The 133,252-nt window shown below is 50.0% G+C and overlaps 1 protein-coding gene and 1 long non-coding RNA gene across 2 annotated transcripts; both read right to left on the bottom strand.

Annotated features, from left to right (window-relative positions):
• Positions 1-6,458: 6,458 nt before the first annotated feature.
• On the bottom strand, positions 6,459-111,726 carry LOC122392916 (tripartite motif-containing protein 2-like). Its single transcript, XM_043388278.1, has 15 exons — positions 111,631-111,726; positions 98,287-98,739; positions 90,212-90,328; positions 81,504-81,608; positions 79,247-79,382; positions 77,561-77,718; positions 76,779-76,965; positions 72,378-72,570; positions 69,700-70,321; positions 69,198-69,446; positions 36,592-36,689; positions 35,750-35,913; positions 16,170-16,381; positions 9,114-9,254; positions 6,459-8,071 (listed from the first exon to the last, which is right to left on the bottom strand). The coding sequence occupies exons 2-15, from the start codon at positions 98,737-98,739 to the stop codon at positions 7,910-7,912; spliced, it is 2,997 nt and encodes a 998-aa protein (XP_043244213.1). The 5' UTR covers positions 111,631-111,726; the 3' UTR covers positions 6,459-7,909.
• On the bottom strand, positions 92,109-92,658 carry LOC122392917. The gene is made up of 2 exons (XR_006258604.1): positions 92,597-92,658; positions 92,109-92,338 (listed from the first exon to the last, which is right to left on the bottom strand). It is a non-coding gene; the product is annotated as an uncharacterized LOC122392917 (long non-coding RNA).
• Positions 111,727-133,252: the final 21,526 nt, after the last annotated feature.

Here is a 133,252-nt window from a genome sequence, read left to right on the forward strand (position 1 = left end):
ACTTTAGAGCGAAAAAGCATTGGTTATGGGTAGATTGTTCGAAAAATAATGATGCAGTGATTTGCAGCATGATCCTTTATCGGCCAGGTCTTAAACTTGATCCATGGTCAGATTTTTAGTTCAACACTAAATAATAGGGCAATGTGACGCGTCTCGACAAGGGCGACGAGAAGAACCTGGTAGAGTTATTCAAATCATAAAACAGCGTTTGTTCTAAGTTTTTGCACCCTGTATGCCAAATGGGTGCGCTGAGGTCAAATCTGAAGACACATGGGAAAATTGCCAGGAGCTATCAGTAAATAGGGGTACTTACGCGATGTTTTGGCTAATTAGTTCAAATGTTTGCGAACAATCGAAAGACAAATAATGGCTGATTAGTGATTATGTCACCCTCATTTGTCAAAGTGAATGCATTGCAAATTATTTTTGCTTGCCCTGACAGCCTGCTTCATGTTAATTGCTCCAGGAGCATGTTTGTTTAGGGAGGGACGTCTATCAACAATTGTGCTTTGCGACCGTTGGGAGCTTCAACAATGTTCCTCATTTCACTGCGTGTCCACAAATAGTTCCATCGAACATCCATTCCCATGTATGCATGAGCGCATGGCAAGTGCACCTGTATTGTCGCTAGCATAAGTCATGTTGATTATATAATCGTCTATGAATAGCTCTGTAGCCTTGAGGAACTACTGGATCATCAATCACCAATCACCACCCACACAGCCGTGTCGAGCCATACATTACACCAACAATGCTATCGATGCGCGCCAAAAGGACGTCATGTCTCAATGAACGATAACGAGGGTCTGCATTTGGCCAGACGGGGCAGACAGCGTGCCCTCTTATGTCGTCTTCTGCTCGACGTGCGGCTATTTATATCCCTGTCGGCGGGTCAGGTGGTCAGTTCCCACCGAGTGCGGGTAACAATACCACTGGCGACACCCGCTCGCCGCCGCCCCGCTGACACCCGGCAAATGTCAGTGCGTGAATGAGTCCTCACACCAAGAAAGAGACCCCGCGGAAAATACATGGACGCACGGGGTATAGGTAGGGGAAGGTGGGGTAAGACGGACCAGCTAAGGTTTGAGGCCGCATATCTTGCTACACTGCTCTCGTAATTCATATTATTTATAGTCTTCGGAATGCTCAATCCTTCCTCTGTTGATATGTGTAAAGACTAAATTTCAAATTAAAGACATCTAGGTGGTGGATGCTCTTAAAGAGGGACATGTCAAAAACTCAGACAAGAAAAAACGTGGGGTAAGACGGACCACCCAGCAGTGCCTGCTATCCGTTCATGTGTGTTACACTTCTGCTCTGTACTCTTGTAAGAAAAAGTAACCAGAATGGTAAAATAACAAAATGAGCCTTTATTCTTTACTCATGTGTGATGGAAGTGCAGCTAAAAGCTGGGAACATGTGTGTTGATTGTCGTTTGGCATGAATCCATGCTAACTGAGCACTTGCATGCATGGCTCACATGCAACAAAGACTCCTTCCTGAAAAATTAGCTTACTTAAACTTGTGTCAATTTTTTGGAAAAGAACTTTCCATATGCAGGGTACAATGGACCACCACAGGGTAAGATGGACCACAGTGGTCCGTCTTGCCCCAAATCTAAATTCTGTCATTATCATGACGTATATGTCAAATAGCCCAACATTGCAAAACCTTGCCTCTCCTAAAGTGTGACTATAACTAAGTTTATAACTTTGTTCTTCACAGTTAAGTGCAAAATAGAAACTAATCATGCAAGAAAGGCGCCGTAATTGAATCACCCGTAGACCTCTTATATTAGATCGGTTTGACGAAAAACAACATTTTTCTCAATAACTCAAAAGCTATGCATCCTAGCAGCATGAGCTCAAGGTGGCCATTGTTACGAAGGAAAACAAACATAGTGAGTGCATAAAGCAGTAGATACCAGCAGCGGTTCAGCCGGGAGGGCTGGTGGTCCGTCTTGCCCCGCTGGGCCGTCTTACCCCACCTTCCCCTATGTATGTAAGCGTGCCTGTAAATGGGAGGCGATGTAGAGCTATCGGAAAATTTCATTTCGCTGCCGAAATATGTCATCATAGCATTTTGCTCATAAATTACATGTTTGCCGTGTTGCAAGTCGTTTTCAAGCATGTCTTTATTGCTCATACCGCTTTAAAATTAACCAGGTTAACTAAAAAAAAATGATGGGACACAAATCTTTCATTAACCGGCCGGGCCCGGGAGTAATTCCCAACCACCTCTGGCGCTGTCCGAAGGACCCCCCCCCCCCCCTGCCGCGGCTTACTCCGAAAAGGGGAAACAAAAGCGGTGCCGAACGAAAGGTATCAGCGAGAAGATTCTAAAGCACCTAAAATTTTGTCCTCAAGTCACTTTTCAATGACAGAGGTCAAGATCAAAGGAAAAACGGCACAAGTGTAGTGATTTTAACCTAAGCGTTCCAAAGGATGGCAAGAAGCATGAAACCGGCTGAACCGGGTAGGAAACGAAAGTAGAGAAACTGAGGAATCCGACGATATGCTCAAAGGTGAAGGTCAAGGTCATACTCAAAATTGACCTCAAACTTTGCACTATTTCGTATATTCCGTATACCTACTTGTAGATTCCAAAATGTTTTGAAACAGCTTGAAGCTTATCAGGCATCTGTTTATGGTTCAGGTTACGATACAAGGCTGCCGCAAGGTCAAGCTCACGCAAGATTATCCTTGTTTGAGGCCTTTCCACTGATTCAAGTCAGCCATGATAATCAAGTCATTTTTGCTATCCTGAGACTCTAAACGAATGCTTAGAACAAAATGGATGCCAACTTCGTCATCATCGGCTCTGAATATCTACTTCATATAAGGCCAAGCATGTGCTAAGGTCAACTAGAGGTCATTCAAGGTCACATGAGGTCAACATAAGCCTTAACCTTTTCCAAATAAAATATATATCATTCGACGCGTCTTGACAAGAAGAATGTGTTGATACCACTGCCTTAGCTCTTGGGCCATTTTTGTTGAGAAAAAAAAACTTACAACCCAGCTCGGGGTCGTTGACCTAACCTCTGACCTCAGGCTAGCAAAATTATTCGTGTATTTTTCCCTAGGTCACATGCTACACAACTATGCTCGTAATTTGTCTTTAACTCTAAAACTATTTTTGGCAGCTATTTGAAGTTCAGGTCTGTGAAGTCGAAATTTACCTTGCACGGGTCTAAAAAAATCGACCCTGTGCCGTCATAAAAAGTTATATGTCCAAGTTTGTGTTTTACTCCAGACCAGGGCTGCGGAGTCGGAGTCGGAGTCGGAGTCGGAGTCGATTTTAGAAACCCGAGCCGGAGTCGGAGTCGGAGTCACCGAAAATCTGTCGACTCCGCAGCCCTGCTAGGTCTGCGGAGTCGGAGTCGGGAGTTGGAGTCGGTCGGAGTCGACAATTCTGCCCGGAGTCGGAGTCGGAGTCGGAGCTGGTTTTTTAAAGCCGGAGTCGGAGTCGGAGTCGGAGTCGCCGAAAATCCATCGACTCCGCAGCCCTGCTCCAGACGATGTCAAATTGATGGGAATACCTAATTAAGTTTCGCCTTCCTATCCCTAAGCGCGAGCTATCACTAATATTCGTCGGGGGGGGGGGGGCGCGAAAACGCCCCGGGCCCGCGAGGGTAATTGAAGTGGGAAAGTTCACTTTCGTTCTGCTCACAGTGTAGGTCAAGTGGCTTGTTAGATGAATGCCTTAAAAATATATGTGTTCGAACGAAACTATCGGCATTGTTAGTGAGGACTTGCGCTTGAGGCTTGCTTAGCTTGTTTGTTTGCGTCGATGCTAAAAGGAAAGCTGAATCATTCTATCATACGGTGCCCAAACTTGCACTTTATCTTTTTAGTTAGTCCATTTTAGTTTGAGTGACCTTCTTAAAATGGAAATGGGTCTTCAATGCCGAAGTAAGATGCCAAGCATACAATTAACAATTAAATTAATTGTAACCTTAACTATTGGAAGCCGTCTGCTAGTTTGAAACTTTTAATTCAGTAAAACGCAGAAGCTTCTTCGCTCATGTGTAGTAACTTTAACACCAGTCACCACCAATACAGTATGATACATATGCATCATGCAGTTTTACTATCAAGCAGACGGTTAAAGACCAGATTTTCCAAAACATCTGGACTGCCTCCCGGCAGATGCAGCAGCGGCCCCCTCCCTCGGGTCAATGAGTCCACAGAAGGACGCTTCAGGTCTGAGAGCCACCACCTGGCCAGACTTCCACGAGTGACGGCCCGTGAGCTATGCGAGTGACGCCCAGTGAGCTATGTGAGTGAACGCCCAGTGAGCTATGTCTGTGGTGGAGACAGACCGGGCCGCAGTAATTCTGTCCCTCCCACGGAACTGGCGGGGCGCCGTCTCCAAACTCCGTGAAGGATCGTGCAGGACGGGACGGGGTGGGCCAGAGAGACGTGGGTTGAATGAGTTGGAAATTGGGAGGTTTGTAGGCTCGGTGAAGGGATGACTATGGAATGAGGGACGAACAAGTCGATGAACCGTGGGCTGAAGGGATATCATGAGTTGTAGGGACGGGAAGATTGCGGACAGAAAGGATTGGGGATCGTGGGTTTACGAGGCGGGAAGATCATGAGTTGAGGGGTCGGGAGAGTTGCGGTTTGGAGTGGTTGGAGGATCATGGGTTAAAGGAATGAACCAACAGAAGAGACGAGAGATCCATGGGCAGAAACGATGAGCGTGTCGTGGACTGGCGGAGCGCGAAGATTGTGGTCTTGGGCTGTTTACGTGCATAAGATACGATAAAGAGCCATCTAACGACCTTGGCTACAAGAAAAGTATTGCTTTTCTTTTTCTAGCTTCCGCTTCTCTCATCTCTGCTTCATCAAATAACCTCCCGGAATTGTCGAAAAAGTCGCACATTTCCGGGATATTAGCTGCAGCATTATGTCGTAGTTACAGTATCAATAGACCTCAGTAGAGACGATCGTTCCAATTTCCAGGTGGTGCAGGTATCCATTTCAGCATTACGACAATGATCTGGCCGGCCGGGAGCCCCAGGTGCGGTTTTTCTCCGGCAATGATTTACGTCTTCAGCGAGATAACAAATGCTGAACATGCGACTTTTCTAGAAAAAAACTTGCTGCCGCTGTATCTAGGAGAGCAGCTACAAAGCTAATAGCAATTGCAGCTACGCGTTTGGTCTCAGTCCGGATGTGGGTACCTACTACCTATGCTATTTACTTATAATGAAATCAACCAAATAGCAACCGAGAAGCGCATTGATCTGGCCAATTAAAGGTGCTTATTATCTTCCGCGAGTTCTTCGGACGGAAATTAGGGGAGCTTATGTACCTACAAAATGGCCTAATGACCATGTTCTTTTTGCATACCACAAAAGACCTCAGTTATTGTTAGGCATATTTTAACCGCATGTTGTATCAGTAAATTACCTTATATCAATTAGCATTATGTCGTAGTTACAGTATCAATAGACCTGCAGAGACGATCGTAATGTGGCAACAATAAATAGCGAACGTACCTACTTGTAGTATTAATTGGCTAAAAATATTTATTTTCACCATTGCATTAAAAACCATGGAATTTACGAATCGTCATTTATTCTGATCCTTTGAGTTACGCTCACATTCAAGAAAACTCCGCATCAGTTATATGTTTGCATCATTTCATGCATCCATAACGCCTGTCCATTGTCGCTGGTTGGGTGGAGCTCACGCCACCCTATCGGTGGCTGCCAACGTGTGATATTGATCGTGTTATCGTGACTGACACGATCCAGAAGTAGCAGGCCACGGCGGCCGGGCGTGACGGAGGCCCGACGCTACACGTGGGCTCTGTTTGTCTCAGACCAGACCCCGTGGATGTGATCCAGTCCTAAACAACTGCATAATTCTCACACACCTTACATCACAGCTGCAGGGCGAGTATAACGTAATTAATGCAAGTAAAAATGATCGAGCCTTTGGAATGGAAATCATTGCAGGTGACCAATAATGCCTCGGGGATGGACGCATTTCAAAGTACGTATTATAATCATAACAGAATTGCATCAGCTGACATGTACGTACTTACATGTGTGAGACCAATGACTGGTTTGGTTACATGAGATGTATTTTGACGACAGCTCCGTGCGACGTTCATAAGATCAACAAATGTGCTTTCAATCTCATGTCGTATCTAGTCACACCAGGCGCGCACACCGCACGTGGCAGGCGTTCGGTATATCGCAAGTTACTACCGCAGTTATTACATGACGTAAGGCCAGCCAAATTTTGTGACGTTGTTCATAAACCGAAATTTGAATATCATATGCAAAAAAAATCAAAGTGTCCACGTAGAATATGAATATGATATACCTATCAGATTTAGATTTGAATAGCTTTTGGGAACAGACGCATACAACCGACGCATACAACACACAAGTCAAAAATTATCCGCAACTATCAAGCTCGAACAAGCAACAGACCCACGCAGTGACACAGCGTATATTGTATCCAAAAACGGTTCGGGCCCGACAGCGGTCCATGGCGAGTCGTCGCGTGCCGGAGACGCGGCGCCCTAAGCTAGGCGTGCTGCACATATACGGTACTTGGAGTGCGAGTGACCCGGCACCCAGAACTTGTGACTCATTCGGCGCAGCTGGGGAGACCCGCGGACGTCCACACACTCACAGATAGGCAGACATCACCCGGTTCAACCCAGCGCCCCCCCCCCCCATCCCAGTCAGACTGGCTCCATACCCCGCGCCACACAGCTCAGTGAAACCAACAACTGGCCAAAGAAGCAGCACTTCGGCCGGTCGCTAGCGGCTATTGCAATAATGCCACTACCACAAAAGTGAAGTAATACTAGCAAACGCAGCAGGCCATAAGTAGCAACTATAGCACCGCCCATCGTGACATGTGGTTGTCGAATATTCACATAAAAGATCAACACTACAGCGCACGAAAATCTAAAAAACATACAGAAGCCCTTGTTTTAATATTTAAATATTTTAACAAAAGCACAAGTAAATTACGTTCAATAAATACCATCCCATAATTCGTAACGTCTTCGAGCACCAGCGCCGCACGATGTAACATTTTTACATCATTTTACCAGTCCATCAGCACGAGAGGACCCGTCACCTCGCCTCTCCCCGTCCTACCCAGAAGGCACAGAAGGGTCGCCGTCCCGGTGGGCCGCCATGTCCCTCGCCCCTGACACGTGCTAGAAGTACCACCTGTTATCGTTTATGACACCGCACAGGGGCACCGTTCATCAGTGCAGTAATATAGGACGGTTACATCAGCAGGAGCGGGCTGTTTTCCACGCTCAGCGGTGCGTCGAAAGGCGCACGGGCTCGGCTGGATATAAACGGACCGCGGTCCAAGCAGCCACCAGGACCACTGCAATAATAATCAGTTCCTAAGTACGGCTGACAGCGTAGCTCGGACAGGCTCCAGACCTAACCCCGTATTATACATCGACAGCAAGCATTCACGGGGAAATTTTCCCTGTCTGATAAATAGCACGGCGCACTCTGCGCTGACTGCCAATGTACGTACGTTCTCTCCCTCTGCACTTCCGTTCGTAATAAAGCACCAGGCGCCCACAGCGACTGTCTTATGCAGGCGGAGATATTAGTGGTCCGCCGCAGGATTGCAGTGGTTGCCACACAAACACGGTCGCCGTAAACAGCCTCGGGGTACGCCGTCGGGTGGACGGGGGACGGACCGGCGCACCCCGCCAGCCGCCTTCCCCGGGTACAGGTATCGGGGGGGTTCGACCTTTGGGGACGGACCAGGCGCGCCGGGCAACATTCAGCCACCAGCCGTCAAGGGCAGGAACGGCGTGGTATGGTAGGCTCAGAACGGCACGGCACATGAGGCACAGCGCAGCACGGAACAGGACGGCACGGCAGTGGAGACCATCACGGGTGTTACGCTGCCAGAGGGTGGTAGGTGTAGAACTTGATGGCGTGGTTGCCCGTGTCGGCGACGATGACGTGTCCCTGCGGCGACATGGCCAGACCCTGCGGTCCGTAGAGCGGAGTAGCGCCGGTGTTGACGATTGACAGGTACCGACCCGTGTTGTCGAACACCTGTAATAGAGTCAGCGGTGTCAGGACAGAATGGTGAACGGAGAGAGACACCAAACGGGACGAGGCGTTGAAAGAAACGGAACGCAGCTCTGCACTGGGCGGCAACGCTGGGACGGAGAACACTAGGACGGAGATCAGCTTCCAATACAAACCAATCATCAATTCTCCACACAAACCATTGTAAATGGGACGCAAGGCGATGGATTCTCACAAGAGCGACACCGCTAAAATCCTAATGATTTCGTTCGGATGCTCTTTGCCCAGATATCACGTCGTGGAGCTAAGTACCATCAGCCACACATGATTTAAACCGAAATATCAAACAAAATAACAGGAAGAACGGGCGGCTCGTTTAACAGTGACCCGACTACCACGGTTCGCTGGCGCCTGGCATGACGACGCACATATATCTGTATACACGGCCGGGCCAGTGCGGGGCGCGTCTGCCCGCCAGAGTGGCGCCTGCGGTCCCGACATCGGTGGCGTATTGTGGCCACCTCCTCAGACGCACCGCCGCAGACCCCAACACCCTGGGCCCCACCGCCTCGCACAGCGCGGCGTCAAAACAGCCGCGGCGCAGGACTGGAGGTGCGGCGTCGGAGCGACACGGTTCTCATCTCGGGCCGCGGCTGGACAAGCCCATCAAAATGCTGATAAAACAGAGCGCCTGGCGCCGTCTGACAGCCCATTAGCGCCCGCCAGGTCGTTAGGGGAGGGTAGCTGGGTCAGCCCTCCGGAAGTCTGGTACAGAGGTGGTTCTTCGCTCAATGAAGGCGCATACGCGAATGCCATCCTTTAAATGGCCTGTGTACACAACTGCTATCGAAGTTTTAATCGCCCATCACTGCGTTCGACTGTTGCCCTTGTCCCACTATGCCTGATTCTCCAGTTATATGTTCTAACACACCTGTTTACGGCTGTTTCCCTAGTTATAACGCACCTGTTTACGGCTGTTTCCCCAGTTCTAACACATCTGAATGCGCCTGTTTCCCCAGTTACATATAGCGCACCTGTATGCGGCTGTTTCCCAGTTATAACGCACCTGTATGCGGCTGTTTCCCCAGTCGGCCACCAGAATGTTGTCGTAGCGGTCTGTGGTGACTCCGGTTGGCGCGTTAAACTGACCAGGAGCCTCGCCGTTCCCGCCAAAACTGAACAGGTGTTTACCGTCCGCATTGAACACCTGGCGAATAGAACGCGCAATTTAAAAAAAAGAGTTAGAAAACGGGTAGGTTACAGCCAACAAAATAGACGGTTGGGTAGACAACAGGACCAGGAGGAACAAGGCAGACTGAACGGGCTGAATGGACTGGCATTCAGCTCATGGAAGGAAGCACTGTTTTTTTTTTTTTTTTTTTGCAAAAGCTGCCAGTCAACATCTAACACAGCGTCGAATAAATCAAACTGGCTGGTTCATTATAACATTTAGAAGTTGAACCTGAGAGTGACAATATTTAACATCCTGTTTCTTGGCGTACATTCACATTTTGAAGAATTATGACTTTTTTTCATTGTCATTGGTCAGTGGTCACTGATCCAAACCGTTTAGCTCCAACTCCAAGCAATCCTCTTCTTGTTTAAACAGATATAATTTATCAGTGACGCAATTGGTCATTGGTAGTGCAGTTATTCCCAAGTGGGCAGTGGCTGACTGATTGGATAAATGACTTTATTTGTTAGAAAATAAAATATTGAGACGTGAAGTCGTCCGAGCCCATAATCGTAATTATCTCATTTGAAGTTCGAGCTTGATGCGTCAAGCATTCATAGCACACAATATCTAACAATGTTTTATGGAAGTGAACCATTTCCGTTAACCCGCGCGGGGCTGGGGTCTCCAGCCGAACGCGCGGGGCTGGGGGGGGGGGTAAATTTTACCCCCCCCCCCCCTGTTATCTCCCGAACTAATGGTCCGATTTGGAAAATTCAAACGCCAATCGAAAGATCTCATCACGAACAACTAAAAACATGTACTTAATTTTAAGTTTGAGGTCAAGGTCAAGGTCAGGTCAAGGGTACAAATTGCAAGTTCCTACAGTATCGGCCTTGCACCGTAGTTGCCGAAGAATGGAGTCATGGACTGAGACTGATCGCCCAAAACGTGTTCTTAGGCTACCAAGACAATATTCGTTGCATACAATATCATTCAGAGGTCAAGGTCAAGGTCAGGTCAGGTCAGGTCAGGTCACCAAAAACAAAATATAGAAAAGGGCATGTGCGACACATGTTTTATGGGTCATTTTACTCATAGAATTCAATAGGCACACTCAATAAGTGATATAGACCACCTCTGGATGAATTTCAGGTCGAGGTCAGGTCAAGGTCAGGTCAAGTGAGGTCAAATTTTGAAGTTGGTTGCTAAGGCCTAAAAAGGTGTCTATCTGATGCAGTTTTTCACGGCGAGTCGAATGGTGCTATTTTTGTTTCCGTACGAGGTCTAGAACTTCCAAAAAAGTCATTTTTCAAAATTTTTGTGTGTCGTGACGTCATACAATTTTGAATAACTCCCACATTTTTGAACCGATTCTTCTAAAACTTGGTATGTAGGTACACATAGACCACTTCTCTGACATATATTCCGGTTTTTTTCGATACACTCAAAATTTTGGATTTTATAGCTATTTTCCCAAAAAAGTCAGTTTTTTGGAAAAATTTGGGCCAAAATCCAAAATTTTCAAGAAACCGAGATGGCCATTTGATAGACATAGTAGAATTACGTATATCCTTTTTTGCTACGTCTTGATTCTTTTAAAAATGAAGATGTTAGCGGTGTTTGAACTTTTGCCGTTTTTAAGGCGAAAATGGCGAACATGACGTCACTAAAACGTCAATTTCTCAAAAATTTTCCGACGGATTTCGCTCAAATTTTCAGGGAACGTGTCACATTGATGTAAGAAAAGGTACTGAATGTTTGGCGGCGCTGCGCGCCGCCGTTTTTGAGATATTGCAAAAATTCGCGAGGGGGGGGGGGTAAAATTTACCCCCCCCCCCCAGCCCCGCGCGGGTTAATAAACGCCAATGTTGCAACACAAAATGCTGCTTTCACGTCAAATGTATTGCATCCGGGATGGTAGGTATTAGTGGTGTCATTTTCCAAAAAATGTCTGACCGATACCGACCGAAATCAAAATTTGGGAAAAATTTCCGACCGAATACCGACCGATAACATCCCAAGCCAAAATTTGACCGAAATTTGACCGAAATTCTATTTGCTATTACTATACCCCAAAATTAAAATAATTGGTAAATTCTGATGGAAAATAATGGGAAATGGCATTTCAGTCCAAATTCAGTCAATTCCTAGCCACTGCAAAATACATTTTGTGGTAGAAGTTACATTGCTAAGGGTAGACTAGGAACACATGGACCTCAGCATTTCACAGATTTGGTTAATTAGAATTGTCAAGAATCTGCTGTGGTCTACAATGTAAGGAAGAATACTCATTATGTTGCAAAAGCACGATCAATTAGTAAGTCCAATGGTTGGTAATAGGTATGTTCATGACAACATCCCCTAGGAGAAAAGGCAGAATCAAAACACCACAAAACACATCAACACTGCTTGGAAACTGGCCTTGAGTCTTGAGATGTGGTCTGAGATACTCTACGAAGAATTTGACACTGAAAATCCAGCTGAAAAGGCAGGTATTAGGTAGCTCTGAGCCTGAATTTCGTCCCAAAAATGAAATGAAAATTCATTAAACTGGCACTTTGTCTTATCTTTACAAGAAAACACAATATGCAGACAAAATTAAGTGGCGCAAAATAATAGTAGAACCCAGTAGAACCCAAGTAGAACCAAGGATTGACTTTTAAGATCCTCTCTTCCCTAACTAAAGGATGTAAGACGATGACGTAATATTTATTTATATGCCCTTTTGGTTGAATTATTGAAGTGAAACTAATTTTCTTGTAGTGAATTACACTTACAATGTTGATTTCATTAGACTTCAAATCAAAATCGTGTTGGACCATTAACATCAATAAAATCATTCACGAGGCAGCATGTAACAATCCAAAACCTTTTTTGCAGCAACTTAATCAGCTGGTTTAAAGTCGCTGTTATGGCGCATCTGTTTCAAAATCCCTTGTGTTTGGAGATGATGCAGAAAGCGGACATGGCCCTCTAGTTTTTATCAAGATTCCTATGTTTTTATGTTGTGGTCATCTAGATTTCAAACATTTGGTTGGTACCTGCAATATTTAAGGAGAATGTGGAATAGTAGAACACCTGTGAAATGTAAATTGAAATGTGATCACTGCTAAGTGCTTAGTGCTAACTGTCCAGTCTTCAGAAACACATTTCAGTAATTCAAGTTCTTTTTGTCCTTGCATTTTTGATCACTGTATAATGATTTTTGTAGGCAATACTTCTTTGATTACAGGTGATATCTTAACAGTTAGACTGGAATTGAGTTTCGAAATTGTGTGTATTTGTGGGGCCAACTGAGTCAAAATCAGCCTGCTTGTAGTTGTGGTTGCACAATGGGTGGCTGCTGCCTGCTGGGTGGGATCAGGATCGGTACTGAAGTTGCCAAAATGTGGCATCTCTTGTAGCTTTTGGGGGAAATTTTGCAACTCTTTATCATTAACATCCCAATAAATTTCATTTTAACTAGGCAAAAATGGAATACTTTCTCTTTTTGAAAATGGTTTCACTGGCAGGGTGACCGAAAGTGTCCGATTTTTGGGGGGCCTGACCGACCGATTACCGAATCGGTCAGCATATCTTTTCGGTAACCGAAATTTTCGGTAACCGATTGACATCACTAGTAGGTATGGCCTCTGAAAATCCTCAATTGCCCAGAAGTTGTCGTTCATCTCAATAAGAACTGACATTCCTCTAGTATTACATTTATGCACAACATACCGGCTGTAAGAGATACCAGTTGTTAAGAACAGTTGATAGCTGAGCTTATGAATGTTTGCATCACCATGGCGATTTGTGTAAAGCACCGACTGATACGAGAATCTGACACAGCCATGTCTGACCCACGCTGCCTAGATTTAGTATTGATCATGGACGCCGTGGAAGGCATCCGTTGGCATTTTCCATAGCTACTCTGTCTGGTGCCTGGTGCCGACTGGATGTCTGTTTGCTCATTTCCATGTTTGCCACTTGCACAGCAACAGCATCTGAACTGCCGTCTGGACTGTAACGGACTTTATGAACCCATTAGTCTAGAATTTCTGCCGGTATGCCACAATATGGGTTCACTTCACTCATCATGTTGACTCCGTGTTATCATGGCAGGGTAAACCGTAAACATGACGTCACCCTCACCAAACACATTCATTCTCTGAACAGCAGACGGCTGACGGACGGTCTGTAGTCTCGAGGCGCCGCGCCGACGAGCGGCCGCCGGAGCGGTGAGCAGGTAGGCTGTGCCGCCGTGCACCGGAGTGATGCGGTACAGCCTACCTCTGCTCCGACGGCAGCCGCACGGGGTGATGCCACCGAGCCGCAAGACGAGTTTGCAGCTGTGCGGCTTGAGCCGAGCTAAATTGTGGAATTTGCAATGTGCATCTTACAGCAAACTGAATTGTGATCGTTTTACATACGCCAAAGATGCTTCAAAAACTGTCTTAGATATTCCATGACTGGTTGATGTCATAGGCGGCGGAACGGGGAGGGCACCGGGGCACCGTGCCCTCCTTTGATTTTGGCATTTTAACATTAGTCCTATGGACGTTCCATGGTAAGAATGGGATCAAATGTCGGCAGTGCCCCCCTTTAACTGAATGCGTTCCTCCGCTACTGGTTGATGTGTTCCACATTATGTTGAGAAGCAGCAACCAGTAGAACCAATTCGATGTTTTCCTCATATCACACCCAATTTACCAGTTCTAGCCGTTTTTGTTCTGTTTTCTAAATCAAGAAAGTGCGTATATTGGCCACCCATTGGAAATTTAGATCGTTTGCAAAATCCAAGGCTTGTTACGATGACGTTTGCTGAGCACATGTGCGCCATAATTCCAATCAGCCCGTCCACGTGCCGTGTTGTGACCCGCAAAACTCGCGGCGAGTGATGCCCGGGCCCTGGCAGTCGGACACGGTCCGTCTCCCGCCGCCCACCCGACGTCTGGCCGGCGACATTTAACGCGAGCGGCGTTTCCGGCTCACCGCCGCGGCTGGTCTGCCACAGAGTCCAGGCCCGTTCCAGGTTAATATATGTGATGGGTTATATAACAGAAGGGAGCTGCAAAAAGGGAACGTTTATGTACTTAACCTGATTATCATTAGCTGCAGTTGGCAGCCTTCCTTTGGTCATTTGGTGAGATGGTGTCGGTCAAATGTCAGTTCGTCCAGCCTTTCCCTGCATATGGAGCAACTCAGCGCTCAGTGCTCGGAGGAGAACAATTAGACTGCACTACAGCGCATCCTGCATGGTCTACTGGGCAGATGCTTCACAATAAGTGGTGCGGGATTTACTCGACAGCCCTTACGTGGATGTGCTTGCATAACGAGCATAGAGTGTTGGTGTTCTGATTTAGGGGTATACCGGGTGGCCCAGAAAAAACGTTCCCAACTTTAAATCAATATTTCTCAGAAAGTGATAAAGATACAACATTACAACTTCCAATAGTCAATGCGGCATATATTTTCAGCAAATGGTATGATTTTTATGTCATTCGGTCAATTACTTTTTAAACGGTTCGTGTTTTTAGCATGCCATGTAAAAATTACTTTTTTGCTCAGATGTTTGCTAAAAAAATGTGAGTGAACGGGCCACTTCCATCACGGCACCACGGCCTGCAGCCATGACTGCTACTGGCAACTAGTCTCATTGATGGTTCAGGCCTCAGGGTGACACATTCCCTCTAGCTTTTTTCCTTATTCGGTCGATTTACTGTTTGATCTTCTTGAAGGGAGGGCTATCAGCAGTAACCCATGCACCGTGCCACTCGCCACTCCTTCTGCTCGAAAAGGGGTTGTTGAAACGAATGGCATCCATTACCACTATTTTGGCTCAGTATTTGAATATTTGGCACCTACCTAAGTGGGACAAAAATATTTAAAATAACAACACACGTGCTGGTTTCATTCACGTGTTCTTTTTTCCATTTCTTTCTAACATAGTATGTCTAAGCCAATCATCAATACCGTTCAACATCGGCAAAAAATGCAAAAATGCCTTACTTAATTCAACATAAGATTGCTGGCTTGAAAATGATGGTGCAGTGTTATAATTTGGCATACCAATGCGCAAAGAAGTGACGCAACCTTGATGACAATTTTGGCTCGTTATTTGCACTCGAATTTGAGATATAGGACTCCAAAGTTCGGAACGTTTTTTTTTTTGGGCCACCCGGTAAGTTGGAGCATTGTCACCAGTTGAATGAAATTATAGTACCATGATCTAAAGAGAAAGTTCATGAATCATGCATAACTCATTTCAAAATGAATAGCCATAGTCTGATAACAAACGCAATGGATTCAACTTGTAAAAGACCGTCTCCAAAAGTTTGGCGCAGTCACGCTGGTTTTAAACAATCATAGTTTAGCGCCAGTCTGAGTTTATTTTCATACCTTAACCAGCAAAAATATGACGCCGATGGTGAACTTCACCACCCAACTGAAACGTGACACGGTCATTCGCAGAAACGCCGCTGTGGATTTAGGTGGTGTCCATTCTGTACGAGTCATGAACCGGATCCATCTGTCTGACGGGCGTCCTCCGGTCTCAGAAGCACAGATAATCCTGGGTTTTTATTATCAAGCTAATGGGTATTGCCTACTTACGTAGAATTAAGACCATGGTTGACATAATTATGAGTTGGTACTTCATGTGAAACCCAGCCTCCCCCCCCCCCCCCTAATCCCATCCTGATTGCCTTCATTACTCAACATTGTTCCGTGAAAATATCTTCCTCCCCGTGACCAGCCTTTCTGATCTCATGACAGCTTTCTTGGACCCCGTGACCCCTACACCCGAAACAATTCTCTTCGAGACTTGACTCTGTGGTCAACCTACTGATCAAATGAACGTCCCCCATCCTACAAACGTGAAAACTCAAATACCCATTGACCCGTGACCAATGACCATACCCCTGGCCCCGTGACCAATGTAACCGGCCGCACCGACCCGTGACCCACCTTGACGGAGTGGTTGTGGAAGTCGGTGACCACCACGCGGTCCTGGCTGTCGACGGCCACGTAGTGCGGTCCCGCGAACTGGTGCTGCGCCGTGCCGCGACTGCCGAACCGGGCCAACAGACGTCCCCCGGTGGAGAAAGTGACCACCGCAGAGCCCCGGTTATCCACCACCAGAAGATTACCGCGACGGTCGGTGGTCACGCCCTTCGGACCTGAGGAGCAGAAACGAGGGGGGTCAGGCAGATGGTCGAAGACATAGGAGCAAACAGGACAGAGACGCTCAGAATTGCGATAGAAATGTTGATGACGTATGTTATGTATGCTGTAAGTGTATCGTGATGATGCACTCATTGCAATTGGAAGGATGAAACAGTTTTTAAAATCAGACAGGGAATCCAGGAATCGCTATAAATAAGCGGATAAAGAATAAAAAAAGAACGAATCAAAGTAAGACACCGGCTTAACGATGCAGTAGCTCAAAGAGGTCAGCGGTCACCAAGGGGGTATGGGCTACCAATCGAGCGTCAGCTGATTGTCTGTCAGCGTCAGCGGCCAAAGTTCAACAGCCGGCATATTGGTGGACGTTTTGGGCAACATCCGGCGCCGGCCGATGAGCGCCAGTCAACAGTTACCAAATCGCCAGTCAACAGTTACCGAATCGCCGGTCGATGGACGATGGCGGGCGATAGCGATGAGGGGCGGCGAGTTCACGGACCGCGGCAACCGCTCCCGAGGCGGGCAAAAAATTACAGCGGCGAGGTCACGGACTGCGGCCAGGTCACGGACCGCGGTCAGGTCACGGACCGCGGTCAGGTCACGGACCGCGGCCAGGTCACGGACGACGGCCAGGTCACGGACGACGGCCAGGTCACAGACCGCGGCCTGCACCGCTCCCGAGGCAGGCAAAAAAGCAACGCAGCAGCCAGGTCACAGAATGCATCCGGGTCACGAACCACGGCCACCGATCCCAAGCCGGGAAAAAGCACAGTGCTACCCGGGCATCAGGGTGGCAGTAAGACGGGGACTTAGCTATCGCATCCAAATATTTATTGAATGGGAACCAAACGATGCCAAATATGGTTATACCACACCACGCACAGCCCTACAGAATTGTTTGATAAAACAGCATTATTTACGTCCACTAGAACTCATGGTTAGTGGTAACGTCAGCCGTGTCTGTTTTGCCAATGCCTATATTCAGAGCAGCCGTTCTGGCGGCGGCTCCTTTCCATTTCTGGAGGATATGAGGGGGTAATTGCAGTCCGGCGGCCGTGTGGGCGTGCCGTTAGGATGGGCTCAGCCGGTGAGCGGCAGACACGTCTCGCTAGGATCAGTGTAGCCGGACACAGGTCCGACCCGACGGCCCGTCTCGGCACGGTCCTCCACGACCGTCAGAGTAGCCAGTAAATACATACGTCTGCCGTATAACGCCGAGGGGGTCAGCATCACTAGAGGTTTACCCCCATCACTCAGCATTACTGAGGGCCATCGGTGGGGATAGAACTCGGGGAGCTACGTAAGAGGCGTTCCAAGTCCACTGTGCGTAACCCATTGAGTGGCTGTGTGGCTTCGGTGATTATTATAACAAAAACGTCCAGGATATGCTCAAAATAGCTCAGTAACATTTCAGATATGTTGCAGTGCACTTCTTTGGTAGCGTGCGTCAGGTCGCCTACAAAAAAGGCAAAAAAAACGTTTATCTCGCTTTATTCATCCCAAATGCTGGAAAAGAAGACCTATTATAACGAATGTATGCTATGGCAACAGGAACATGTCAATCTGATGGAGGCTAGTCTTACAAATTGAGTTATATTTATGCGAAGAGATCACTGACCCAGACCAAAACCGTTTAGGTCCTGATCGACGTGTCTACAAAGTTAGGCCGATAAACGGGCTATAAGCAGCCACAGACAGCGTCTGGTTCTGGGCGGCACCCCTCCCGGCATCTCCGTCTCTGGGCAGCCCCTCCCCCTCACCCCCAGCAGACCTCTGACCTCAGCGTGCCGTCCGTGCTGCAGCCAGCCGTGACGGTACTGCTGACCGTAACGGCGTCGTTACGTGCGTCGCGGGGCGACGTGACGTTGAGGGGTGCGCGCCGGATGTGGGCAGAGAACCAGGGTGCCGCCGGGACCTCAGACACGCCCTCTCTGGGAACTCCGAGCCGCTGCCCGGCGTCAACAGTGGTCCGCAGGAGGCGGCCGTTCCAGGGAACCCAATACGGTAATTGTCACCGGCTGAGACTGGCGTTCCCTGAATGTGGATCACCAGTGAGTCTAAGTCGAGAAGATCTCTGAGCTGAGTGCAACCTTAGAAGCTGAGGAACTTCGTCCGATTGACGTCAGTTCCGTTAGAAGCGAAGGAGACAGTTTTTCGAGCATGCATTCACTGGAATATCCATCGTCCATTCCATAACCCTCTTCCCTTTCCCTCACTCGGCGTCCAGCCACCACGGCTCTCGCCGTCCGTACTCTGGCGCAGGGGTGCCTGGCAACAACCGGCTTGTCCTAGATCGGCCGCCAGGATGGGCGATCCAGTGACCCAGTCTGTCCATCGACAGGGGCGGGGAGACGCCGCCGCCGACGCCCCCGCCCCCGCTCGCCCAGTGTGCCGACGATAGCAGGCGTCCGTCGGCCCACAGTAGGTAAATACTTATACGCTGCATTCAGGGTGCATTCATCTGTCTGCATATACCGTACAGAGTGAATGTCATGCGGTCCTGTTACTGAGGCCGTGTATGCAAACTGCAAAGGTTGCCTCCATCACCAGACTATTACCTGTGAGTGCGGTGTCATAAAGACAAGTATGGGGAAAAACACATTGGCGTACAGAATCGCGGATCATAAAGTCCGTCTGTATAATCCACCTTTATCATTCATGAATTACTGTGAACGAGCTATTCGCTGTGTCCCATGTAAGTGCATCAGTTGGCGATAAGACTTCTTTTCACATCTAAATGAGGTCGCAGTTGTGCAGAGGTTACGTCCAGAAAAAGGCGATTGCCTTGCGGTACACAAAACCCATTAGATTCGGATTACATTAGCCAGCATTGGGAAATGAACACTGAGCACGACTGTTCATCAAACGGTTAAAATCGAATTGTGTGGAACACTTATATTCAAAACGTGTTCCCTTCAAGCTTTGGTCGCAACTCATAATAGTATAAGCTTCCCGTCTCCAGCGCTGGACCATTGGACATCGGACACTTTCCGTTTCCAGAGGACATAGCGCTGCTTCAGATGTCCTCCCGCTTCTATAGAACAGTCCCTCCTTCTGTAACGGACGGATTCCTTTTTCGGGAAACCTTACCTTCTCCTAAGGGCCGATCTTTTTTCCACAGACCTCTTATCTTATCCTCAAGAATCCAGCTCCAGAGAGACCCGGCCGCGGACCTAACGAATGGGTGTAGTAGAGCGGCGCCCACCGACCTGACTGGGTCTGGGTGCGGCGCCTGCCGACCTGACTGGGTCTAGGGTGCGGCGCCCACCGACCTGACTGGGTCTGGCTGCGGCGCTCGCCGACCTGACGGCTCTGAAGAGCGGAGAGCAAGCGCTCCGGTCCGCGATGCGCGATGTTTGGACGGATCTGCGGCTTTTTGCGGGCCCGCCGGTGTTTTGCCTCGCAACTGGCGCCGGGACACTTGACAAACGGTCGCGTGGACGCGGCCGAGTGGTGTCGGACCGACGCAGCGTCGTCACGCGCCGGTTACAGCACCGACATATGTCAGGGCGGCGCCGCCAGTGGCGACAGGACGATCTGGCGGGGACTGGCAGCGCGAGCGACACCGGCCGCCGGGCGCGCACGGCCCACGGCGTCCCTCTCGAACGGCTCCACCCCGGCCGCCGCCGCCTTACGACCGGCGTGATCTCTCTGTCCGCGGCAGTATCACCCACGACTGGCCGGGTTTAGTGGCGATCCAGCGGCCCTTACCTGGCCTATTCTCTGCCGTGTCACGCTGTAGGCGCCCACGGCTACCAGCTCTCCGTCCGGCGGCGGCGGTAACCGGGCGCCGATTGGCTCTCTCGACTCAAGTGAGCGGCCAGCTCTCAGCTCGGCCCGGAGCCATCACCGCAATCCAGTTGTCTCTGATGGAGACACAACAGAGACGGCCGTCCTGACCTTGATCGGCAATTGTGCCAATCTGCGGGACGACAGGCGCTCTCACTTCCCGATTACTGGGCCATCTCGTTACCTTGTGCATACATCCACCTAAAATGGTCACTTGTTAGCGCAGTCACCGATCGCTGTCGATTCGCCAATATCTAACGGAAACCTGTGTCTTCTCATTCACTGTTGAGCCGCACCCCTCAGGCATGACACCTTGGTTTTTGCCTCACCCTTCCCATGTTGGTAGAAACACCTCTATCTGCATCTCTTTTCAACCGCTGCCGTCGCTTGTCGTGCCTTAGCCTTTCCACTGGTAGAAAACTCGTGAGAAAAACCCACCCGCCTGAGAGAAAACTTTGCTGAATGCGTCGACACTTATGCCAAGAGCCGGGACCGCTATTTCTGTCCGGTCTGTGTTACGATATTAATGAAATTGCCGTCCGCGCTGAGCGGCAGCCGCTACGAGTTCGTACATGCGTCAGCCGCGACGGTTCCGGAAAGAGTACATCCGCCAGGCATTGTGTGGTGTGCAGTGCGCTCCATAACCGGGCATTGTGTGTGTCTGCGTTTGTGTGTGCCTGGGCGCATACATCACAGTGAACAGCATTGTCTTATATGGCTTCATGCAAAGGGACGGCCACAATCGGGTCTTTATGTGTGTACTGTTTATCACACAAGTGTTCACGCGGTTGCGCGAAGTTGACCTAGTGAAGACATTCATATGGCATGAATTGCTCGTTAAACTGATGTTGATATATTTAGTTTATATGTATAAATTAATCTGCAATTTATTAAATAAAATGGTGGCATACTTCAAGTATGCCAACTTCAAGGAGGTCGGCTCACAATACTTTGATACTCATTCTGGGCAATCGTGCGCACGACAAATTAGTGCGAGCACAATTAATGCTTACGTTCACTGAACGAGGAGAAGAAAGTTAGGCGGTGAACACCGCCTAACTTTCTTTTCCTGAAAAGCTGAAAAAGGCAAAAACAAAAACAAAGAAAACTGAAAAGCCAAGATGTTTGTGGATGTTGTATGTATAAATACAACAAGATTCTCCAAAGGAATGGGTATCACACTGTCGAGGGTGGCGGGAGATACGTGATATGTCCCCACCCCTGCCTTTACTCGCTCAATATTACAACTCAGTCAGATCATATGAAAGTGTCACAATGAGTTTTCAACTTGCAACTTCCTGGTTTGCTATCTGTTTCAACTGTAAAGACGACCATTAAAATGCTCGCCAGCGAACCACGCGACATTTCTCCTCCGGGGTAATGATCAGAGGCTCATCTTCGACTGGGTGTGGGCAAAGCGAGGCAGTTTTCTGGCTAGGGTAAGGCCTTGTAGCACCATGTATACATGCTTGTAAACTTAGGGGTGACGGTCGTCCCAGTTTACATCATCCGATCGCGGTGATCGGGAAACGTGTTCCTTTCCGAGCACTCGTCAGCCACCAGGGCTCTTCATGTCGCCCTCGCTTCGTCTTCTGTCTTCCTCCAAAGCTTTGCGCCGATGAGTAGGAGAGTGTATTTACAAAATTACATATTTCACTATTGTACATAAAATACGGACGATAGACAGTATACCAATATGCCCGCAGGCGCGGCGAGAAACAAGCTCAACGTATGCGTCACCGTCCGGCTGCCGGGAGAGCCCCTACCGCGACCTTTGTTCACAGTCATGACGTCACGACAATGGGCTCCTAAACGGACGGGCAGCGGCCGCCTCAGGGGTGCCGCCGTGACCTTTGGACGGCGGTTCTATAGCGTATGGCACAGCGGTTACTAGGAAGGTTGAGGCCAGCGGCAGGCCGGTTTACAAATAACAAACAAATTTGACGCGCGATTGACAACAGGGAACAGATTGATTAATAAAGCGGTGACAATATAAATAAAAATGACAACATGAAATGACAAATCGCATAGATGACAAATCGCATAGATGATCCCTACAGTACTCCCTCGCCAGACATGTCGCGGACAAAAGTGACATGGCGATATCTTACCGGAGGTCGTATGACGCGGCCGGAGCGGGTCGTCCGTAGTATCGGCTGAGGCTGCAATGGTGCAGCGTCAGCCCGAGCGACGGCTGCAGGGCGAGTTGGTGCGTCACCGTAGATCAGAAGCTCCGGGCCGCTGGGCTCATTGCTGAGCGGTGGCGCGGCCGGCGGGCCGCTGGACTGAGTACCCTGCGGCTGCACAGTCGCAGAGGCGGAGGACTGCTGCGTAGGCTGGTGTGGCGTCTCTTCCGGAGACGCAGGCTTGCAGCGGTCGATGTTGCTGGTGGGCGTCAGTCTGGGAGCTGGCGAGGAGGTCCGGTAGCGGACGAAGTCGGCTGAGTAGAGAGCAGGCCTGTGCTTCCGGTTGGTTGGTTCGCTGGCGGCTACCGGCTGTTTGTTGGGTGGAGCTGGCGTCGGTTGGGCAAACCCACTCGGTGGATTGCGGCGAGGTGTGCTGAGCGGGGCGTCAGCGTCGATCTGGTGCTGCTTGGCAGTCTTCGTGTTCCGCACGAAGAGAAGTGTTGTGGCAGATGCTTTCGCCCGGCTGCACGGAGGTTCGCAGCGGCGGGCCTTGGTGCCGAAACGCTGGTGGTACCAGCAGACAGAGCTGTCTGGGTACGTCGGCGTCGGAGGGCGTGACGGGAGAGGCGTCTGACGGTCGCGTTGATGAGTCCGGTCGCGGCGGAAGAAGCTGCACGGCACTTTGCAACGGCGTGCCCTGGTGCCGAATCGCTGGTGGTACCAGCAGACGGCATCATCTTTGTGCGTCGGCGTCGGAGAGCACGCTGGTGTCGGCAGCCGTGATGAGCGAGGCGCTGGGCGTCGGCGGGAATGGCTCCAGCCACGATCCCGTCGCAGAGCGTCTTGCAGGCGTCGGTTGCTGGCCTCGAGGTTTTGGATTCTCACGATGAGAGCCGCGATGGTAGCAAGCTGGGCTGTGGACCGGTCCGCTGCATCCAGTTGATGTGTAGGCGAGCCGAAGTTGGTTGCGGGAGGAGCGGTGTGCTGCCGGGTGGCGTCGCTCGACTCCATGGCGTGGTGCTCGAGTAGCTCGTATCACGTCGGGGTCACCAGTGTAAACTTAGGGGTGACGGTCGTCCCAGTTTACATCATCCGATCGCGGTGATCGGGAAACGTGTTCCTTTCCGAGCACTCGTCAGCCACCAGGGCTCTTCATGTCGCCCTCGCTTCGTCTTCTGTCTTCCTCCAAAGCTTTGCGCCGATGAGTAGGAGAGTGTATTTACAAAATTACATATTTCACTATTGTACATAAAATACGGACGATAGACAGTATACCAATATGCCCGCAGGCGCGGCGAGAAACAAGCTCAACGTATGCGTCACCGTCCGGCTGCCGGGAGAGCCCCTACCGCGACCTTTGTTCACAGTCATGACGTCACGACAATGGGCTCCTAAACGGACGGGCAGCGGCCGCCTCAGGGGTGCCGCCGTGACCTTTGGACGGCGGTTCTATAGCGTATGGCACAGCGGTTACTAGGAAGGTTGAGGCCAGCGGCAGGCCGGTTTACAAATAACAAACAAATTTGACGCGCGATTGACAACAGGGAACAGATTGATTAATAAAGCGGTGACAATATAAATAAAAATGACAACATGAAATGACAAATCGCATAGATGACAAATCGCATAGATGATCCCTACATGCTATAAAAAGCACAATATGTATGCTTGGAAACGTGATATTCGCTGTTAATTGCAATACCAGGTTGCTAGGTTAAAAAACTTGGCAATACTGGAAACCTTCGTTTACTAATAAAAATGAGATTTTCATGATGACGGCTACGCATAAAATCGTTCTCTATTTTTATTACTTGAGGCAACGTATTTTTTTTTTTTACATCATCAGCATATTCATTCAATAACACTGAGTGTCGAAAGCGCCTTCCAATGAAAGCAATGTTTCTTATAGCCAATTTTAATTAGAACAAAGAATAAAAATAAGCAAGAATTCAATGAAAAGCTGCGCAAGTGTCACACATTTAGCACATCGTGTTCTCGCGGGGGTGAGCTTGCCTCAAATATAGCTTGCAAAGCCATCCAACTGTCTGCTCAACGATTGAAGTTCTTAGGCCAAGTTTCCGACCGACTTGTTCACAGTTAGCCAACAACATATCCACCACCGTCTGCTTACAACTTTACCTACGACAAGGCGACAACGAAACAAGCCTATAGACTCCGGTTCTAGCTTATTTGAATGCCTTATTGATCAATCATTAACGTTTCGGTGAACTTTCGGCATTGTGTCATCCAATGATGGCATCTGTTGATTGTGCCCAAGCGGCGAGTTTTAATGCAAACAATAATATATATATATATATATATATATATATATATATATATATATATATATATATATATATATATATATATATATATATATATATATATATATATATATATATATATATATATATGTATATATATATATTTATATTTATATATATATATATATTTCTTCTTCTTCTTTCTTTGAGGCAGATGTCATTAAACAGTAAGGCAGCTTTCGCTTTTGATAGTTTTTTGTTGAGTTTTTGAGCTTGGTTGAATGTTTTCTTGATTGTTTCAGGTAGCGAGTTTAATGTTTCAGTTATATTCATTAAAGTTTTTCATTTTGTTGACGCGTTTCGATTGTATTCTCAAACAATCATTTTCAAGACTGAGTACAAAATTAACAGGGTCTGTCGGGATTGGTCGGGATATGCTACTTCTCATTCGTCGTTTGGGAAAATAGCTATGCAACAAAAACATGTGACGGCATAATTATAACACTTTCACTAACCTGGCGCAAATACGACAGTCAACTATTTACATTGATCGACGATCGTACACACATACTACAAACGTGCATGTTTCATGAAGCACTCACGCACCATTTCAATCACTTTCCATAGCATCTACATGACATTCCACACAGTTTCCTACATACCATTCAGGCGTAACACATATCATCTCTACACTCCCCAGAGTGCCAGAGAGATGTTTGTGTACTTTTGTATGTTGAGTGGTGGTTTGTGTCTGGTGATGTATATCGCCTCGTGTATGAACAGTCGATGATGGTCGTTGACAGTGGCGATGATCTCAGTGTTCTCCTTCAGGTGTTTGTGAGTGGGTTTGTGTTTGTGTTGTTCAAGCCAGTGTTCTACTGGGCCGGTGTCTTCTTGGATGTACATCGTGAGTCGCCTACTCAGCGCCGTCGTGGTCGCACCTACGTAGTTGTTATGACGAGGCCTACAATCCTCGTGGGGGCAAGTGTATTTGTAAACTACGTTTGTGCGATTCGACTCCTTGGGTGTGGCGGGGCTGTTCTGCATGACAAGCTGACGTGTCTTTCTGCTCTGGTAGTAAATGTTGATTTGTAGCTGTTCGTCATCTCTGTTGCATGCAGTGTTTTTCTTCACAATGCTCTTTAATATTTGTTCGTCGGTTTTGTATTGTGAGCTCATGTAGTTTTTTGTAGTAGATGTGATGAACTTTGTTCGCACTCTTCTATGTTGTTTGTTGTCTCTGATGATGATCGAGCTGTTTGTGTATCTCTTCGTCTATCTCTGTGTTTGTGTAGCCATTGTTGACGAGAAGTTGTTTTGTTCGGTTGAACTCTGAGTGCATCAGCTCGTAGGTGGAACTCGTTTTGACCGCCCGCGTGACGAAGGCGCGTAGGACGCTGCTTTTGTATTTGGATGGGCACTCACTTTTGGCATTCAACGTTTTACCGATGTTGGTAGGCTTCACATAAACGCTAGTCACATATTTGTCTAGAGTGGCTTGTACGGTTACCAGACATGTGCTTGGATCCGAGAGCTGGATCTATGATCTCAGTGGATCTCTCGACAAAATAGAGGGGTTGGATCTATGATCCGAGTGGATCTCTCGACAAAATTCAGGGGTTGGATCTATGATCTGAATGGATCTCTCGACAAAATTTAGGGGTCGGATCTATGATCTCTGTGGATCCAGCGGGCTAAAATTTGTGGAGGACCTATGATCTGTATGGATCTCACGACAACATGTAGCCAATGAAACCCTTATCCTACATAATTGTACACCTTACAGTGCAATACAATTGAGAATTATCACTTGTGGACATGGTTATTGGTTAAGACCACTTGTGATCATTAGGTATCATCATTAAATTTGAATTTAAATAAACAACATTTGTACTACATTTAAAATAAACCAAGAACATGCATATTGCTACTTTTTGTGACCAATTGTAACTTTTTCATGACAGCACTGATGACAATCTTATCAACAAGCTACAGCCACTTTAATTCAAAGAACAAACAGTACAGACAGATGCAGTGGCAGCAGGGCACTGCAGATTTTCATTTTGGTCCCATTCTTTCTGCAACGCCAGTAGGGCTAATGCTAAAATGCCAAACTCTATGGGGGGCACTGTACCCTGGTGCCCCCCCCCCCCCTGTTCTGCCGCCTACGGACAGATGTTAGGAAATCAAACCTGGAAGCCAAATAGGTCAGTTTTGTTAAAAATAATCCAGCAATCCACTTCTGCCAAGTATGAAATCCCAATCCAGAATGTTCATATGAGCTATTAGTATGTGCAACACAATTTCGATTTAGTAAGAATAGCAACCAACCTCTAATACTTTCCTAATAAAATTACAAGTTCAAAAATGGCATCAACTTCTTCAGATTACCTACTTTTGGCAACTTTTGGCATCCTGCCAGCTGCCACGTATGGTGCCATGCTGTGCTTTTGTTATGAGAGAGTCTCCCAAAAAAAGACAAACGAAATTCACAGCTCACGTTTTGGTAATATGGTTTTATTACGTCATTATCGTTTGACCAATGAAAAATCTTAATTTGACCAAGACCGTAATGATTCCAAAAGATTCCATGTAATAGGCCCTCTAAACTAATGACGTAAGATATTGTTATTCTTTTGAAAAGTGAATAAAATTAAGATGCAAGGCGCACACCGCTCAGGGCCATATAATACAGTTTCAGCTTACGTTTACGTCATTAAATTCAACGCTACAAAGATGATATTCACAAACAATCGTATCGTAAAATCATGTGAGGCAGAAAAAATGAACATTCTTTAAAAAAAGCTCCAGACTTTTGAATTTCCAGTTTGATTTTTTATTTATTTTCATTATACTCGAAGGTAGAACGCCTAGCTCATTTGTTATTTGAAATGACGTCACGAGTTCAATTTAGATACTGAATAATCATTTTACGGTAAATATTGGTCCAAGGCCATTACAATTGATATTTCGCTTCCCATCGCTTCCGCAGGCTGTTGAATATTTTCATACTTTTGTTTATATCTCAGTTTATTTTATCAAATATTTATTTCAATAGATTGAAATACCTTTACCTAACCAAGCCACATGTGTCAGTATCATCTTTTATTGTTTATCAATCAATTGTGGTAGCTGGAAACTGGAAAGCCTCATGGTTGTCTAATGCAAGATCAATGAGATTGTCTTATCAATATCATTATGTAGATTCTAACATGAATTGTGATGTGGTAGGTACCTAGTTATGTATTGTTCATTAGTCATTACTTTGACTTACCTCTATGTTAATTGTTAATGCAAACTTCTCTGTTGGTATGTGAACTGTGAACAATCTTCATGTCACTCAATTCTCTCAAGTTGTGACCGTCATGAGCCTCCTTTATTTTGTATTCTGTATAATGTAACTGGATGCCTTTACTAATATGGTCTTTGTATAAGATTGTTTGTTTCTAACCATACTTTGGTATTCATAACTTCTTATGAAAGAAAGTTGTTAACATTTTGAGCACCTATGTATGAGCTATGATCCCAACGGATCTCACGACAAAATTGGGGAGCCAGATCTATGATCCGAGTGGATCTAGCGACAAAATTGAAGGGTCAGATCTATGATCCCAGTAGATCTCTCGACAAAATTGAGGGGTTGGATCTATGATCTGAATGGATCTCGGATCGGGATCCATGGGATCGGATCTCAGATCCATTTTTCCGGATCCAAGCACATGTCTGACGGTTACGTCTAAAAATGATAGGCAGTTGTCCTGTTGCCTTTCATATGTGAAAGAAAGAACCGAATTTGTCTCGAACTCGCCTGTCAAAAAAAATCAATCGCCTGTCAATCGCCTGTCAAAGAAAATATCTTGCCCCAAATACACCAATATATATATATATATATATATATATATATATATATATATATATATATATATATATATATACATACCGGGTGGCCCAAAAAAAACGTTCCGAACTTTGCAGGCCTATATCTCAAATAGGAGTGCAAAAACGAGCCAAAATTTTCATCAAGTTTGCGTCACTTCTTTGCGCATTGGTATGCCAAATTATAACACTGTACCATCATTTTCAAGCCAGCAATCTTATGTTGAATCAAGTAAAACGTTTTTGCTTTTTTTGCCATTGTTGAACGGAAGTAATGATTGGCTTAGACGTACCATGTTAGAAAAAAATACAAAAAAAAATAGAACGGCTTGAATGATACTAGCACGTGTGTTGCTATTTTATTTTTTTGTCACACTTATGTGCCAAATATTCAAATACTAAGCCAAAGTTGTGTTAATGGATGCCATTCGTTTCAACACAATCCTGTTTCAAGGCAAAGGAGTGGCACGGTGCATGGGTTACTGCTGATCGCCCTCCCTTCAAGAAGATCAAATAGTAAATCGACCGAATAAGGAAAAAAGCTAGAGGGAATGTGTCACCCTGAGGCCTAAACCACCAATGAGACTACTGCAAGTTGCCAGTAGCAGTCATGGCTGTAGGCCGTGGTGCCGAGATGGAAGTGGCCCGTTCACTCACATTTTTGTAAACATCAGAGCAAAAAAGTGATTTTTACATGGCATGCTAGAAACACGAACCGTTTAAAAAGTAATTGACCGAATAACATAAAAATCATACCATTCACTGAAAATATATGTCGCATTGACTATTGGAAGTTTCAATGTTGTATCGTTATCACTTTCTGAGAAATATTGATTTAAAATTGGGAACGTTTTTTCTGGGCCACCCGGTATATACGTAAATAAATACCCCGAAAGCAACTGATGGCACAAGATGAAATAAACATCAACTTCAACTGAAGCACTTTAGGTAAACTTAATAATCATGAAACTTCTCATGTATCAAGACATGAAAGCAACTGAAGGACGGAAAATCGTCGAAGGAGTATGGGGCCTAGCCCCTATAGATTATTTTTTAATGAATAACTTCTAGAATAGTCAACTCAATCTGAACCAAATGTTAGCTTTCTGAGTACACCGCGATCGGGTGGGATGGGAAGGGGGAAGGGGGAAGGGGGGGGGCTCAAGTCCAAACATTATTGCCGTCTGGCCTGCAGAGCGGGACGGCCACTGCCCGCTCTGACCGACAGACCATGTTGCCATGCGGAGTGGTGGCCGCGTACAGTGACCTTTGACCTTTCTGACCGCCCCCTGGCCGACCGGCCGGGGGGGGGGGAGGGGCGCACACAGGACGGTGACGTCACAGTTCGGGACTATTCCCGTCTGAGAATGGTATAGGCTGATCAGGAGGAGACGGAGTCGGGAACGAGGGCAAGGACAGGTGACCGGTACAGGCGCGAGAAACACCGGACAAACACACACAGACACACATACATACAGGAGAGAGCGAGACGGCGAGAGGGAGGGAGGGAGGGAGAGAGAGAGGAAGAGAAAGGAAGAGGGAGAGGGAGAGAGTCGAGATACCACAGAAGCACAGCTAGGAAATGAGATGCGCCGTGAGCTTGTTAATGAACAATGGGTCGGGAATAATAACACATCGGAAAGTAAAAACGGCGTGCAGAAAAGCCAGATTTCCATAGAACGCAGGCAACTATTTCCTGAGAAGCCGTTGCACCCGTTGCTCCCACCGGAAACCGGAAGAGGCCTCCGGAAAGAAATGCAAAGTCAGAGGTACATATACTTGTTGTTTGAACAAAGTACGCCACACCCACAGACATATGAGGGCAGAGAAATACGAAAACTTTATGGGCACAAACAGTAGTCCATACAAAACACTGGAAAAAGGCAAGAACGAAGTAAATTCCACATCAATAATGATATTTGAAGTGAGGTCATTAAAAAGAAATGTTTATGATATTTTAAGGGCTCCAATTGCACATAAAAGTAGACTCCTAATAACCTGCCATCAAAGCCTCGTGCTGGGTAAGCTAAGCACAGCTAGTATATTGACTATTTGTTTTCTCAATCTCATGTAAAAGTTTAAATGTGATAAGTCACCTATCAGTCGAATGCTGGCTCCGGCCTAGAGAAGTGTCCAAGGCGCTGAACAATTTCTAGCCACGAAGCCTTGAAACTTGTCGATATTTGATGACTAGTTATTTCAAATGTAGCTTTTATTAACGGCCCAAATTTACATGCTTAGTTATCTGGCTAACGAAAAACAACGGAAGAAACGAGTCGTTTTTTGGGCTCGGTTGGGCGAAGTTCTGTAAAAAGGTACTATTTTAAAGTTGCATTTATCTGCAATTGACATTTTCGACATAATTAACTAATCCCGATGCCAATAACCGTCTCAGGAGGCTACAAATATCATCATTTTTTACCCATCCTCTCACATTGCCTCGAAGACCCAGCCCAGCGCCTTCTCAAAGGCCCACTGTCTCGACGACCCGTCGTCTTGTGGCTCGACGGCCTGTCAACGGTCTGCCATCGTCTCCAGGGAACCCGAGTCTCTATCTCAGTCTCAGACTGAACAGTCTGGGTCGGCGGCGGCCACTTGTTACCACCGGGCCGAGTCTAACCACCCCCAAAGGGCGCTGGCCGGCGCGGGGACTCTGTAAACAGAGTCCCCGCGCCGACAGGCGCGGGGACTCTGTTGACAGGCGCCTGGTGACACGGACGGGTACTCGGAGACGACCCACGCACCCAGTCGCGGACTTCCCGCCGCCAGACGACACATCGGCGTCAGAAACGCCGCCAGTAATAGCATATTCAGATCTTACGTATGCCGGACCTTTTACTATTTTCGTATTATTTAATTATTTTTTGTTACTACAAGCTGTTCATTGCCTAATGGCTATGCCGCTACGGCCACTACATCCATTGAATAAAAACGAATCAGTCAGATGACCACGCAAATATTGACCTACTTCAATCATACAACATTTGATGTACGCTTATTATGCGTGAAAACTGAGCATGATTTGAGAATCGGTCACTTTATGGCGTAACCCTAATTGTCAATGTCGGCCTCAACCCTATTGCTGAGATGGACTGACGAATGAGATCGATTCACCAGCTGTCTGTTGCACTTAATAAAAAGCACATTGCTCGTTTTTCATATTTTACACGCGGTGCAGCTCCGAGGCTAAGGCTTCGTGAAGACGCGTCGAGCATGCTGACGGGCACGAGACGGCCGGTGCCGGACGTGCCTGTATAGACACAGTGAAAGCTGTAGGGGTTCAGGATACGCCTGTGCACAGGTGGATCAAGGTACTTCCCTGCTGACGTAATTCCACCGACGGCAGGCCTCCGGACGCCGCTGAGCCCGGCGACGCCGCGCTAAAAGTACCCCATCAATAAGTGTGAGCAGCTGTAGTAGGCAACTATATACCTCCCCGAAAAGAGATTTACCCGTTAAGGATGGCAATCAATTTAATGAACTACTATCGTGTTGATAGCAATACCCCCAAATGCATTTATCATGTCCTGTGCAATGTGCATAATACATACTTATGCGTAACATAAATGTGGCATATACCTAAAGGTTCTTTCAATGTTATCGTTTCTTTTCCATACCGTTGAAACACTATTTGTCTCAAATGTTATCATTTATTTGGATGAGCAAATAACAGCAGATGTCAAATCATACTGAAGTGTCCCGCTCCTACGCCTATTACACGAAGCATTGCTATCGCGTAGTTCTCAGCAAGATGTAAACACTAAACAGCGCGCATCATCGAGCCCGATTTAGAACAGCGGATGTTCTGCCAGCGTAATGATATTGGCTGCCAGAGCTGCAATGAATTGGGTCGAGTTCATCATTCAGGCAACAGGCCGAGTGATCTTTAGGCTCGGCTCATCGTCAAACTACTGCGCGTAACACCCGATTATTCATAGACACCGAAAACGAGGAAATGAGGATTCGTCCATAGATTACAACTTGTTACATAAGTTAAATCAATTGATACAAGATCGACAAGTAATACAGTTGTGTAAATAAATATTACTGCAGCATTAAGGACACACCATAAAGGGTTGACTTCAAATCAGTTGTTTGCACCGTCCACACCGATAAACGTAGACACTACATAGGTACATATAATAGTTGTTGGTTTGGGTGTGCTGCCCGGTCAGCTCGTGAGTCGGCTTCTATTGAGCCACAGCACTCGTTCGCATCCACAATAAGATCACGTTCTTAGTTCAGACACCAATAACTAGATAACTTAGTCAGCTGAAAGAGTTGATTAGGTGATAATCACCTACTAAAAACGAGAGGTAGTGTGAATAATGGATATGGTTCAGGTGTTCGTCAGCATGCAGGTCCGGATGGGGGTGTTGACCGCCGCGGCCCGCGCCGGCTGTGCCGCCGTGCCGTGCCGCACCGCCGCGCTGCTGTGTCGCTGTGCCGCCGTGAAACTGTGCCGTGCCGTGCCGTGCCGTGCCGCTGAGAAGGTTAGCTGGTGTAGCTGTGTAGCTGTGCTGCTGTGCGGCCGTGCCGCTGTGAAGGTCAGCTGCTGGGGCTGTTTATTTGGCGAGCTGACCGGCTGTTTGTCGACCAGCCCTCGTACGAGTGGCGTCACCGGTACGTCCGTGAGACTACGCCTCTACGCCGGCCACGGTCGGCGACCTCGACGGCCCGCGCGGTCTCGGATGGATCGGCGGACAAAGATCTGTGAGGATCGGATCGATCTTGTCGGTTTTTGGAACTGATGATACCGTTGGGCGGTACTGTAGGTTGTGTCAAGTTATGACGTCAACACTACCAGTAAAACGCCTTTTGGGCGAAGAACGAGCGAGCGAGATAGTGAGCCCTGCACGTGCGGAAGGGCGAGAGGGTACTTCCAACGGGCTTGTGCAAAGCACCCTTCTAACCGGTCGCTAGCGGTGTGCCAAATTTGAACACAATCGGCCCAGCCGTTCCTGAGATCTGGAAGCGGCATTTTGCACGTGCGCACGTGCAAACAGGGTCCAAAATGACTTTTGCACGGCACCCTACTAACCGGTCCCCAGCCATGTACCAAATTTGAGCGCAATCGGCCCAGCCGTTCTCGAGATCTGGAAACGCCCCTTGCACGTGCGCACGTGCAGTAGCACCCTAACCCCAACACATGGGAATGCATTGCCTGGTGGGTGCCTACCTGTATGCCAAGTTTCAGCGAAATCGACCCAGTAATTACCGAGTTACTGAAATGGGAACAAATTTGGCACCTCTTCTTTTTGTATTTTGCACGTGCAGTGGGGGTCACTCACATAGATCAAGAGTATCCGACCTTTGGTAGAAGGGATGCCGCTACCCTATAAAAATTACCGCAAGACAATCGCTCAAGCCGCTGCTGAGATATGGGCCTCTCAAAATCATTACTTTTGCAAAACAGCTTGAACACCCTCGACTTTTCACGTGGCACGTGCCACGACGGTCACTGGGATGTATCAAAAGTAGTCAATTACGGGGTAGAAGGGATGGGGCTACCCAGCAAAAAAGACTGCAGGCCAATCGGTCCAGCGGTTGCTGAGATATAAGCCTCTCAAAAGCGTTACAGGCCGGGCCGGGCCGGGCCGGGCCGGGCCGGGCCGCTCATACTGAGATTTTTCCGTTATATTGAAAAGACTTCGCTTCGCTCGCTGCGCTCGCTCGCTCGTAATCAGTTACGCACACTCGGTTCTGTCAGCTGCAGTTATGCACAGTGAGGGACGCCAGCACCGGCAGATGTGTACCGAGTCGCGGACATCGCCCGACCGCCGCCGCCGCGCTGGCCTTGTGTTCACCGACCAGTCATGTCGCTGACACGAGCCAAACGTCGCGCAGGACAAACACTCAAACCTGGCCGTCATTCGAGCATCATCATCAGATTAGCGCCCTCGGCCGTGGTCCCCGTGCCCAGCCAGCAGCGGGCGGACTTTGTGCTTAGCTCGGCCGGCTCCATGCCAACGAGCTGCAGCCAGCGCGCTGCCTCCGAATAGCAGAGATAATATCACTTCTAAGTATAAAGGCCCCATCAAAAATGTTGAGCTCAATGACGCTAAACAGATGCTTCATAGCATTGGGACAGCAGCAAACAAGTGAGCATGGTGTAACAAACATGGGTTTTGATTTAGTTCAAACATGGAGAACGGAAAACCTAACGACTTCCTCTCCATCATGATCCAGTGCAATTTTCACTCACGGTACGATTAGTGTTTCTGGAAACGTGATCATCATAGTGATCGTGAGAGGCAGCCATCAACCCAAGAAATGTGTCGCATTATTTCGTCAAAATAGTATCATTTGAGGCACGCAGGAATGCCATCTTGCATTTGCTTAAATTTGCCAGTGCAATCACAAATAGGAACGCCGATGACCAAGGCCTACGGACGTCGAACCTCCATATCGCTGAAAAGACGATCTATGTAGGTATACCAAATAACCCGGATATACAATGAGCATACGGTGAATTCCTCTCCGTCTGATATGATCCTCGATGCCCCTGTTATAAGAGGAGCATCGATACAATAATCAATTATCGGTACAATAATCACCCAAATAGGCACAACTCGAGACCAATAAACTTACAAGTGATACGTTTACAGTATTCTAAAAAATACAATTTTGCTCTGCAGTGGAGTACCTACATCATGAAGTAGTACCTGTCATCATGTAATCATCATGAAGATAATATGCTTATGAGAATAATATGCGATATTTCAAGCACAACAAGCTCTCAAGCAGAATCTCCAGGATTGAGATTTCTTGGTATTATTTCGAATTATACTAATGTTTTACGATTACTGTCACATATGTAAGTACATCAGCCAATTGACTAAGTTTGTACCATCTGTTGCCATCGGGACAAATGTCGGAATGGACTATGGCTGAGCCGGCTCCCATGGAATTTGACCCCGGGTCGTTGGCAGGCGGTGTCCCAAACGGTGGCCACAGCGCAGCTATTTTAGGAATGTTCCTGTGAGTACTTAGTCAGCAACCATGCGAGACCGTCCTGTAGGGACACATCGCGACTAAGCGGGGCAGGTCGCGCCCTGTCAGCCCTGAGACAGACCAGCCCTCGGGCAGAGCTGAGTTTTCAGCTCCAAACTCGGGGCAGGACGACCCCGCCGCAGGCCAGACCTCGCAGGTTGCTCCGAGTGGTTTATCAGGTCCGACCCCAACATGATCAGCAGTCTGTCCAACCGCCAAGTCGGATCCAAGGGACCTCACTCGCTGGTCCGTCAGGCCGGACTCCATGGGTTGCACAGCAGCCCGTCCCGTCTCATCCTGTGGCTCGTGTACTCACCCTGCAGTTTTCCGTGTCCGATGCGCCGCACCAGCTTCCCGAGTGGGTCGAACACGCACAGACAGCGGTTCTCATAGTCTGAGACGACGTAGTTGCCGTCGGGGGTGGACGCCACGCCGCAGGGTCTCTGCATCTGGCCCGCCGCCCGACCCCGCACTCCGAACCTGCAGCGGACGCCGGTGTGCGATATGAGTCACTGTCCTCGACTGATAGTGGCACGGGCGCCAATACTGGCACTGACATAGACACCTTTTAATCAGAGGACTGAAATGCTTTCGGGTTTAACCAATTGAACACAAGTATGGAAAAAGTCCTGCAAGGTAAAAGATCAACAGTCCAAAGTGTACGACAGCGAACGTAAGATTTGGTAAAATTGGTATACACACTGCGAGCAGGGAAAAGAAGTAGACTACTTCACGAGTATTTGCATACAGCACACATTCTTATCAAACGTCATTATCCATTAACGGATTACACTTAATGTCAGCAATAGGATTTTCAGATGAAGCTCAGAGTACAATTTATTAGCGCAGTATGCATCCATAGCGCGACATTATATAAATGAGCAACTGTGTTTGTTTGAAGAGCTGAGTACCTACCTCTAGGAGCAGAGGATTTCGCCTTTTCGGAAACGCTGGCGCACGAACGTTGTACGAAATGCGTCTTTCATAATGTTCAGGACATGGATCTAGAACACTTTTGTTTTAATTTAGTCCTACAGACAAAGTAACGAAGCTATGGCACCAATCGTATCCAAAAAATATCTCACGTGTACATCAGTGCATCTAAGTGCTGGCTACATTCCAACATCCCATGCAGGGATATGTATGGTGGTAAATTACCTGAGTTTGCATTCTCCCTCAGCCGAGAACACCTGCACACACTGGTTGTTAGAGTCAGCTACCAGAAGGCGGTCCGCTGCAGCCACGTAACACACGCCCTGTGGAAGGCGAGAGGGGTCGGTCAGAGGCTACAGACAGGTCATAACCTAAACCAATGAACTGCGAGAGCTGAATAGGGGTCACTCAGAGGCTACTGACAGTCACAGGAATCAGAACCAATGAACTGCGAGAGGCGAGCATGGCCAGAGGCCAACAATCTGAATGCATTTCCCCCGTCCGGTTTAAGGTTCGTGCCTATCACCCGCCTCCTTCCCATTATGTACGGCCATGTGAACTCGTATTATTTGGTTGGAGCGGGGTCTACATACAATATTGTCCAGTAGGACCAAAGCGAGGTCGTATGGGATCATTCAGTAGAGTCATGGTGAAACCGTAAGACCACCCAGTAGGGTCGGAGCGAGTCCTAGGATCACCTAGTAGGGTCAGGGCGGGGCCGAAGGATCACCCAGAAGGGGGGTCAGGGTGGGGCCGTAAGGCCACATAACAGGGCCAGAGCACTCGGTCCCCACCGCCCACGTCAGATCCGGCCCTTAATCACAGCTGTCTGTTGCCATGGGTCATCTCCCCGCCCGGCCGGCCACCAAACCGAAGTCCACGCCGCGCCTCGAGAGGGGTCATCGGGTACAAATGCAGACCAACGAAATATGACGGCTGGCCCACGAGACTGAAAAACAAGCTGACCAGGGAACCAGAGGGAAGCAAACAGGGCACCGTTATTTTGTAACTGACACACAGTATCGTTCTTTGGAAGAAAACCCAAACATTTCCTTGCTTGCAGCGTGGCTGTACGATCTTCAGCATCTGACTGGGATACTGCATTCATGCCAATGATGCTTGATTAGGTGGTAGATGTGCGACGTTACGTGAAGTTGGACAATAAATCATAAATGGAGCAGAGCAGTTATTGGTGGTAAGGTAAATAGACCGTCACTACACATAATTAAACTATCCTACTGAAATGGATATCCAATGAAGACGTCTTACAAGCCATGAAAGGACAAGGCTTATATAATATAAACGTGGATAGAATACCTAGCACAAAGGGCAGCAAAATTAATATGAAATGCAATAAAACGGACAGAGCAGGTGTTTATTGCTTTATGACCTACTGCTTCATACGCCGAGAATTATGACCTTTCACAAGCTCTTTCAGTGTCCTGCAGTGCTTCAAAAGATCTAATTAAATTCTGTGGAATTGACATTTCAAGTACGGTACCGGCGTTCATGATAGGAAACAAATTTCAAACGAAGAAGTGGGCAGCTGCTAATATCAGTTCGAGGAGACTAGAGCATGGCAGTCGTTTTGTATAGGCCTGGTGGGACCCGAGCTCTGATTTTTGCCTTTGAACATAAGCCCTATGTTGTGGTGTGGCAAGGATGCCTTTTGTAGCCTGAAATTAACCCGCACCCCACTGGGCTGTTCAGTCGAACGCACCCTGGGCGGCGGGGGGGGGGCAGATTCTGCCTCTGTCTAACTTCCGGACGGATGGCTGTAGAAAGACGGAGAAAACGACACCCGAAAGCTCTTAACAAGACGGGTCTTTGGAGCACAACGTTTTTGCTAATTAGGTCACAGGTCAGGTCAAGGACATGTCAAGGGTAAAACTGCATGTTTCCACATTTTTAGTAGTGTCCTTTTCCGCGTAGGTTGAAAAGAGTTAAAGCAAATCACTTTTTATTGATATTTTAAGCACAGCTCTTCATCAGAATAGCAAATTTGAAAAATGTGATTTTTTAACTTGCTATCCTAATGAAGAGCTGTGCTCGAAACATCAATAAAAAGTGATTTGCTTTTACTTTTTTAACCTACGAGGATAAGGCCACTAAACTAAAATGGTTTAATATAATCCTCGTACTAGCACTGAGAAACTTAAATAGCATGTTCCCACATTACTGACTTTGGTGCGCAATTGGCGAAAATGGACTGAGACTGCAGATCACCCAGAACGCGATGCTAGGTTACCAAGATAAGATGCATGGCAAAGAAGGTCATAACAAGGTCAAGGTCAGATAAGGTCTACAAAGATGAGCTACTGAATAGGTGATATGCAACACACGTTTTATGGGTAATTTTATTCCTAGAACTCGATGAACATACTCAATTAGTTATATGGACTATATCTGGATGAGGTGCAGGTCAAGGTCAGGACAGGGTCACGTCAAGCGATGTCAAATTTTTAAAGTTAGTAAAAAAAAACAGAAAAGCTGTTGACCTGATGCAGTTTTTCTCGACGAATCAAAAGGTGCTGTTTTTATTCAGAAAAGAATACTAGAAAAGGTGTTGATCTGATGCAGTTTTTCACGACGAATCAAAAAGTGCTGTTTTATTCCTGTACAATATCTATACATAAAACTTATTAAATAAAAACATTTTTGAAACTTGTGTGTGTCGTGACGTCACTAATCTCGAAAGCATTTTAAAGATAACTATGGAAAGTATTTTGCGGCATGTCAGTTGCCACCGTATATACAAAATAGATAAAATACCTAGGATACCAATATTAGATATTGTGGTTGTCACGGACAATGGAAACTAACTTTTTATCAGTTGCAAGTTACGCGAAGATTGAAATCGAAATGGAATCTGAATTACTTTTTGAGAATCCAAGGGCAACATTCCATGTTCCTGGAGCAGTTTGAAAGAAGAACTAAACTAACAGTGCCTTGGCATGTCAGTTGGCAGCTAAAGACGAAAGAGCCGTCGCACGTTCAGTATCGCATTGTTACCTGTATGCGCTGCATGCGGCAACGTTACACCTCCGCCCCCAGGTGGCAGCAGCGGTAGGCGCCTGGAAGGATACTGCACCGCAATACGCACAGACTCGCGGATAGGTACTGCACCGCAATACCCATTGATTGGCGAATCCTGGGCATCAGCACACATGGACTTGTGGAGGATACTGTGCCGCAATGGGCATGGACTCGCGAAGGATATTGCGCTGCAGAACCGGTGGTCAAGGACTGACACTGCGTCGCCCCGTCGGCATCCTGAGAAACAAAGCAAGCTTATGTTGTATTTCAACCACATCGGCTGGGAAACTCGTCTTCCGGAACGATGAGCGCACTAAGCTGAGCGTTACTGAGCAACACTACATGGATAAAATCAATCGAATACATTCACAAGCGTACGATGCCAATCAACCGCAGTGCGTGTAGCCAAACCGTAATAAAAAGTGAGAAACAAACATCTCCCCAGTGATTAGCCGTCATCGCGTTTGATATAAACCACTCTCCCTGTGCGCATTCGTGTCGAGCCAAAATTGTTGAGTCATGTATTTTCATGCCCAGGATATCACATACACAAATGATAAATTTTGGGTCACCAAACAGCTGAGCGCGTCGCGCCAATATCGGGCAGTGACTCTGGATTGGCGCCGGCACCGCAGGGGACACGTGCCGCGCCACGGGGATTGGTCACGTGGACTTGCACGTGTGTGTACGTCAGTAGCTTCCTTAAACGATCGCGTGCTTCATATGAGGAGAGCAACAAAGACAGGGATAGACAGTCATGAGAGAGCTGGTGGGACGGAAGGACAGACTGATAGGCATAGAAAAGAAACCGGCGATGTAATATTGAAAAAGGTGAAAGGAGAGAGAAAGAGTGTGAAAGAGAAAGGGGAAGAGAGGGAGAGGGAGCTATGAAAGAGAGAAAAGAAATCGGCAGAGGGAGGGGGAATCGTGCAAGTGAGGATGAAGCGGCAGTTGGTGCAGGATCTGCGCTCAGCTCGCGCCCCGTTCAGCACACGCTGCACAGCTGAGTCGCACCGCGCTCCCGCGGTACACCGGCCTGCCGTGCTGCTCCATGAGCCACCAGGGAGATGGGGGCTCCCGGAATCCGGTGATCGATGCGATACCAATCGGGCGTGGTCTGGGGGCACGCGGCTAAAACGGGTACGGCTGACGGCTCAGCCAGACATACCGATCACCGACAACACCGGGACACCGACAGCCGGCCCAAAGGTAACACCTGTAGGCGCCATATGGATTGATGAATATTTCTGGAGGCTAAATGAAGACAAAAAATAAATTACTTAAACAAGGCCACAAAATCTGTTGCAGTTAAAATGTCAACATTGATTGAGCTCGATCTCTTGCATATGACGTAAATAAAACATCTAGAAAAACATTCTTGCTCTAGAATTAAACACAGAAGTGAGCATTATAAGAGCTAACCAAAAACGTACAATGGGGATATATAGTTCAGATTGGCCGTTTTCACGACGGAATAGCAGGCATCTATTTAATCCCCATTTGATCCTTTGGTTCCTCAGGAATTTTAGTAGTTCTTTTTAGTAGGTTCCCCAGCTTTCGAATGAATGGTGCGTTAGTTTGCTATTTTTCTATTAAATATCACATCGATTTACTTTATCTAAGGATTTATCACTAATATCAACATAAAGCGTAAGCACAATTATAAAATTATGAAATTATTAAATACTAGTACAATAGTTAAAAAAAGATACTGAGTTGCCAGGCTACAAAGAATATATTCATTTATGGCGCACGACAGACATTTAGAAAGCAGCGCCCTGTTTTATTGCACGCTGCTAGCCGCTTCCATTGGGTTTTGCAGGCCGACGTCATTGGTCGTTACACGTATGATGTCACGCGACTTGTGGCCTGTCACGGCTCTTTAATGATCTCCACTAAATGAATGCAACAATGGCCTTTTAAGTTGATCTCTGTGGCCATCTGTCTATGGAGCGACCAATATGAAAGTTGGGTGAATTTACCGGGGTTACATGACTATGAGCAAGCAAATGTGTATCAGGAATGGATTTAGGTGGAGAATTGCGCTGGACCATGAGTGCTCGAACGCTCCCAATTCCACGCCGGTTTGGCTTTGGAGCCGAGACAGACGATGCGGGTCAAGGTCACCGTTGGGGTAACGGTGGATTGGCTGCGCCCGAGCACCCGTAACGCGGCACAATTCTCCATCTATGGATTTTCCTATTCGCTCAGCATTGTGATAGGCGTTCGTAATAGCATTTACTCTGCTCATGCACCTATCCCCGGTTATTTAAAAGAAGTTTTTGTGGGGGAATATCACGGCTTTAGGTACTCGGTGGCCCTATTCACGACTTTCAAAGAATGCTCCGATAACTAAACACCGCACAGACCTACTGCATTACTGTTAACGCCAGACGCCTTGAGACCCTAATTTTTCGCGATTATTTTTAAATGCATGGAAGAATTTCAACCAAGCTCAGGACATGGCCGTTTCAAGACCTGCCGAAACTTTTACAATTAAGATATTTTATCGCCATTTCAATATTTCAGGCACTTCTCATTGAATCGTAATGTTAAATTTCAAGCAAGATTTTCACCCGGTGTGTAGAGGCTATCACCAGCCAGCCTCAGCCTGTGATACGTTATGACGTCACAGCTAAGCCCCGCCTCTGTGGTCTTGGCCTGCGGCGGTTTCGGGCCGGCGCGCGGTCACTCTCGCTGTGGCGGGGAGCAGGGACGGTCGAGCGGTGCCGAAAACCGGCGGAGTTGTGCGTAACGTCTTGGCTGACAGTGCCCAAAGAGCGACATGATGACTGATGAGCCATAAATGCTCAATGCGCATTGCCTGTACAATGCTGATATGTTCGCTGATACTTGTTTCATTTTTTATAAGCTGCAAATGACGGGCAGATGGCATATAACTGACATAAGGTTAGGAAATATTCACCTGTATTTAAAGCCTATGGCGTTGCAGATAATGCGATAATGGGATGTCGGATGTTACCAAGTAGCTGCCGATTTGTACATCGCTATGCAACCATCGAACAACGCAATAATATGCCTTCGCTTCACATCATAAGACTCGCTCGTATTTCAAACAGATATCCTACATCGAAAATCGTATTTGTTAGGAATCGTTCACGTTTGTTCGAAGCACGTGTGAGTAGTAGGTTGAGGAGTGATGGTCCTCTTGGTCCTATATACAAGAGTCAACAAGAACCTAACATTTACTTGACCGTCTGCTGCAATTGATTCATAGCACGTGAAGCGTCAGCGAAATTCATAGTCCTTTACAGATGGCAGGGGTGTCGTTTGTACAGAGGTCGCTGATGGGCACAGGTCAATGCCGCAGTCGTGGGCGGAGCCTAATGTCATATGACGTATGAAAGCCTCTATCCAGGATGGAAAAACAGTTAACATTACGAGTCAATGACAAATGCCACAAATATTTAAGTGACAACAAAATGTATTTGAAGAAAAAGTTTCGGCAGGTCTTGAAACAGCTACTTCCTAAATATGGTTGAAATTATTCCACGCATTTAAAAATAATCGCGAAAAATTAGGGTCTCAAGGGGTCTGGCGTTAACAGTAGTGAATCTGACAGAAGGTCTGTGGAATTACATCCCCCCTCACCACACCCCTAAAAACTCATCCAGTGTCCAAAACCACTTTTATCGACTCGCCAAAAAAAAAACAACAAAAAAACACACACACATACACACACAAAGCATGGGGCATGTCAGCTCTCAGTTCATTTATCATTGTCTTTACCATGGTTCAATTGCATTGCGCGATTTAAAGCACGTGAGTGCCTATATAGTATATATGTAGAAAATAATATCTACAGCAAAACATCCAAAATTACAAAGGCTACAATGCTTAAAAAGTAGGTTCATCAAGGAAGCCCATTTTTACTTGCGTTGTGTTGCCAACCATGCGATTCCAACGCGGGCTATTCGCAACGTCTGTTAAGGCACGTTAACAACTGACAAGCCGCCACCGCTGCCACTTATTCATAGATGGTTGATATCGCAGCTTGGGCGTCAGCAGCGCGGCCCACAACGCGTCGGCGCCAGCGCACGCAGCTGTTGGCACTCGGCAGCCGGTGTTGCGACTTAACGGCCGGCCGGCTCCATGAAGGAGAAGCTCTTGGTGAAGCTTTGTGATCGCCTCATAGCCGCCTTGGATGTCATCTTTCTTGGCAGATCCATCCGTTCAGATGGTACGGTGCAGTCTGGATAAAGGACGAAGTCCAACGCCGCTAACCCCGCGACCGCCACCCCACAACGTGGCCGCAGACCGAACGGGCGTGAGGGCCGTAAGGGCCACCCGCCATCCGGTAGGTGGCTGAGCAGCCGGGCGCAGCGGCGCCTGGGCGGCGGCCGCGCTGAGATGAAGTCCCAAACCGCCATGTCGCCATCACCGCCATCACCATTGCTGCAGCTGTTCCCAACCGCCTCAATCGCCGCCGTTTTGCCAGCAGTCGCGCCGCGGAATGGCAGAAGCTCCAGAGTAGCCTCCAGCGCCCCTCTCCGCACGTGTGCAGGTGCTCTGCGGCCGCCGGGTCCGACGTCCAGGCAGAACATGATATTTCCATGCTGCTCCGACGGTGGGCTGGTCTTGTTTGGGCGTTCCTCCACTGTGACGTCGGTCACGCCTGCCCCGGCCAGGGCGCAGAGGCCGACGTGTCACCATCCGGTTGCGGTCCTCAGTCGGGTCGCAACGTGTACCTCTTCCGCAGCGTGGAGCGCGCTCCCGCTGGGCAGCGATACAGCCAAAAGTAGCATGCGGGCGGCCAGCGCTGCGCCGGACAGCGGACCCATGCCGGGGGTATGCCGGTCTCGGCCATTAGCGGGGTCGTCGGGGCCGAGGCTGTACATACAGCTGGTGACCGCGTGAGCCGCCAATCGAAGCTCACGGCTTATAAGCTCGACGCGGGCATCACACGCCGTCCCGATGGGAGCTCCACGACGCCGCCGCGAACTCCAGCGCGGCTCGCAGCGCGAAGACCAGTACGGACGGCCGGGGCAAACGGCGTGCGGGAGTCGCAGGCGACGTTCTGCGGACAGAAAGGGTTGGGCATAAGCTGGTCGGCAGGACACTCTTGAGCCGAGCCTTCGATGTAATTACAGATGATCCAGAAGCATGCACAAAAATTCATGACACACTATTCTCATTTATGTATTTGCTACATATGATATGATATACCAGCTCATGATCAGTGACGCATTCTGGGCAATATGTTCTAAAGTGAAGTAACTGAAGTTACAGCTTAAAAGCTTAAAAAACAGCTTAAAAAAACACACACACACATTCGATAGCTGATGAGAATAACATGCCTTGTGTGCTTAATGCAGGAAAATATTTTTTTCACTTTTTTAGAAACAGCAAAAGAGTTGTCAACAAGCCATGTCAACTATCTAAACAATTTTTATGGAAACTGCTCTAGCTAGCTTAAAGTTCCACAACGTTTCCGGAGCACCGTACCCAAACTCAGTTCATGTTACAAGAAAAAACAGTAATAATGCCTCATAATTTTGAATGAAATATAGGTATGAGTAATTTGATTTGGAAAGCAACAAATTTCCGCACATCATTTTAGCAAAATTACTATTTTCTTCAGCCATCAGGTTACACAAAACTATAGTAAACTTTATGATCTAGTTTACACAAAACCAAAGCCCCGATTTTAACAAATGTAGATTAAATTTAAACAATTTTAAAAAATGTATCGTGGAGAAAATGAAAAGTGTAGATTTGTAAAGCCGGGATATTTCACGGATTAGGCACTCAAAGAAATATCTTCACCTTTCTTTGAGCCACCAGCCTTCACCCAAGTTTTACACGAATGTAGTGAAGCAGACAATGTGGCAACTCAAAATTGTGATGGTTTGAGATAATTATGACGGTAAAAGAAAAAGCAACACAAGGTTCCTTACCCTCGTTTTTTCACATGGGTTCAGATGAGGCTTCAACTGTTGCCGACCTGAGGAGCTATAGGGACTTGAGCTTTCCAAAACTCAATTTCTAAGGGCACTGAGCAGTGTTTGGCTTTCACACGAATGCGATAGTAAGTTATATGAAGTTGACAAAGCAAGCAAAGCAAAGCATGATGCCCCGCGCGTCCGCCCGCGACCACGCCCCGCGTCCGACTCCCGACCGCCGCGTGACCCGAGGCGCCCGGCGGTCACGTGACCTACCGGCCGGGACTGCAAACGGCCTTCACCACCATTCTTGTATGACGTCATATCCTACTGAGGTGCTGATTGGTCGGAATTAGATACCTGAAGGTAATTATCTGCCGTAGTTATTTTTGTTTCATTGTTTTGCGTGTTTTCTTATATGAAATGTAATTAAAAAAATTGCCATATTTTAATCACCATTAAAACATAACTGAATAGGTATGAAAGAGAACTCGATATATACTTTCCTTGTTTTTAAGAATTCCGGAATTAGATACCCGAGGGAGCAAAGAGGGAGCAAGTTGCCACGCTGATTTGATACCTCATAGTCGAAAGGTGGGCTACTAGAACCGAAAATTGCTGTGTTTGTAAATAAATAAGTGATTTGAGGGCAAAGAATGCCCGGATTTAAACTTCTAAAATTATTTTGAACATAAAATATTTCAGTTTGAGGGATGTTAAGGCCTCAAAGAGTAGGTACTTTTTAGGTATCAAATAAGTTCCTCTGCGAAAGTTCCGTCGTGAAAACGGCTATTGTGCGTAATTCTTAGATTGTGCGTGTTCTAAGACCTCTCTGAAAAGGTACAGCCCTCGTCACACTGCGTGGTACGTATTCTTTTTTTCGACAAATCCGAGAATAACTGGAGGGCTAATGGTATCAGTCGACGGGGGCTCCATTATTTCGATTAGGCCTATTATTAGACAAATCATAAGCCCAGTGTGGCAGCAAAAAGCAAAAGTTTGTTTTTGGGCCAAATAAGTATAGCATCGTGCATTGCCGCCAAACTGGGTGGAACATGAATTTGTGATGTGTTGTTATGGTTGTTGTGACTTGTTTCGATTTAGTTGCGGCGATCGGACGAGTACCTCACAAAAATAGGCGTTTGCGGCGAACCCCGATGCGGTGATTGTATCAGCGACATTTTGCCACGAGGGAGTTGCCGAGGATGAGCCGGCACTGATCTATTTGCGTAAAATGAAAGGTGAAAGGTCAGAATTTGTGATTATTGTGCCACTGACAATGATGAGCAGTTGGCAGTGCACATTAAAGGTAGTGTGCCACCTTTGAAAGATTTCCCATTTTATTTTTCCTAGGATAAGAAGCTTCTGTTTTTACCTAATATCGCAAAGAAAATCAAAAATGGGCCTGGAATAGTGCCTTTTTCGCCTAAAAGTTTATCGGTTTTTCGATATGTATAACAACTGTAGTGGGCTGACCTGCAAACAGGCGTCGGCAACAATCGCGAATGCGGCGCACATGTGACAATAAGCAAAGGTCATTATAGAGTTACGACGTACGGGAATGAGTTATCAGCTGTCTAATCGTAGACAACACAATGTCGAGCCTTAAACTGTAAGCCTGTATTGGTATTGTTTCTTTTATTTGGCTGTCGAACATTATTTATGGTTTGAAATATGATTTTATGTAAAATAATTGATATGAAAAAGCCGTCTCTTAAGTTATGACCCCATTTCACCACACGCAAGTGGCAGAAATGACAATGATCAGCTGACGCATTTTTCTTGGCCGAAGTCAGAGCGCGCGCGGCCCGACGCACCACCACCGCACGACAAAGTATGAGCAGAAGCCACGCCCAAAGCCAGGGCCCCGGTAACGTGAGGTAGCCGAGTCGGGGCAGCGTGCGCTGACCCAAGCCGGGGCCGCAGCTTTGGGCGCGGTCTACCGCATCCCCGCGGGCAGCCCCGGGCTATCACATGACACCGGGAGGACGCGCGGCCCCGGCTTGGGTCAGCGCACGCTGCCCCGACTCGGCTACCTCACGTTACCGGGGCCCTGGCTTTGGGCGCGGTCTACCGCACCACCTAACAGGCGTGTTCGAAACCGCAGGAGATGATGATGAACGGGTTTATCGAAACTTGATTGGATGAGCATATCGGTAATAGCGATTTCAGTGTGTGCATTTATTGTTCATAGTGGTGTGAAATGTGGTTGGGGTACGACCGACAACCCGTCGGGGCGAATTTCGCACTGGGGTACTCAAAATTTGAAGAATTTAAGACGTTTTCATGAGTTTTGAAGGTATGGATAAGTTCTAAAAATCCGGTTCTCCTTATCTGGGCCATTAACTCCATACGGTCCAGGAAAGCTGGCACACTACCTTTAAACTGATTACTGTGGCTAGAAAACTGATATAGTTATTGTAGACATTTTGGTCGCTGCGGCAATTATGGCACGAGTTCCACGTGTGGCTTCAGGCTGATGTTGCTAATTTAGATTATTTACTTTGTATTTGAGCCATCAGATCTAGCACATAGTAATAAAATAGATTAGTTATACTAGTATATTTCCTTGTGCATTTGGGCTGTGGCAGGTGTAATGGGTCGTACTGTTGTGTGTCACCAGCTGAGCGTGATCCAGCTGATACACCAGACTGGAGCCAGTCGAGTGTGAGCCGACTGGCCACTTGTCCCACCGCTGCGCCAAAAATACATCTGGTCGGTAATTACTATCTTTATTTGTAACAGAACAAATGTTAGTTGTAATTTGTCATGTCTGCTGAATTAATTTATCTGCATCTGGCAAATGTGCATTTGTGTCCGCATTTCATACAGTGTGTGAACTGTCCGCATCATTGTCCGCATTTGACCCTTGGTTATGTCTGCATGTGTGATTATTGGTTCTTATTTTGCAGAAAACCACACACTCTTTGGCTTGCAATCATGTTCCGCAATATCCAGTAGCGGCGGAACACCTTCAATTAAGGGGGGGGGCGAGGACTGCCATGCATGCACTGCCGACTTTTGGTCCCATTCTTTCCATTCTGCCCATAGGGCTAATGTTAAAATGTCAAAATCAAAGGGGGGCACGATGCCGCGGTGCCCCCCCCCCCCCCCCCCACCGTTCCGCTGCCATATGGCAATATCATGTATTTCCTATACGTACCTTTTTTGTTTCTTTTTTTATTGATTTGTTCAGGCAAGAGTGCGTTGACAGGGCTTTGGCACGGCAGTGGTGGGCACAATGATGATTGATGAGCCTAATCTGTGTAAAAGAAGAGCCTCGCGCGTCTCGGTGTTGTAATATCCGAGTGACCGATACCATAGTCTTCGAGTTATTCAGGATACCTACCATGCATTGGTTTTTTTTTTAGCACAGTGAGGACTGTAGGTCCTGGAGCGACACATACGGGCATCGACGGCATTTGGTTGCTTATTTCGCTGTGCATTTCACCATGCTGATTTATCCAAAAGCATGCGTTTTCACAACAATAAATAGCATTATATTACACTTCACTGAAGACAGCTCCATTCATTACATTAGATTGATTAGCTCGTTATTGCAACATAAGAATAGTCCAATTCATCGGAACCATTCAATTGTCAAAGGTCAGCGGTTTGCCCAGATTGCCGCCCGTTCCGTCACGAGCCGGACTAATTAGACGTCGCTCCGCGGCGGTCGCCGCTCGCCACGCACCATCACGAACACGCTGGGTCCACGGACTCATCGCTCCACCACTGACCCCAACGGATCGATCCAGAACAATTCGGCGGACCCACTCACCGGGACGCCTACCAAAATGTCGCCGCAGAACGAATTCGTCTAGTCGGAGAGGGTGTATTGACCTGGATCACTAGAAGCGTATCAATGGATTGTGTGATCGTAATATAAACCATGCGCATTGAGACGACCAAAGACGATTTCGCTGGTACTTATCAGTGGTGACATTTGACGAACTTGGTACATATCTAAAAATGACTTCCATTCAAAGTCATTTTATGGAGATGATAGAATGCATGAGAAATCTGACCTCAGCTATTTGGAGCGGTGTTTTGGCATGGCAACCGAAATCGCGTCTGAATGAGCAGTGCGCGCCGATCAACTTCGATCGTGCCTTGTCACTGAGTTCAAGGTAATTTAATTTCCCTCAGCCTGACCTCGTACACTGAAATGAGCGCATAAACTACCTGAGGACGCATTACCAAGACGTCGACTGGAACAAACGTACTAAATTTATTGTATGTGGATCCAGTCGTGACATCACAACTTCTACAATAATGGTGAGCGATAGCTAAAAACGAAAGTTACAATCTTGGCAGGTCTGCTTCGTTGTCGAATTGTCATGACGACCTGTTCCATCGAATCTTGATTGATAGGTAATTGAGCCCATTTTTAAACAAACATGTCACCACACGCCAGCTCGTTCAGTTTTGCAGTTCCCTATACCGTATCTAGACTCTTACCTCAAAAATAAACATTTTTATTATGAGTCCCGTGTCCTCTTCATTACTGCCATTACTGTGACCCCATATATGCAGTACGGCAGGCAGAACCAAATTTTGGTTTTGGAGGTCGCAGGACGGTTTTATCCGTGCCAGTCCAGCCTAACCCGGTTTGACCCCACCAAACACCCAAACAAAACGTGTGGATAACGAAACGACACAGCAATCAGCATCGGGGTAAGCGAGCTGAAGTTTTGGTCTAATGCAAATGGATCTGGGCATAGTTAGTGTGTGGACGAAGAGACTTCATCCAATTCAACTGATCCGACAAATGATTGTTAAAGGTAACGTTCGCTAACGCACTATCAGCTGACGGCACGACGACGCGCATGCGTTGTGCGCGGCGCTACCCGCCAGTCGTCGCTCGCGCCCCGAGAGCGACGGACGTGACAGCTAGCGCCATTGGCTACCCCAACCATCCTGACAGCGTCGAATCGAGTCGTGTGAAACACCTTACCCGGTTACCATGGACAGCGCCGCCATCACCGCCGCACTCACAGGTATCGTGCACCGGGGAAATCCACGGCTCGGGACACTCGCCGCAGTCACAGCCAGTGACACTTATATCTGTCCGCAGTCGCCTCAGCGGCACGCCATTGTGACTTCGGTCTATGCTACTGTGTATGTTTCTGGCGCCTAATGTGACAACTAGGCTATGACCGCAGCCCCATAATGACCGACGCAGTGTCGGCCATCCCGCGCCGGACACCCTCGCTGCAGGGTTGCATGCTTACAACCTCGCACTGCCCGTCACAAGGTCAGTCTTTCGGACGGACTGGACACCTTCGATGCAGCCTCGCAATCAGTACTTTTCACGCTGCCCGGCGCAGGGTCGGCTCGTCCTGGGCCGGACACCCTCGCTGCAGTGTTGCACGATTGCAAGTTCGCACTGCCCGTCGCAAGGTCAGTCATTCAAACGGACTGGACACCTTCGATGCAGTCTCGCAATCAGTATATTTCAAACTGCCCGGCGCAGGGTCGGCCAGCCCGGGCCGGACACCCTCGCTGCAGTGTTGCATGCTTACAACCTCGCACTGCCCGTCGCAAGGTCGGTCATTCGAATGGACTGGACACCTTCGATGCAGTCTCGCAATCAGTATATTTCAAACTGCCCGGCGCAGGGTCGGCTCGTCCTGGGCCGGACACCCTCGCTGCAGTGTTGCACGATTGCAAATCCGCACTGCCCGTCGCAAGGTCAGTCATTCAAACGGACTGGACACCTTCGATGCAGTCTCGCAATCAGTATATTTTAAAACTGCCCGGCGCAGGGTCGGCCAGCCCGGGCCGGACACCCTCGCTGCAATGTTGCATGCTTGCAATCTCGCACTGCCCGTCGCAAGGTCGGTCATTCGAATGGACTGGACACCTTCGATGCAGTCTCGCAATCAGTATATTTCAAACTGCCCGGCGCAGGGTCGGCCAGCCCGGGCCGGACACCCTCGCTGCAATGTTGCATGTTTGCAATCTCGCACTGCCCGTCGCAAGGTCGGTCATTCGAACGGACTGGACACCTTCGATGCAGTCTCGCAATCAGTAAATTTCACACTGCCCGGCGCAGGGTCGGCCAGCCCGGGCCGGACACCCTCGCTGCAGTGTTGCATGCTTACAACCTCGCACTGCCCGTTGCAAGGTCAGTCTTTCGGACGGACTGGACACCTTCGATGCAGCCTCGCAATCAGTACTTTTCACGCTGCCCGGCGCAGGGTCGGCTCGTCCTGGGCCGGACACCCTCGCTGCAGTGTTGCACGATTGCAAATTCGCACTGCCCGTCGCAAGGTCAGTCATTCAAACGGACTGGACACCTTCGATGCAGTCTCGCAATCAATATATTTCAAACTGCCCGGCGCATGTTCGGCCAGCCGGGGCCGGACACCCTCGCTGCAATGTTGCATGCTTGCAATCTCGCACTGCCCGTCGCAAGGTCGGTCATTCGAATGGACTGGACACCTTCGATGCAGTCTCGCAATCAGTAAATTTTACACTGCCCGGCGCAGGGTCGGCCAGCCCGGGCCGGACACCCTCGCTGCAATGTTGCATGCTTACAACCTCGCACTGCCGTCGCAAGGTCAGTCTTTCGGACGGACTGGACACCTTCGATGCAGTCTCGCAATCAGTACTTTTCACGCTGCCCGGCGCAGGGTCGGCTCGTCCTGGGCCGGACACCCTCGCTGCAGTGTTGCACGATTGCAAATTCGCACTGCCCGTCGCAAGGTCAGTCATTCAAACGGACTGGACACCTCCGATGCAGTCTCGCAATCAGTATTCAGTATATTTCAAACTGCCCGGCGCATGGTCGGCCAGCCCGGGCCGGACACCCTCGCTGCAATATTGCATGCTTGCAATCTCGCACTGCCCGTTGCAAGGTCGGTCATTCGAATGGACTGGACACCTTCGATGCAGTCTCGCAATCAGTAAATTTTACACTGCCCGGCGCAGGGTCGGCCAGCCCGGGCCGGACACCCTCGCTGCAGTGTTGCATGCTTACCACCTCGCACTGCCCGTCGCAAGGTCAGTCACTTGGCCGAACTGGACACCTTCGATGCAGTCTCACAATCAGTACATTTCCCGCTGCCCGGCGCAGGGTCGGCCAGCCCGGGCCGGACACCCTCGCTGCAATGTTGCATGCTTACAACCTCGCACTGCCCGTCGCAAGGTCAGTCATTCGGACGGACTGGACACCTTCGATGCAGCCTCACGATCAGTACTTTTCACTGCCCGGCGCAGGGTCGGCTCGTCCTGGGCCGGACACCCTCGCTGCAGTGTTGCACGATTGCAAGTTCGCACTGCCCGTCGCAAGGTCAGTCATTCAAACGGACTGGACACCTTCGATGCAGTCTCGCAATCAGTATATTTCAAACTGCCCGGCGCCGGGTCGGCCAGCCCGGGCCGGACACCCTCGCTGCAATGTTGCATGCTTGCAATCTCGCACTGCCCGTCGCAAGGTCAGTCATCGAACGGACGGGACACCTTCGATGCAGTCTCCAATCAGTAAATTTCACACTGCCCGGCGCATGGTCGGCCAGCCCGGGCCGAACACCCTCGCTGCAGTGTTGCATGCTTACAACCTCGCACTGCCCGTCGCAAGGTCAGTCATTCGGACGGACTGGACACTTTCGATGCAGTCTCACAATCAGTACATTTCCCGCTGCCCGGCGCAGGGTCGGCTCGTCCTGGGCCGGACATCCTCGCTGCAGTGTTGCACGATTGCAAATTCGCACTGCCCGTCGCAAGGTCAGTCATTCAAACAGACTGGACACCTTCAATGCAGTCTCGCAATCAATCGTGTGTCTGGCAGGGTCGGCCAGACCGGGCCGGACACCCTCGCTACATTGTCCACCCAAGAGCGACGGACGTGGCGGCAGAACGAGACATCCACACGACACAGGCGACCTCACACAACTGGCCAACACTCCCCGCGATGGAAAGTCCTGCCATCACTGCGGCACCCACTGCTGCGTGTTCGTCGCTGGCCACGCACCGTCTGGTTAGGGCGCCCTTTTTTCTCGGAACGCCCTCCCTGTTGTTCGTGGATTGTGCGTAGTATGCTGTTGCAGCGTCACAGTCGCAATCGCAATCACGGTGTGGCTAGGTGCGCTCCTTCGGAACGCACACCCGCACATACAGCGCGAGTGTGGTATGTTGTTGTGTCACGCCCTCTGACCGCGGAGTTGGTCCTCCGGGACGCACCCCGCCGCACCCTGTTGCATACTGTTGCAATACCGCGCCGTCTGTCAAAGGGTCGCTCCTCCGAAACGCACACCCCGACAACGGCTCGTGTGTATCATGCCTGATGCCGTTGCAACGTCACGGGTCATGCTGTTGCAACGTCACGGGTCGCTCCTCCGGAGCGTACACCCTCAACAGCTCGCATGTTGCATACCATTGCAATGCCTCGCCGTTTGTCAAAAAGTCACTCCTCCGGAACCCTCAACCTTGCCAATGGTCCGTATGTAGTATGTTGTTACAACGTCACGGGTCGCTCCTCTGGAACGCACACCCTCGTCAACAGCTCGCATGTTGCATACCGTTGCAATGCCTCGCCGTCTGTCAAATTAAGGGTCGCTCCTCTGGAACGCACAACCCGATAACGGTTCGTGCGTACCACGCTGTTGCAACGTCACGGGTCGCTCCTCGGGAACGTACCCCCTCGTCAACAGCTCGCATGTTGCATACCAGCTCGCCTGTTGCACCCTATTGCAATGCCCGCCGCCTGTCAAAAGGGTTACTCCTCCGGAACGCACGCCCCTTACGTTTTGTGTGAGGTATGCTGTTGCAACGTCACGGGTCGATCCTTCGGAACGCACCCCTCGCCCACGTTTCCATGCTGCTTACCGTTGCAATGCATCGCCGTCTGTCAAACGGTCGTTCCTCCGAATCGCACACCTTCTGTCACGGCTCGTGCGTCGCATTATGTTGCAAGTTTCACGCCGTCTGGCGCAGAGATGCCCCTGCGGCACGCCACAGCTCCTCATGCGTTGCAAGCCGTTGCAAGCTCACGCCGCCCAGTGCCGGGGCATGAAGCGCACCCCACCACAACTCGCACTAATACGCCGCCAGGCGCGAGGCCGGCCCCTATAAGGGCCGCACGTCCGACCCACAGCTCGTATCCCAGCTCGCGTGTCGCATTATCATTACTGCTGCCTCACGCGGCATGCCCACCGCCAGCCCGAGGGCTATGCCGTCGCAACATCGTGCCACCGGCACCGGGTCGCCTCTCAGCACAAACATCCACGTCACGCACCGTATGTTGCACGTCTTTACACGATTGCAACATGGACGGCCAGACGGAGCCGGCTCTCGCCAGCCCCGCGCGATCCGGGGCGGATATGACCGTGATGATCGTATGGTCGGACTGCCGGGCAGCTCGCATCTGGTCCGACTAGAACAGACGCTCCTAAATACTGCCTTGCAGCCTTCACTATCACCGCTGTGCAGCAACGACGGCGGTCGAGATGGCATCGGCGCGGCGATTTTCCAACGGACGCATCCGCCCCGGTTGAATGCCCGCAGTCGCCCCTGCCCCGAGGTCAGCGGGTGGTAAGATAACACCAGGCGCCCAGCCTTTCCCTCTGTCTCGCACGGCCGGACGGTCGGTCACCTCGCCCCTCCCCATTCCCCCACGCCCGCGGGCGCGCCGCCGGCCAACGTCCACCGGCCATGTGCGCCCCAACCGCAGTCCAGCGACGGCCGGTGGTGTACAGGCCGGCTACGCGTGTGTCGAGCGCAGTTCTGTTTGCACACCACCACGCGGTTCAGTGGAGGTGAGCGTCGCCCGGACTCCGCCCGCGCGTGTGTACTCAGGGCCGGCTGTTATCCGGGGTTATTCGGCAGATGGCCGCCACCCGTGCGCAGCGACCCAGCCCTGAGCGCCGTCACCCGGTCACTGCTCACAAACAGTCTCTCCACCGCTTCACAGCGGGTTTACTCCGTCGGACAAGGACGTTACCGGGGGTTTACCAACAGTTTGGTCTGTACCCGGTGCCCGCCAGCGACGAGACACTGACCTATTTCGTCGGGTGCATGCGACACCGGCACTTGGCGCTTTCCACGGCCGCCAGTACTTGGCCGCGATGCGGCGACTTCACCTGCAGGTGGGCCGGCCCCTGTCCCCAGGCCTGCCACCGTTCAGCAACGCCGCCACACGGGGCTATCAGTCGAGGGAAGTGCGAGCGTCTGACCGGGCCCGACACGCCCTGACAGTGGAGAACTTCTGTCACCTAAAACGGCGCCTAACCCAGCTCGTTCTCCCTGTTTGGGACCAGCGGTGCATGTGGGCGGCCTGCACAATGGCTTTCTACGGCGGGCTGCGGAGCAGTGAGTACCTGGTGACTGGCCCTAACCGCGGTCTGCACCGGTCAGATGTGCAAATCACACCGGAACTATGCACGGTCCGGTTGGGTATCCAGGAAACGAAGCAGCACAGCTCACCATCATGGTTGTCACGTCCAGCGACTAGCACGGCCACCTGTCCAGTGCGCAGCATGGCACAATATACCGCCGCCCGGGACGCCATTTTCCGCCGCGACGGCGCCCCGTATTTGTCCTTCAGGACGGCTCTCCACTCGCCAAGCGCCACCTAAACACCACGCTGCGAGCGGCGCTCGTACCTGGCTTCAGCAGTCGCAGTCTATGCATCGGGATGGCCACCTCGGCGTGCAAGGGTGCGAGGGCGGTGTGGACGATAATGTGATCCGCCGCCTGGGGCGGTGGTCTAGTGGGGCCTACAATGGTTATTGGTTACGTCTGCAGCCAGCGGCCAGCGATAAGCCAGGCCCTGCTTCTAGTGGCCTCACGGACCCAGCTAATCGCTGCGAGCACGGTGTTTGCCGCTCCCGCGCGGCGCCCGGGCGATAGCTGGCGTCACAACCAATATTTTACCACTGAACTCACATCAGCGCCTTATACCACGGCCGTGACAGTTGACACCGGCGGGATCATTAACAGTCGGGACCACCCGACCCCACTCCCCCCCCCCCCCAACGTATTTTCCTAAGATAACACTCGACCGCTGCCCCAGGCCCGGGCGCCGTACGGCGCAGTTATCCTCCCACCCATTTCACCACGCCATCGGGACCACAACAGCCACGTGCGCCCTGCCGCCGGCCGCCGGCGGCCGCGAGGGTGTCGGCACCATCGCGGCGCCGCGCACCACCCAGATAGTGAGCACCACGGGGAGACGGGTCCAGACCTAGCAGCTGTGTTTGCTCGGGGTCCGCCAATCCGGCGTTTCTACCGTCGGCCGCCACCCTCGCGTCTGAGACGACTCGGACGGGACCGCCCAGCCAAGACGGGCACCATATGCAATGTACTTAGCACCGGCGTGCTGTATGTGACTTGCTAGACAAGCACCGGTCTGGTTTCTCGTGGCCGTCGCAGCCGTAGGCCACAACCATCGACCGCAGACCAGCACTGGGCGCGCCCGCGGCCGGCCGTTAGCGCTGCGGCGACCCTCCCTCCCCCTCCCCGTACCAGTACGACCCTTCCCTCGCGCCCAGCGGGCACCGGCCATCTACGGCCGAGGGACAGGGGCCGGTCGACCACGACCCCATTGTGTACTCAGACCTGTTTACGCATCCCGTTTTATCACTTGACTCTCGCTCTCAGCCGGCGTCTGGGAGTCGATGAACCCACACAAAGGACGCCAATGTCACACAACCGGCGCCGGTCACAACGACCGGCACCGAGGGCACACGGCTGTTTGTTGTAATGCCACACTTCATTGTCGTCATGCTCAACACAGTAAAGACCGTTCAACTCGGTGTCCGCTTTACGCACCGGGGAGAGGACCACACCCGCTCACTCACCAACATGCATTTTGTCCCACCCACTTTAGGAGTGCCGCCGGCGCGCCACCATCCGATAGCCACCGGCGGCCAAAACATACGTACGTCAATACAAAGATCAACATTCTGTCCTATCGGGTGTAATTGGCGTAGATGTACATACCTACTTCAAGGACGCAGCCACGAGAGATGGGAGGCCGATCAACAGCCAACGGTGACAACGAGAGATTGAGGTAAAGGGAGCGGGGAAACGTTACAGAAGTTAACATAAGATAACGTTAGTTATATGATTGTTAAAGGTAACGTTCGCTCACGCACTATCAGCTGACGGCACGACGACGCGCATGCGTTGTGCGCGGCGCTACCCGCCAGTCGTCGCTCGCGCCCCGAGAGCGACGGACGTGACAGCTAGCGCCATTGGCTACCCCAACCATCCTGACAGCGTCGAATCCCCGCCAACCACCCCGTCACCTCCAGGGAATGGTTCGTGTGTCAATAGTAGCGTAGGTGACAATTTCCTCATCCTCTTCCTCCGTCCGTCACCTGTCTCTCGGGCTGCGAAGTATGTGCATACCAATAGGGCGTAGATGTACACTCGGGGGCAGATTGATGTTCCACAACTCTTTATCCACCGGGTTCCTATGGCTCAGCATTGGCAGCAGCCGCCTGGTACCGGTAGACTGTGCCGCTTCACTTACTTGTCAAGCGGCACAGCCTACCCACACCGTATGCCACCGGTCTGGGTCGGTGGCTGAAAGGCGATGTGGGCCGCCTGTGACGTCAGCGCAGCGGTGAGGGCCGAGCCCGGAGGCATGGCTCGGGTCGGCGCGGCGCGGCGGCTGGCGAGGGCTGGGGAGTGAGGTGGGGTGGGAGCACGGACCATCGCGCGGCTGAGCGAGTGTAGTTAACTTTCGCGTCTCAAGGCGCCAATTATTCTACCTAGCAATTGTGCTAAAGCAGTTGTTAAAATGTCCTATCCCCAAGACAGCGCCTATCATCATACTTGCCATGCACATTACGACACACTTAAACGTGGCATTGGGACAGCCGATAGAATTTATATCACACGTGCATCGAGTTGCGGAGCTACATTGTTTTTAACAGATAAGTATTAAGGCCTTGATTGAGCTCATTGGTGTCTATTATTTCGCACAGCAATCGTCCAAACACGTGGGAACTGGGGTTTTTGGATAGCGCGGCGTCCCAACTTTAAGCAACTCTTACTGTTCCTCTAATGTGTGGTCGCAGCCACCAATAGCAAACCGTTCCATCTAGGAACAAATAAGTCGCGCACCTGGGACGGTTCGAACCGGGTTTCTCCAACCGGCCACCCTACGATGCTATAGCGTGTATCCACTGAGCTGCCGAAACCAGCGACCACCCGCCGCGGTCAAACGCGATCAAATGTCACAATACTGTCATTGGCGGTCAGCGGGTGAATGTCATTTTGTTTTGTGCAGACGAGGACCATTCTCGGTAGCTCAGTGGATGAACGCTCGTGTCGTGAATTGGCCGGTTGGAGAAGCCCGGTTCGAACCCCCCCCCCCCCCCCCTGAGTGGCTGACTTTTTGGCTCCTAGTTGGAACGGTTTGCTATTGGGGGCTGCGACCACATATAAGAGCAACAGTAATAATCGGTTTAAATTGGGGCATTGGCTGCGGCGCTTCTCATAACCCCCAGTTCCCACGTCTCTGGACGATTGCCGTGCGAAACAATAGACACCAATCTGCTCAATCAAGGCCTTAATACTAATATGTTATACAAAATATAGCTCCACACCTCGATGCACGAGTGACATAAGTTCTATCGGCTGTCCCATTGCCACGCTTAAGTGTGTCGTAATGTGCATGGCAAGTATGATGATAGGCGCTGTCTTGGGGATAGGACATTTTAACGTTCTGCTTTAGCACAATTGTTAGGTAGAATAATTGGCGCCTTGAGACGCGAAAGTTAACTACACTCGCTCAGCCGCGCGATGTCCGTGCTCCCCCCCCCCCTCACTCCCCAGCCCTCGCCAGCCGCCGCGCCGCGCCGACCCGAGCCATGCCTCCGGGCTCGGCCCTCACCGCTGCGCTGACGTCACAGGCGGCCCACATCACCTTCCAGCCACCGACTCAGACCGGTGTCATACGGGTGGGTAGGCTGTGCCGCTTGACAAGTAAGTGAAGCGGCACAGTCTACCGGTACCAGGCGGCTGCTGCCAATGCTGAGCCATAGGAACCCGGTGGATAAAGAGTTGTGGAACATCAATCTGCCCCCGAGTGTACCTACTTCAAGGACGCAGCCACGAGAGATGGGAGGCCGATCAACAGCCAACGGTGACAACGAGAGATTGAGGTAAAGGGAGCGGGGAAACGTTACAGAAGTTAACATAAGATAACGTTAGTTATCAATCAGTGCGAGGGCGTCAGAACTCCGTAGAATCCTCGCCAGTTTTGTCTAACGATTGTTGTTCTATTTAGAACTGTTGACAGAGCTGAACAGAAATAGAATATCAAGTACAAGTTGCTCTCCTTGAGCACCAGTACCGCACTCTCCCTTGGAGAGTTTCTAAAGTAATTCGGCTGGTATACCGTATTTAGCCTCTCGCCAGTATGTTTCCAAATCGAACTAAAGTAGACACTAGTGAAGTTTGGTTCCGTGTCACACAGAGCATATTGCGCATGTATAGGTAAGTACTTACATAGGGGAAGCCGGGGGAAGCCCGGGCGCGGGGGAAGCCCGGCCACCCCGTTTCCGGCTAAATTATTCACAATAAAATGCTCAACTGTTTGTCCTTTCAGCGTGGCAGCTAAGGTAACGCCAGCAAAAAAGTTAAGGCTAACAAAAATTGCATATTGTTAAAGTTATAGAGCAAAAATGATATTTTAAGGGTTTTTAGCTAAAAAGTGAGATATGTTGCACTGTTAATGTTATACCATACAGTACTAATATTTATACGAATGTTATGTAAGGACCGTTTAAGTGTTTGTAGTGAGGGGTGACGAGGCAGGCTGGCTTAACCCTATTAGTGGCAGGCTCCTGGCTACCCCATATTAGTGGCAGGGGGGGGCTGTTTACGACCCCCCCTTGATATCTCGAGATCTAACCGGCCGATTTTCAAAATTCAAACGGCATTCGATTTGGCTCAACGAGATCTACATTTCTAAAAAAAATAAAATTAAAAAATGTCAATAGGGGGGTAGAGGGGGGTAAAAACGGGCAAATTGCAGATACATTTTAGACTGTTTATCACGGCCAGGTTTCTGAACCAATCTTAACGCAACTTTTGCCGATCGATAGAGAATGAACCAGGAATTCACATGGATCCTAAAAATATGCATTTTCAAAAATCATAGGCGGATACAGATCATTGAGATTGGGGGTACACAAAAAGTATAGTAAATAAGGTTTTTGTTGGTACTGTTTCTAAAAAGGGTGGCAATGGTCTTGTTATGTTACAATTTTCTTATGAGAGAACGACTAAAATTGTATTGGTCATGCATAGGCGGTGTCAGGGCACCTATGTTGGGAGGTAAAAAATAACCCCCCTTTTTGGACGCCTGGATCCGCCTATTATAGCAAAAACGTGTCAAAAGAGGATGCACAATAACTTTTTATATGTTATCACATGATACCTTTCATTCACTGTTCGTAAAACTGGTGCAGCATCGTGATCTTCGCCCAAATGACTCGCTTCACGAATAGGACCCCCAATTCCCAGTGCTCTGGAGCCGCCCCTGGTAAAGTTATGAACTTGAAATTTTCAGGGAATGTGCCCAATTTAGTTTTAGGAAAAGTCAGAAAATTTCAGCATCGTAGCTTCAGCGGTTTCGGAGATATTCCCGAAAAACCTGAGGGGTGGATAAAAACAACCCCCCCCTGCCACTAATAGGGTTAAGTATGACATTTTTTCGAACATCGCTGTTCTAAAATAAAAATTAGCACATTGGGGTAACCCCGGGCGAGTGGCCAAGCTTACCCCAAACCGAGAGCAATGCCACTAAACCACTGTTTTCCATGAGATAATAGGTACTGAGCAGGTTTGGTTTACACCTAGATCAAAGATAAATTTCGAAAATAAACATGTTATCATAGACAAAGCCAGTCATGTCACTTAAGGTCAACTAGGGTCAAACTACGTTTTTGCAGATAACGCGACAGACAATGAAGCTAGAGCTTCAAAAATGGTGTCGTTGTGTTCTTCTACATCAGCCGAGTCGAATGATATGCAATATGATGCATTAAGGTAAAAAGAAAAATAAATTTTAAGGAATTTTGAAATACACATTTTTTGTCAATTTTGCATCACGATTTTCATCGACCTGTACTGTTTATGTGGTAGACGCTAGCTAAAATACCAGTAGTGACATAAACTCTAAGATGTCCAGAGCTAATCAGTACTTAAATATTTCACTTTCCGTTAATATTTGGAAGACACATTATGGTTTCATCAACTCGTTGTAAAGCGCTGGGGAGGTGGCCGGCGTTACCCCTATGCCGGGCTTACCCCAGAAAAATCAACACTTTTTTAAAACTCGATTTTCTCAACCTTATACTTATTCCACGAAACCGAATTTTTGGGAAGATACGGCCAATGAACTTAGCTAGCTAACAGGATATCAACATTTTATACAGCACGTATGGTATGTAATAAAAATGAAAAAGAGCTTACTATGCCGGGCTTCCCCCGGCTTCCCCTACATACGCTGTTTCCTGTAGAAGCCGGTCGCGAGAAAGATTGAAGAAATTATGAAATATATTTTCTTTTCAAACTTAACCATGGTATTACACCTCTGTAGTCTGTATGCCTTAAAGGGACTATCCCACCTTTAAAGGTAGTGTGCCACCTTTGAAAGATTTCCCATTTTATTTTTCCTAGGATAAGAAGCTTCTGTTTTTACCTAATATCGCAAAAAAAAATCAAAAATGGGCCTGGAATAGTGCCTTTTTCGCCTAAAAGTTTATCGGTTTTTAGATATTTATAACAACTGTAGTGGGCTCACCTGCAAACAGGCGTCGGGCAACAATCGCGAATGCGGCGCACTTGTGACAATAAGCAAAGGTCATTATAGTGTTACGACCATACGACGTACGGGAATGAGTTATCAGCTGTCTAATCGTAGACAACACAATGTCGAGCCTTAAACTGTAAGCCCGTATTGGTATTGTTTCTTTTATTTGGCTGTCGAACATTATTTATGGTTTGAAATATGATTTTATGTAAAATAATTGATATGAAAAAGCCGTCTTATAAGTTATGACCCCATTTCACCACACGCAAGTGGCAGAAATGACAATGATCAGCTGATGCATTTTTCTTGGCCGAAGTCAGAGCGCGCAGCCCGACGCACCACCACCGCACCACAAAGTATGAGCAGAAGCCGCGCCCAAAGCCAGGGCCCCGGTAACGTGAGGTAGCCGAGTCGGGGCAGCGTGCGCTGACCCAAGCCGGGGCCGCAGCTTTGGGCGCGGTCTACCGCATCCCCGCGGGCAGCCCCGGGCTATCACATGACACCGGGAGGACGCGCGGCTCCGGCTTGGGTCAGCGCACGCTGCCCTGACTCGGCTACCTCACGTTACCGGGGCCCTGGCTTTGGGCGTGGTCTACCGCACCACCTAACAGGCGTGTTCGAAACCGCAGGAGCTGATGATGAACGGGTTTATCGAAACTTGATTGGATGAGCATATCGGTAATAGCGATTTCAGTGTGTGCATTTATTGTTCATAGTGGTGTGAAATGTGGTTGGGGTACGACCGACAACCCGTCGGGGCGAATTTCGCACTGGGGTACTCAAAATTTGAAGAATTTAAGACGTTTCCATGAGTTTTGAAGGTATGGATAAGTTCTAAAAATCCGGTTCTCCTTATCTGGGCCATTAACTCCATACGGTCCAAGAAAGCTGGCACACTACCTTTAACATGGGGTTTGAGTTGAGATAGCCAAGTTTGCGGAGAGGTTCAGAAACCACTATCTATCTAGGTTGCAACCCCCGCGGCCTCTTGGTGTTGAAGAAATTTGTTCCCTTCATTTGAAAATGGGCCTTGCGCAAGGCCCTATCTTCAACATGGAGCGACCGTTAGTGTGACGTCACCTCGTTTAGTCATTCTGATTTAAATGGGTTTGTTCGTTGAAAAATCGCTTTAACTTGGTCTGAACTTTGTTGTGGTGCCTACAGAGTAAAAAGAATCAGCTTATGACAGTAATGTGGCCTGGGGAAGGAGGTAATTTTGGGCTGTGACGTCACATATTTGAAAGTTTGTGTTTGGAATATGGGAAGCCTAAGATGTTTAATGAAAAATAAATGCCAGAACCGTGTTCCTGGTCATCCAATCTATAAAGTCGGGCACAATTTAACTGGTTTTAACAACATTTTAGAAGGTGGGATAGTCCCTTTAATACACAGAGGTCTACGGCTTGGTTTGTATAGGTGCCTACATCATTGACCACTCGATTGGCTTTCCTGAACTGGTGGGGGACGATCCCACTTATGCAATTACAACTTCCGTCAGGCATTCGGAATATACTCATTAATAAAAAAAATGTCTGACCACGACCGCAAATCACAGCACAGAGTCTGGTGATTTGCCAGCTTTGAAAGGACGGTAAAGGTGGGACTCTGCTTGTTCGGATGTAACCGTATAATCCAGAAATACAAACAGCGGTGAGATAGCAAACAAGAAGCAATCATCAAAGACTGCTTCCCTTACAACTTGAGTTCCGTTGTATTGTATTGTATTGTATTTACGTCATAGACTCATCCCTTCATGAGATCGGAATCACAGGGCTATTCTCGAGTCAGAGTCAACACACGCTAAGAAATGCAATGGTGAGGATAAAAAGTGAACACACATAAACCACACTACACACACGATGCAGAAGCTAAAAGCGGTTACAGTGACGTGTCAGCTCAGTAAGATTTCCCTGTGCCACAGTAAGATTTCCAAATTATCCTTCACTGAAGGAGAAGTATGGCTCAAGGACCTTCAGCCATACGAAATCTTGTCGCTTCAATTAAAATTCGTTTAAATAATTAAAATGTGTTTAACCCGCGCACCGACGGGGGTCTGCGCCAACTTCGCACCGACGGGGGGGGCGGATGACCGCCCCCCCCCCTGAGATCTCGAGAACAAAGCAAGATAGCGACAAGCGGTAAACGGCATCGGATACGCACGGTCAAGATCTACAATTTTTACTAAGGTCATTTTCAGGTCAGGTCAAAGATGACGTCACAGGGGTCGAAAAAGTCAAAATGGCGGCGCTAGATATGGAGAGAGTTTTTCTCGAATAACTTTCGAATTAGTCAAGATAGGAACAAAATAAGGGCATTATCGTGATCCTCTCGTCAATCCGCATCGAATGATATATATGTTGACCTCGAAAGGTCAAGGTCAAAGGTTGACCTCAGGTCACGTGACCTCGAGGTCATCATGTATATCATTCGATGCGTCTTGACGAGCTGAACACAATGAGACCATCCACGCGTCTGTATCTTGTTCCTGTACGGAGTTATTGGCCAAAAACCTTTGGTGACCTTTGATGGCGTCACATGACCTCACAGCTGCCCAACAGCAAAACAGACCTCAATGTAGTGAAGGTTGATCGTATATGAAGTCATGAATGGTATATGGGGCCATTCCGACCCGTTTTAGTGGTAAAAACAGGGAGTTGATTTTTCCCCCATTGACTTATAATGGGGAGGTCGCGAAATTGACCTGACCTTAGGTCACCGATATCAAAATTCCGAGATAAACAAATTGTAGATACTAATGATCTAATAACATCCTGCGACTTTCAAAGGCCTCTGACATCTACTGTAGCTCTGGCACGGTGACAAAGTTGCAAAAAAGTGACTTGAGGTTGGGTCATTCAAAGTGACCTGGTGACCTGACCTTGAAAGGTAGGGGGTTCAAACTTGCACACCATGTGTAAAATTGATGAGGGAATAGTAGTACCAAATTTCGCGGCGCTACGCCCCGCGGTTTTCCCGCTATTCGCGAAAAACCTCAGGGGGGGCGGATATCCGCCCCCCCCCCCGTCGGTGCGCGGGTTAAGGCACTAGGCAGCTCTGTCACCGTCATTCGCTTGACATATAGCATTATTGCTATGGTTTGATTCCACTCAACTCCGATCGCCCGAGCTCTATTGATATTTAAAATAGTACCGTATCCGCGTTTTTGTTCTGTTCGGTGCGGAGCCGCCTGCACCGGTTGGAATTACTGGCGTGTGGGCGCTCGGTGTAGCGCGGCCGGTGTGCGGCTTCTCTGGCCTTTGCGGGCCTTTTCAGGCCTGAGTGGGAAGGCGGCCGTTGTTTGACGTCAGTCAGCTCGCCGGCACCGGTACACGGTGTGGACGCGGCTCCACCGCAGCCTCATTGGCGTGGCGGGCATTCATAGCGCGCGCCTCCGCCGGGACCGGCGGCAGATGACGGCCAGCTCCTACAGACGGCCAGCCGGCCGCCGGCGCGCGAAACCAGCCGCCCAGCGAGCCGCTTTGACCGCCCGCTCTGCGGGGGTGGTACTGGTAGCAACCGACCCGACACACCAAGATCAGAGACTTGTGGCGAGTCAGGTCGGGAGATCAACAGGAGTCGTTCCCGCAAACTGATGGGTCGTCTGTGCATTCAAACTGGCATTACTGGAAGACAAGCTGGCTGCAGAGGCACCTTATTGTATGAGTGGATGTGAAATGAGCTGAGCCAACAATTTATAGCGTGATGATCACATGAAAATGCAAGAGTTTTGGAGGCGCCATTTTACCAGTTCATTAAAACAAAAAAACGGCAAAATAAAAGTACAGCATGATATTTGTGAACTAGCAGTTACCTATTCACCGAGTGTGTCAGGTCTCCTTTAGTTATCCAGAAGTAGCCCAGTAAGAGCCATTTTCAATGAAATCTCCTTTATACCATATCATAGCTTATGCGCAGGTAGTTGCTTGACTAAAAACTTGAGTGCAAAACTTCGCTTGAATATGAAATATGTCACCATTAGGAGATTGACAGATATGTTTTCAGCCAGTCGAATGTACACAAAAAGTGAGCGACCGGGAGCACTAAGTGAATGGGTACCTATGCTTAAGTTCAAATTGCGGGCTCAAAGGACACATTGGGCATTTCCGGACACATTGACTCAAATAGAATCATCAATTGCAAGGCCGAAAACGGCAATGGTCCTTGGAAAACTCCGAAGAACCGAAAGTATTCTCTATTTGTAGCAGCTTCGACAGCCACGGCATCGTCGGCAGACAGGTGTTTGGCAATGCGTATAGGGTGTTCACTAAAAATTGGAACAAACTTTGAATGGCTGCACACCATCTTTTAGTAGATCTTTTTAGTAGTAGTTAGATCTTTTTAGATAAAAGGATCATTTTTAAATGCCATGGTCGAAGCACAGGGCGTTCATAACGTTGTCATCCAACCAAAAGTTGCATTATGACTTTGATAGTGGAAGGAGTAAAGGAAATAAATATCATTCGTGACTCTGAATGACGGCAAACTATAGTGAAGTGTATGTGCGACCATTCATTCCGATCCGTTCGACCATTCCGTCTTGCAAAACGTCGTAAGCGAATCTCAAAACGAATTTAGGAACACAAAACGCAACACAGTGGCATCTCTGCATATAGTCAGCAGCCGGGCCCGCGTCGGTCGGTCGGTTGGTGGTTAATTCTGGGTTCGTCCATGAGATTTCAAGTCAAGCAAACCAGTGGCTGCGCCATTCAATGTATGCAAATTGCTAGCGTCACTGGTCATTTCCGGTCGCATCATAGACGCTCCGTTAAGGTTTTCACCGACTCAGGCCTTTCTTTTCACCTAATGGTTAAACCGTTGGAGAAATAGACGGGCATGCATCTGCGTCGATTTACTATGGACGGTCACAGTTTACAGACAAACCATGTCCGAGACTCTCGAGCATACAAACACGCTTGCATCGAATGAGTTTTCAAAATTATTTGCAGTCATCAAAGACATGTTATTTTACAGATCGTTAACTACCATTAATCTGTTGCTTCTAGCCAAATTGAAAACAATCTCTCTTTTACACTAGAGAGGATGGAGCGACATCGGAGCGACAAACGGCAAACGGCATTTGATAGGTCGTTTAGAGATCTACAGATTTTACATGAAAAAAAATCGGATCAGGTCAATATTGAGGTCACCAGAGATCATCAACGATAAAATGCTTTGGAATTAGTTACCTATATAATTTTTGAACTAAGAAGCATAAAGGCATAAAATAATACCTTTTTGCTGCTCTCGTCAAATACGTATGCGATAACCTTCACAGGTCAATTTGAAATTTGACCCGAGGTCAAGGTCAGGTCATTCACCAATGAGGTTGTGAGTTATGCTCATGCTGTATATCAAACGACGCACCTTGACCAGGTGAGCAGTTTGGTACCACTTACAAGTCTTTAGCACCATCATGTCGTGATTTATTGACAAAAAAAAATATTTATGACGTCACATGACATCAAATGACCTTTCCCGGTGCCCCTGTCAATAATCGGCACCTGGGTCATCACTGATGATATAATCTTCCATAATACTGAAAGATTTGGGTGGTTTTGACTCGTTTACACGAAGCAGGAGGCATTTCAATATTTCCCACACTGTAAACTCATTTTGACAAGCTAGGCTTGCAATGCAAAGATCACGAGTCTGGCCTGACCTCAGGTTAAAGATATAAAAATTCTGAGCTATACTCGTACAAATTGCACATATTGGTACCCTAACTAAAACCTGAAGAGAAAAAAAATTGATCAGTCAAAAACTCTAGCTCTGGCGGGATTGCAAACTTTTCTGAGGTGGGGTCAACAAACCGCCTCTGGTGACCTGACCTGACCTGACCCGGCAACTTTTTTCGTCAAAATGTGCGCAACGAATGTTGAGGAAAAGTCATCGAGTATGAGCTTTCAGTCTTGCGGCGTTTGGCAAGGGCACAAGAAACCCTGAGGGGGCCGGATCGCCCCCCCCCCCCCGCCCGGAATAGGGCTAAGTCTGCCCGCCGACTGGTGTTGATAACGTTTTTTTTGGGGGGGTTAGGCCCCTTCGGTCTGACAAGACCATTTCAGAGCCGGAAGGATGATAGAAATTAGGGGGAGACATTGGTCTGGGCAGGCACCCTAGTGAGTCACCGGGGCTGAGCCCGTCCAGAGGACAGGCCACCCAGCCCCAAGGTACATACTCACTGCACCCGGCTACGGGGTGCGCTCCCTCGGGAGCAGCGGTGCCGCACCAAGGGAGCAGCCCGCATGAGATAAAGTTGCCTGTCCAGCCCGGAGGGGGTTGGGGCGTGGAGGAGAAGGATTTCAGTATCCTGAGGATAGAAGCACGGACGGGTGATCATCTCAAATTATGTTTACTGTCTTTCTATACTGAGAGACCTGTGTAAACGACATCTTATATGGGTGATCGAACAGCCAACAGCACATTATGTTGGGCTTTTAAATCCTGTGGTCGGAATAAAGATCGAATAGACGGTATCACACCCATAAATACCAGAGTTCTAGTGTAACTTTGTACATCGGGAGCACATATATGCTATTAGCATTGTGCTCTATCACGCATACACCATTGTATCCAGACCCCTTCGTCCTTGAGTCTACTGACCGACCATGTGTTGCCAACTTCGTAGACATTGGGCTTATCAGCACACAGGGCGACCTCTGTGGCCCTCGCCGAGCCAGCTGACGTTAGCATTGCGCGGAATGTAGGTGTCATCCAGGTCGGTCCACCCTTACCCGATCTCTGTGCCTCCTAGTTCACCTACTGGCTATTACACTCTCCTCCCTTCCGCGCCTCCGTTCCGTGTTTCCCATCCTCAGGATAGTCAAATGCTTCTCCTCCACGCCTCCAGCCCTGTTCCGGGCTGGACGAGCAACTTTATCCCATGCGGGAAGCTCCCTAGGAGCAGGCCCGTAGCTGGGTGCGGTGACCGTCAGGGAGCTGGGTGACCTGTCCACTGGATGCGCTGAGCCCCAAAGAGTCACAAGGATGCCCACCCAGACCAATGTCTCCCCCTAATTCCTACCGTCCTTCCTGTTCTGCAATTGTGTCGTCGGACGGAGAGAGCCTAACCAAACAAATAAATCACAGCCTCCCTCCGTCCTTGTCCCCTAACCCACCTGCGGGTTGCTGAACTCTCCTCTCCCGCGTCCTTTCTCTCCGATGGACAGCACCAGGTCATCCTCAGCCGGCGGCATAGGCGGCGGCACGGAGCGACGCGAGCTGCGACGGCTCGACGGCTGGCTGACCCCCGAGCCGCGAGAGCCGGTGCTGATCACTGAGGGAGAGGCGGCGCTACCCGAGAGAGAGCGGCGAGCGGGCACTCTCTCGGCAGAGGATCGCTCGCTGGAGACGTCTGATGAGGGCAGCTGACGGAGAGGGGGGGGGGGGCGAAGGAGTCAGTAGGGTGCCGTTCAGCTACATAGCATGTGCAGGGTCAAAAGTAGCGAGACGTGGTGATTGTCGGAATAGTGTACGCTTTAGCTTCTGAAGTTAATGCTCTCTAGTTGAAAAAAAATATGCAAGTAGCAGACAATATAGTCTAAATGTAATGCAACATCGTTTATTTGGCCTACATCGATCATCAATGAGTAATGATGCTTAGTTCCCAGAGTCACCCACCTGGCAGTGCCCGTTGCTCTGGCCGGGGCTGGGGCTGTGACTCGAGCCCTGACTGTGACTCTGACTCGGACTGTGACTGTGGAGCTGCGGACTGTGACTCACACTGTGCCTGTGGGCCTGTGAGGGACTGTGTCTCTGCACACGCAGCTGGCCCGGACTGTGACTGACGCTGTGCCGGTGGAGCTGTGCCGGACTGTGACCTTGACTGTGGAGTTGGCCCGGGGCGTGACTGAGACTGTGCCTGTGTATTTGACTGTGACTGTGGCCGTGGATTTGGCTGGGACTGTGGCCGTGGATTTGGCTGGGACTTTGCCTATGGGCCTGGCTCGGACCATGACTGTGTGACTGTCCCGGACTGTGACTGTGAGACTGGCTCGGACTGTGACTGTGTGACTGGCTCGGGCTGTGACTGTGTGTCTGGCCCGGACTGTGACCCCCGCTGTGACTGAGTCGTGCCGGTATATCCAGCAGAAGCTGGTCCCCTGGCGGCCGGCCGGTGGCCCCGCCGTCCGTCTCCGACTGGGGTACCAGTGCCGCCGGCTCGGGAGGGTCGGGACCGGCGTGGAACGAGCCGAAGGAGGCCAACTGCGCCTCCAGTCGGTCCGTGTTGGATGCCTCGAACCTGCCGCAGACACGAGAGGCAGCGTCAGGTCAGGAACAAAGCTCATGAATGAAGGGGTAACAAAGCATCCTGCGATAGTGATGTAAAACCTGATAAGAAGGGGACACATCTGACAGCGTTCGGGAGGTAATGAAAGGCAGCTGAGGCTCAGACAATTGGATCAATTGGATCAATTGGAACTTAGAAACATCCAACTTCCTTGGGTCGATGAAAGGATGACGCGTGAAGCGCCCTAGGTGGCGCTTGTAACAGTGCGGTTTCTGCCGACTGAACAGAGGGCGCTGAGAATTAGCCACCTAGCACCCACCAAGGTTCTCCGCCCTAGCACCCACCAAGGTTTTCCGCCCTAGCACCCACCAAGGTTTTCCGCACGAATACTCCACTACCCAGCACATCCTCACATTTCTAGCAAACTCAGTAGCTACCAAACAACGTCAGTATGCCGTGGAGCAAACCTGTGCAAATTTAACGATAGTCGAGCTCATCCTATATCGGAATCTACCTCGTCAGCGCTGAACGGCGACTGAGTGGGCCGAGTCCGGGTCTCATTCCGGGTACTCCGACCGTCGGCCCTTCCTTCCCAGTGAGTCCGCGTGTCTGCACACACCCTTTTACAGCCCACTCTCTGACCGAGCTCTCAGTGTCGAGAGCAGTGTTTACGAGCCCCGTATGACCATCCCCGTAATGAAGTGTGATGGAGGGACATAAATACGTGATTTAGGCCCGCCGTAATGTCGGCACGGACATTGACAGCGTCACGGATTGCGGGCTCATTGAGAGAAAACGGTCCCGGCAAGTGAATGAAGAGGTCACGGCGGCGCTGAGGCTGTCAATTTCACAGCGGGAGCTAATCAATTCGAGAGTTTAAACGTACCCACGTTTGCCAACAAGGTGTCAATTAGCCCGTTAGAGACTTTTTTGTTTTGTTGGGTTAGGCCCTTTCGGTCGACAAGACCATTGCAGAGCCGGAAGGATGATAGGAATTAGGGGGAGACATTGGTCTGGGCAGGCACCCTAGAGAGTCGCCGGGGCTGAGCCCGTCCAAATGGACAGGCCGATCAGCCCCCCAAGCACTCTCTGCACCCGGCTACGGGGTGCAGCTCCCTCGGGAGCAGCGGTGCCGCTCCAAGGGAGCAGCCCGCATGAGATAAAGTTGCCTGTCCAGCCCGGAAGGGGGTTGTGGCGTGGAGGAGAAGGATTTCAGCATCCTGAGGATAGAAGCACGGATAGGTCCCGTTAGAGACCTGGTGACCGCAAAATAGCCGCGTTACCTGGTGCGATTATCATCAGTCCTGAGATCTTTGACCACCAGTGGCCCTAATCATTCTCACTGCTTCACTGCTCCTGATAATTATATACTTGAGTTGCATTTGACCCAATGATCGTTTGTCCGTCAGTCTATACCTTTTAGCCTCAATCTGTCCGATCTTTGACCTCACTGGCCCACTGTCAGACCCGTAAAGACCAGATATGCACGATCCTTCCGTTAAATATCGGTCCACCCGACCTTATCTAGCCCTGGCTATTGTCCGCTCTTCAGTAATGTCCGGTTCTTATGCTGTCATTTCAAATCTGTATTTGATCCACTCTGGCCCCAAGGCCTCGTCCGTCCCACTAGGGACCTCTTCATATCAAGATCACATCACATCAAGATCCCTATTTAATACCATCTGGAAGTTTTTTTTTCTTTCCGAGTCGATTACACCTCGTCCTATCACGTCTAACCTCGTCTAGCTACTTCTGACCCTGGCCTGATCTCACATGACCCTGATTGACCTTCTACAAGTCTGACCTTGTCTAGCCCCGTTCGACCTCTGCCCTGTTCGACCTCTGGTTGACCTTAGGACGGACATTAGCTACCCGGCGTGATCGCTACTGCTGTTGGACCACGTCCGACTGCCTTGTCCCTCACTGCATCATTCTGACCTACCTTATCCGTTCTGACCCTATCTGCTCTCGTTTTGTCCCGCTTGGCTCCGAACAGGCCCTATCTGATTCCGTGCTCCCCAGACTGAACCCATCTTACCCCATATGACCTCGTCTAGCCCTGACTGACCTCAGCTCCCCGGCGTGTTCGGCGTCGGCCTGCTGTCGCTGCTGCTGCAGCTGCTGACCGCCCACACGGACGGTGACCTGCTTGTTGAGCAGCAGCACCTCTGTGTCGGTACCAGAGTCCAGCGCCCGCTCCATGTGCCGCTCACAGGCGTCCAGCTCCGTCAGGAACGAGTCCAGGCGGACCAGCTGGTGCTCTGCGCCGGGAAAAGCAGAGGTCAATGGCTGTTTGTGGTGATACAACACTTATATGCAGAAACGCAGCAAGTGTGAGGGAACGTATACTGGAAAGTGAGATAAGGAACGCATATGGGAAACATTGGGTTACCGGTTTATGGGTTTAAGGTACATACATGCGTGGAGCTCCAAAGTACACAACACAACGCATCAATGATCGAGAAGATGAAGCAATAGCAATGCACGGATGCATGGATTTAGCGCAGTGAATCGCATAGTCACCGACACCAACCCTCTCCCTGCACACATGTTCCCCTGGGACGCGTCCTCACACCACTGCCATCCACTGTGCACTGAACAGCGTGCATACAGTGCACACTTGTCATCGGACGCCGGCCGGAACTGTTGCCGTCCACTGCACATGAGCACCAGTCGCAAGGTCGGTCGGTCGGTCGGTCGGTCGGACGGTTGGACGGTTGGACGGTTGGTAGGTTGATTGGCACGAGGTCTGACGGTCCATCGGTTGGTCAGTCCGATGGTCTGACGGTTGGACGGTCGGTCAGTCGTTCTGATGGTCGGGTGGTCAATTAATCGGTCCAATGGTCAGAGGGTCAAACTGTAGGGCGGACCGTGGTCGGACAGTCGCTCGGATGGTAGCTTGGTTCACGGTCGGTCGAAGGCAGCGTTAGTGCGGCATGGGCGACGAAGCGTCACGGTGGAATGTATCACATGTTTCGACGAATACCAGCAGGGCTAACCCTGACCTTGGATGAGCGAGGGATGTACAGTGGATCTAGTAAGGATCTCCAGACGTTACTAGATGGCGTTGAGCCTCAGTCGAGTCCATGTGAGATTCAAGGAGAGGTCACTACCGAGCTGGGCCCGATGGGGAGTTGGGTGGGTGGGGGGGGGGCGGTTGGCGAGGTCACGGTGCGGGTGACCTGTCAAACAGCCCCGGCGCGGTGGGGCACTGCCGCAGGCAAATGGCGCACTCCAGTGTTGTTCCATATCGCGGTGGTGGGCCGGGCGGCCGGTTAGCTTGGCTGCTTGGAAGGAAAGGATAATGAGACATGGGTTTGCTGTGGCCGGTTCATCTTCTGTCAACTATGATGAACCCAAAGTAATGCAAATGTGATGTTGGTAATGCAGCTGGCAATGAAATGCTAGCGAATGCTCCGAGCGCCCGGTAGCTATAAGGATTAAGATTATTTGTCTCCTGAAATTTTCATTGAATATAATTCAAGCACAAGAAATATCGTATCGTTCGCCAGTTTTTTGACCGGGTGGCGTTTCTTGCGTAGGAAAATCATTATCAGCAGGTGATTTTTTTTTTATTTTTTTTGCTGGTAGGTAAGCCTTAAGGTCAAATCAAGTCGCTGAGAGAAGATGAGGAAGAACGGACGAATGCCACATTTTTGTTTATGAAGTCTTGATTTAAAAAAGCTTAAAGTTATTATACGTGAAGCTAAAAAACAATAAGATAAGTTAATAAAAATATTTGACCCGAAATTGGTCTCTGTTTTCTCTGACCACGATTGCGTGTAAGACACAGGTCCAACCGGGTTCAACCCGACCCAACCTGGTTCGGCTCCACTTTTTTAATATAAATTTGGTCCGAACCTTTTGAATGAAAGGAATCACAAGGACAAAGTCCCCGCTAAGCTGAGCTTGTTGCGTTGTCCCTGCCCTCTATCCCTCCAATCAAGCAATTCCTGGTCTATGGCAGAATTTAAGTCCAAATTTTAACCCTCGCCGGCACAGTCGATGCAACCCCCCCCCCTAAGTTTTTCGCAAATAACTCGCGTAAAAAGCGGCCGATCGCGACGAAACTTTCAGTACCCTCGCATTAATGAATTTTACACCTACCCTGAAAATTTCATGACCCTGACCCAAATGACCTTTGACCTGTGACCTCTTTTCCGAGACCATGTTTGGCCGGAATCGCGATTCAGCGTCTGTCGGCTCGCATTAGCCGCGCGTTTGCAAGCTTTTCGTGGTTTCAAACGTTCAACCACGTGATTTGATGCTGCTCCCATACATTAGGGTGGGTGTCAAGGTCACCTGAAGGTCAGGTCAGGTCATTGACCTTTGGTGACTTCGGTTCACTTTTTCGAGTTTTACATGTTTCTAGGCTAGTTTTGGAGCTGAATTCGAATTTAACAACCATTTGAACATTTACGAAGTAGTTTTGGTGCCTTCGTAACATGCTACGAAGCTGTCAGAGGCGGTTGACACGTATTACGAATACCCGTCACGACCCCTACCAGTTGACCTGACTTGACCTGACCTGACCCGACCTGGTCTAAATGCTTAAAGACATCATCTGTGATCAAAACTAACACGATTTTCGTGATCAGCACCCCGGAAAACCCCATAGCAGCCTTACTTTGCGACTTTCTAACAGGTCCCGATTTTTCCGATTTTCGGGTCATTGGAAGAAGGTCACCCTATGACCTAGGACCTTTAAATTCGGTATCATCGGCTTCCTCTCGTGACGGGCAACACGCTCGTTTTTTCCGCGAAGCTCTAGCTCGATCAGGGGCCAAACGCCAGGGGGGTCGTACCAACCCCCCCCCCCCCCCCTTGTGCCGTCGAAGGACGCAAAATGGCCTGCGCCGGCGAGGGTTAACGTGTGCACGTAGCCGCACACGGCCGGTCCCCTCACTGACTTCGCCTGACAGCGGCCTGCCACCAACCACAACCATACCCGTCAGGAGCTCAAAAACGTCAAGCACACATCGCGTTTCGAACCCGGACTTTTACAACCGGGACGTGCGCTCTCGCCACACGGAGTCCAACACGCTACCGACCGAGCTACCGGGACGGACATTTACATACTTAGGGGTTTTGCCTCGTGACATTGACAGACGTCAGACATTTTGGCCGAACTTTTAGCCGTAGCACTGAGCAAGCTGCGCAGGGCGATAGGTGTTCGTAGCGTTTAGGTTGGGTAACCTGTGAGCTGAACGCGATGTCGTGAGTTCGAGCCCCACTCCCGGGTCATGTTTTATCTAGACACGAACCAAAACCTTTCCTTCTACTGCAACACAGACAAGCACGATGACATCTTTCGCCAATATCTTTCCCCAATAACCTCTAAAAAGTCAAAATCATGGCTTATAAATGTTAGCTAAGTTTCATTTTTGAAGAAAATATTGTTTTGTCATTTTTCTGGAGCCATTTCAACTCTTTTCTTTTCGGATTCTTTTCGACCCGATAAAACCCACCAAAACTGAACGTGCCAAATGAAAAATACCCAACTCAAATAACAGTTTAGAAAAGCCTAAGACATCATGCAACTATCGACTGAATAGTTGCATGCAATTAATACGTCCTAGATTTCAATTATCATTGTTCAAGATTTTGGCTGGAACTGGCGCTGCCTCTCGCTTGCCCGTTTGTTTGAGATAATGATTCCCTTCAGTCACATTCTTGCTGATTCCACATGAACAGGATACCACCATACCGGAGTGAACGCACCCGCAACTATCATCCCCTCCCCTCAGCCTCGGCGCAGTGGCGGGCGGCCCTGGGCGGCCCACTCCCGGCGCTACGCACGCCCCATGCGCCGTGATACCGCGTCACTCCCCCTCCCTCCTTCCCCACACTGACCGGTGACCTCACTTCCCTCGGGATTTGGACTCGCCCTACCCCGACCGTAGCGCCACGTGGTGGCTCTGGAGATCTTAAATAGACCCACTGTGCAGGGGAGCGAACCTCGCCATGTGATGGGATTAGGGAGGGTCTGCTGTTTGAGATTTTGTGGGAGCGTTTATATGTAATACCCGTCCTGTGATGGGAGGCTCCAATCGGGCCCGTACTGTGATGGAAAGGTCGGATAAGTACCGCAGCGAGATAGAAAGATTCAATCATTGCCGTCCCGTGCGATGAGGGCTCAAGGAGTGCTCGATCCTATAAAATGGAAGATCTGATAAGCATCCATTCTGTAATGAGTAAGAGGTCAGAGGTGGCGCAGGCAATGGCCGTTTATCTAGGATGTAATGAGTGTCAACATATCCCTCCGGTTGGAGCGGTACAAACCGTAAAATTTCCGTCGTCAACCATATTTCCGTCGTCAGCTATGTCCCTGTTTCGTTCGGTACCCACCTATTGTTCAGTATTGTTAGACATACCTAGTTATGAAGTCTGATGACCAAGAGTTGTAAACCAAAATTAACATCAAAACTCTTGGACTCTTGGTCATCAGATTTCATAAGTACATACTCACCTATGTCGCTGACTCTGTCCCTGTAGATCTGCGCCAGCAGGCCAGTGAGCGCCTCCTTCCGCCTGTGGACCGTCTGCACCAGCGAGTGGCAGTACGCCTGCAGATCCTGTTCAGCCTGCAGGCGCGCCTGGCGCAGCTGGCCGCCGGCGGCGGAGAGTAGCGCGCGACGGCGACGCTCCACGTCCATCTGAGGGCACAGGGGGACGGAGGGGGAGTTACAAAGGGTTGCGTGGAGCACCAGGAAGACAGGGGTTACGGGGGAGTTACCCCGGGCTGCATAGAGCACCAAACGACACGAGGTTACATGATACTTGGAAAAGCATTGGGACACAGGGGAGTTACATGTGGACACGGCGGTGCAGCAGAGGACATACATAGATGTGGTCTCCCTACGGTGCAAATTACAGATAAACATTGCAAACCGGGCATTTATCGAACCGTGATATCCCAGATTAATCTAACATATTAGGTTCCGTCTAAGAGACTGGCCTCAGGCTGTAACATTTCCTCTTTTAGACTAGCTGACCTCGCTGATACAATGTCTGCCGGACTGACCTGACCTCAAACCTTCTGTCTCTTATGCTGACCTGACCTCGGCTTCCGTCTCCGACAGTGACCTGACCTGTAGCCTATTATCTCAGACACTGATCTGACTGCCAGGCCGCTGTCTCTAAACCGCACCAGCAGCGTCTGTACCTGCTCGGCGTCTCCGACAGCGACCCGGCCTCAGCTCCTGCCTCTGACACTGACCTGACCTCTCATCTACTCTCTCAGACACTAACCTGACTGCTGACCCGCTGTCTCAGCGCCAGCAGCGCCTGTCTCTGCTCCGCTCCCGTCTCCGATAGCCTACAGGTGCTGTGTTGCGCGTGCAGGATATCGGTACAGCTGGCGCACACGGCCGTCTCACAGTCTCGGCAGAAGAAGCGCAGCGTTTGGCCTGTAGAAAGCGGAACGGGACACCGTCAGGTTGCAGGGCTCGGCTTGTTGGCGCGCATTAGCGGAATGCCATAGCATGGGCTGGAGACTTGACTTATTGCGATGGAAGTATGTTCAAAGCAGTCGAAGACTCGAAGTGAGGGTATCCACATTTAGAATGGCGATGCCCTGTTGTTGATCATGAAAGTTTTAGATGCAACCAAGGGCAAGGTATTTTATGACAAGAATGTGTTGCTGTTTGCATAAAAACATTGCATAAACAGAGGAGCCGGACAAATTATTTGCACGGTAAAACTATACAATACAATTACATCGAAGAACAAAAGCCACACTATTCCCAGACCCCAGCGCATTTATCTCTCATAACACTAAAAAGATTGCAGAGCAGGGTTGTGCTCGACTCAAAAAAATTTGCCGACTCGACTCATCATTCAACTTCAGAAAGCCCTGACTCAACTCTGACTCAAACTAGGAGCTGATTTTTCCCCTTGACTCGACTCGTGACTCAAGCGGCTCAATGGAAATATGAGTCGACTCAAACTTGACTCAAATTTTTTGTTGAGTCAAGTGAGTTGACTCAAAATTGACTCAGATAAAAAAGTTGTTGAGCGGGGGGGGGGGGTAAAAAAATCAGGCAGCAGGGTAAGGGCTAAGTTGTTAAGTGGGAGAGGAGGTGAAAGGCTTATATTATAAATTGTTTCTAGAGAGTTGAGTCAGCTGACTCATGTTCCTAAATGCTTGACTCAGCTCAATGTCAAAAGTTATTTTACTGACTCAACTCTGACTCAACTCAACACCTTAATATTTTTGTCCGACTCAACTCTGACTCAACTCAACAGCTCAACATTTTATCCGACTCGACTCAAATCTGACTCATTTGAGTCAGAGTTGAGTCAAATTTCTGACTCGACTCATGAGTCAAGCACAACCCTGTTGCAGAGCGCCGTTCTTTGTTCCCTTTGTCATACCGGAACAGAGCAAAACAAAGGCGGCACTGTGTCTGTTCGCGGTGAGAACCCTAGAGAATACCGCGCACGTAAAAACGCCCCATTCAGCGCCGCGCAGCGTCCGTCACGTCGTGATGGTTCCGTGCCGTCTCGTGACGGGCCGTCACAGAGTGCAGGCTGGGTGACTCCGCCCCGACCGACAGGCCGGCGCCGGGCAGGGCTAGACGGAGCGACCCGTCGTCGCCGACCACTGGACCCGATATCTATCGACCGACCGACACACCGACCGACCGACTGGGCGACTGAGCGTACGGGTGGGGAGGGGAGCCAGTGCCGACTGTCGTACGGCCGCGCGCTGCTTGCGTGTCACTAATGGACATGACGACCGACGGATCCGCGAACCGATGGACCAACGGAACAAGGACCGACGTACCGACAGTCCGACCGACGGGTCCACGCAGCGACAGCAGCGACGGCGACGGGCTACCGGGAAACATTAGTGATCGAACGGGTGTTAGTGAGCTTGAAGCACGCAACACTCAGCAACAAAGAGCTTGAATGAAGCGCCAGCTCGCTCCTCACCAGCATGATTAGAGCAGTAGAGTTGCCAGTCGGCTCCTCGCCGTCGTCTGGAGGACTCCTGAGTGACATCCGACTCCGACTCACTGCCAGAGTCAGAGTCGGAGTCGCTGCTCTCCTTCGCCGGGTTCCGCGACTCCTGAGGAACGGGGGCACAGTGAGAGCGTATAATGAAGTCATAAGGCACACGTCAGATAGCAGCATAGCAAGCAAGGGTCAGATGTCAGCATGACGAATACATCAGCACAATCAGTCCGTGACCGGATATCACTTAGGGGCCGCGGTGCCTCGTTCGGAGAAGATGTCCGGAATCCATCTGGATAGCTTTGTTTGCAGAGAGGCCAGTCGGTATCTCGGCAGTGTTTGCATAGCCTGTCACCCGCCATTGACACGCGCCGAAGGTGATCAGACGGGCTATCGTCGGCTCGCCGAAACGGTGCCGAAATCAAGACACGTGTGGATTCGATTCGCGCACGGCGGAGCTTACAAACAGTCCTGACTACCAAACGTTATGCAAATCAAGGCAACATGTTGCGCCTAAGTTGCAGCGTGTAGCTACACAAACAAATTATCGAGTAACACATCAGATTTCTGAGAGGTTATGTGAGGGGTCTGGTGTTTATATTATATCCACAACAGGGTCACCATGACAAATATGACGTGTATGGTAACATACATCGCCTGGTCTAAACACCGAAGTACGGATCTCGCGAGATTAAGCGGTAGGTTTTGCACTTTTACATTTCCGGTTATATCTCAGAAACTAATCGATCTACGATGAAGCCACTATACACGATCATGGCCGGCTTGTGAACCAACAAGTCGATCGCATCTTCAACACTTAAAAGCTTAACCCGCGCCCCGTAGGGCTATCGGCGGACCTTACCACCCGTAGGGGAGGGGCCGTTTCGCGCCCCCCACCCCCCCCCCCCCCTAAGATCTCGGAAACTTACCGGCCGATTTTCAAAATTCAAACGGCGTTCAATAGCCCCACCCGGGAACTATCTTGTGACCAAATTTAATTGACCTAGGTCAAACCGATGACGTCACAGGTCAGGTCAAAGGTCGGATTTCCACCGTTCACAGGCATTTCAAGAAATGTGTTGTGAAATCGAGTAAATTGGTAAGTTATTGAAAACCATCGATGGTACATTGTTCGTCAAACATATACTTCGCTATCTGAGGTCACTGATACCAGGTCAGGTCACAGAGGTCAGGTCACTGGGGGTCACCTGGGGGTCACAATATGAAAGTGTCGTGTGATACATGTTTTATGGTCCATTTTACAAGACAAATGCGATTGTGTGGGTCAGGCAGCCTTTGGGGCCAGCTTAGGTTACGTTTTGGTGAATGTCAGGTCAAGGTCAGGTCAAATTAGGTCAAATTTCAAAGTTGATATTTTTGCATAAAATGGGTATGGATTCGATGCAGCTCGTCACGGAAAGTCTAATGGTGGTCTTTGTTTTGCTCTACGTGGTCTAGAATTGCCAAAAATTGAGTTTAAAAATTTGACGTCATCATTTTTGAACAGTTTTTTCGCTATAACTTGGCCAAAAAACAAGATATTGATCTGCAATTTGGTATGTAGATAGAAGACGGTAGGTGCTATCACATATGTTCCGTTTTTTTCGAAACTAAAAAAAAAATGGATTTTTTGGCAAATATATCCAAAAAATTGCTTTTTTAATTTTGGGGGGTCAAAACTCAAAAATTTCACAAATCCGAGATAGCAGTTTTGTAGCCCTATCAATTCTACAACTTTTATGTCTTGATCATTTTTCTGTATCTTCAAAGCTGTAGGCCTGACAGCTCTTCTCGCGAAGGTCTTTTTTCGGTCGAAAATGACAGAACATGACGTCATTCTGACGTCATCGTCATTTGTGGCCAACTTATCATAGCCTTTGGAACAATATTTGGTCACAATGTGTAAAATTGATGCCCGGAGGGGTCCTGAAAGTTTGGTGGCGATATCTAGCCGTTTAGGAGATATCGACGGAAAAGGACAGGGGGGGGGGCGTTTCGCCCCCCCCCCCCAAAGGGGCGCAGGTTAAGACGACGAAGATATAGCCTGGAGTACACTAAATTTTCTAGTGCAAAACCTATAGCTAAAACCCGCGAGACCTGTACCTATGTGCAGCAAGACGACGCACACCAATGCCAAAAGTTTGTCAAAAGCTCAGACTAGTTGACTAAAACAAACGAAACACGAACAAGATTATACTAAGCTAAGACACCTTCGGTACCCGTGCGTACTGCGTACCTCTGCAGCCACCGCCACGCAGGTGGGGCAGGTACCGGTACCGGCGCAGGCGGTACACGAGTCCGGCTCCAAGGCCAGCAGGCGGTTCGTCTGGAGACCCGATACCTGGTGGAGAAAGAAGATGGTTACTGGTCAGTCAGTGGACATGTTATGCGGCCGAGATCAGCGATATACGCTTTATTTACTTACCATGCTTATGTACAAGAAAATTGATACCACTTATCATATTCCGTGTCTAACGAAGTCGCAATGTTCAAATGCAGGCGACGTAGGCTCCTTCATTTATCCTGAGTCTAAGTTCCATAATTGGTACATTAATTAGCCGAGGTTTATTTCTCCACGCTGGACCGCCTCTCAACTGTGTTTATATAAATCATTTCAAAAAACTTACATAGGCAGAAACGTGACGTCATAATGTTGCGCACAGGCTGGACGCAAACAGAATTAAGCTATGCTGTGCCAAAGACACCTGTATACCGGTATACAGGGGTCTATGCCTGTGCGGTATACACTATACCTACAGCATTGTTGGTCCATGATACTGTGCCGCAATACACATCAGTGAGTGAGCCAACATTATGCGGATAATTTGAGCCCCGGGGCAGATCTGGAAACCGCAAACACAAATGACGGCTAACGTCCGTTTGGATTGGCGTCTCGCTCCAGTTCACACGGGACCAATTAACCCGCAGATCAGCGCCGTGTCGGTAAAACTGATTGACCCCGACAGGCAAGGTCGATCTGGAGAGCCCAGTCTGCAATGAGGGCGCTGCATAAACAGACAGCCCTAATTCGTACCAGCCGGTCCGGCGGCCCAACCACCACCGACGCCTGCGAAAACACGCACCGAGGGCGCCACACAGGCCTCACTCGACGTCCCGGCCCTGAGAGTCTGACTCTGAGCGATGACGGTAGAGCAGTGACTCACCCGGTTCGAGCCCCGACCGACAGATGAGAGGAGCACGCCTGACGCCACCCGCACCACTCGGTCAGCCAGACTCCCCTGCAGAGCGGCGCGTCAAAACAAACCCGGGCGACACACGGCGTGAACTGGTGGACCGCCCCGGCGAGGGTCCTGTCCTGGTCAACAGGATAAAGAGCACTGAGCAGTGAGCAGCTCAATCGGGTAGTGGACCGCCGGTAGTGGTCGAAAGGCTGATGCTAAAGTGACCAATCCCGCCGCCTCGCCGACGCCTGGCCGGCGGCAGTGACGGCAGCAGCGTACCCCGTCCCCCTGCTGACCTCTGCACTTACAGATCATCCCGAGCGTAGCTGCTCCTCGAACCGTCACCCCACAGACGAGCGAGGGCGACCCCCCACTGACGTGTCGCTATGACCAGCGCACCGACAGCGTTCCGGCAATGTGATCCGTGATGGCGTCATCGCCATCTGTTCTGCCGAGCTCCAGACCACCGGAACAACCAACAATTGACGTCCATTGCTACACGTCACGAGCCCCGTTCCCGTCCGGTGCCCGGCCGCCTCCCCAGCTCTCCCCCGCCCCCAGCCCATCCCTCACCCCGCGACCTCTGGGGTCAGAAGGTCGCGGTGACAGTGGACATGCCGCCAGGCCGGCGACGGTGACGGTGACCTTCTGAACTGCCGGTGACAGGGGGACGCGACGGTCCCCGCGAGGTGAAACACGGAGCGGAACGATATGGACACGATTCTCAGAGAGAAACGAATGGGAAACGTAGGCGAGGCTCTAAGTTTATTTCACATGGCATTGGGTGAATTTCCGTAGCATGCAGGAAGCACGTCGGGCGTGTTTTGGCAGATTGTTTTAGCGAACCGTCTTTTATCAACAACACTGCGATCCACACTGCGGCTTTCGGGTTCCAACGACGGGACTGCATAAACCAAGGTCGTATCATTTCCCGCGGTAAGGGCTGCGGCCGGGCCCGTCTGTTTCCGAGAGTCCTAATGGACAAAATGATGACGGAAGCGCCTGCGGCCATTGTCAGTGCGTGACAAGGACAACTAACAAACGCACGGTCATTGGTGCTGACACGCAACGTCCCATCCCATAAGTCCTGTAGCGACCTTCGGTGTTGACGAGCACAATTGGCCCGTATTAACACAGTCTGATCAAGGGAGGAGACTTACATCTCTTCTAGCAGTCCGAACATCAAAAGACAAAAAGCTAAACACACCTCACAATGGAGACATTACATCCAGAAAACTACCGTGCTAGCTGCTTTGTCAGATATCGTTCAACAGCTTTCTCGGATGGAATGCGTAAAGAAAACGCATTGTAAAGTAAAGCGGGCGATTCGCGAGTAGGTACGTAAATCAATTGATAAAGGTCGAACTTTATTATTTGACGTTTATATATTCACTATAAACTTCAATCATTATGACTTAGCCCGAGCCACACACCACCGCACCATGCGGACAACATGTGTTTGTGCGTAAGGCGCGATATTGTAATGTCTTGCGGAACAGCCTAACTTCAGGCGTTGATCACTAGTGTCATCTAGCGGCAGGAATATAATTACACCACTAAAAATCAATGTTAGAAAAGCGGGAAAACTCACTCATAGGCGGTCCCAGGGGGGGGGGCACGGGGGCCATGGCCCCCCCCCCTTTGGTGCTGAAAGGTGGGGCCATACTATCTTTTGGCCCCACCTTTCAGATCGAACAAAAATCCTAGAAAAGCTTTTCGTATGTTTCATTTTCTTTCTTGCGCCATCAAAGGACGTGAATTTCACTCATGAGTGGGCTCAGTTTCGCATCCTGTCAATTTGGCGGTCAGCGTCGCTGGCACCGGTTCACGAGTATGGCCGGATCTTATATGGAATATCAGCGTGGGTTTACTTGAGGCTCTCGTAGGCCCAGCAATGGCTGGCATGAGACCCTCTTCGGCAGTGGCGGGTGGGCCCTGCTAAAGGAGATTGGCTCTAAGACACTAAAGTAAGACCTCATGGGTTGGTGCTGTGCACCTCAGAAGCCCGGTGGTGACGCCGTATGCCGGCTTGGTTTCGTGGGATTGGCGTGGGACCTCCGGGGCCTGCATAGAGTTTGCGTGAGCTAGTATGTAATCTCAGAGGCATGTGTGTAATGTGTACACAGTGGCAGTCGCGGGGGGGGCATCAGGGCCATGCCCCCCCAAAGGTCAATAAAGGGGGCCATCATATCATTTGCCCCCCACCTCAAACAACCAATGGGCCCCCATATAGGTGTATGGGGCCCTGGCAATTATTCGATCGTCACGAGGCTCAAAAAACCCACGCCCAGCTATTAATATAGCTCCCACACCGGTCTTTGAGCGTCTTACACTGACCTCTGAGGGAACTTCAGTGGCGGTCAAGCGCCCACGTTGGCCGCTAAGAGCCTACATCAACCTCTGAGGCCCCACATCTGGCCTATGAGGGCCCCTAACCGGCCTCAGGGGCCCCAACCGGCGTCTGAGGGTCTCACAACGGTCTCTGGTGGCCTTATTTCTGTCTCTGGTGTCCCAAGACGAACCTTTAGGTGCCAATGAGGGCCCCGCAGTGGCTGCTGAAGACCCGATGCCGGCCTCTAAGGGCCTGCATTGGCCTCTTGGCCTTTGAGGGCCCTCTGCTGGCCTCTGGGGTCCAACGACGGCTCATGCCGGTCTTTTAGGGCCCCACGTTGACCTCTGAGGGCCCATGTTGGCCTGTAATGAGTAAGGACCTACATTAGCCTCTAAGAGCCCAACTCGGTCTCTGATGGTCTCAAACTACTGGCCTTTGTAGTTTCCAGGCCCTGTATTGGTCTCTGAGGGCCCTAAACTGGCCTCTACGTGAAAACATACATGGGTGGGTTTCTGAAGATCAGAGGGCTCACGCAGTCTCCGGCACAGCCTTACGTTGGTCCTGATCGAGATTACTTTACGTCCTGATGGTCCCGCGCAGATTCCCTCATATTTCGACGTCGGGACCCCATGAGCCGGTGTGGGTCCTGGGGCTGGCAGAGACTGATGAAGTCCTTAGGGCTCAGGGACAGTCTTCTTAGAAGGACTATGCAGGTTGAGTGAGCCCCAATAGAGCCGTTGCGAAGCCCCGCGGAGTCGCGCGCGGCCCTCAGATGCCAATTTTGAAAGCTCGGAACCTGTGGGGTCTCCAGAGGTCGGTGTACCTACGCTCTCCCGCCGCCACACAACTAGGTACCTATATGGGTAAATGTCATAGTCTGAAAATGCTCTCTGGGTTTCACATGCTTGTTCAAAGCAAGAGGTATCTGTACTTTTCCGAATTGTTTTATAGTGGTAAGGTCATGAATCCGCGTGCCTGACCTTCCAGTATACCTATGCTACACCGATCCGTCGTCATGGTGCAGTGGCCCGACCGGTGGAAGCACCGTGGGACGGGAAATGGAACTGGTGATTTTGCCTTAAATTGAGCTTAAATATTTCACGTAAGAATGAGATGGACGAAGCATAAGTAATGCCAACTGCGCGGCGCCTCGTGGACGTAAAAAAATTAGCCGATCACCCCCCCCCCCCTCCCGGTGACGGATAAATGTTATGTCCCGCGAGTGTGACTTTGGCCCCCCTTTTGCTAGCGGCTGCGACCGCCAGTGAACTCACTGAGACCCTCGTGGCCGTAGCCGAATGTACGTGAATGTTAATCATGTGAAAAAATGCACCTAAATGACATGAGGGAGTGGATAGGGGTATTCGATGAAATGTGCTGGTGTCGACATAATACAAAGCGTCCGCTTTAAAAAGGTACTCAGGTTTCGATCAATAACTTGTACATCAAACATGGCATAGTCATGATTTTGACAGCATCGTATTGCCAACAAAATGGCAAGACAGATAACATATAACACTATGCGAAAAATCTACCAGTATTCTGGTGGCGCGCCTAAAGCAGATGCTCCACATGAGCTCCTTTGCGTCGGATCACCGTGGGCGTCGGAAAGCCACCAGTTGTCAAACACCGTTGGGTGCCGTTCCAGCCATTTCGCTATCTCCACCCGCTTTTTCATGTCCGATGGCGTTATCTTTTGAAATATTTGAATAATGTAGGGGTGCATGGACGCAAATCTGTCCTCAGGATCGTGTGTAGCGAAGTCCTCTTGACGCCCAGACACTGGCTGCGATTGGGCTCTGTTTAACAGAATCTGCCGCCCTCTGAATGGTTTCCTTTGTTCTCACGTTGCAGTTTCTACCGGTTAAACTGCCTTCCTTCTTGAACTTTTCCACCCACCCTCTAACACAGCTTTTGGTCGGCGCTAAATCAGCCCTAAGATGGTCAAAATTAAGCTTATTAAGGAACAGTCGCCCAGCCTTGTTGTAGGATTTTGTCACAATATAGGCCTCTGCAGCAAAAGCCTTCTGTACGTCCGTCCGCATCCTAAGACAGTTATTTTCACAGTGTATATAAATAGTTATTTTATGATTTTCTGTCATGCCATGATGTCTTTTATCAGCACGTGAAATTTTAACGATACAGCTCGTGCGACAAAAAAAAATCAGAGCATAAAACATGAGTACCATTTTAAAACGGACACCCGGTACAAAGAACGGAACGTTGTAGGCGATCGGATCAGAATAAATTGTTCGGATAATAGGGATTATATTCGGTAACATGAAAGCAGCAGTTAAGTGGGACTTTAAAGTCATTTTATCTTTTACTCAGGTTGATAAGTTAATGGTATACTTTTCAGAGTCTCAAGAGCAAATGTATTTTTTTTTTTTAATGATGGCAAATATTTCGACCCCCATTGAGGAGCCTTTTTCAATGCGAAATTACATGGAATAATGGCGTGGAATATTATTCCATGGCATTAATGGAATAATGAAATTACATGGAATATTATTCCATGTAATTTCGCATTGAAAAAGGCTCCTCAATGGGGGTCGAAATATTTGCCATCATTTAAAAAAAAAAATACATTTACTCTTGAGACTCTGAAAAGTATACCATTAAATGAAAGCAGCAGATAAGCAGATCCCTTTTTGCCCTTATCTAATCAACCTCCAACCCAAAATCACGCCCTCTCATCTCTCAAAGAACATGACCACCACGCGGCCTTCTATGCGCTGCACCGGCCGCGGTTGCCGCCGCTGCGACGCGTTTGCCACTTGATGTATCGTTCGCAGACGGCGGCGCACTTCGTATTCGTCGCGCTGCGGTCCCAGTGAGAGGCCCGGACCATGCCGGGCTGAATTCGGCCCTTTTATAGCTGCACCGAGCCGCGCTGGGCCGCGCCGAGCGCCGAGCGGGCCGCGCTGGGTCGCGCCAGAGGCGATGAAGGAGCGAGGTGCTGCTGACGGCAGCAGTGGCGGAGGACGGCGGCGGTGCCGGACCCCGAGGGACGCTCAGCCACCGACGGCCCGCGAAGCGAATATGGTTGAGGAATGTGGTCTGCACCAGCCCTTAGGGCAGGTTGCGCGCGGGCCAGCATACGTGATAAGATTGGTACGCACAGAAAGAATTAAGAAGATTGATGCCTACGCGGGTATGTGAATTATATGCGCAAGGTAGCACGCAGTCCGGGGCTCGTCGAGCATGTTTAATTTGGCACTGTAGAGTCGGAGTAACAGGCTGCTGCAATTTTAGCGCACGTTGCATCAGTGGGAAGAGTCTGAGCCGAGTGACGTGGCAAAGCGTTTGACAAATAGACGCGCTGTCGGTCTATTCGCCGTAGCCAGATGACCAACTCTCACTGAGTTGTAGCCTGCCACCGCACTAGCGACGCGACGCCACCGGAGCTGTTCATATTCAAATGAGCCATTTTATGGCTATCGCTGTAGCTTCTAAGCAAAGGCATGTCGAAGATATCAATGTCACAACGGTGAAACGGCTTCGAATGGAGGACGAGGACGATCGCATTGCAAATGCATATTGCTTTATGGAAAAAGCATCTTGTGTATGCCATTTCGATTGATATTCCAGCTTGAACGAGACACAACTGGAGATTCGCCGAGGTCAGTGACTTCTTGCTGACACCTCCCGGGTCGCTATCGCTGAATCTCGTGCACGTTGCACCTCCCGCTGCACCACCCGCTTGATGTGCGTAGTGCGTACCGCGCGTCATTCAGGGCGCGTGCCGTAGAGGAGACAGCGACAGAGACGGGTGACGCATGTGCATAGGACGGTACCGCATGCCGGGACCCGGTCCGAGTTAGACGGATGGCCTCAGTGCCGAGCTGGTATATAGGCTCTGACTGTCAGTCTATGGGCTCGCAATACGCGCTGAGCTGGGATCAGCGCCGGCCGCGATTGATGCATGAGGCATGGGGACAAAGGAGGCTGACCGGCGGGATCCAGCTGGGGTCCGGCTGGGATCCGCCGGGGGTCGAGTCTGGGTGCACGCTGAGGTCACTCACCTGCCCCCCGCCGGCTGTATCCGTAGGTGGGACAGAGGTCATCGCAGGTCACACCGCCAGACCGCTCGAGTCACACAGTCACACAATCACTCGGTCTTCGTCACCGTCCCACTCTGTCGGCCGGCGACAGGCCGCGACTGGCCCGGCGTGTGGCCCAGCGCCCACTGCGGACCCTCCACGTCAGTGACAAAGCCGAGGACCGTCACAGCAAACCGCCCCCGCGCCCTGACTGCAGAGTAATGTCACCAGCAGCGCGGCGTCCGCACTGTGGCATCAGACAGAGCCCCGACGCCCTGTTCCCCCGCGGCGACCGACCGGCGTCGGCTCGCTTGGAAGCGTCCGCGCCGCGCGATAGGCTCTGTATACACGGACCAGGAAGGCCGTTTCCAGCAATCGCTGATCGTGCCGCTACATTGGACAAGAGGCGGCCGAGGCAGTCCAACCGTGAAGGTGGAGCCCTGATTTCTACGGTGCTATCAGCAGTTTGTGCTGTGTGATACCAGGGTTAACACCCAATGGTGAAGAGCTCTGAATCACAAACATCGTGAGCCCTGAAATCTCTGCTGCAGTCATTTTACGAGATATCTGGATGCTGCGAAGATCAAAGATTGCTGCGAGTTTCGGAACCTTTTATCAATCAGTGGAGTGTATAGCTTCTTAGATTAGCTGCAAAGTCGTCTATTTTTGGCTCAGTGCATTGGTGAGAAGTTGCACGGTCGATTTCATTCCCACCTACGGCTAAGGCCCCAACAATAAATCATGACACCTAGCCAAACTAAAAATAACCTAGCCTTGAAATAATAGCTATCCCATCCGTTATGTAATAATCACAGACAAAGGATTTGCATTTCTTATGCTGGTCGTCAATCATCGCTCCTTTCGAGGTGAGGAGCGAAGCAGACCTTGCGATGAGATCCACAATGTTCCACGCTCCACACCGTTACGGGGCGTGTACGAAATGGAACATGCGAGGCGCATTTGTCTGATGAATTGGCACATTTGCATCCTCACCTCATGGTAATTAAATTACGAGGCTGAAAAGGCCGACGCATGCACCCATGAAGGCATACATGCTGCACGCCCTTGGCTGCAATGCAATAATGGTCAGCGATCATCTTTAATAATAGAGTGGCTTGTTCCTCACCCATCACATAGGTACAAGTACTTTTAAGGTTCATCTTATCTCCCTTGCACTTACTCTTCCTGACAGCTATTTCACTCCTCTCACTACAATCATCCAGCCGTTTGATTATTTTTCCACTGTCCCTTCATGCGCGCCTACTCCTCTCCTCGCCCATTTCATTTCATCTTCCCTTTCTACATCCTATCACCGCCCGTCTCACCTCATTCTTGCCTCCTTTTTACCCGTCTCACCCCTCACGCCTCTCCCCGGTACGGTACTCACCCCGGCCGGCGGCAGGATCGAGTGGCACTTGCAGCTGGGGCACGAGACCGACAGGCTCTCCGGGGGCACGTGGCGGCGCAGGCAGTGCTGGCAGAATGTGTGCAGACACGGCAAGATCTGTGGCAGAGAGATACAGTGGTTAGATGTCTTGTCACACCAGCTCAGCTGACTGCTGAAAGAGGCATAGCAGTCACATTGCACCGTCTCAACTCTCAGCTGACGAATGTTTTTACTCTCTCACAGCTCTGACCTCACTTCACTTACTCAGCTCGTCAAGACTTGCCTTGCGAGATATTAAACACATCACCAATATTGACCACATCGACTCTACCGACCAAGACAGCGTTGCGATGCGACAAACTTGACGACGAGGACGGGGGTGAGGCGAGGGTACGACGGCGTCGGAGCGGGGCGGGCCAAGGGTTGGCGGCAGCAAAACAAAACCATTACCCAGGACAGCACGCCGGGCGAGGGGCGAAGAGGAACCGGTCGTTTCGCTCATCATTCCTCTCTCCGTCATCACTTCCGTGACGCTCCGGTGTCAGGCGTAACCGTCTAGGCCCTCCCGGCACGACGGCACTCGCGACGCAAGCATTTTCTAAGAGTAGCTCATGTAGATGTTACGTTACATTCATCCCATGCTTGAGCATCCATCACAGAAGTGCCATGTACACTGAGAAACACTCAAGCCTATTAATGGTTCTCGGAGACCATGCAGGGGTCGTTCTGGTCTTGTATGAGAGCCTCAATTGGGGAGAACTTTGTTTACAGTTGTTGGTCTCCAGTTTGGTAAAGTTCTCAGGTTTTTCCCGTAACGTTCTCGATTGAGAATGGTGTGCTATCTTGAACGAGAGCTTTGCCCGGATAAGGTACTCTTATACTGCGGGATGATCTCCCATGAGAACCTTTACCAGGTCATGAGATCATAAACGAACACAATTCCCGCTCATAATATGATCCTGTATGGTCTCCGAGAACTTTACAACTTAAGAGCGCCGGCTTTCCTGGCACGGCATTCGCGCTCACGACCCATTCCCCCCCTCTCCCCTCCCTGTAGAGCGCCAGCTTTTCATGGCACAGCATCCGCGTTCTCGATCCTTCCCATTCCCTCCATGCACAAACATGGTAAAGAACAGGCATGTATATTTATTGTGTCAGATGTCAAAAAACTCACTCTGGAACAGAACATGCGATGCAGTCATTCGAACATTTTGAACATTTTGTTTCAAAAGCTGCCCAAACCCTTTCGCTTGCCGCCCCAGTCAGTACCGACCAGCGTGCTGAGTTTCAACTGTGTCGTTTAGCAAGAGACCATAATATCTCCCGGTGCACGACAGCTCAGTCCCTTTACTTTACTTTTAACACGGAATGCAGGTAAGTGCAAAAATGCATGTCAAGCGGCGTTCCCCACGGTCCACAGACTGTGCGAACGATGTACAATTCAAACACTGTTAAGTACAGGCACGTACAATGAGTTACACAGGCACAGACATTAAAAAGTTAATACAGGTAAAATGTATGGGCTGGCATGTGAACACTACCGACGGCAGTCCATGTGAGACCGAAGTCTAGCCATAGGAGCGGCGGAGGCGACGACAGCCGGTTGGCCGCTCTAGACAGTTTGCGCAGCTGGTAGCTGCATCTGGCTGGGGAGGAGCTACTCCAGCATGGCAGCCTGCTGACTGCTGAACCATGAGCGCCATCAGACGCTCCAGCTGCTCGTTGTCTCCCATCACCGGTACGAGCGATCCGACACGACGGTGTTAATTTATGTGCGTCTCTGAATCGGTGTCGCGCACAGGGTCAATCTCACTCGCGTACTGGCCACGCATATTATCGATTACACCACTATTTCACTATTTCACTGTGGCCGGACCGTCTCGGCGAACACGCCTCACCTCACCTCGCGGCACTCAGCTGTGTTGACACCAGCGCCGCTCGGACGATACTGACCCTCGGCCGCTCGGCCCGGCCCGGCCGGTCAAGGTCGTTCAAGGTCACGGCTGTCAAGGCGCGACACGCGTGACCCAGGGCCGGGACACAACAGGGACATTTTGGCGTTGTGCCCGATGAGTTGCCTCACTTCGGTGTCCAACATTGAGAGCATCGTCTCTACGGCTTCTTGCTCTGAAAGGGAGAGTAAGACAAATATTAGAGAAACGGCAGAAACGCTTAATTTCTAAGCCATATCCTCAAAGCACACGAATTGGTATTTAAGCAGATTTTGCTAACACTGGCAAACAGATGGCAATCGCAACCTGTCCTATATCCCAAAAATGGGCAATGGCACACAGATTTTGCCACCTCCCAGAGTAAGTAATTACCTTTGCTGTGGTTACTTTCAAGCTGTTAAGTGCACACAAAGAATACAGAAAACAAACTCACCATGAGACGTTCGCGCTGTGCGCCAGACACCAACTCGCGAAAGGAACAACCACGCCGCCGGCAGCCTTCGCAGTGCTTTCGAGAAAGGAAGGACCGGAAGCACTGAGGCATTATATAGGTGTTCCTTAGGGATATCCATTTGAATTGGTTTGAACTGTTAAAATCGATAAACATCGTGTCATATAGTAAGGCTCTTTTTCATTAAAAATTATTTCTTCTACTGAAAAATACATGTTTTATTTTTATCAATAATTGCTATTTTCCTAAGCGAAAATGGAATCGCAGCACTTCAAACTGCTCTACTCTTAACACAGCGCCACCTACGCCTTTAGTTTCCTTCTGTGCTGACATCTGTCGTCAAAACACGTCAGCTGCGAGAACTATAAGGAAAAAAGTGAGAAGTTTACCATCCTTTCTGACCGAATGACTGCTGGTTCGAATCTCACCGCAGACCGACTGTTTGCGTTACACGGGTAGCTAGACAACTTACAGTACTAAACTATCTCGGTCAAGACCAAATCCACTCCTGAAACCGAAGTGGAGACCATGCACAGTTCTCGGGAAAGACCAATTCCTCAAAGCGGCAAAATGGAAACCATCGAAGGTACTCAGGTGAGTACTATCAGTATAAGTTCTAAAATGTGTTTCTCAGTGTATAGTAGACGGCCATTTCCAGCTAAGTGTGCACACTGCATCGTGCAGTAGCGTACAAAACTGTGCATGCATTCGGTCCGATGAAGCCATTGAGTTTCAGAAAGTTCACATGGTCACAAAACGGTTGTCATCAGTCGTGTTCACCCACCTCCACGATTCCCAGCCACCTACCTCTGAATACCATCCACCGCGCATTTCACGCACGTAACCGTCTCATCAGACTCCCGTTCTGACCGAAAATCGTCGTGCTCGTCCGTGCCCATAAAACCATGGTATCATAGCCATAAATTGTTGAGTTTCTCACCGACTTCCGGCGGCGTTTCAGCAACTGTCGGCTCTGCAAAAACCCGTCTCGTCGGCCGGCCACCAGATTAATTCTCGCCGGCCATGTCCGGTGCGCTCCGTGCGAAACCCGGCCGTAAACCTAACGAGCGGCACCACTCGGCCGGCAGCACGGCCTGCGACGAGCCGACACGGGCCCGCGGCGCCGGCGGTCGGCCGTGAAGGCACGCGGCGCCGACAGCGGCGGCCCGGGCGGCGCGTCCGGCCTTGCCCGCAGGCCGGGCCGGGCTGCAGCCGCGCTGCAGGCGCCCGGCAGCTGCCGCAGCCGCCCGAGCCGTGCACGTCGGCCGATGACCCGAGTCGGAGTCAGAGTCACAGTGGGAGTCGCACGGGGATGACCAGGCCAAATGGACCCGGATGGTGCCGGGTATGGAGCAGTTGGGGCGGCGGCTGGCCTCGAAACCGACCTATGGCGAAGATGGAGGGTGGCGAATGCAGTGTGGTGCTGACGGGCTATGCGATGGACTACACTGCGAGCTAGACTGACCAGAACGGGTGGGACGATGTTTTGGACAGACAGGAGGACGAGCAGGACTGAGTCGTGAACTACGAAAGGGCGGACAGGATTGATGTTGGACCTGCTCAGGACGGGCGTCAGGTGGGACGAAGTGTTAATCTGGAACAGGTGGTGCCCCGGTGGGCGGGACTGAGTGCTGAACGGGGACAGGGCGGATGGCGTCGGAGCAGAGGCGGCAATCGTTTAGACTGGGTGCCGACCACAATGGCCAACAATTAGCTGTCGGTGCCGGTCGGAGGCCTTCACCGGAAACGTCCCGGGCCGGCGGGTAAACGTCCCGCTCCGGGCCACGGGCCGGCGGGCCGTCACCCGTGCAACGGCCGGCCCGGCGGCTCCGCCGGCGGCGACGGAGGGAGCGGGGTGAACGACGCGGGGAGGAAGAGGTGGGCTGGCTATGGGGAGAGCTGGGCTGGCTATTGAAGGGAGAGGTGGGCTGTCTATGGAAGGGAGAGGTGGGCTGTCTATGGAAGGGAGAGGTGGGCTGTCTATGGAAGGGAGAGGTGGGCTGTCTATGGAAGGGAGAGGTGGGCTGTCTATGGAAGGGAGAGGTGGGCTGTCTATGGAAGGGAGAGGTGGGCTGTCTATGGAAGGGAGAGGTGGGCTGTCTATGGAAGGGAGAGGTGGGCTGGCTATGGGAGGAGGATGTGGGCTGACTATGGGAGGAGGATGTGGGCTGACTATGGGGAGAGGTGGGCTGGCTATGGACGAAGGAAGTGGGCTGATATGGGAGGAGGAGGTGGGCTGACGACAAGAGGGAGCTGGGGCTGATGCGGAGGAGGGATAGATTGGTTGACGGGGCCGACGAACGAAGGCGATCTAGGCTGGAGGGAAGTAAGAAGCTAGGGTGACTCAGAGTTGAGCGGCCTTGCCTCTTCACAAAGAGTGATGACGTTTGCTCGGGATCCGCGACGATGCTGGAAGAGACGCCCGCAGCTCTGACGGAAGAGAGGAGCGATGAGCACGGATAGGTTGTGATGGGAGAGCTTTCAGCAGGATTACCAGTTGAAGAGCACGCGCGTTTCCAACAGCAGAGCCACAGTTTGTGGGTCAAAAGACAGAGACGAGCCTGCTGAGCATTGGTCCGATGCCGTGCAGAGAGCACCAAATAGTAAAAACAGTCCGACAATTATGTGCCTTCGACCAGCTGGTGATAACATTCTTTGTTTTGATAGAAGTCATGTCCATCCACTCATTGGTTGGTGCAATTGGAATTTGGATCTATTTTCCCAAATTCCTGGCTCAAAAGTTATTCACCCTTCCGTCACGCGAAATTTACGTCACAAGAATTTTTTTTCTTTTCATATGAGCTAGTAAGCCACCGAATTATACTGATAACGAGATAATTGCAAGAACGACATGCATTGTGCACCGCAGACATTATCTCCCACGTGAGAGAAATCGGAGCGACGATACAATCTCCGGATTCACGACAAGACAAATCTCCGGTCCCGCCCCGCCCCAGTCCGCAGCGGGGCGGCACAATCTCACCCCATGCAGAGCGCTGCACAGCATTCGCTGTATGCACGGTGCATAGTGCACATTGCACGGTGCGGCGCGTCTGTGCAGGTGTGGCCGGCGCCCCCGTTCCCAGCGAGCCGCCCGTCTGTCGCGACTGGCAGATAGTGGTCCGTTGACGGCGACACGAGCCACGACGGCAGACCGGGGGAGGGATATTTGGTCCTAAGGCAGCACCCAGCCCAACCCCAGTCCCGCAGTTCAGAATCAGACGCAGTCACGATAAGACAGCCGTATAATGCAAAGGGTAGCTCAGTCCCCAAAGTAATGGATAGTCGAAAAGCAAAGCATATACCTAGCTGAGGAAACGGTCCGAGAACATAGAACGGGTCAGAATTTGGAACGGTAATAACTAGCCGGACCTGAGTTCAATGACGGACGTGATTTCAGATCTGCTTTTGAGGATCTGGTGAGCATAATTCGCACAAAATTTATGCACAGCTATGTACATTGCGAGAGAAGGAAAGGTTCAGGCAGTTGAGCCTTTTGTATAAAATAACGTTCATTTATGTCCCAAGCATTTATTGTCAACGTGTTTCATAACATAGTGCATTCTAAAAAAAGACAAGGAATAAGGGTAGACCATCTCCACTTATATTCGATTTTAGCCATTCAATGTCCCTTTCAAATTCTTTTGAGGTATTTCACGACTCATATCCTCATATGTCCAGTCCCATCTTACAACCGTCTTTACACTCGCGTTCACCCGTCGCTATACACGTATGTCTGCATTATCGGAAGTGCCGTGCTGACTGCTGTGTCAAAGTTTCCGACCCAGGTGTACAAAACACGTGCTTCTCCGTATTACCATCAAATATAGGTACGTGTTGCACTTCCGAGGGAACAGTCAGCTAGACACCGACTACACATGTCTGTGAGTATACCTCCGCTGCATGGTTGGCAGAGCCGCGAGGAACGCGCATCGATCTGAGAGTCGGTTGCCCTGCACTGGGGATGGGGTGGGGGTGGGGGGGGGGGGAGCGACAGGTCACAGCTGGGGCCTCCGCGACGACCGACAGCCACCGTCACACACGAGCGTTACATGGCAGTCACACGAAGACGTTACGAAGTAGAACGTCACAGAAAGTTACGCGTCCTGTGCGTGACTCGTGAATGTCAGTGAAGAAGGCCACAGTCACACCCAGCCGGTGCTTCGGGCAGGGGCACGGGAACTACTTTCAGACTGGGGGGGCACACCATGATAGAGATCAACCTAGGGTACCCCCAAATTTAGTTTTCTCGCCGGTTTTAGGCCACTTATTTTTCATCCCTTGGCTTTTTCAACAAAAAAGAAAACATTTGCAAAAAAAGTGCGGCATTCCGTCTTAAAGTTGTGGGGGCACCGCCCCCACGGCCCTAAAGTTAGGGGGCAAGCTGCCCCCACTTCCCCCCCCCCCCGGTTCCCGCGCCCATGGCTTCGGGACGCTTCAAGAGAGGGCTTTTGAAATTATAGCAGAGAAGCAGCAGGAATGCTTCTGTAGTATTACACGCAAGCAGAGTGATCAAATAAGCGACAGCAATCACAAGTATCTGAAACAATCTAGGACTTGCGACCATTTCGATGCTTGTCAGATCCCATGGTGATATATACCTACCCTTTGGAGCTTTAAACACAAGTCTACATACACACACGCACACACACAGACACACACATTCCGGCTGAAGTTCCGGAGATAAACTGTTATTCTCAGCGGCCCTCGATGGCTGGTTAAACACAGACAAACGATAGATTTAGCCGTGAAGCGATGTGCAAGTCATGGTCACGGGTCAAGTCAGAAAACGGCCACAAAAGGTCAGGTCAGGTCAGGTCAGTTGAGTGTCCCGGTTCCAAAGTGTTGAGAAATAATACATTCGATTTCTTAAATTATTGTTTACTGTCAGGTTAACACTTGAATCACGTGGTTATTACCAGGAAAAACTGCCTTCGATCTTATGGAGATGGATCATAAAGTAAAAGACAATATATTTTCCTGCAGCCATACGCGCAACAAAGCACGGATATATGTAATTGATATCAGTGTGTGCCGAGCGTATAAAGCTACAGTCGTAATCCTCCAGATAACGAGTCCGGCAGCGGCTAACTCTGTAGCCCTCGTCGGCGCAACGACCCGTACCTACTCGACCGTCTCGTCCAGCGGCCAGCGCACACCGATCCAATTACTGGAGAGACACGGAAGTAAGTACAGCTGATGAAGCCAGGCAGCAGCGACCTGCACTGGTTCCTGGAGAGCTCCGGTCAGCGGTGAAAGACGTTCGAGGAAATAGGAATGGTAGATTGGTAGCCATGGGTCCGTCGTGAATGGTGAGCAATGGCAACTATATCGGAACGACCGATATAGTTATCGATGGTTATCGTTATAGTTATCGACAACTATATCGATGGTGTGGGGGCCTACGGGAACCACAAGCTGGTAAGGAAAGGGTAGGAATAGTGACCAGGTAGGTCGTACGTCCAACAATGACAAGGAACAGTATCATAGGCGGCGGAAAGGGGAGGGCACCGGGGCACCGTGCCCCCCTTTGATTTTGGCATTTTAACATTAGCCCTATGGGCGTTGCATGGAAAGAATGGGACCAAAAGTCGGTCAGTGCCCAGTGGTCAGTGCCCCCCGTTAATTGAAGGTGTTCCGCCGCTACTGAACAGTATTGTAGTCCTCCTTACCTTTGGATTCCGGAAGTGTTGTCCGCAGATGGCACACCGGAGCGCCGGTCTGTCCGTGTCCGTGTTCGAGGTTTGACCGGACACTGTGCCGGACACACTCCGCCCGGTCACACCATCACTGACCGCCACACTGTCACCGGTCGTCACCGCGTCACCGGCCGTCACCGTGGGTCGCATCACTGGCTTCGGTTTCATTGCAGGCTTCACCACGGGAGGCGACACTGAGCCCCTGCCGATCCCGTCACTGGCGCCGTCACTGCGGCCGTCACTGGCGCCGTCACTGGCGCCGCTGACCGCCGGCGGCCCGTCGGCGATGGTAACCCGCCTCACGGGGCCTGTCCCTGTCCCCGGCGCAGGCCCGTTGTCTCGTCCCTGGAGACCACCGCCGCTGAGACCATTCTCGGCGGCTGTCGCCCGATGTCCGTTGGTGTGAGGAGCCTCTCCAGCCTCCATCTGTCGGACAGTGCGTCACGTCACGTTACAGCTCGGGTACCGTCACACCGTCACAACACCGACATCGTCACGCGCGTTACATTCTCTCCCGTCCCGTACAGTCGCTTCGCTGGTCACGTTAAGTTTGCTACTGGTGAAACATTTCGTAACAGTGAAATGACTTCAACGGTAGCTGTTACAAACAACATACCCGCCCACCCGCTGCTGCCACTGTTGGCGCGCCGCGTCGAGGTCGTCGCGTCGACGACGTTGAGCCACGTGTTTGCCCACGCCCTGCAATGGAAGCTGGCTCCAGCGCTGGCCATCGACCGCCCCCCCCCCCCCCCCAGCGCCGGTGCTTACGACGCCCTCTGGGGGGGGGGGGGGTGGAGCGTTTCGGGGCCGCCGGGGAGAGATGACGTCATACACAAATCGATTTGGGCAAGTGGCCCGCCGGGCAGCCGGACGAGCCAGGCAGTCAACAGGCAGCGCACACGGCGGTATGGCCAGAAATGGGTGACTGGCATTGGGATCTGAGGACAGCATTCCCCCGTTAGGGAATGGCATGTCGGACGATTGAATAGTGACGACAAGCTACCTCCTGATTAGATTCTGGTTAGACTCTATGCTAGCGGGACTGGCGCAGAATCAAATAAAATCACTCAAGACGGATCACTGCATACCGGTACTAACAAGCTAAAAGAATGTTGGGCGGAGGTCCCGATAGTGACAGTTTTATTGTTATAACAGAGACGGTAAATGTCACGCTTAATTCCAGGTGAGCTGAACGATAGAATGAAGATGGAGGGCCGCCATAAAACTCGACTGGATATCCTCCAGCCTACGGCCTAGGTCAAATTATTGGAAGGCAAAAGGACCTACGAAACTACAGCATCAGCTCGACAGCTGCCTCCATGACCATTGACCCCGACTCGAGGAGTCGCGACTCTGCTTCCGTGAGCCCCACGTCCCCAGCCACATACAGCGTCTTTCCGTGATACTTCAGCCAACTTCTCCGTGACCAGCCTGAGAATGCAGCCATTTCAGCCATTGTCTCAGAGAGCTTAATAGTCAGCTGTCTCCGTGACCTCGGTCTGTGTGTCTGTGTCTTCGTAACCCCGACTTCTGTCTAAGTGACCCCGGTCTGTTTCTCCATTTCTCCCCGTGACCCCTGTATTTGTCTCTATGTCTCCTTGACCTCGTTCTGTGTCTCCATGTCTCCCCATGACCCTTGTCTTTGTCTCTATGTCTCTCCGTGGCCCCGGTCTGTGTCTCTATTGACCCCGGTGTGAGTCTCTAAGTCTCCACGGTCTATGTCTCTGTGTCTCCGTGACCCCAGCCGGCGTATCTGCGCTTAGAACCCACCCCGTGTCTCTCTGTGTCTCTTTGTCTCCGGTCTGTGTCTCCGTGACCCCGCAGTCTCTGTCCCCGTCTCTCCGTGATCCGACCCATCCGGTCGTCAGCTGGCCGGTGGTCCACGGGTGGATTCCCACGGTCCGCCCCTCCCCATACCTGAGAGAGCGACAGTACCTGGCGACCGGAAGTGCACCGCCGGTTCAGTCGGCCCGTCAGACGTCCCAACTAACGAGCATCCGGTCCCCGGTGATTGGAAAGGAGGGACTATCGTCCTGTGAGGGACGGTACCTGGATGGTGCAACGCGAAAGAGGCGGACGTTTAGGACTAAAAGTCTCAGGCTGCACTGAAATTCCGATTAGAACTTAGAACTTTGAAGAAAATGAAATAAGGGTGACACAAGATGTATTGGACTAAATGGGAAGCTGTGCTGGCATTTGCTGAGAGGTGGGCCGAGTGAAGCCAAAGGCTCTGCAGCAGTGGGGGTCGGGGCGACAGGAGGACATGTCTGAGTGGTCTGAGCTCGGTCTGAGCTCGGTCTGAGCCAGGTCGGATGACATTGCACGGCTGGCTGGCCGCCGCCCAACTGGCAGGGCGACGGTGACGCCCCGCGCCCCCGCCCCCGCCCCCGGCCGCGGCCAACCAGCTGATGAACCCCATCCGTCACCGGTGGGCTGGCAGGAGCCGGCGGCACACGCCACGTGGCACCTCAGAAAATAGCCGCCACCGGAGAGGCCTGCAGAAGGGTGAGGAACGACAGTATGCTGTGCTGATTGGCTGCTGAGCGCTGGCCAGCTGCTGACCAGCCGATTCCTGATCTGATCGAGCCTGGTGCTCATTCGCTTAATGACCCGCTTAGCCAAGATTATTTTGGACTGACTGCTGACCGACTGACTTCTGATCGACCCTGGAATCCGTTGACCGCTGACTGACCGCGGCTGACCACCTGCTGACCGGCCCTGCATGGTGCCCATCCGGTGTCGGCCGCCAACACAGCTGAAATTTGGCACATCACCGTCCCTCCGCGGCCGATCAGCCCAACAGAGTGCCGGTTAGTAACCGGTTCACATCGCGGTTTATTTTACACCGGGCCCATTAATCGAGATCAGCGAGCGGCGATATTAGGGTGGGTGTAAACAGGTGCTTTTGGAGAGTCAACTGTCGACGATATGTGTATGGAAAGCCTAACAACAATAAAATTCGAGTAAGAAGACCCTAGAGATTTAGAATCGAACTAGCAGACAGGCTGCAAATGGATACCCTTGAGAGTGCAGTCGTTCGTTCAGAACTTTCAAAAGTGAGTTTGGAATGTTTGAAAGTACGGCGTAAATACCATGGAGAGCGATCGAGCTGTCCGCTCGCCAGCCGCCAGTTCACACGAAAACATAAGCAGACGATCTCAACCTCTAAATCGATTCGTGGCCCGGGAAAGTGCCGGGCTCCGGCTGCCGCGGAGGGTTTCCTCACGGCGTGGCATTCTCGGGCTGGGCTGGGGCGGACGGAAGTACGCCGTTTGACTGAGCTCACGGAGCCGGTGTCCGTGACACGTGACTGACTCACGAGTCCCTGCGCTTCAGTGAGCTGAGATGGACGGTATTCACCTCTTCGCCGGTCTACAAACAGTGTTCAATACCGAACTATTACACTTAATTTTGCAATACCTTTCAGGGCCTAAACCTTGATGTGCGGAGTTGCAATACGCTGCACCGACGCTGTGCTCGACTAGCTACAATGCACTGCGTAAAGCGCTAACATCCGGTTCTGCTGTGCCACAGTCCAGCCAGCCTGCCGTGCTAGTCGTGTCGAGGCAGAGAGGGGACCAGGCGGACCGGCAGCCGGCCGCGGTGGCACGTCACGCACAATCAGCCGGCAAAAACGCCGCTAAAAAGCCCGCCTGACCGCAGCCGGCCGTGGGTAACGGGTGAGTGCGGCGCGCACAATAGCCCCCGCTGGCCTGTCCCCGGCACGGCAGCCGTTCACGAACACAGGTGAAGGGTAACGGTCGGAACGGGGAGAGAGGAGGGGACGCAACGGGACGAGGAAAAGAGAGAACGAAACGAGACGAAGGAAGGAAAAGATAGGAACAATAAGAAATGAGAACGCATGCAAAAAGAAAAAAACACGGACACGACAAAACAGGAGCAACAAACATTACGCCAAAGAAAAAAATGTAAAAATAGCATACAATCGGGTCAGAAACTGACGGAGAGCGAGGTGGTTTTGCAAGACTTGATGAAAGAAGAACGGAATGAAACGGGACGTAGCCAGACAAAAAGAGACAGGTAGGAAGGACATTGTAGATGCCGTTTCTATGTCGGCGGCGTTATTCGTGACGGGCACGAGCTACACGAAATAAAATTTTGCTGAAGTAGAAAAGTAGGACGGAAATAATTTTGAACAAGTAAAATAGGTTTAGAACAAAGGTTTTGAAAATAAGTATCGAAACCGCAAGGCAAGGAAGGAAGAAGTTAAGTGATATTTAAGTTTACTTGGTGTAGAATAAGATAAGCCTTTCATGTAGCCGCGGACCAAAAATCGCTTTTGACGGTGGTTGTGGTTGAGAATGTGTGCGTGAAAGAAGAAGAACCTGTGAGAAGACGGTGATAAGAACCGGTGTGAAGTGTGCTATTTTGTGCCTGAGTTTATATTTTATTTTAATACCGAAATATTACGACATCCCGATCAACTTTAGTTTGAAATAAATCAGAGTAAAATCACTCAGCTCAAGCCACCCGTAAAGCATTATCCAGCGCCTACATTTAGTCAAAAGCGGTTTTCTACGTTTATGATTCTTACATTTAGTCAAGTTTAAGATATGAAGTTTGTTTAACGTAAGAATCATTTAACGTAAACAACGCAAGTGTAAGTCAAAGTACATAAGAAGATGGGAGCTGACTCTCCAAACGACCTACCGTTACGTACGGCAAAGTCCCTACGGGAAGAACTCAGAAAGAGAGGCCTGTCGACAAGCGGCAAAAAGGCTGTTCTGATAGAAAGACTGGAGAAAGCTCTAGCTGACGAAGAGCAAGCGGAGGCAATTGAATGCAGAAGCTCAATGTCACATGCATCTCTCGTTTCAAGTTCCTCTACCTCAAGCCAAAGAGCCCAAGAAACTCTTAAGAGGGCAGAGCTAGAGGCCAAAGTAGCTCTACTCGAAGAAAAAGAACGACTTCTTCGTGAAGAAATGGAGCTTAAGATGAAACGAGAGAGGCTACAGCTGCGAGAAGAAATTGCGCTTGCTGAAGCAAGAGAAAAGGCACTTGAGATGAGCGCGAGTGTCCTCAATGAAGAGACCATTCCAAGACGACAAGGCTCAGCTGCGAATGGCGATGACAATGGCGATTCGCAACGAGAACTGACAGCTATTCAAGCACTGTTAACTCAACAGAAGAGAACTCTGCTACCCCAGTCGCAGATTCAGACTTTCCGAGGCGATCCTTTGGAGTATAAAGGATTCATCCGCGCATTTGAAAGCAGGATAGCCAAAAGGACAGAAGACTGCGCGGAGCGCCTGCACTTTCTGGATCAATACACAGACGGAAAGCCCAACACCATAGTGCGGAGCTACATGCACATTGATCCAGTAAAGGGCTACGCTGAGGCTCGGAAGGCTCTCGACCGAAAATACGGCGATGATTACAAAATATCTAAGGCGTACGTGGAGACGCTGCTCACCTGGCCCGCGATCAGAGCCACGGATATAGACGGGCTGGAAGACTTCGCTATCAAACTGAGAGGCTGTTTGAATGCTATGGAAGACATCAGCAGTCTAACTGAGGTTAACCACCCAAAGAACATGCAGAAGATTGTTGGCAAGCTGCCAGCCGCCCTTCAAGAGGGCTGGCGCCGAGTGGCCTTCTCTCTGACAAGACAGGACACGAAGCCCAGCTTTCAAGATGTCGTGGAGTTCGTGGAGAAGGAAGTGGAAGTGGCGGCCGATCCCGTGTTTGGAACCGCTGAGATGGCTGCTATCTCCAGTGGAACAAAGGCATCACCTGTAAACAGAAGAGAACAAGCTGTACAAGTAAAGAAATCGAAAATTCATGTGACGAAAACAACGGAAGATGCAGCAAACGGCGAACTCTGTCCGTGTTGCAAGGAAGGTCACGACCTGGAAGCGTGCCAGAAGATGCTGCATAAAACTACCAGCGAGAGACTGGAGCTGGTCAAGAAAAGCGGCCTATGCTTTGGATGCCTCCGATACGGGCACAGCTCTAGACAGTGTCGCAAAAGGAAGACATGCTCGAAGTGCGGCTCTCGTCACCCAACTCTGCTTCACATGGACCCAAGAAATTCAAAAGAAGGAAGGCCCAGTCCGCTTTCCGAGCCAAGAAATGAAGTATGCGGCGGAACGAAGACAGACCGAGCCGGACCTGTTATGTCCATCCTACCAGTGCTGGTGACGGGCCGGAACGGAAAGACAAGCAAAACGTACGCCTTTCTTGACAGTGGCAGCTCGGCGACATTCATCACCAACGCTCTCGCTGAGAAGTTGAAGCTAAAGGGAGAAGAAACGTCACTGGCGATAACGACCGTGGAGCAAGACGAGCTAAAAATCAGCAGCCAAGCCCTAACCGGACTTCAAGTATCAAGCCTGGACGGGAGCGGCAGTGTAAAACTGCCGTGTACATACACAATCAAGAAGATCCCTGTCACGAGCAGCGATATACCGGACGCTTCTGTCGTGCAGCAGTGGCCTCACCTCGCTGGCATCAAGATTCCGGTTGTGGAAGCAGAAGACGTCGGCCTGCTGATCGGATGTAACTGTCCTCTCGCCATGGAGCCCTGGGACGTCGTACACTGCAAAGACGGCGGACCATACGCCATCAAGACCCGCCTTGGCTGGACCATAGTGGGCCCCAGCGACCAGAGAACCAACATCACCAGCAGCAACACCGTCAAACTGAACCGAGTCGGCGCCAGCGCTAAAGAAGATATAGCTAAAATGCTGACTGATATGTACAACAGTGACTTCACGGAGAAGGTCGGCAGCGAACCAAGTCTGTCAGTTGAAGATAAGCTTTGGCAAAAACAAGTGAAGAACACGATAGAACGTAACTTCTACGTAGACGACTGCTTGAAGTCCGTGCCAGACGTAGATTCAGCTGTGAAGCTAACCGAGTCGCTCCGCTCAGCATGCCAGAAGGGGGGGTTTCACCTCACGAAGTTCGTTTCGAATGACAAGTCAGTCATGGAACACATCCCAGAAGAAGACAGAGCAGTAGAAGCAGCCAGTAAAAGCTTACTGGAGACGGACTCAGCCGAAAAACGTGTTCTAGGTATCCTCTGGAATGTCTCATCAGACACGATCGGAGTTCAAGTTCAGGACATGAGAAAGCCTGCAACAAGAAGAGGCATCTTATCGGCAACCAGCTCGCTCTTTGACCCTCTGGGGTTCGTAGCACCCGTTCTGATGGCTCCGAAGATCCTGTTACAGCAGCTCTGTCAGCTGGACCTGGGATGGGACGACCCCATTCCTCAGCACCTGGAACAGAAGTGGATAGAGTGGACGCAGGCTCTTCATCACCTTCAGGACTTCAAGATAAGACGGTGTTACAAGCCCCCAGGCTTCAAGTCCATCACTTCCTGCCAGGCTCACTATTTTGCCGATGCAAGTGAGACAGGATACGGCGCAGTAGCCTACTTGCGGATGACAGATATCGAAGGGAAGACCCACTGCTCATTCTTGGCTGGAAAGGCAAGAGTAGCACCCTTGAAGACTGTCACGATTCCGCGCCTCGAGCTGACAGCTGCCACGGTAGCAGTACGTCTAGACGCACAGCTCAAGAGGGAGCTAGAAGTAGCTGTAGACAGCACTACATTCTGGACGGACAGCTCTACCGTTCTCCGTTACATCAAGAACAGAACTAGCCGTTTTCATACATACGTGGCCAACAGAGTCCAGGTCATACAGCAGCACTCAGACCCAAGCCAGTGGCGATTCGTCGATGGCAAGTCAAATCCGGCTGATGAAGCCTCCCGTGGGGTTTCTGTGGAGAAGTTTCTCCATCGTTCGAGATGGACATCAGCACCGGAGTTCCTGTGGAAAAACGAAGAGCACTGGCCTGTGGATCTGAACTTACCTGTCCAACTGGACCAGAATGACGCAGAAGTGAAGCGACCTGCGATAGTTTCGGTCACAAGCACCTCAGAGGAGAACCCCACAGACAGACTTCTACTGCAGTACTCATCATGGTACCGACTGAAGCGAGCGGTGGCGTTCTTCCTGCGGCTGAGACGCCTCCTGAAGGCCAAGGCAGAGCGGGCGCTCTCGGCTCTGCAGACGAGGACAGCAGCACACGACGGGAGCAGATCGAGTGCCTCGAGTACATCGACCAACGAAAAGAAGAAGCCGAACAAGAAGGGGACAGCTGCTCGCGCTGATCAGCCGACCACACCAGCTCTCCTGTCTGTGGAAGAAATTGACGACGCAGAGACGGCCGTGATCAGCTATGTTCAATCACAAAGCTACAAAGAAGAAATAAGCAGACTGAGAGGGATGCAAAATGTCAAGCGCTCCAGCCCGATAAGCCGCCTCGATCCCGTTCTAGACCAGAAAGTGTTACGAGTCGGAGGGCGTCTCGGTCGGTCTACACAAGCATTTGAAAGCAAGCATCCGGCTATTATGCCGGCCAAGTCACACGTAACGGATCTCATCATCCAAGACGCGCATCAATCAGTGGGTCATCAAGGCCGTCAGCATGTCCTAGCTTCACTCAGAGAGAAGTTCTGGGTGGTGCGTGCAAACGCAGCTGTTCGGCGGGTCCTGTCCCGCTGTCTCACATGCCGACGACTTCAAGGAAGACCGCTGACGCAAAAGATGGCCGACCTGCCGGTGGATCGCGTTACGCCCGACCGGCCGCCGTTCACGTTCTCGGCGGTAGACCTGTTTGGCCCCCTGCTCGTGAAGAAGGGAAGAAGTATGGTCAAACGGTATGGCGTGCTGTTCACCTGTCTAACGACCCGAGCGGTTCACATTGAAGTGGCTCACACTCTCTCAACGGACTCGTTCATTAATGCCTTGCGCCGATTCGTATCCAGGAGAGGTCAAGCTGAAGAGATACGGTCGGACAATGGAACGAACCTCGTCGGGGCCGAAAGAGAGCTGCGTGAAGAGATAGACAAATGGAACCTGCAGCAGATCCATGAAGCAATGCTTCAGCATCACGTGAAGTGGAAGTTTAACCCACCTGGCGCTTCTCACCATGGTGGAGTATGGGAGCGACAGATTCGCTCTGTCAGGAAGATACTGAGCTCACTACTGCTCAGTCAAGTCGTGGACGAAGAAGGCCTATCGACACTGCTGTGTGAAGTTGAGTCGATTCTCAATAGCCGTCCACTGACACCAGCGTCTGACGATCCACTGGATCTCGACCCTCTGACGCCCAACCATCTTCTTCTCCTTCGAGCCGGTCCTCGCCTACCGCCTGGTGCGTTTAGCGACAGCGACAACTACACCAGAAGAAGATGGCGGCAGGTTCAGCACCTGGCAACAGAGTTCTGGAGAAGATGGAGCCAAGAATATCTGCAGACTCTGCAGCACAGACAGAAGTGGACAAAGGAAGAAAGAAACCTACAAGTCGGAGACTTAGTTATCATCGCAGACAAGAACGCTCCTAGGAGCACATGGAGCATCGGGCGCGTGACACGCGTCTTTCCAGACGCGGGCGGAGCCGTTCGTGCGGCGGACGTGCAGACGAAAAGCACAGTGCTGACGCGTCCGGTGACTAAACTGGTTCTCCTCGCGGAAGCAGGAGAATAACAACTGTCGAAGCGAACACTAAGTGACGCTCGGGCTAACGTGCGCCGACGGGGGCGGGGGTGTAGATGCCGTTTCTATGTCGGCGGCGTTATTCGTGACGGGCACGAGCTACACGAAATAAAATTTTGCTGAAGTAGAAAAGTAGGACGGAAATAATTTTGAACAAGTAAAATAGGTTTAGAACAAAGGTTTTGAAAATAAGTATCGAAACCGCAAGGCAAGGAAGGAAGAAGTTAAGTGATATTTAAGTTTACTTGGTGTAGAATAAGATAAGCCTTTCATGTAGCCGCGGACCAAAAATCGCTTTTGACGGTGGTTGTGGTTGAGAATGTGTGCGTGAAAGAAGAAGAACCTGTGAGAAGACGGTGATAAGAACCGGTGTGAAGTGTGCTATTTTGTGCCTGAGTTTATATTTTATTTTAATACCGAAATATTACGACATCCCGATCAACTTTAGTTTGAAATAAATCAGAGTAAAATCACTCAGCTCAAGCCACCCGTAAAGCATTATCCAGCGCCTACAGACATGACCAACCCCAACTCCAAATTACAGAGACGAAAATTCAAGACCATTAGCGGATGGAAACGAGACAAAGTTGACGGCAAAACAAACGGAATCAGGAAAAGAGACCGGGCGAAAATGCCATAACGAAACGGATAACACAGAAACGAGACGGTAGACATGACACGCAAGAACGGGACGCGATAAGGCCGCATCAGATCACCCGAGCTGAACACAAACGGTACCTGCGCGGCAGGCCAGCCGACTGGGCCCATCCCGGTGGTATGGACGACTGCACGCAAGGTTCAGCGGTGGATCGTCCTATACACCGACCGAGAGTGACGCCGCCCCAGCCGGTCCTGGGAATGTCACTGGAATGCCTGACCCTGATCTATAAAACAATCGCAGGACGTCGGTCGGTGAACCGACAATGTGGGCCATGTCTCTGGGCCGCTCCCTATCGCGCTGAGGTATGGAGGGGACACCTGCTTAGCTCTGCCGTCTATCGCTGATACCTGCCGACCGGGTAGTAATCCATGGATCGGCTCAGGACGACTCCCATTGCGCTAAATAGAGGCGATTATCCGAGACTAATGGAATGATGGATCCTGATGGATCGCAGTCCGATCGCCGCCTCTCCCGTTCCATATATAAATCCTCCGACTGCGGCGATCGAGGGGGCTGCGAATTCATAAACTCGGCCCGCCTTATCGATTGCATCACGGCCCGGCCGTCGTCGGGCTGAGGGCCCGCAGAGAATGGCGGATCGATAGGCGCAACTTGACTGCCTTCCGCGGAGCCGGGCCCTTGACGGTCCCGCGGGCGGCGGGCCGTATTGATTTCGGCGGCACCGCCCGAGGTTTGTGCGGGGCAAGTGGGGACGATCGAGACCGGCTTCGTTGTATGTAGGAGGGGAGAGGGGAGAGGCTGTGTCGCGTGCACGCACTCCGAGCAGTCGGCCGCACGCTACGCGCCACGCGGCCAACAGTGCCGCTGTTTTCTCTCCCGCACAACACTCGACGAGCTGGGGCGAGGAAAGCGACGGCAGAAAAACAATAGGCAAATATGCCAGCCGGATTTGTGAAATGTTTAATCGATGAAACTCGTAAACACATCACGCTCCCAGCACGCGAAACACAAGAAACTACTCCGCATAAATGGAAAAACATCAGCTGTTCGCGTGCATGTCTAATCACATTTTTACATAGCAATAATAACAGCACCCGATTTCGAAGCGCTACTCCGAAGCTTGCATCCATCTCTGTATCGAGCTGTCTAAATTTGAATACAGGCTGTCACAAAATCGCACATAAGAGAAAGCTGGCGGAATTCAGCGATGGTTTTCCACCGTATCTCGCGTCACTCTCAATCACTGGATCGGACATGATGCATTGTGCTGTCAGCGGCACGTCAGCAGTAGCTTTGTCTCGGACGGGATGACCGGAAAGACAGCGAACGGTCGGACAGAAATGGTTGCCTGTCTGTATGCGTGTCGATACGTCCGTACAGCACGTCCCGTCCCTTTAATCATATTCCATATTATCCCATCCCGTCGTCCCTTCCCATCCAATCACGTTTCGTCACGTCCTTAAGGACATAAAACGTGACATCATGCGTTTCGTCCCCACGTGATGGGGCTTCCCCGCTATGGTCATCCCGTTTCATGCCACCCGTCCATCCTGTTGTAGGCCGCCCTATCCCGTTGGTCCACGTCTTGTTCACCGTCTACTCATCTACCAATCCCTTCATCCGTCTATCCATCTATCGGTCTGTCTATCCACCCACCCATCCACCCATCGATCCGTCAGTCGATCCATTCGTGTGCCCGCTAGCTCGTCTGTCCGTCTATTCGCCTGTTCATTTTTCTGTTCATTCATTCGCTCGTCTATCCGTCTGTTCGTCCGCCCCATGCATTGCGTCTGTCTGTTCTCCGGACCTGATTTTGGATCTACTGTGTCGGCTCCGTCACGGGACGGGGCGGGGCCGGTCGGTCGCCGGAGAGAGAGAAAGAGAGAGAGAGAGAGAGAGAGAGAGAGAGAGAGAGAGAGAGAGAGGGGACAGAGCCACACCGGTGACTGCCACAGCCGACATCCCACTGTGAGCTGGGCGGAAATGTGCCACTCATGGGACACCATTCACGGACGGGAAAGGAAAGATAGAGAGAGAGAGAGAGAGAGAGAGAGAGAGAGAGAGAGAGAGAGAGAGAGAGAGAGAGAGAGAGAGAGAGAAAGAGAGCGCTGCGACAGGCGAGCCAACTGCATGTGACAGCGGCTGAAACGCATCATCCCATCACGAGTTCCTTCAGCAGAGGCCCACTCCGCTCTCAGTATCCTCGCCGCTTCATCTGCTGCCGCTGGAAGCGGACTAGCCACAGCCACCGACGGAGAGCGGCTCCGAGCCGTGTTTGTCCGGCTGGAGCCCGGCGACGATCGATGGCTTCACAGAGCGAATATCATTATCGTCGGCACGGGGTGACCGTGTGGCGTCAATAAATTAGCGAGCCGTAACCGGAGAGCACCGGGCTATCGATGGCGGTGGACTGGCGGCCATCACTCATCGGGGGCGCTGATGGAGGACTGAGAGTGACGGCAGACGACCGGAGAAGTGGATACGCGGAAGTAGCCGGGAAGATCAGATTCAGATGAATGGCGCCGAGGCGACTTATCTACATTTGATATGTTGTTTAGACTTGTAAAAAATAAATAAAGATATGGGATAGCCAGCTCACGTGATGTTTTGGAATCAACATCGCGCTAGCTTCGCGAGTCGTGTTGTCGTTGTTTCAGTCTTCGTCGCCTTTTTGCGCTGCCCGTATATTCCCACTCCCAGCCAAGCTGAAGAAGATACACTACGTCCAAAAGCATGGTATGCGAAACTGCATGATGCATCATGTGAGCCCAATAGTTCCAGTTCATCGGTGTGACTCGGGTCGAACAACAGGCAGCAGTCCTTCCGTGACGCCCCTGCTGCCAGCCAACGAGGGACTCACTCGCCCCCGCCCCTCTCCTCCCCACGGCGTACCACACGGCCACAGCCGACATGACAGATAGCCAGACTGATACCGTGCGAAAACAATCACGACAGACAAACGGTGCCGGCAAGACGCCGCGATAATCTCAGCGTCAGTTCCGGCCAGACGCCGCGTTATCAACTCGACTGTACCACGCTAGCGTGAGCGGAAACGATACGGAGCGCCCCACGCCGCGCAACCCGTCCGCTACGTGGTCACGACTGGTCCCCCGGTCACGGCATTCCCCCGTATCCCCCCAGCAGTCCACTGAGACACCCACTCACCTCTGACAGCCTCCTGTAGCGCCGCACACACGCGTCCCGCCCGCCGCCACAACACACAGACCTCACCGCACGACCGGCACGGACGGCGTCGGCGCAGCCACTGGCGGCTGGCGGGCGGCGGCGGCGGCGGCGGCGGCGGAGCCCGGTGGCGGCCGGCCGCTGTCACCCATGGCCAGTCACGTGTGATGCCGGCCCGTCCGTCCGTCCCGCCCGGTCGGTGACATCGAGATGACGTCATAGATGACCGTGTGATGTCAGGAGGTCGGCCGGAAGACGTTTCTACGATGTCTGAATACGCGATCGTCAAAAGGTAGGCATGTGGTTTCCGCCAATAGGTATTGTAAAAGTTCGGTTTAGATAGCTCGAACGTTTTCCAATGGATTGAATCAACGATTATCTACAAACTGATTGCTCAGTGGCGGATCCAGGGGAGGGCAAAATGGGTATTTGCCCTCCCCAAAGCCAAATCGTGTGGGCAAGACTATCTTTTTGCCCCTCCCAAAGCATGTAGCGATGAGCAAATCTAATACGGCGTCGATGCCTATATGGACGAAAAGCAGGACTTTCCGTGACGGCCATTCCGAAGGAAGGAGCTGACCACTGTCTGCTGATATTTTGGGTCGATATGCTGATATTAGATTGAACCCCCTGAACTGAATGTATGCATAAGCATATGCAGTGTGGCCAATGGCCATGGTATGGGATAACACAGGGCAAGATGCCCAGTCGGGTAAGACGCCCACCACCCTATATTCGAAATTACCTGAGCAATTCACAGTTTTGTCATTTGTTGGGAGCCTCATTGCTGTGGAGCGTTCCGCGTAAAAAAACGTTGACGTGCCTAGCCGCCATTTTATGCCTATTTTTTGCATATGTTCTGAAAATGTCAGACCAAGGTCTCTCTAGGTCACGAGACACGAAGTCACTAAGCTGTACGTCAAGTGACATAACCTAAAAACAGTTCCAATGCTTGCCGTAGCTAAACCGAGTGACGGATCGCTTTGAAACTTTCAGCAGTTAATAAGGGTAACAGTACCTATGTAAAAAATGTTAGTCACGTGATTTTTATATCGATGACCTAGGGCTAGGTCATTTTTGCGACCTCTCCACTATAAGTCAATAAGAGAAAATTGAAAGGCACCTTTTTTGGGCAAGCCTCCTGTCCGGTAGCTCAGTTGGTAAAGCAGTGGACTCCCGGTAGTGAGAGCCCGGGTTTGAGTCGCTCCGGCGCTCGATATTTGAGACTCCTGACGGGGATGGTCTGAGGTTGGTGGGAGGCTGGGAGCAGCCGCAGCCATTCAAAGTCAGGAGTGGGACAGCCGGGACAGGCCGTGTCTGGCTTCGAAGGGCACGTAAAACATTGGCATCGTTAAACGTTAAAGGTAGTGTGCCAGCTTTCTTGGACCGTATGGAGTTAATGGCCCAGATAAGGAGAACCGGATTTTTAGAACTTATCCATACCTTCAAAACTCATGGAAACGTCTTAAATTCTTCAAATTTTGAGTACCCCAGTGCGAAATTCGCCCCGACGGGTTGTCGGTCGTACCCCAACCACATTTCACACCACTATGAACAATAAATGCACACACTGAAATCGCTATTACCGATATGCTCATCCAATCAAGTTTCGATAAACCCGTTCATCATCATCTCCTGCGGTTTCGAACACGCCTGTTAGGTGGCTTCTGATGCTCGTCGAGGTCGGAATTTCCAAATACGCGTGGTGCGTCGGGCCGCGCGCTCTGACTTCCGCCAAGAAAAATGCGTCAGCTGATCATTGTCATTTCTGCCACTTGCGTGTGGTGAAATGGGGTCATAACTTATAAGACGGCTTTTTCATATCAATTATTTTACATAAAATCATATTTCAAACCATAAATAATGTTCGACAGCCAAATAAAAGAAACAATACCAATACGGGCTTACAGTTTAAGGCTCGACATTGTGTTGTCTACGATTAGACAGCTGATAACTCATTCCCGTACGTCGTATGGTCGTAACGGGTGACATTCATAAGTACCAGAGTACCATTGTACCCACGTTACACCGGGACCAAGGTTACACAGGGGCCCAGGTTACGTTCGGCCCCAGGATTTGAAGGGACCATGAAGACGCAAGTACCATACTGTGATTGGTCGTTGGCAGACGGGAATGACGTAATGCATCCATGTGGCGGCCGTGACGTTGACCAATAGGAGGGGCGGATACAAATTTGGACCGCCTTGGTACACTACTTGGCAGTGTGCTTGGGATTGATTTTCTCGAGATTGAATTGAGGTAGTGCCGTCCATCGCCCGCCGCGGCGACGCCCAGGCCCGAGGGTCATCCGGCGCGGCGGGAGGTAGCGTCCCTCGGACCCCCCCCCCCCCCCGCGCGGCGGTATAGCGTACTGCGGCGTCCAGGAGAAGTGAAAATGACCCCTTGCACGAATTAGTGTTCGCAGCAGCTAACTTAAATTGCAGGAGGGGGAGGAGGCAGTGGCGTAGCCACGGATTTTTTAGTGTGTGTGGGGGGGGGGGGGTCGGGTTTCCGGTCTTCGTCTTGATGGGTAGAGGTGTTTTAGCCACACTCCGACTCCCGGTTTTTTTTTCATGTGTTGAGAAAAACCTCGGCGCGCAGTGCCACGAAAGCAGCGGTATATCTTATTGTACATCACTTTTGCATCGTGCATAAAAATCAAGCGCAGGCCACCTGAGGTCAGGTCACAATGTCATGTTCAGTTCAGTTCAGCCTCTAAAAGCTACAATCTTGCCATTCCTATAGATTATCTCCATAAGTCTGAAATTTGGTGCAATGAATGGGATTATAAGTGCCAACAGTTCATGAATCTGGGATTTTACATCTGAAAAGTGAAGTCAGGTCAAATATGTGACCTCACCAATCATGATAAGATATGGGAAAATGCACGAATGCCCTCTGCTTTGAACGAATATGCTAAAAACGCTATAAGATACTTCTGTAGCACTTCTTATGTGATTGACCTTTACCTGATGTCAAGTTTTCTAGTTAAGTTCTTAAGTTCAAATTGTAAGCCATGCGACGTGTTTCGACGAAACAAACACGATGGTGAAACCTAACATGAATATCATACACATTCACTGAATTATAGGTTGTTACAGAACAAATGTTTCGGCAAATTCCGTCCGTTTAACTGTTTGGCCTCTGTTTAACTGTTTGGCCATAGACCCGAAGTTATATCTGAGGCGAAGTTGGCGAAAGAGCTTTAAAAAAAGCTATCGAGTAAGCTTTCTGTGTCGCTTTAGCTCTTATTCGTGTTTTACGGGTCGCCATAGGCGGCGGAACGGGGAGGGCACCGGGGCACCGTGCCCCCCTTTGATTTTGGTATTTTAGCATTAGCCCTATGGGCGTTGCATGGAAAGAATGGGACCAAAAGTCGGCAGTGCCCCCCCCCCCTTAATTGAAGGTGTTCCGCCGCTACTGCGGGTCGCTAAGGTAAAATGTTTACCAACGTAACGCTAAAGGTATGCTTTCGGCCCCTGATCGAGGTAGAGCTTCGCGGAAAAGCGAGGGTGCTGCCCGTGATGAGAGAAAGCCGATGATGCCCAATTTCAAGGTCTTGGCCGAGTCATCTTAGGTCAACGCCCAAAAGTAGAAAAAAGCTGACCTGCTAGAACTTTGTGAGCCGTAGCTGTTATCGGGGTTCCGGGTACGAGTTCGATGTTAGTTTTGGACAAAGCTGATGACTCCATGCATTTGGGGTAGATCGGGTCGGGTCAGGTCAGGTCGACCAGCAGGCTTCCTGCCGGCCATCTAGAGTCGGTGACAACCACCAACGAGAGCTTCGTAACATGTTACTACATTACCACCATTTATCAAAATTACTTTTAAGTTCAAACGGGCGCTAAACTCAAAATCAGTTCCAAAAACTTCACTTGTAAGTGGAAGCAAATAAAACTAAAAAAAGTGAACCAAGGTCAGCTATATTCGAATCAGGGCCAATAAATTTTTAGAGTAGGTGTAAAATTGATTAACTCGAGGTCACAGGAAGTTTCGTTGCAATAGGCTCCTTTTTGCGCGTCTTATTGGGAAAGCCCGAGAGGGTCCACCATCTGACCCCATTTCCCCTAGCTACAGGCAGGTCCGAGGGTAGTCAGGGCTGAGGCTAGTTAGGTACCTCGTAGTTACTGATATGTCATCCGACGAATCGACTGTAACCATTATTTTGACAATCAGACGAACGCCTGGGTCAGTTTTGGCGCGCTCATTCGTTTGAGGGATAAAAAGGGACTAGAATAGTGGCTATATACTTTAACCCTCGCCCGGCGAGGGGGTTTGATGCAACCCCCTAAGGTTTTTCGCAAATAACGTAAAAACGGCGGCGCTACGCCAAATTTGGCATACCTTCTGGCCTGGGGCAACCTTTTCGCACCTATCCTGAAAATTTAAAGTCCCAGTCTTTTCAGGTCAGGTCACCAGGTCACAAAAGCCGGTACAAGTTCAGGGGAAAATTGGACTAGCTTAGCGGCAACTGAATTCCAGAGTTCACTTAAAATGGTAACAAAGTATATCATTCGATGCGCACGGACGTTCTGAGTTCACTGGTGCTTTTATTTTTGCTCTATCTTTACTAGGTAAAAAGTTATAACCGAAAAACGTTTGACATGTTTAAGCAAAATTGTTGCGTTCATACCCCCCAAAACCCCCTAAATATTGACTTAAAGTCACCAAACTTTTACAGGGGCGAGATCTCCTACACACAGAAAAATAATTACCCCTCTATGGGATTTTTTTACATATGAGGAGTACCAGTACCCTTATTTCTCAGGTATGAAAACCTGAATAGGAATAGTTACACACCGTTTATTTAGGGTTCCCGTACACCAATGGTTCTTTTTACACACATACTAGTAAATGTACCTTCAAGGTTCACAGTACCCTGCAAATTCGGGGTATCATTAACAAACAGAGTGGTATCTTTACCCGAAAAATCAGAATCGGTCGTGATAGAGCTACTCTGGCAGCATGTTTTTTTACTACTTGTCACTGAAAAGCAGGTACCTGTAACATGCATCAACTCATAAGGGTGTATAAGTACTTAAATGCGGTTTTCTGACTACTTATTTTTAGGTAGTTACCTTTTTGTTAGTAATTTTACCTGATGCTGTCAGAAACTCAGGGGGCGTGACCTAAGTCGCGCATGCGCAGAAGGGTGTTGCTCTCCACCAATCATCGTTCCACGTTTGACTGTTTTGGCGCGCAGGCTTTCAGTTTGTGCCGCCGTGGCCGGCGTGATGGGTGTGTGTGTGAGGCTGGGAGCCGCACGGCGAGTGCTAATGGCGTTTCACGCGTTTTATTGTGCAAGTGAGCTGCGCGACTTTCTTTCCCGGTCGAGTGTGGTGGTGGATCGTGTTTTGCAAGGGCACCAAGCCGTCAAGTCAACAAGAAACAGCACTGGGATGTCAAGAAACGCCGTCTGCAGTACCAGACACCAGGGCCCAATCTTACCAATGCCGTGAATAGGATTTGGCAGCAATGGCCGGAGTTTACGGCACTGATATCAAAGATATCCCTCTTATTAACATCCAGCTAATTTTGTCCAATGATTTTGATAGCGTGAATGATTATGCATGTTGCCTGAACGAATGAATAAGTGAATGCGGAATAGTTCTGAATGTTACCAAATGCCGTGAATGCGCATTCACGGCATTTGGTAAGATTGGGCCCAGGTGAGTGCAAACGAGTGTGGCTGAAATAAAGCCAAATGACCATGTCACATGTGACAACACATGCATGTGTTTGGAAAGTCAAGTACGATTTTTTAAAATTGCGTGCGACGCAAGAAAAAACGAAAATTTTTCGATTCCATCCCCACCTCTGCTAGGATAACGAATATACCAACGTTGGTATATAACAGATGGCGCAACTAAGCGACACGAAATACAAATATTTTGTCGTGCAAGACGCCTTTATTCTCAACGAATAATTCATTTAAGCGATTCTGTAAAGGAAAATTATTTTAAAACATCATACTTTTCAATTTACAAAAATGCCTACCAGCTTCCTACCAACTAAGCGCTCGACCAAACAGATCGCTGGAATCGCCGGCCGTCCCGGCGCCGGCGTTTTCCCCGTCTTTCTACGACCATCGGTTCGGAAGTTAGACAGGGGGGGGCAGAATCTGCCCCCCCCCCAGCAGGGCGCGTATGGCTGAATAGCCCAGCGGGGCGCGGGATATACTGCGGTGTGCGTATATTTTAGCAGATTGTTCCGGTGAACTGCGTAGCGGAATGTAGCAGAACCGACGCGTGGTGTACAAGTACCTGATGACACTGGATACGAGCACCTGGTTACGAAACCCTCAGAACCGTGGTACCCGCAAAAATGGTACAGATTTGGCACTCTGCAGAGCGATTGGCGTACATTTACACCACATTGGGTTATCCGACCCATATTTATGCGCTCATAATAGGTTACACTACCCCAAAATACGAGGTAAATGAACCTGGGGCATGGTACAAAAACCCGAAAGTAGTGTATTACTACCCGTAATAATTGCGTAGCGTTACCTCAAATAGCGGTGTACCCTGAAAAGCGTCTTCGAATGAACGGAAAATCAAGAGTAGGAAAAAGATGTAATGGAATTCGGGTACCTTGATTATGGTGGTAGCAAGACACGACTGGGATGGGATTACCTGCATTTTTAAGGTAAACATACCCGAAATAGTAGTGCAGAATCGGTACTCTGTAGTACCCTATTTTTTGGGGTGATTTTTTCTCTGTGTGTATGGACCCACCTACCCTGTAAATTTGGCGTTTCTAAGTGCCATAGAAGCTAATCGCGAGGGGGGTCGTACCAGCCCCCCCCCTCGCCGTCCGTGTTATGGAAAAGGCCCTCGCCTGGCGAGGGTTAAAATATTGTTATATGCTGTCATTGGAAGAACTTAAACAGCCTTGGCTTTTCATGTGGCACGCACCACGACGGTCATTTTAGATGCATCAAGAGAAGTGTAAGGTGTGGTACTTGTAACATATTTTTACGCTTACTCTGTCACACAAAATTCCATTTCAACCCTGGAGAAAGAAAAACTGTTCAAGTAGCGCAAATATAACTTCCTTTCACCCTGCAAACCTTATTTTTGGACAAGCTTTGTGTTATATTATGACTTCATCCATCATTGGGTGTATGCCTGTGGATGATTGATTGAATGAACTAAACTAGCTAAACTAAGCTGAACATACTAGGAAAAGTAAAGCCTCACTTCCCCACCAAGTCACGGTGTGTTACCCCCGACCGTGCGGTACTTACATAGAAGAGTCTTCATATCTTTGCACGCAATAAAACGATAACCTCGCTATCACCGATGTTGTTTGGTGCCTAAACAAATAGCCACAACAGCTCTTAACATACCTAGGAAAAAGTGGGGTAAGACGGTCAGGGTAGGTAAGACGGGCACCCCTTCTGCAGACCAAACCAATAGCGCTACGAGCGAGAAAAATTAGGACCAGAATTGCCTTTTTCACTACACACCACCATTGAAGTCTGGTGAATTTGTGTTCAGTCGATAATCTTTTATTTTGATTTCTTTAACCCTCGCCGGCCGAGGGGGGGGGGCGGGTGCCGCCCCCCCCCATAGGGTTTTTTCGCGATAGCTCCGAACACGCTGGCGATAGAGAGCTGAAACTTGGCATACCTGACCTTTGATCCAAGCCGGATCTTTTGACACCAACCGCATTTTTGGGTCAGGTCAGGTCACTGACCTATGACGTCATAAGTGAACCTCTGCACGGTCTTCAGATGTCGCAACTTCGCAACGCCCTCACTGCCAGAGGAGATGTCACAGGGAAATGAAACTTGCAGAATCTAGTATCCATTATGAGTCCCACAACTTGTATATCTCGGATTTTTCCTAAAGGTCATATGAGGTCAGGTCATTTTCGTGACCTCACCATTAGGTATAAGTCAATGGGGAAAAATGAAAACTGCTATTCTGGCGCCGGGAACGATCTCCAACTATCTCAAGCACACAGAATCGTGATTTGATGCACTCCTTGCAAGGTTAGATGCGTCACTTTTGCAATGTTGACCTTGCGTGACGTCATTTATGACGTCATCAAGGTCATATTAGTTTTTCGTCAATAACTCTTGATCAAATTGAGCTAGCGAGTCGGGAAAGCCACCAATGGACTCAGGAAGACCTGCCGAATCGAATGATATGCGACATGACCTCTTTCGACCAACTTTGTGACCTGGGGGTGCTGACCTGACCTTGACCTGAGGTCAACACCCCAAGTTGACCTGACCCGGACAAAAAGTATATCATTCGACGCGCCTGAGCGAGACGAACACGATGCTGCCAAAATCGGCGCTCTGCGGCCGTTTTTTGCGAAGTTATTCACCAAAAACTGAACCGTACCTTGGGGCACTTGACCTGACCTCAGAGGTCACCGGTTGACCTAGGACCTTAAAATCGGGTACCAATCTCTGCGTCTCGTAACGGCGCACACGCTCGTTTTTTCCGCGACGCGCTAGCTCCACCACGGGCGAAACGGCGAGGGGGGGTCGTACCCGCCCCCCCCCCCCCTCGGCCGGCGCGTATGTAGAAAACCAATAGGTCCGGCGAGGGTTAAAACACTCATTTCATTGAAAACATCCATAATGTATTGTGCATTGTGCAAGCTTTTGTGTGCAACACTATAGATTAAAAAACTCGCAATCACTTGTGGTACACTCATATGCCACCAGTGCTCATTTACCGCGGATTTGCTTTGTCTGCATCAAATTGTCCACAGAGAAAAATCGTGCTGAACTTCTGACATTGAGTTTGAGGTAAGACGGGCAACTATGAATCCAATGGGTCTGCAATGGTGAAAATATTTTTGTTGCTGTAGGAAAAAAGAAGCATTTCTAATAAGAATATGTTCGATTCCGATACTTACAGACATGTTAGCAATATTCCTTCGGCACAGTTTATTCTCGAATAATGAATGTGAAAAACGGTTCTACATGGTTTCTGAACTAGGGCCTCTATACGAGCATACGCCTTCTGCACGAATCTCGTATACTGCCATTTCCGAAGCACTTGAGACCAACGAGCGACTGTATCAATGCGGCTAATCTCGGCATTTGGTGCGAGCTGTGCTGGTCGGTGAAAGAAGCTGGCCGTCTTGCCCTACCCATGTGACCGTCTCACCCCATGGGGTGGGGTAAGACGGGTTTTTGAAAGGTTTTGCAAAAATAGCTGCAGTTTATTTGTTGAATCAGGTCTATGTCTCATCTTCTGGCAAATGGAAGTAAAATGTCTAAAAAAAGTTTTCACTCAGTTTCCCTTTTCTATGACGTTTCTAACCGGCCGAAAAATGGCTCCAAAGTTAAGGTGTCCGTCTTACCCCACTTTCCCCTATATTAAAAAATCAAAACAACAAAAATGACCATTGCCGAGTATCAATACCTATCTGCTCGTTGCACACCGGTCAGTTGATAGTCAAATTCTAACATAAATTACACGGGATAGTTTCGTTCTTGTCGATGAGACCACGCCCAGTTACGGTATGCGCGATTTTGTCAAAAACGGTCGGAGGTTGTACCTATTATGACGTCGTAGCTCGGTGACCTGATATGACCCGATTTTTTTTACCAAAAGTTGCGCGAAGGATGTCCCAGAGGCCATTGAAAATTTAAGCACGATCCAACTAATAGTTCGGTTTGCATCACAAAAAGGCTCGGGCGACCTGCCAGGGCGAGGGTTAATTATAATCTTCGCCATAGCTCATCAAAAATTATGATAAAATGCAAAAACGATATCAATGTCAATGGACAAGTCAGTTTGGAGGCCGCATGCAAAATTTTAATAAAATCCGTTCATATGTACATTTTTCAGTCATGGACTGAAAACAAACAGGTGAATCTTTCTGCCCCACCCTGTACATAGGCCATTAGTCTGACCTGGAAGCCGAAGGTCAGGTAAATGACCAAATATCGGGAAAATCGAGACCTTGTAGAACTTCTAAAAGTGATGCTTTATGTTTCTGAAGTCCTGATTTCAAACTTAAGAATTATTACGATCAAAGAATATGTGTTCATCCATTTGAGTAGATCAAACGAGGTCAGGTCAGGTCAACCGGCGTCCCGTCGGCTATCCATTAGTCACTATAAACCATCGCTGTCATTTTTGTAACATATTGCCAGAACTAGTTCCGAAATGTTTATATCTGTGCTTAATTTGTAATCAGCTCATAAAAACTACGCTGAGACGTTTTAAAACGCCAAACGAGGTCATCTAAGGAAATAACTTTGACCTGAGTCCCAGGGCTGCGGAGTCGGAGTCGGATCGGTCGGAGTCGGAAGTTTTGCCCTGAGTCGGAGTTGGAGTCGCTAAAATCTTATACCGACTCCGACTCCGAAGTTAGCACTGCATTGCTCAAAGTCATGCCCGACACCTGGTTGCTTCATGATATTTGGCTTGTTGACCTTTCAAAATCTGATTTTGTTGAAGCTAAGAACATAAGACTACGGTTTTGGACCAGCGTTTTCGTTGAAAAAAAAAAACTGAAGAAGGCTGCTGCGTCAAAACCTGTTTTTATGTATGCATGCTATTTAAAAAGTAGGCACTTATTTGCAACATTGGCCTTGGAACGCGCAAAAGGTCGCTTCAGGCAAGATAAAAAGATCTCCGACAATAAAATTTATTTCATTATATGGACTTGCTGGGCATTGTCCGAAGTCGGAGTTGGAGTCGATTTTTGAAGCCGGATATTTTTTTGGCCGTAGTCAGAGTCTGAGTCTGAGTCGTAGTCACCTTAAAATCCATCGTCTCCGCAGCTTCATGTGACCTTGCCACCCACCCTATCAACAAGTAAACACAGGTAGTTAGTTTATCACAAAGAAATGTGGAGATGACAAGATAATAGCCATTTTTAGAACGGTTATCTGGAACACATTTTGTGACATTCGGTGCGATCTGGTTAAAATAGGTTTACAACTGATTCTTAGTAGTTTTTATCTTGGGCTGCACCAGTTGCTCAATTCATGGATGACTGAGTGTCGCCACAGGAGGTCCCCCGGTGGGCCGGGGCAGCGCAGGGGACGGGCCCCGCCACTGAGCCGACCATCGGATGTGCCCATTGTAAGAGCGTACCGGGCAGAGGCGGATCCAGCTCAGAGTTTTTGGGGGGGGGGGCAAACCATAACAATTTATCGATTCTTTCCATGCATCGTCCATAGGCGTAATGTTAAAATTATGCCGTTTGGGGGGGGGGGCAAATGCCCATTTTGCCCCCCCCCCTCCCTGGATCCGCCACTGGTACCGGGCAGCGGAGCAAATCTCGGACCCACCTCAAGGGTATCCTCATCAATCAGCTTCCCACCCCTGCTGTCTCATGACAGTGGGAGTATGTGAACGGTAGTGGCAGCGGTAACCGTTAGGCGAGCCGGGCCTGCGCTGTGAATAGGGGTGCGCGCCACCTCCCAGACGGTGTGGCGCTCCTGCACCCCGCTCTCCCGGCTGCGGCCGGGCTCCCGGTGCTGGACCGCAAAGCGCTGGCCGTACATGTGTCCACTGTTGACATAATCAAGTCGCTTTACATGACCTTGTTTATCCCTCGCCCGCACATGGGGGGGGGGTTGCCACCCCCCCCCCAGGTAGTCTTTCTGCTCTGCACTTAACATTTTTAGAGCTAGAAGGCTGATTTTTGGTATAGCTGCTCTTCTATCCTTTCTTGATGTCCACTGAAAATTTCCAGTTTCTGTGGTTTTTGGTTTCGGAGATATGACCTTGTTTGTCAGGTCATGTCATGACCCAAATGGCCAATTCTCAACATCTTGCGTTTGCCATGGGCCTTGTGAGCTTTTGACACGTTGATTTCGGCCTTTTTTGCCAGTCTTACCTCCCACCTATCATGGAACATGTTGTTCGACGATGTACAGGGGTCAAGGTCAGGGTCAAGGTCAACCTAGGTCATCTAAGAAGATAATTGCGTTTTAGGCAAGCTGAATTTACTTTTTGTGAAGTTTTTTTGACTGCATTTTTGGTAAAAGCTTTTCAGATCATGATTTCATGTAATATGGACACAAAAACAATCGGTGCACAGTACACATCAGTATACACACAGACACACACAGACATACAAGCACATATAACTGACTTTGACCTAACTTGACCTGAAATGACCTCAGCAGCAAAAATCTGGTCGGGTAGTGTGACAAAGAGGTTCTAGCTGGCTTGGCACCAGAAAACGGCATCGTCATCGGTATATGATAAGCAGCGCACTTGATATCCAACGGTGACCCAAAACAGCAACATTTTTTAGTTTGACCTGACCTGGAAGGTCAATGACTGACCTGAGAAGGTAAAATCGGGTATCATTGGATTTGTCTCTTCCCAAAGAATCTTTTTGGTCTTTACCGCTAAGCTCTATCTCCAACAGGAACGAAACGGCGCGGGGTGGGAAAATGGCATGTGCGGGCGAGGGTTAAAGCGTGTACCTATAGTTTGTGCACAGTGTGACATGATCTCTCACGTGACTACGATGTAGGGGTTGACGGTAGGTAGCCGTACCAAGGTCAAACCAATTAAGGCATTGACATGAATAGAATCAGTCTCTATTAATTTATGTTTAAATCAAAGCGTCAACGTGTAGTCATCATCATTGCCTCAATGCTTTAACCCGCGCCCCAGTGGCGGTCTCCGCCAACTTCGCCCTAGTGAGGGGGGGGGGGGCATATGTTACCACCCACCTCTAACTCAAAAACTAAGAGGGCTAGAAAGACGCGGTGAAAAGCAGTCGATAGCTCTTGATGCGTACGTTTGAAAGTATTTCGGTCATTTTTCATCTTAGAGCAATATTGGGGTCACCAGAGGTCATCAAAGGTCAAAATTTGCGAATTGTCATTATATTTTTCAGAAAACATGCCAATATCTCAGGAACTGTGATAGCTAGAAAAACGCTGGGAAAAGCAATCGATAGCTTTTGAACTCTTCTTTTGATAAGGTCATCATCAAAAATGACCTCAGGTCAACGGTTTAGCCTCCAGAGGGCAAAAACTCCAAAAATAGCTGTTTTTAAGAAAAGTGTTTTTCGACAATAACTTTTGACTAAAAAAAGCTAGGTCATTTCTAATGCCAGAATCGTGTTCCTCTCGCCGAGACGCGTCGAATGAACTATAATTTGACCTTGAAAGGTCAACTTCAAAATTTGACCTCAGGTCAAGGTCATGACCTGACCGAAAAAGGTCATGTTGCATATCAGTCGATGCGTCTCGGCAAGACAAACACAATGAGGCCAACCCCAGCGTTCTATCTTTTTCCAATCGAGAGTTATTGGCAAAAAACTGTTTGTAGCCTCAAATGACCTCGGATGACCTTTCAAGAGGCTATCAGCAAAAAAGACACCTTGGTCGTCACGGGTGGTCCAAATCATTGTTATCCTGAAATATTTGGACTGTTTCTATGCGTACACACGGATCTAGAGGCATTTTCGTTTTTCTCCATTGACTTATAATGGAAAGGTCACGCTACTGACCTGACCTTAGGTCACGCATATAAAAAATCCGAGATATACAAATTGTAGGCACCCATAACATCATGTAATCCACCAAGTTTGAAACCTCTCTGACAAACACTGCAGGCTGGACATGATTGCAAACTTTTTTTTAGGCTTGGTCAGTTAACTTGACCTAGTGACCTGACCTGACATGACCTGGGGTCAAAAATTTCACACATTGTCCAAAATTGATGTACCAAAAGCTACCCCAAGCGGCGCGGCGCTACGCGCCGCGGTTTTTTATTTATACGAAAAAAAACGCGACAGGGTGGTAACATATGCCCCCCCCCTCCCCACTGGGGCGAAGGTTAATGTATCAACGCTACCAATGCTTATGTTCCGGTCAATGACCCAAAAGTCGGAAAATCGGAACCTATTAGAACTTCGTTAAGTGTGGATGTAATGGTGTTTTTAGAGGTGCTGATCACGTATTTTATATTAGTTTTGATAATGAGGTCTTCATGCATTTAGGCCAGGTTGGGTCAGTTCAGGTCAATCAATAGGCGTCCTACCGGCTATCCATGGTAGATGTCCAACACCACTGACAGCTTCTTAACATGTTACAAAGGCACCAAAACTATCGGCTAAAAAAACTAAGGCACGCTATAACAAATGCCTAAATCGATGATGCAGTTGAAACGGTAACAAATAACAATAGGTAGGTACCCATCTTACAACAGAAACACATAGGGGTGCACCGTGTGAAACGCTCAGGCTAGGTAGGTAAAACGCCCCATGCCCTTATTTACGGCACAATTGTTTCCTAGCCTTTATTAACCATACCATATAGGTTAAACAGATACTGTGAAAGAAAAATACTGACGAAGTTTGGTTCGTGGCATCATCATCGGGTTGATTTTATAGCCAAAACATGGTTTTATGCAATTTCTCAAATATGTAAATGTCCGTCATAAAAACGGCACTGATTCACTGCTCAGAACTGTCACTTGGACCTGAGATGTTTCGGTTAACGAGACTTGTATAAAGCACCATGAAGTTCGCTAAAAGCAGTGCTAAATGACAGATATACCGACAGATAACACATATTAACCGCGAGTAGGTACGACAAATCTTTTAAACGTCGAGCCGATAGGCGAGACGTTTAAAAGATTTTTCTACCTAAGAGCGGTTTAATAATTTTATTCCGTGCCGCCAACATAATTCATGTAATGTCTACTAGACGGTTTAACAGTTTGTTAATCGTCACAGTAGACGTTTAACAACTGTTAAACGTCTAGAACCTGTTAAACAAATCAATTACTCAACATCTGATACCTAATTTTCTCTCTTAGCACGTGAAGCAATTGTAAACACTGACTACGGTGCGGGATAAATGACAGATATAAGATATACCACTACAAACAAGCATTGTAAAATTCACAAAACGCACCAGCATGGTTTCTAATAAGGCTGAAACAGACTTTTTCCGCAGTCAGGAAATCGCATGCGAGAGCCTATTCAAATAGATTAAATCACGCTCGCATCAATCGTACGCACCTCCCGCATGCGTTTGATGCGGGAAGGATTGTAATGTATTTGAATAGGCTCTCGCATGCGATTTCCTGACTGCGGAAAGTCTGTTTCAGCCTTGATCATTTTATTTGCTTAAATGCCACAATCCAGAAACGGCTATATTGTGATGCATTGTTGCTGATTAGGGTAAATACCGGGCTTCTAAAAAAAGTTGGACGATTTTATAACTAACGTATTGAAGGGTGTATCAATGTAAAAAAAAACATAATTGGGTATCACCTAAAAGCCTAATCAAAGACATTTCGTTTGAGGGGATTTCGATCCTCGACAGTCGCCTTTCTGAGCCGCGCCGAGGTCATGTTCGAGATGATTCCCTTTTTGTTCGATGCACAGTTTAGCCCGGCGCAGCGCGACCTCTGCTGTAGCACGACCCACGGAAAGCTGCAGACGGCACACCGCTGACTTCAATGCATCGATCTTCGCAACTTTTTGGGTGGTTTCGGTACACCTAGAACTTGAGGTGGTCCTATAGGAAAAAGTCCGGTGGGGTTACGTTCGGAGAGTTCGCCGACCACGGGCGTGTCTCGAACCTCGAGATCACGCGCTGCCCGAAGCGCTCCCACAGCCCCTCTCGGTTTTCTTTAGCGGTATTGGCGTGGCACCGTCTTGCTGGAACCATTGGATCTTAAGCGTTTCCGGATCTCTGCTCATCCTGATATTGCAGAACCCTCCAAAACGTCGCCAGAGCCACCCGATATCGCTGACCATTGGAGTCTGAGTAGCGCATCTCTCACACGAGCATGGCATTCGCCGTGAGCCTTTGATTGGGTTTATGGCCGCCGCTGTGTTCCTTGAATTGCGTGAACCTATTGTTGACACTTCCTCGAGCCAGAAACTTGTCAATTATGTGGTAAATTTAGTTTCAAGATGTTGCTTTCTTTGCCCTAAAGTGCTTGCGGATCTTCCGCGGTGTCGAGCCGACCTACTTAGTCTGGGAAAGCATAATTTCACGAGTTTTGCTTTTACTTCCTAAGACCACGGCTTCATTTTTTAAGCTCAAACCATGGTGTCATATAAATCTACGAAAAATTCTCCGTTTTTCCACGTGCATTGATTTTGCTTAAATGTTGTTAGGGCCGGGGTCCTCTATTCGCAAAAGAAATCCGTCCAACTTTTTTGAGAAGCCCGGTAGATAACGAAGACATTGAAAACAGTGATTTTTTGCAATGGGTGAATTTATTGAGCTAGCTAGCTTTGCTTGCAAATGCTGAAGCATTGTTTTTTTAACGGTTCTCCATTGTAGCGTTCTGTTATTGTCGGGTTCTGTCGGTTAGTGTTCCGTTATTGGTGCCTGTCGGCCCAGTGTGGCCTGACCGTGCCCGAGGGCGAAATGAGCGCGATCCCACTGACCCGGTCTGAGGGAATAAACCAGTTGGGCCTGAGCCGAGCCAGCGTGTGGAGTGTGAGCGGGAGCGAAGCGGAACATCACATTGGCGACGAGGCTTCGGACTCAGCCTCAGCAAGTATGGTGCATGGTGATCTGGGAACGTTCTCAGTTGATAAGGAGCCAATCGTAAGTTACTTGGACAGATTTGGATTTTACTGTGTTGCCAACGGAGTAACGGGAGAGGAGCAGAGGAAAGCTGTTTTTCTGTCGATCATTGGCCATGAAACGTACGATAAGCTCCGTGATCTACTACATCCTGTATCGGTGCAGGCTGCCTCATTATCAGAGATAACAGAGAAACTCAGAGAACATTTCTCACCGCAGCATGTGGAGATTGCAGAGAGGTACAAATTTTTCAAGTGTGTGCAACAACCAGGCCAGAGTGTTATAGATTACATGGCACAACTCAGGAGCAAGGCGAAAGATTGTAATTTTGGACTTTACCTGGAAACGGCACTCCGGGACCAGCTGGTCTGTGGTTTAAAGGAAGGGTGCCACCTTCCGAAATTTTTGTTCTATGAATCTATTTTACTTATTTGAATTTTTAGACGTGGTTAGCGCGTCCACAATATACAAAAAACCGAAACATTGCATTTAATACATTGGCCAAAAAAAAGATCGTTGTTTATATCACCACTACAACTCAAGGTCGTTTGATGTGGCAGCTAGGACGGCTGGCATATCCTGTTGTCATGGCAACATATCATTCTGCCATTTGCATTGATGGCGCAACTGAGACAAAAAGATGAACAAATAAAAAGGAAGAAGATAACATGATTTGAACTAAGTTGTAGTAAGTAAGTTGAACTAAGTAAGATACGTCAAAAGAACATCAAATAAGTCGAGTAAAGGTTTTTCCTTTACAATGCTTAAGAGATCTATGGAACCCTTCACCCTTCATGCAACTTACTAGAAAAACTTCCCAATTAAAATTTTAAAACTTAAGTGTATACCATAAAGAAAAAATATACCCTTTCAAAATGATAAAACATGCTTCAAAAGTATAACTTTTATACATACCTTTGCTGATTTCATATTTTATAAAATACCCTTAACACGACGAGGAAATAGTGCTGAAGATTTTTGCCTGCCCGAATGCTGGCAGCAAAACTCGCAAATGATAACTTCACGTGCGGATTCAATGCTGACCGTCTCGAGCATAGGTAAGTGAAGCCGGTTTTTAGGTTCATGTGAGGCTAATCTTGTAAAAACTGCGTTGTGTCCAAAAGGTGGCACCCTTCCTTTAAGCAATGAGAAATGTCAGCAGGATTTGCTTAGCAGGGCCGACCTCACCTTGACAACAGCTGTTCAGCATGCACGTGCTTCCGAGACGATTCTTCGGGAAGCCGGCTGTTTCGGCGAGGCTTCGGCGTCTGACGGCACCGGCGCCGTGCACCGCGCTTCGACGGGGAGCGGAACGAATGGCGTCAGACATCGGCCCGCTCCAGGAGGTAGGAGCACCAATGCGGCCCCGAGATCAGCTTCGGTCAACAGTTCAGGCAAGTCCGCGGAGGAGTGCTGGAGATGCGGCAATAACCATCTCGGCGAGTGCCGTTTTCGTACTTATCGCTGCCGGGTTTGTCATCAGATAGGACATCTCGCCCGTAAATGCCGCCTGTCTGGCGGTTCTAGGGTGCATTTGCAGGATGCGGGAGCCGCTGACCGGGGACAAGGAGGTCGGCAAGAGGAGCAGGACATCAGCTTCACGAACGTCGCCGACCAAGGTCTACCAGTATACATCGTGAACCGTGGCCAGGTCAGTCCGCCCCCCATCTGGTGCCCCGTCAGCATCGGAGGGCTAACCGTTAACATGGAATTGGACACAGGGGCGGGGGTTACGTTAATAGATGAATTAACGTATAAGCGGATGCGTGACCGCCCCAAGCTGACTGAGTGTCCCGTCAAACTGCGATCGTACACTGGGGAGCTGATTCCCGTGCTGGGCGAGTTTGTCACTGACGTCGTCTACCATGGTGCTTCTCACAGCCGGCTGCCGGTGATCGTCGTGAAGGGGTCGGCTCCATGTCTGCTGGGACGCAACTGGCTCGAGCGGATGAAGATCTGCTGGTCTGAAGTCCACAGATGCAGCCTGTCTTCGTCGCCATTGCAGCGACTCAAACGCAAGTACCCGACAGTGTTTAGCTCAGAGCTGGGTAAACTGAAAAATGTTAAAGTAAAGCTGGACATTGATGCAAACGTACCGCCAAAGTTTTGTAAAGCTCGTTCACTGCCGTTTGCTTACAAAGACAAGGTTGAAGCTCAGCTAGATGCTGACATTAAAAATGGAGTGTTGGTGCCCGTTCGTGACTCTCAGTGGGCCGCACCGATAGTGCCCGTGGTTCGTGCAGACGGTAAAATACGCGTCTGCGCTAACTTCAAGTGCACTGCTAATCGTGCTGTTCGGCTGGATAGATATCCTCTGCCCCGGATGGAAGATATGCTGGTAAAAATCGGGGCCAAACAAGTGTGGTCGAAAATTGATCTCGCGTCTGCGTACCAGCAATTAGAGATTCATGAGGACAGCCGTGAAATACTCACGATCAACACATCTCGTGGCCTTTTACAATACACTCGGCTTCCTTACGGGATTTCCTGCGCGGTGGGGGTTTTCCAACGAGAAATTGAGCGCATCTTGAGTGGCATTCCCAACTTGGTTGTCTACTTAGATGATGCTCTGATCGGCAGTAGCACGGAGGAGGAGCACTGGAACGTCTTGGAGCAGGTCTTCAGCCGTCTAGAAGCTGCCGGACTGAGGGTTCGAGAGAGCAAATGTGAACTGTTCACCAGCAGCGTCCAGTACCTCGGTCACCGGATCAACGGTCAAGGAATTCAGCCACTTCTTGACAAGGTAAAGGCCATATCGGCTGCGCCTGCTCCGACGAACGCCACAGAGTTAAAGGCTTTTGTGGGGCTCGTTACTTACTACTCGAGGTTCATTGCGCACAGAGCTGAAATAATGTCCCCACTGTATGATCTGCTTAGAAAAGACGCCGATTGGGTGTGGGGCCCTGAACATGACGCCAGTTTCAAGTCAGTCAAGAAACAACTTACGGACTCTGCCATGCTGGTTCACTACGATCCACGCAAGCAGTTGGTTCTCACTTGTGACGCTTCAAGTAAGGGGATTTCTGCTATTTTGGCTCACCTGGAAGATGACGGGGTGGAAAGGCCGATTTCGTTCGCATCACGCAGACTATCACCGTCTGAAGCAAAGTACAGTCAAATAGAGCGCGAGGGTTTGGCTGTAATATTGGGCGTAACTCGACATCATCAGTACCTTTGTGGGCTTGCTAAGCCTTTCTTATTAGTCACGGATCACAAGCCACTCATTAAGCTGTTCGGTGAGCACGAGTCGTTACCTGAAATGGCGTCCGCCCGAATTCGTCGCTGGGCTCTGAAGCTATCCAACTACAACTATCGTATTCAGTTTAAAGGCACGCATGAAATCGCTAATGCCGACTGTCTGAGTCGACTACCGTGTCCTGACGAGACTGTTCCCCGCCAGGAGGAGCTGGTTCTGCTGACCGAGCAGTGCATCCTGAACGCCGAAGCGGTGGCGGTGGAGACACGCAGAGATCCGGTCCTGTCGCAGGTTCTGCGCCTGGTGCAGCACGGCGGCTGGCCGGTAGAGTCTCCCGACTGGCTGAAGCCGTACGCAGCGCGTCGTCATGAGTTGTCCCAGACGGCTGGGGTACTTTTATGGGGGCATCGTGTTGTTATTCCCACAGTCGCCAGGAAGCGAGTTCTTGGAGAGCTCCATGTCGGCCACCCCGGCATCGTGAAGACAAAGGCTCTGGCTCGCAGCATAGTGTGGTGGCCGAAGATTGACGAGGACATCTCGACGGTCGTCCGCAGCTGTGCTCCGTGCCAGGAGAGTAGAGGAGCGCCGCCTCACTGTGAGTTGCACCAGTGGCCGTGGACCGGCAGGCCGTGGTCGAGAATTCACATCGATTTTGCAGAGCCGAAAAAAGGCAAATACGTTCTCGTGGTTATCGATAGTATGTCTAAATGGATTGAGGCTGAGGTAATGTACAGCACAGCCGCTCAGCCCACAATAGCGAAACTGCGCGCATTGTTCGCGAGGCACGGCCTGCCCGATGTTTGCTGTTCGGACAACCAGTCTACGTTTACTGGTGCCGACTTCCAAGATTTCATGAGAGAAAATGGCATTGTTCACATGACCATTGCTCCCCGTCACAGCAGAGGAAATGGGCTGGCGGAGAGGGCCGTCAAAGAGGTGAAACTGGCGCTGCAAAGGGAGGAAAAAGGGGGCAAATCATGGGAACATTGTCTAAGTCAATGGCTGTTTCGCTATCGCACAACGCCCCATTCAACTACATCAGTGACGCCAGCTGAGTTAATGGTTGGACGCAAATTAAAGACCAGGCTTGACCTGCTGTACCCAAATCTCCACAGCACCGTTTTGAAAAGTCAGAATCGTCAGAAGCGCGACTTCGACAGAACTGCGACTGCTAGGCGTTTTGAGATCGGAGACCTGGTTTACGTTCGCAACTTTGGTCACGGGCCCCTGTGGTTACCTGGGTTCGTGATTGCTGTGGATGGTCCAGTGTCTTACGTAGTTCGTCTCTGTGACGGCAGGACCTGGCGGCGACACGGTGACCAGCTGCGGGCGAGAACCGAGGCTCAGCAGCTGCCACCGACCCACCAGTGGCCGGCTGCCCCGGCGGGCGGCGGCGAGCGGCGGGAGGCTGGACCATATCCGGAGTCTGGACGCTTGCCCGACCCGGAACACGTCACCGGGGACCCTCGTGGTGCTCGCCAGTCGCCGGCCCGTCTCGTGCCGCCGCTCGACCCGGCTGAGCCGGGCGCTGCGAGTGGGAGCGGACCGGACGCCGAGTCCGCCACCCTGGATCCGGACTCCAGCGCTCGTCAGCCGTCACTCCGTCTTCCGGCGCCGTCAGGTGCTGCGACCGTGAGACGGGGCCCGTTGGCTCCCGCGAGTGCACCTGTAGTGACTGGATCCGGACCAGCGGCGCCGCCTACCCCGGACAGACGGACGGCGGATCCGCTGAGGCGTTCCTGTAGGGTCAGGAAACCACCGGACTTCTTCCAAGCTGGTGTCTGATGTGTTAACCGAGGTGTTTGTTGTAAGGTGCTGTCCTTGTAAGAAAGGAAGGAGTGTAGCGTTCTGTTATTGTCGGGTTCTGTCGGTTAGTGTTCCGTTATTGGTGCCTGTCGGCC

The sequence above is a fragment of the Amphibalanus amphitrite genome, unplaced genomic scaffold (genome assembly GCF_019059575.1).
Source record: "Amphibalanus amphitrite isolate SeventyFive unplaced genomic scaffold, NRLGWU_Aamphi_draft 000506F_arrow, whole genome shotgun sequence".
NCBI lineage: Eukaryota > Metazoa > Arthropoda > Thecostraca > Balanomorpha > Balanidae > Amphibalanus > Amphibalanus amphitrite.

What these genes read in the sequence shown, in the direction of transcription:
- LOC122392916 (XM_043388278.1), bottom strand. Translation starts at nt 98,739, where the DNA reads ATGGAGGCTGGAGAGGCTCCTCACACCAACGGACATCGGGCGACAGCC. An exon ending in CTACTGCTCTAATCATGCTG is followed by an intron (nt 77,719 to 79,246) that starts GTGAGGAGCGAG and finishes CGCTTTCTACAG; the next exon opens with GCCAAACGCTGCGCTTCTTC. An exon ending in GGACAGAGTCAGCGACATAG is followed by an intron (nt 72,571 to 76,778) that starts GTGAGTATGTAC and finishes TTCCCGGCGCAG; the next exon opens with AGCACCAGCTGGTCCGCCTG.